General features: G+C 44.6%; 1 long non-coding RNA gene across 1 annotated transcript; it reads right to left on the bottom strand.

Annotated features, from left to right (window-relative positions):
• Positions 1–44,822: 44,822 nt before the first annotated feature.
• LOC146801698 (uncharacterized) lies at positions 44,823–106,622 on the bottom strand. Its single transcript, XR_014967647.1, has 4 exons — positions 106,585–106,622; positions 101,099–101,203; positions 76,530–76,671; positions 44,823–45,110 (listed from the first exon to the last, which is right to left on the bottom strand). It is a non-coding gene; the product is annotated as an uncharacterized LOC146801698 (long non-coding RNA).
• Between the last annotated feature and the right edge of the window lie 37,557 nt (positions 106,623–144,179).

Below are 144,179 nucleotides of genomic sequence, written 5' to 3'. Positions count from 1 at the left end.
TATCCGCCAAATAAAGGCATTTTTGAGAACACATCCAGATATTTGGACTATTACCTGCAAGACTTTGTAACCAACCTCTCAACATATATTTGTGATAAACAGATTTCCTGCACAAACTCAGCGAAAAAACGTGGTCCAGTGATTTTATCTTTTTAACTATCGCCATTTCTGCCCTATACACCAGCAGTGTACTAGGGGAATGAGCCCAAGGAGACAGCTTGACAATACCATCGCAGAGCCAAAACATGCCAAATAAATACATATGACCATCTTCGCAAGGTGATTGTGGAGTGTGCTATTGGTCTCCTTGGCTTAACACTACGTCCTGCAACTTCTGGAATGCATGTTAGCACCATACCTAGAATAGTATGGTGCAAACCAGTGTCTGCCCCCGCACTGCATGAAAACATTGCGCCTATGCAGGCCCACTTGCACAATGGTGCAAGTGTCTCTGCGTTGCTGTGGAAGTTGATAATGTGCCAGAGAGTGCCCCTTTCTGCACATAACCATCCTTTAAATGATGTCCTGTCACTTCTATGTGTGCTACATCATGCAGCGCATATTGAAGTCACATGATGACATTTTCATCACAGATTAGTCATGTGATGTAAGAACGCCTTCATGCACAAGAACAATCAATGGTGGCTTGTTGTTTCTATATGTACCGCACAATACAGCACACATTGGAACAATACGAATGGGAACTAATTCAACCATTCTCACTAATGCATATTCATATACAATTTGGCAAGGGTATCACACATTACACACTCAAACACATTCATGCTGGGCTTAGAGAGAGGTTTCAGACATCTAAACTGTTGTTTGTGCATGTATTCATCTCCCAACATTAGCACACAAGATATGGTGTGAAAATGTGGTGTTGCGCACTATTGGGCTTTATTATCCAGCAGCCAGCTTAACACAGCATCGTGACTCAGGTTAGGCAATCTTGCTACCACAGTGTTGTACAATGTAATGTTGATGATTAAATGGTGTGCTTGTAATATGCAGCAACATGTCGAAGATACAACACATCAGAGGAAAGACACTGACTATTGGCAGTAATCCAAGTTTGAGATATAACTATCCATTACGGTGATGTTGACACATCCAAAGGAGGTGTGACTCTGGATCCTGCAGCAATAATTATTTAATCACGTACTAGCTTTCATATTGTGGATGTGACTGACTCTTTATATTGGTACCTGTAACTGACACCTGGTGCAACAAAGAATTGATCATCATTGACAGTCATCTTAGTCAAGGATGCACAAGCATTCCATGTCTGGTCATAGCCATCACCAACATCACTCACATGTCTCCTCTCCTGTCTGTACGCTGTCTAATCCACATGCATTGGCTGGAGTGACATAACTCTTTGATATTTCTGTCCTGGGTATCACTGACTGGGGATGTGCGAAGTTACATCAGGAAGACAAATGCAGTGCTCAATCTCAACTTACTAAATTGTTCATACTTGACACTTTTATGATCCATCATCACACTGGAGGCAAGGTACATGCCATACACACCCAAACTGCATACAACTACATACATGATTTTACCCAAACATTCTTCCCATCTCACAATGCCAATAGTTAATTAAGTAACTCACCAGTGGCATGTGGGTCCATGAAGGTGTCGATGTCCCCCTGAGTAATCAGTGGTCTGCCATCTGTGAGACATGAAAAGAAACGTGTGTGGGTATCAGACGGGAATTCTCACATGTGTCCTATTCATCCTCAGATTCATCTACATCCAAATCAATGCCCTGTAACAGTACTGTCTCTGTTCAGGTTGCATACATGATGATATCTGTCGTACCCACAAAACAAAACCAATGCTGAGTTGTGCATCACAAGACAATCCTGCTAGCAAATGTGCTCATTTTTCGCACACTACTTGCGTGACACATTCCCAAGGCCACGTCCCTCGCCACAACATCATGTTCTCCATCGTCTGTAGACAATATTATCTCTGCAGATCTCACCTTGTGTATGTGGCAGACTGACACTCCAAAGAAGGCATATTTCTTCAAATGCAAAATTTCAAACCTCATCATAGTTTACACAAAATCAGCCATGTCATAGAGCAATTGTGATTGTGAGACAGTGTTGCCATCATGTGGTACTTCACATATATTGTGAAGTGTCAACATGTGATTAGACCCTTGCACAGGCAGTGTGTTTTGTCATGTATCCTACATTGTGCAGCTCACATGGCCACCTCTTCGACATTAAGGGTCCACACACAAATCTCCTCATTTACTATCTTAATAGGATGCCCTGCACAGCACATCTTGAACATTGACACTGCACTTTGTTTTATATGTGCAGGAGTGTACACAATCCTGAACATCGTCATACCTCATCGTGAACACTGTCTTACTTGAACAATGGTGCAAGTGTGATTGTGTAGAAGCTGGCCGCTTTACTCTAAATAACTGACTGACATAATCCTGTAGCGTTTATCGCATTGTGTTCCTGGCTACATTTTTGATTTTTGGAAAGAAAAAGATGATTGATGAATTTTGGGGTTTTACTTACCACCTTGAAGGCCAATGATGACTCCCAGGTGGTCCAACATGTCACCCTCACGGCCCATCAATGCTTCCATTGTCGGACTGTCCTGTCCAACCCGAAGATTCTCAGCGTTTGACTGCGGACATGCTCCTACCTCACCTTACGTACATGTACGCCATATCCCTGCAGGATCCTTCCCCCACTCTCAACCATCAAGGGCAGGTAGAATTCCACAAACCAGAGGAAGCCCCCTAATGCCCCTCTGATATCCTGCCCACCCTATCCACAGATTTAGTACAAGAAGCAAAAAACACGTATGGACAAGTACACAAGACTTCACAGAGACACTAGGGACAGTTCACAGGACACAACACCACTCCCTACTCCAAACAAACCAGCACACAACTCAAACCACTTCCAACACTCTCCACAGACACTAACATTGTGCTAAAAAAAGAAAGTGAAAGTGTAAAGTACTCCTCCATTAGACAGGATGCATGCTGACATCACTTCCTAAGTGTTTGTGGCCCCTTTTTTGACTATGCAATAATATTTTGCACGCTATTGGCTTTTGCAGTAATTTTCAGTTTTGTAACATGTATATTACAATTATTTTCTATGGCAAATAATTATCGCTTTCATGCTTAAGCGGCAACATTTTGGACTCAAAGTGCAAGTTGTCCATCAGATGTACAGGATTTCATGAAATTGCATGACTGCTGACACCATTTTTTTATGTGATGTGATCTGTGTTGTGTATGTAACTTCAGTCAATCTGAAATGTCAATATTACAGTTATACATAGCTGCCTACATGGCCTTGGATCATACATTGCAGCCTATCCACTTTGATTTATGTGTGATTGGACATGCATGCATCACTGATAGTCATTATGTTTGACATAGTTAGTATGTTTGACAACATAAGTGACTGTCAATTTACTCATTCCTGTGATGTCTGCTATGATGTCTGCTACTGTTTGACAGGCATGCAACACAAATGTAAATAAACATTAGGCATCCAGTACTTGTCAAACATATTTTAGATGCTTCAAACTATGTGAGGGTTTGACCACAGATTCCTGCTTGGTATTCTTCAGCCTAGATTAGCAGATCTGCACAATTTATACATGCAGCTGAAACGTCAGTCATGTTCATGAATCAAAGTTGGTTGTGGGACACAATGGGGATTTACATCATCTGATGATGTGAGCAAATTGTGCATATCTGGCATTTTATTTCTTATTTCTGTCACATATGTGCAATACATTCTTACACTCATACTGAATAGTTTGTGGCTGGCACAATTTCACATCAGTCTAGTGTGCCAGTGCTACACAGCTTGAAGCTAAGTTGATAACAATATGATGCCTGGACAGGTGACGCACCAACCATTTTATGTGTGTCTTCAGTACGTCATGTTTTGGACTCTGTATGCAGCATGAACTTGTGGTAGCACCGCTGATGTTGTTGGCAGTAATCTATGCACCAGAATGCAGAATGTGTCAGCTGTGTGCAAATTATGTAGAGGATAACAAAGCACATAAAGCCATCTGGTAACATGTTGTAGAGCCAGTGTCTAAGGTGGACATGACATTGTTGGATGGGCACAACAAAGCAGTACTTTATATTGTGCACTACTTGACGTCCAATGCCAGTAAGCACATACATTCCACATTGAATTGACTCAACACTGTATCATTTGTATTTGACCTATATTGTCAGACACAGGTACTGCAGTGTTATGCAAATTGCCTTTTATGGCTAGGTCTGCGTCTTCCACAGCCCTGTGTGCACTGGCATCAAAAACACTTAGCTGTTGGCAAACTCTGGCATGCCCAATGTATTTTTTTTTTTTTTTTTTTTTTTTTTTTATTGTCAACACAAAAGTAAAATATAAAGCCAATATGTACAAACTGAATCATAATCACAAAGGTAATCATAATAATCAAGTCTTTTACATTACGCAAAAGAAAAAGAAAGAAAGCAATCAGTTATGTAGTTGCATGAATTTTCCTTGTACCAAATAGTAAAGTAAACAAGCATCCCATTTATATATACATTTCAAATATTATAATTAGCCTTTTAGAACAATGATCCCCAGATTAAATTAAATTTGCGCATGGGTTGAACACCCTTCGATTTAGCTAGTGCTTCCTCCATATCATGTATTTGCCTAACTAATATCCACCAGTCCATTACTGTGGGAGCTTTTGACGATATCTAGACCCGTGCTATTGTCAATCTTGCGCAGACAAGCAAAATAGTTAAAAGATCTTCATTATCAGATCTCAAATCCCTTCCCCCATCAATATTTCCATAACCATTAGAGGCGTTTTAAATCCCCAATTTTTGCAGCAAAATTTGTTCCACCTTCTGCCAAAATAAGGAGAGTTCTGGGCATGTTACAAACATATGTTGTATGTCTTCCGCACATAGTTCACACCTGGGGCATTTTGTCCTATCGTTAGCCTGATTATTAGATGACCATTTTGCTATTCGATCCCTCGTGTAATATAATAAACAGATTGTGCGAATCTGTTGCTTTCGCAGATTGGAGGAATGAACTACCCTAGCCATTTTACTAAGTGCTTGTGATATATTTTTAGCTGTGACTGATGTACCCATAATTCTAGCCCAAAGAGCAGCTATTCTTGGACTATCCACCAACCTGTGACCACATAAACTTTTATATGCTCTGCTAATCAGAGACTTTTCATTAAAGTCGTATAGACAGTCCCATATATCTGAGTGAGATAAATTCATCAATTTTAAATGCTTAACAAAATAATTGCGGATCTGTAGATATTTAAACTGCATATTATCTGTCAGCTTATACACAATCTGCATTTTACCGAAATTCATAAAGCCACCATGATCGTATAGGTCCCCTAGACATTTTACCCCATAAACAATCCAGCGTTTACCGTTCGGATCATGAAAAATGCTTGGCAACCCTGGATTGCACCAAAGGGGGAATTTACCATTCATAAGTGTCAAGTCATGCTTGAGAGAAATAGCACGCCATATAGTTATGCATTCTCAAACAGTCTTAAATTTAACCCTTTTGTAATAATTCGGGTCGTTAGATCTAAACAAAAACAAATTCCTCTCTGCTGCCAACATAAATTTATGATAATAGGCACTCTTCTCAGAGTGAATGAAGCTACGTAGGCTAGCAAAAAAAGCAGACCAAAAATAAGTTCTAAAATCCGGGAAACCTAGGCCACCATGACTAAAGGGGAGTTTTAACAGATCTAGCGCTTTTCTCACTTTTTTATAGCCCCAGATAAAACTGCTAAAAATCCCTTCTAATCGTTTAAAAAAAAGACATAGTCAATCGCAACGGAATAGATCTAAACAGATACAGAAATTTTGGCAAAATCTTCATTTTTCACAATATTTATGCACCCTATAATACCAATAGGTAGCCTATGCCAGCTCTTAAGTAATTTAGGGGCATATTAACAAGGAACAGGGAAAATTAACGCTAAGGGCGCTTAGCGTTAATTTTTTTAACGCCTGCTATCGCTGGATAATATTGCCTGGTTATCGCGTTATTAACAACGCTAACTGCCTAGGCGATAAAAAATCCAGCGATAGCGGCATTTTGGGAAGTTATTGCTGGTAATGCAGCGATAAAACTACAAGGATAGGGATATCCTTGTTGATAGCCCCTAGGTGGACGTAGCCATGTAATCCACCTCCCATTGGATTAAATGGCTAAATATGAAAATTAGCAGACGTAAAAAAGCAGCGTTAACCGTGGTTAGCGCTGGTTTTTTTGTCTCTAAGAGGGTTAGCTTGATAATAGGAGAAATGTTTCTTAGCAACATTTCTCCTATAATTTTGCTCTGGAACGCCCACTTTGCATCTCATTAGAGATGCAAAGGGAAGGGTAGTGAAAAAGAGTGCTAACATGCGATTTTGCATGTTAGCACCCTGTTGATGATAGGGCGATATTTTTATCTCCGCTTCTTTAGCTTCTAAAGCCAAAAAAGCGGAGATAAAGCCCTTGTCAATATGCCCCTTAGCCATCTCTTTCAGCAGGATTTCGTAATTTAGAGGGATTATTCTTTCGATCTGTACCGCCATCTTGACTCCCAGATATGTGGTAGTCGAACAAACCCCCTGTATCGGGAGCGCTGATTTATAATTCAGGAGAATCTGAGTTTTATTGATATTCAGTTTGTACCCAGAAATCAAACCGAACTCTCGCGCTTCGTCTGTGATCACTTGCATAGCCCCCCAGGATCCGTTGAGAACACCGCAATGTCATCAGCATATGCTATGACTTTAAGGGAATTGTCCCCAAGCAAAAAGAGAGAAATTAGCTGCTGATTTTGAAGGGTCGAGACAAAAGACTCTATATAAAGAGCAAATAAAAGTGGTGATAGGGGACACCCTTGCCGGGTGCCCCGAAGAATCGGAAAAGCAATTGATTGTAGACCTGCATACATTATTTTGACGCTAGGTTTGTCATATAAAGCTTTTATCCAAGTAAGATATTGCCCTTTGATGCCAAAGGCGACTAGTGTGGTCCACAAAAAGTCCCACCCCACTCGGTCGAATGCTTTCTCAGCATCTAACAATATCATACCGAGTGGGGTCAAATGTGTTTTTGCCGCATCAAAAGCAGAGACAGCTATATTTACATGTGCAGTCATATCTCTCCCTTGGATGAAGCCATGCTGGTAAGGCGACACCAAACTAGGTAACATGGGAGATAGTCGGTTCGCGAGAATCTTTGCAAAAATGTTTGCGTGAGATCGGCCAATACGACCCGCACTCATCTGCCAGTTTACTTTTTTTGGGAAGGAAAATGATTTGCGAGTCAGGAGCCCTACCTTCTTCCCCAATAAATCCTATAACCTGACTAAGTGGTATCAATAGTTCCTCCATAAACTGCTTATAAAATTCAAAAGGAATAGTATCATCTCCCGCTACCTTACCCAATGGTAGGGAGGTAATTGCTAGTTTTATTTCTTCAATTGTTATATCTCTGGCTAAAGAATTAGATGTTTCATTCTCCACACTTAACAAGGGATTATCTTGTATGTAATTAGATATTTCCTCTTGCTTAGGCTGAATTTCCGGAGTATATAGCACTTGGTAATAAGCCACAAATTGTCCCAGTATCTGATTTGGACGTTCGTATAATTTATTGTTAATCCCCTTAATCTTCTTTATAGTTGTCTTGACCCTGTCATCTGCTACTCTAAATGCTAAGATCTTACCTATCTTTTCCCCTGACTCGTACTGCGAAAGATGATACTTGTTTAGTTTCACTATACTCCTCTCCCTAAATTTCTTTTTCAGCGCTGATCTAAGATCTACTAGGTTGTACCCCAACTTATCTACATTTTGAAGACCTCTGGTGACTGCCTCAATATGCTCATTTTCTATCTTCTGTATAGCTAGTATAGTTGCTTCCATTTTCGTTTTCTGCTCTTTATTTTGTCTCAAAATAAATTGCTGGGTAATTCCTCTAATTATTGCTTTAAATGTATCCCATACTACTATGGGGGAGGCTGTCCCTATATTTGTTTCAAAGAACTCCTTAAGATGTGCCCTAGTCTGAGTCATAAATTCTTCCTCTGTCAACAAATATCTGGGAAAGGAGAAAGATCAAGAGCTTTTATACTCAAGAGAGATCTTAAATGTAAGAAGAACAGGATTGTGGTCTGACGTGACCCGCGGACATATTGCCATACTACTGGACCATAAAATGCTGTCTGATGCCCAAGCCATTCAATTCTTGAATTAAGCTTATGAAGGGCAGAGTAATACGTATAACCTGCTATATTGAGGTAAAGGGTCCTCCAGACATCCTTAATTACCTGCAAGCGCCCCAGCTCCCATATGGCTGCCCGTGTCTTCCGCATCCTTTGAAAAGCCCCCCTCCTTGTAGTGTCTACTCCATAATCCATTATACAATTAAAATCCCCCATCACCAACCGCTCCCCCTCCCAATTTAATTATTCCAAAGTCACTGCCTCTATTATAGTAGGATCGTCTATGTTAGGGCTGTATAGTGAGCATAAAACATACTTGTTACTGGCTATTTTCACTTGAGCGATAGCCCATCTACCCCCATTATCGGAGAGCGTCCTACAAATTTATACTCCAAATTGTTTGCTCTTCAAAATAGGTACACCCCGAATAGACACTGTTTGTGCCGAGCTAACGATCACTTCAAAAACCTAAGGGGCCGATTCACAGAACTAACTTAAGACAAAATCCTAAACTTACTACTTTTGGTATTCACAGAAGTTAGGATTTTGTCTTAAGTTTGTCTTAAGACTACTTTTGGTATTCACAGAAGTTAGGATTTTGTCTTAAGTTTGTCTTAAGACAAACTTAAGACAGACTTAAGACAAAATCCTAACTTAAGTCTGTCTTAAGTCTGTCTTAAGTCTGTCTTAAGTTTGTCTTAAGACAAACTTAAGTCAAAATCCTAACTTCTGTGAATACCAAAAGTAGTAAGTTTAGGATTTTGTCTTAAGTTAGTTCTGTGAATCAGGCCCTAAATGTCTCAGAAAGTCTCTATCTTTGTAAGAAAGGTGTGTTTCTGACAACATGACAATTTGAGGGTGGTACATTTTTAGTTCTTCCGCTACTAACTGCCGCTTGATCTTGCTGTTGAGACCAGTCACATTCCAAGCTAAGCACTTTATCATTGCCATCCCAGTATTAATTCTTCCCTGCTTTTTCTGTTATCTACCTCTATTAGCTTTTGATTACTTTGCTGATTACTTTCCCTCTTACATGGATATTTGCTATTTCGCTTATCCCTATAATTGTGTTGACTTTTTCTGCTTTTTCACACCCCCCTCCACCACCTACCCCCTCGACCCCCAAACCCCCCTCCCGCAATCTAAAGGAGGAATCATCCCCTTCTTACTGCTGCCGGTGATGTGGCAACTAACTGGAAACCTGCAACCACGATGGCCGCCAAGTAATCTCAACCCCCTGATTCAATTAGCCGGAGAGGATAGCTCAACAAAAAATAAAGAGAAAAGAAAACCCTATAAAATAGTTCCTCAATCAGAAAAAAAAGAAGAAACAGGACAAACAATTTAGCACAAAACGAGTGATTAAGATACAGAGCCACAGGCAAAAGAAGCCAGCCAGTTCTCTTTAGCCAGTTTGGAGCCTTGATATTAAAGCTACTAATTCCTTCTTGGTCTTATATAGTCCCCTCTTTCTGCCATATTAATAATACCTCCTTTGCCTCAAGATCAGATGAAAAAGAAAGCGTTTGACCGCTCCTAATGATCTTCAGGCGGGCTGTTTCCTGTAAGAAAGCTTGTGCCCCTGTAGCTTTTAGGGGGTCGATTAACTGTCTCAACCGCCATCGCCTGTCCATGGGAGGAGCAAGATGGCGGATTGACGCCGTCTCTGAGAAGCCTGTAACACGATGTGGCTGCTGAGAAGTTTGTGACTCCTGCACCTTTTACTAGCTTACTAAATGTGAGAGAAACGCTAACACTAATGCTAACGGAGCAAGAAGGGAAAGAAAAGCACTGACAAAACGGGAAGCTGAATATCGGAGTGTAGTGAGAGGGGAGAGCGCTGACGCTTAGAGCCTTCGGAGCCTATCTGCAAACCCGGGACTCATCTCACGTGAAATTCGACTCAACTTGACTCACCTGATGGCGGCCCGGCTAACAGCCTACAGCGCCGGAGGCAGACGCTAGTAAGGATCAGACTCAGGTGTACACCTCGCTTGCTGCTCACTTAAGTATAAGTATAAGTATAAAGAAGCTTGTAAAGCGCTCGAATGCCAGAACGGCGTCTTGGTGCTGGAGTGTGCTTTATCAGCAACAAGGAGCGATTACTGGAGGATCTGGAACAGAAGAGACTTCAGGGCCTTCCTAAAAAGAGCATAATTCGGTTGGAGTCGCATGTCCACTGGTAGCTGGTTCCACAATTTAGCTGCACAGGTGGCAAAAGAACGACCACCCCGTCTTGCTAATCTGAATCTAGAAGTGCAGATAAGGCCAAGAGTGGCCGAACGCAATTCACGAGAAGGGATGTAATGCCTGAACCTATCGCTACCATCATTGGCACCCCCACCAAAACAGGCCCGGTGTACCAGACAGAGCGCCTTAAACTCAATTCTCCGCGGAACCGGGAGCCAATGTAGAGATCTTCTGCCCTTAGAAGTGGGATAACCCCTGGGTAGGTTCAGAATGACCCGAACCGCTGCATTCTGTAGAGACTGGATCTTACCGACCTGGTATTTATCAAAACCCAGGAACATGGCATTACAATATTCCAGTCTGGACATAAATAGGGCGGCCATCACCATCTTCTGAAATGTCCGGGGGATGTAGGGGAAGATTTTCCGCAGAGTTTTTAGCAGGAAAAAACATGAAGAGGTTAAACTATTAACCTGGGCTGACATGTTCAACTTGTCATCAAAAATCACCCCCAAGTTCCTCACCTTAGTAACCGGTAGGGGACATTGCCCGGCCTTAGGTGGCCACCATAGAGTATTCCACAATGAAGGGCCTCTGCCAAACTCCATAACTTCTGTTTTCTCAGTATTAATTTTTTAAAGCTCAAGCGCATCCATTCCATCACATCCGTAAGACAGGCATGAAATTTGGCCGCAATTAGATCAGGATTGTCAGTAACTGATATCACCAAGAGTCGTCAGCATAGGACACTAACGTAAAACCATGTTTCCTGACTAATCTGGCCAATGGCCTAACATATACATTGAAAAGAGTCGGGGAAAGAGCAGAACCTTGTGGTACACCACATGGCAGGGCAAAATTGGCGAGTGTAAGCCGGCCCAATTTAAGCTTTGCTTTCTGTTGTCCAGGAATGAAGATAATAAAGCCAAGGCCCGTTCCGCAATCCCTACCGCCTTTAGACGCTGTAACAATACCGCATGGTTTATGGTATCCAAAGTGGCAGATAGATCAAGGAGGACAAGGATTGCCCTCCCTCCTCCATCAACTGCTGCCCGAATGCCCTCTGCTGCCGTTATAAGGGCAGATTCAGTGGAGTGTTTGGGCTGAAAGCCATGCTGAGACCTATCCAGCAGGCCGTTTTTGTCTAAATAATCAGTCAAACTTTAGTTTATGGCTTTCTCTGTAACCTTAGCCATCAGAGGTAAACCAGAAATGGGTCGATAATTTTTAAACTCTGATGGCTCCAAAGAGGCTTTTTAAGGAGAGGCTTAACACTGGCCATCTTCCAGGTGGTTGGATGGGTCTCTGCGACCAGTACCTGATTAATCAGGGACGTAAGGATGGGTGTAATCCTGTCAGCCACCAGGTGCATAATGTACGGAGGACAAGGATCTGAAACTGCACCCGATTTTATAGAGCTTAGCAGCTCCAGTACCTCCTCTTTAGATAGAGAACCAAAGGAGGTAAGGCTGCACGTCAACTTCTCCACCGTACAGAGTATCGACTGCTTACAATGCACAACGTTTGGACTTACTGAATTGGCCAGCTCATCGTAAATTGTGGACACCTTATTTTGGAAAAAGACAGCCAACTGATCACAGAAAGCCTGATCAGGATTGAACAAATTGGTCTGCTGGGTTCTAGCCAGAAAAGTCACTGATTTAAAAAGTTCTTTGGTGGAATTACCCGCCTCCGAAACAGAGTGAAGTAATCTTTCTTGGTGCTCTGAATAGCCTGCTTATATTTGTGCAGGGCATTATTGTAGGCTGACTTACTAACCCTACTATATTCCACTCTCCAAATTCGCTCACATTTTCTACACTCTACCTTCAGCTGTTTAAGTTCTGGGCCATACCATGGGGCACCCGGTGGACGTCTATTACGTGTAGCCACCTGAAGGGGGGCAACCTGATTAACTGCTTCTGTAATCCAGTCATTGAACTGAGATACTGCCATCTCGTTATTACTATTGAGAGTTGGAGGAGACTTATCCAGCGCCACTGTTAGGTCAGAGCAGGTAATCTTGTTCCATCGTCTAAACATAATCTTAGTGGGTTTATGGGGGGCACCCCCTGCCCTTGTCTTAACCCCTACCCTGAAGAACACAGTACTGTGATCAGTCCAAGGAAGGGGTTCTGCCCTACAAAAAAGTAGGTCAGAATGGCTGGAAAACAGACCATCTAGGGTATGACCACCAATATGAGTATGGACCGAAATCAATTGTTGTAATCCAAAGGCTTCAAGGCTATCTAAGAGTCTAATGGTATCCGAAATTGTTGTCTAACTCCAGGTGGAAATTAAAATCACCAAGAATAGTATACGCTTCAGAGTCAGTACAGGACTCCAGATGGGATTGGAAAACCGACGAGAAAGCGGCCCTAGGCCCTGGTGGCCGATAAACCAGCAGACCTTGAAGAACATTTGTATCTTTTAAAATGATACTAAATTGCACTGCTTCTGCGTGTAAATTATCTACAGGCCTAGCCTGGACCTTCAGGCTTTCCCTGTAGATGATGGCTCAGCTACCCCCTCTACTGTCAGTCCTATCCTGACTGAATAACGCATAGCCAGAATGCAAGGGGATATTCCAGTCAGGGCAAGAGGTGGCACCTGTCCACGTCTCAGTAATGAAAACCAGGTCGGGAGAGTGCGTGCTTAAGAACAGTTCTAATTCATATTTATGTTTGGCCACTGAGCGGGCGTTGAGAAGGATGTCTATCATACATACTTACGAGGCAGCGCGACTTGCAGCCCGGCGTGTTTCGAATTGCACTAACTCAGGGTCAGCTTTGCGGGTATGGGCGTACCCCCTGCTGTCAGAGATGGTCCCGCAGAAGGATCCAGCTAGAGGGACCCATGCCACGAGTTGTTTGCCGATGAGTGTGGAGATGCCGGGGGTGCAAAAGGAGCAGGGAAGGCTGATGCCGCTGGGGAAGCGAACGTGAAACAGGCGGTGAATCTAGGGAAGCCGGTCCTGCGCTACCTGCACTCAAAGAAGTAAGCTGAGTTGTTGGAAGCAGAAATCGATGCTGATTCTATAACTAGCAATAAAATAGTTGAAATGATTACCAACTCAATTAGTTTGGAGCAAGCAAATAACGATAATCCCTATGAGGGTTTTAATCAAGAAGCGGCGCATCAGAAGACTGTGGGGGGCTCGGAGCTGATAATACCTGCTGTGATTGAAGCCGAATTAGGGGGGGCTGAGATCTTCGATAATGTGGATGCACGGGGAGTATTAAGGGGAACCACGAAACACAATTCGGACTAGCCCTTTGCAAAAGGCAAATTAATAACAAGAATCAAGCCTGCGGAGCTACAGAAAGTAACTTTACCTTCAGATGTTGTATCAAATGGGAGTACTATTGAAATTAATCAGCAGCGTGATGAGAAGGAGTATGGTGAGGCGAACGTTTGCTATACGCGATCTGTAGAGCATTCAGCTCTGGAGCACCCCATCTTAGCTGTGGATTCAGATGATGTAGCCCATACTGCTGCTATCGCTATCGCTAAGGTCGCAACTTCCCCATCACTGCAGCTGTCATAACGGCTAACCGTTTGGGACATCACTCTGGTGTAATTCGAGGAGAGGAAGACCAAGAAAATCAGGTACCTGATGACGTTGGCCCAGAGCAGCAACTCCAGACAAATATAAGGGAAGAGCAAACGGCCTCCCTGGCCTCCCCGGTATTATTATTTAAAAAAAAGAATTTTGAAGATACAAATAGGAGTCAGAGTATATCTAGTGTTGGGTCTACTAGCAAGAAAAAGGCACAAATTAAGGGATTGTCTGCTAACAGTCCCATGCGGAGATGGGTTCAATCAAAAGGAGGGATAAAAACTGTTATATCAAGGCTATCTGATGTAGGGCTGACGGATAAAGCAACAAATGTCATCAGTGTTGCTGAGACTGTTGAGACAGTATGAGGAGCAAGCTGCTCAGAAACTGACCTGGACTCAGAGCTCTGCACAACACCTGAGCGAGATGGTGATTCAGGTCAAAACAAACCACTTGCATTATCTGGTTCACGTGGCTCATTCCAACTACCCTACTCGTCAAGCCCGGGGGAGGACTTGCAAAAAAGACCATCCGAGGAAAATTATACCCCAATACTCTCCCTGATATTACAAGCCTTAAAAGATCAGAGGGAAGAGATGAGAGACCTTTTTGCCCAGATCAGGGCAGATAATCTTAGTTCTTAGTATCCAACTATCCTTGAAGGAAGTAACAGGGAAAGTTGGGGAAATGACCAGCGAGATAACAGAGCTACAGCAGAGAGTGGTCACTACTGAGGAGGTTACGGCTAAAGTGGTAAACTTAACACAGCAACATGATGATCAAATAGCAAGCTTGGAACTCAAACTTGAAGAGTTGGAAAATAGGCAAAGGAGGCAAAATCTAAAATTATTTGGTATTCCTGAAGGGCAAGAGGACTCAGACTCTAGAACATTTATCGTGCAAGTGATGCAGAAGGCCTTCTCGGATCTAGTGGACTGGAACTGGGATTGCCAGACCCAGAGGGCTCACAGACTCCCACTGGTGCAACGCCGAAAGGATGATCGCTATTCAAGGCCGTTTTTGATATATTTTGGGAATTATTTGCTGAGACAAGCAGTTTCTTTAAAAGCAAGCCCCCGAACACCGATTGCCGTAGGATCTTATTAGATCTTTTTTCGCTCTGACTTCTGCAAGGCATGCCCAATGTAAACACATTGTGGACCGGAGAATCAGGAATGGTGCACCGTGGAGGGGTGAACAATCAAGGTGCACATGATCATATACAAAGGGTACTGTGTATTGCATGGCACACTAACACAACAATGGTTTTACAGTGGAGACATCCTATTTTGTCCTGCAACTTCCCACATCATCATGCATGAAGTTTTTGTCTAGAGCATTAGCTGGTGAAGGTGAGGCACCTGACCTTGTGAAATGTTTTATGTCAGGATACCTATGACTGTGAAACTTAGTGGGCACATTGCATATCCAGCACCTGTGGTTTCCACCGGCATACTCAGAGTGACCAGCTGTACCCATGCTTGCATACTTCTGGTTGACCAAGGATTAAGTTTGGTGCTTCACTGATTATTAAAGTGGGTTGACCATGGTTGTGAGACGGATATATATGGAGCAGATGAGGCACAGGAATGTTATGTTCACCAGATACATGTTCACACTGCTTTTACAATCATGACTTACATGGGATATGTCTCACATGTCATTTGCTTTCTTAAGTTGTCATCCAGGAAACAATCATGTGTGTCTGTTTTTCATCATCACATGTTATGATTTTCTTGTGTGTATGGTGGATTTTCCTTGGTTCTGCCCGGAGATAGGTTTTGGTGTAGCATACATATGACTGGATTTGCGGTACAGTTTGCCCACACAGGGCTGCAACACATTCCTGGACATCTTGACCAACATTGCATTCTACAGAGTATGTTGTACATTCCTGGAGTGACACAACAAAATGTGACATTGCCACTTTTTGTAAGTTGCACGTATGTCTATGTGTTCAACTGTGAATGCAGCTGTGTGTATGTATATTTGTGTATTAATAATAAAATACTAAATGACACACATCGTGCAATTGACATTGGTAAACTTGTATTGACCAACCCCAGACAATGTAATGGTGCCCCTTTTTGTTGCCATATCCAACTCACCCAAAACATTATCCATTCATAATGTAATTGTTAGGGACACTTTCTCTGTAATCATTGGTTTTCCTGTACCACTTCACTCATGTGTATGTCTGTTCCCTCTTCACTGAGGGACCATACACAATACTTAGGGCATAGGCCCAATCTGTTGTTCCATCCCCAATCTTCGTTTGCTGGATGTTATGTCCACTGCTATATGTGTTATGTCACCTAACAGATATATGAATGTCTGCAGATATTAACCATGCATACAAGAATTTTGTGTAGTGGTATTTTATAGGGGTGGGCGGAATTTGCGTAGTTGTGCTACGCAAATCTCTGCAAAATGGTAAAAAATCTCCGCGAGCACGCAGAAATTCCATGAACACGCAGAATTGCTTGTTCGCGATGCTTTTTTCCTGTTTGCGAACGCTGTTTGCGTGCTCAGGGGGAAATATCTTGCGAACACGCATTTTGAGAACACGAACAGGCAAAACAATTCACGAAGCCGCGGAGCGCAGAATTTTGGGCAATTCTGCGTTCTCCGCGGAATGCAAAATTACCCAAAATCCGCAAATCCCGGGAGCGGAACGGAATTTACCGCACAGGCCTAGTATTTTATTTCACAAAGTAAAATGATGTGGCTTTTTTTAAAGATGAAAACATGTGATTGCATATTTGTTTATTGTGATTATTTAAAGAAAAATTCTGATGATTTGATCCCTCCTTGATGTTCCAGCAGCAAAAACTGTGGTATGTCTAGCATGTGCATACACAAATATTGTGCAGCATGTAACATGCTATTATGATCTTGCATACAAGTTTAGGACTGTACAAAAGTCTGTCACCCGATATATCTAGGCACCGGGACCTGGATTTGAGGACTCCAAATGTCTGTTCAACAATGCCCCTTGTGCGTCCCAGTACAACGTTGTAGTCTCTCTGGGCCTGTGTGTGTCACTTTGATAGGCGTCATCAGACACGGCGAAAGTGCATATCCTTGATCACCTGAAACAGATAATGGAGAGATGTGTCCATTAATATTTGTGCCTGCTGTGTTTGCAGAATATCTATTTTGGTGTGTGTGCATTGTGTCACTTTGGCCATTCTGGTTTGTCATGTGGAGCTTCAGACAATTAATCAGCATCACTGAAATTAAATTGCCTATACTTGATAGCCTATAAATCACCATGCTGGCATTGTCTGGATCCTGTGTATTACCTCCATGTCGTGACTGTAAGAATGGATGTTTCACTAGAAAAGTGATTACAGTTTCTTTACAGGCCCATTGCACAAACTGATCCTCTCCTGTACACATATCTGATGCGGTGCACCATTGGCACACGTGCCTGCTGAAACATCACCTTAACTTTTGGACGCTTACTATGTTGGAACATCATCTAGATATCCTTTTGAGAGTGATTGTGCTGAGGGTAGCTGAGTGCAAAATTCCTTGTCTGCTAAACGTCAAACTCATTGTGGACTAATAATATTTACCTTGCCGCCAAGGTTAAGTGACAGTGTCACTGTTAACTGGTACAATTAACTTACTGGAAAATGTAATGACAATGCACATATGCATTGATGTTATGTGCATGAGTTGATTTTGACTCTGCATGTATGCATGCTTGAGTAATACCCATCAATATTTCAGTGTGTGTGTGTCAGTTCACAATCAGCACACATTGTAATTTCTGATTTTGTGCATCATATTGCTACACCTCACCAGGGTAATCATATGCACGCACAACATGTAGTGAGACTGTGATTTGGATTGTTTGCATGCTCTTTCTATGTATGCTCCATTCTGCAACGACACAGAGTGATGTTTAATATACTTTGGTGGATATTTGTGTGTAGTTGGTGCTCCCCTCATGCAGCACTACTTGCAAACCCATGATGCAGGAACACCTGCTGCATGGTGCATGGCTCACTATGTTTTTGCATGTCAGCTTATTGTGCACCATCACATGTGAGAGCAGGGGATCTATCATCTTCTTGTACATATGGCACATGTGTTTATTTCAAGATGTATGTAGCACAGCAGAAGCATATGTTCTGTGCCATGTGCTGCATTGACTTATTTTAAATGTTATCTGATGAGTTTAGCAAAATCTATATTCCATGGGTGCCATACTGGTTTGTGTGAGATTTTGTAGGCTACTTCCTTTTTGTGCTGTCTGACATATGTCTTGAGTATTTTGTGTTGTGTGCTTTTGTATATTGTTTGGACCAGTTCCAAGGTATGTCATATTACATTGCCTACATGTGCATTCTCACATATTTGAGCTACATGCTTGTGTACTTGAAGTGTGTAGTGTGTTCATTTTGTACTTACCAACAAGCAGTCCATTTCCATATGTGCCATTCTCAAAGTGCTGGTTGATGATTGATTGGCGAAAGATGTAGGAGTCATGCACACTGTCGCGATCACGCAGCATGGGTTACGTAGGAAGGGGTTAACCGCACCTACACATAGGGATTTCTTCCCCTATGTGCATGAGGCCATGTCTGTTGGGAGTAAGGAACACAATCAGGCAGATGGTGGTGCCGAATACACTACATGTCCCAGAATCCCTTGGGACGCATTGCTGAAAAGTGGATCAGGCGCCACCAGCGTATCCACCTCTATAAAGCCCCTCCCCTTCCTGGGGTTGGGGCTTGACAATCTTGCAACGTTTCCTGGAGTTCCTGGTTGAGTGTCTCCTCATCGCGCTCTGCCTCTCTGAAACAGGTGCACCGCTGCCGGAACATGCACAAGGCCATGAAGGACGGAAATTCCCTGAACCCTTGAGGCCTTTGCGAGTCTGCCTTCATTTACCCAGGTATCTTGCCTTAGGCCAGGAGGGAAGCGCAGCAGCGCTCACCCCGCATACGCAACATTGTAATTCAGCCCAACTCCGCTGTGTTGGTTTTAACAGCGGGGGCGGTTCTTACCACGTCTTGCTGATTCTTGGCCCGACCCCGTTGTGCAACAACAGCGGGACTGAGGGGGGCCTTTTTTTGTTATGTCTCAAAGGAGATGGACGCTGAGCCAGCGAAGCAGAATCGTAGCTGTGTTTTGGACAGCGCCATTAAGTTTCTCCACGTGTTGCTGCCAGAGGATCTAACATTATTGATGCTTTGTCAGTGTTGGTTTATTTGAAGATGACGTTAGTGTTTTTGACTGCGTATCCTTACGTGATTCTACAACCAAAACAAGTATTCTGCTGCTCACTGCCTCAGGTGCTATGAGGTTTCACACAGATGTATCCTGTTATATTATGATTCCAAGATAGTGCTGCACATGTATGTGTGAGTAAGCAAATCTGTTATGTGCTTTTGAGTTGTGGTACACATGCTACTCTCCTTATTGCCTTTCACATATCTATCTCTTCTTTTGCATGCAGTACATACCATTGGGGTGGCTTCTGGAACTCGACCACAGCTGTGAGGCCAGACAGACAAACAAAGAAGACACCATCCCAGCAACAGTGTTTATTTTATCCACTTCCCTTTTCCCTGATGTGGTTACTAACATAGTAGTGTCTTCTTACTCTGTGGGAGGATGCGCTCTGGGGCGTAGGGGGGCTCCTCTGCAAGCTTTCGTTCCCACTGGCAGAACTAAGAGGTTAGTGACATTAACTGTTTTACGCTGCTGACACATCACGACACACACTCCCAGGAAACTTGGCTAAAACATTGATGAACAGGCCCAGGTGGTCCACAATTGCCTGTTCATTCATTGAGTGTGTATGCTTCCTGTTCCTGTATATATGTGCATTGTCCGCAGGAGGCACAAGTAGAACATGGGTGCAGTCAATTGCCCCCAACACATGTAGAAACCCAGCAATGTCATAGAAGCCTTGCTTGCTGTCAAGTTGTTCTTGCGCAGTTTCGGGGAAGCGAAGGTGCTGTGGCTTCAGGCTGATGATTGCATTCAAGACAGTTGGGAGGAACCTTGAGAAGGCTGACTGTGAGACTCCACCCACTGTGGCAGTGGTTGGTTGGAGGGCACCAGAGGCCAACATGTGCAGCACTGAAAGTAGCTTCGTCTGCGGAGGGATGTTCGAGCAGTGCTGTGATAGTGCCTGCAGCCTTGACGCTATCTGGGTGAGTATGCGTAGGATGGAGGTCCTTTTCAGCCTGTAGTGGGTTATCACATCCTCTGGCCAGAGGTCTATCAGGGTGATGCATTGGTGGTAGACCCGCTCTCTTGTGGAAATATGGATTTTTCTGGTCAGTTATGTCCCCTATCTTGGACCCCAACGGTTTCATGTATAAATCACAAGTACATGTATGTTCCCTCCAGTTCCAGTTATGAAGACGCAAACACATGTGCGTCCACCGCCAACATGTCCTCTTTCAGATCCGCCATGAATGGGCCGGATATTCCATTCCTAAGTATGAAAGGCCACCGGCTTTATATGGTTCACTTATGCCATTTCCCAGTCCAGGCAAGTAGGCCCTGATTCTGCCATCAAGCTTTTCCTGCCTTCTGTCTCTGAAAGCTCCAGTCTGAGCTCGCATCTGTATCCATGAACTTTGTCCTCATTCTCTGCGCAGCTAACGGTGCCTGACATCAGCCTGTTGCCTGCCAAAAACTGTATTTCACCTTCGAAATTATCTGCTCCGCTCCCTACCCAATGCATTCCTGTCTAGTAGTTTAAGTAAACATTCTTCCAGCTACCGAGCAAAAGGCCCGGCTTCTCTGTTTTTATGCAAGTAATTCATAGCCCTGTTACTATGGAAGATTCCTGCCCCCGCATATTGTGTAGACACTTAGACGCTTGTACACGCACTCACAGTCAGTATGGTCAGTATAGAATAAGATTCTACTCTAAGAGACCTCTCTTTTGGATAACATAGTTCTTTAAACATAGGATGTTAGATATGATTTGGGATTAGGTTGACTTGACCCTCCAGACTTCTGTCGCCACATGTAGAGCTAAATGTCAAGTCCCCTTCACCCCCTAGTTGCACGTCAATCACACGTCATGCTGCTGCGCGCGCATTTCTGCCAAGTATTTCTGCTGACATTGCGAAATTCTTTCATGGAACCACCCTATTATGACATCATACCTGATGACGTTCTCTAGTTACGCCCTGTTACACCCACTTTTGCTACGCATGTATGTTTTATCTTTACTATCAATTGTTACGCCTCCTGCATTTGCCTCACTGTAATGCCTATTGTATAAAAATGATTACTTATCAATAAAGTAAGGTCTTCACTTCCTGAACCTTCGTGGTGATGGAATATGGAGCTCATCGATTTAAATTGATTCTGGAATAAAGCCCGTTCCGAACCTCTAATACCACGGATTCTGCCTCTTATTTTACTGAGCTATTGTTATAGATTTTCCGCATCAAATTAAGTCCCGGTAATTAAATTATTTACCACATAAATGGCGCCCGAACAGGGACACTTTCTCATCTCACGCGCCGGCGGTGCGTTGCAGGCCCGGTCTCCTGTCACAGCTGGACGGACAACAACGCGTACCCACAGGATTTCCTGTATCTCCCTCCTGCCGAGCGGGGGTAACTGAGGCTGCGATCAACACCCAGACGAGGCGGTGAGAAGTGCGAAGTATCCCGACCAGAGCCTAGCTGAGAGAGCAAGATCCGAGGTATACAGAGGCCCACCAGTTTCCGAAGTTTCCGAAGTTCCGAGTCGAGTCCAGTCCGGTTCAAGTTCAGTTCAGTTCCGAGGCCTTCCGTTCCGAGCTACCCGGTGAGTACCATTATCGGGGAGGCGTTCTGACGTGCACATAGGTTGTGCCGGTCAAGACGGGTTTGGGTACACAAATCCGGTCTGCACTGTTTCAGCAGTGTATCTGTACTGTTTAGCAGTATATCAAGTATGTCTAGTATATAATTCAGATTTACCTAGTTAGTATCGAGTATTATGCTTAGTGACTAGTTTCCCTAAATGACCATCATTGTTTATTCATTAAATGTTAAATGTTAAAATGTTTTAAATATGTTCTGTATATTGTGGTGTGAATGACTGTTCATTATTGTGTTTTATGGTATTAAACGTGTTCAAAATTAGGTATCAGATCAGTTCTCAATATGCCGCTCTTTTCGAAATTAAGACAGATTGCAACTAGAAAAGGGGTACTCGAAGAAGCTGTTCCCATTCCTCCTAGGGACACTCCAGGGTACTTCATGTATCATAAACATGGCCTAGACGCCATATTATTTCTTGATCTATGGGTAGACTACACCAAGGAATTACCAGAAAGTCAGAGGTGGCCCGCAGCTGGGACCTGGGATGCAGATTGCATTATGAAAGTAGAAGAAGAATTGTGGAAGAAGAAAGCTAGACAGTCACAGAAAGATGCCATTGAATTATGGCGTAAAGAATCATATAGACGTTCAGAAAAAGCGCTCAGACAGGAAGAGAAAAGTAAGGAGAATTCAAATAAAGTTCGAGAAAGTGTATTAATTGAAGAAGGTGCTCGAGTAAAGTCAGAACAAACAGACAGACAAAGAAATGCCCTTGTGAATGGTATGTATCCTCTTCTGGCCGAAGGATTACCTAAGGCTACTCCGGAAATACCAAAAGACTTGCCACCCCCATTGTTTCCGATAAAAGTACATCCCAAAGGGCATCCCAGATCCGCAGAAGATGTTTTTCTTTCCTCTTATTTAGATGACGCAGCTCCCGAGTATGCTAATGCTGCGCCACATAGACCGTCTGCCGAGGGGGTTCAACGCCAAGACCCTCCTCCGTCTGTACCTCTGCAACAGCAAACCCCGACACAAGTTCCGGCAAGCACATCTGTTTCTACATCTGCATCCACACCTATGGTTGCTATATCCCGTTCAACGAATCCTTTCACATCCAGCACCCCAGGTGGTGCTACCGGAGGTGCATCAAGCATTTTTTCTACGCCACCCAGAACAAATAAACTTTCCTTTCAAGAATTAGCCCACCAACGTACACCCAAACTAGTAACTCCCAACACGCTCAAGGAACTTCTAATAGATTGTAGATATGACCCAGTGCCCGGAAAAGGGGACGAAATGATGCTGGCATCATTACGTATCCGACGAGCTGCAATATACTTAGGAAAGCTACCAGGAATGACTGCACATTTAGAAAATATATATCATTTTGTTCAGTCAGGGCGAGACCCTGAGAGTATTAACAGAGCCATGGAGTACCAAAAGGTGGAAATACAGGGGGAACTGTTACGTTTCCTCATAAACTGTGTGATCAGAAATCAAGATCAACCAGGGGTAAGTCCGGAAGAAATGCAAATTCTTACCACTTGGGGTAAGAATATTTCAGAGGGGAGACACGATAAACGATCATGTATAGTAGCTATGAGCCGAAAGATCCGCAAAGAAATAGAACGAATACACGAGGAAAGATTAGCAGTAGACGAACCTGAACAAACCGAGGACGAGGAAGAATTAGAACTGCCCACAGGACAGTTAGAAACTATGGCCTATGTAGGTAGAGGAAGATCTTGCAATAATACTAGATGCTTTACTGATCCGATATGTCCGATACGTCCAGATAATAACAGAAAATTCCAAACTCCTATAATAAATACAAGGTCCCCCGAACATTCATTCCAAGCCGCAGACAAATTACTCCGAGAACAAAGGGGTTATCATATACTCGATTCTATGGACGAACAAGAATTAGCCAGGTCAGCCGTACACTGGGTTGATAGTCCTGGAAAATATGGTGATGATACACTAGCACATACGTTTTTGAACCTCGCCCCGGATGAACAGCGTTTAGCTGGTATCTATATGATTCAACAACTCCTTATATTATATAAAAGCCAACACTCCGATCCTGGCCCCTTACCTGATATATTGACTTAATTACTCACGAATAAATGGAGAGGTTCCGGTACTAAGTTAATTAGAGAAATACTAGAATTTAGAAGGCAGTACAGCCTTTTTGTATGTCCTGAACATGTCTCACTGCCCATCAAGGAAAGAACGACGTATTACATGGATAGACAGAATCCCTTACGAGAAGTGCACCCGATAAAGGGTGATGACAATGAGTTTAAACGTGTGTTTGTATACATACCCATATCCAAAATAGAACTATTAGAAATGAAGAAAGTGGTACCCAGTCATGACAAAGACCCAGCGGGTTTCCACCGTGAAATTAAAGATATGTTACTCATGGGAGAATATACCTACCCCGACATTATGACAATATTGAAGGTATTAATGCCTGCGGGCATTTACGAAAAACTCAAGGAAAAGGATTGGGAGGTGGGAGATCAGAAGATAGATTGGACAGCATTAGAAAACGAAGAAAAAGCTCGAGGTCCAGGTTCAGGGCTCGGGGACAAGACCAAAGCACTACCAGGTTTACTAGTACAGGTACTGCCACGATTATTAACTACGAAAAAGGAAGACTGGGGTGCAATCTCAGCCTGTAAACAAAAATCAGATGAAGACACTAGTGATTTCTATTCCCGATTTGAGAAATGTTTTGGTATAAATAGTGGAATAAAAGCAAGTAGCGAGTCGTATCCACATCTGTTTGTGACAAAGTTAGTTGAAAATGCCTTGCCCCAAGTTAAGAATAGAATTTTGAAGTTCGAGAGTACCTGGCAAGGTAACACTCCGTCACAAATGTTACAAATGCTACAGTACCATCACAATAGAATCAGAGAAGAACAAGAACATGAACATAGACGCATGAAAGACACAAAAATGAAAATGCTAGTTTCCCAGACAGTTCCAGCTGACGGTCATAAGAAGGGTATAACACAGTCCAGTGTTTCAGCAGGTCCTGTTAAAGGGACATGCAACTATTGCAAACAGCCAGGTCATTATGTACACGATTGTCCCGTTTTAAAACATAATATCGCCATAGGTAACACAAAAGAAAGACCAAGACCACTTAGACAGGATCAGAATCAACAAGGAACACCGCAGCATGTACAGTCCATGCCAGCCCCGCAACAGTCTATGCCAGTTCCGCCACCGCAGCCTATTGCTGCCACACAAACAACGACCCGACAGATGTATCAGACCGCACAGTATGACTATCCTGATTATCAACGATACTCATGAAACAGCCTAGAGAGGGAAGTTGGCTTACCCCTTATTGAGGTCCCTGTAGATCAAGAAGGACCTTATGTACACAGTGAATTGTTAGGTCAAGATAGAAAATTCTTACTTGATACAGGGGCAAGCCGAACAACAATAAAACGTAGTGAAGTTCCAGGGGCACCCCTCTCTGGCTCACAGAATATTTCTCTTGGCTTTTCAGGAAAACCTATCATTAACGAAGTAACACAGCCTCTTCCACTTACGATCGGTCCCTTGACACGAACTACAGATTTATTACTTACTAAATCATGTCCAGAAAACTTGTTAGGTATAAAAACTTTGAAAGCTCTAGGAGCTATAATATGTTGTTCTCCGGAAGGAGTAAGATTGTTTTTACGTGATTTCAAAGGGCACTACGTGTCCCGAGACATGGATCACCGATTACAGACTTTACCGACACATTTATGGGCACAAGGCCCTACAGATGTTGGTTGCATGAACATTACACCATATCGAGTCACACTAAAGGCAGGAGTGGTACTTCCACGAATGCGACAATACAAGTTACCCCCAGATGCTGTAGTGGCTTTACTACAAATCATTGACGAGCTTATTACCCAAGGAGTGGTTGTGGAAACTGACTCCAATGTATGTAATTCACCGATAATTCCGATTCTTAAACGAACCGATCCAACAGCCCCGCCAGTATATCGATTGGTTATTGATCTGCGCGAATTAAATAAATGCATAGTACCACAATACCCCGTAGTCCCAGACATTTCTTCATTACTGACAGCCATTGATTCCGAAGCAACATTCTTTACTGTAATTGATCTCAAAAATGCCTTCTTCAGCGTCCCAATAGATCCGGAAAGCCAATACTTGTTCGGATTTAGTTTAAATGGACGTAGCTTTAAATTCACACGCGCACCTCAAGGATTTACAGAAAGCCCCAGCATTTATAGTCAAGCACTGAAACGAGAACTCGACAGTATCCGCATGCCAGTCAACACTGCCCTGCTTCAATATGTCGATGATCTGCTGATCACCGCTAGAAGCGAACCTGAATGTGAAAAAGCCTCACTGACGGTTTTACAATTTTTGGCCGAAAAGGGGCACAAGGTGTCCCCTTCTAAGCTGCAATTCTGTGTCCAGCGAGTTGTTTACCTTGGTCACTCGCTGTCCAAGGAGGGAAGGCAGCTTACACCAGATCGCATCCAGCTAATTGCTAATATGCCAGTACTCAAGACACAAAAGGAGGTGCGGGCTTTCATAGGCCTCACTTCATATTGTAGGCAGTGGATCCCTCAGTATGCATTTCTAGCAAAACCACTCATTCAATTGACAACACAGGAGGCAGCCACATCGACTGTTCTCCCTTGGACTCAGGAACATACACAGGCTTTTGAAAGCCTAAAGAAAGCCTTATGCCAAGCACCTGTTTTAGCAACACCATGTTACAATAAACAGTTTACACTCTTCGTTACAGAACGCGAAGGTACTGCCTTGTCAGTACTCACACAGGAACAAGCAGGATCACACAAACCATGTGCTTATTTTTCTAGTACATTAGATCCCGTAGCTCAGGCTTTGCCTGCGTGCCTGAAATCAGTGGCAGCAACAGCTTTAGCAATCAGACAAAGCGATGCCATAGTATTAGGACATCCATTGACAGTACAAGTACCACATGCAGTAGAGGTTCTCTTGAACCGCACACAAACACAACACTTGACTATAGCACGACTTACTGGTTACGAATTAACATTGTTTCAGCCACATATAGAAATCAGACGTTGTAGTACATTGAATCCTGCCACACTGTTACCAATAAATGGAACAGACCCACTTGCACATGATTGTATTGAAGTTACCAGACAAGATTTGACAGACGTCCCATTGTCAGACCCAGACCTGACGTTGTATGTAGATGGTTCATGTATGAGAACAGGTACAGGAGAGCTAGTGGCCGCTTACGCAGTCACAACAGACACTGAAATCGTTGAAACAAATTGCATAAATACCTTGTCAGCTCAAGCAGCAGAGCTCATCGCTCTGACACAAGCCTGTATTCAAGCCGCAAATAAAAAAGTCAACATATACACTGATTCACGTTATGCATTCGGAGTTGTACATGACTTCGGCGTGCTGTGGCGAGAGAGAGGTTATTTAACTTCTCACGGTGCCCACATTCAGCACGGACCCCTCATTCATGCCTTATTAGATGCAATACATCTACCCACTGCAATATCAATTATGAAATGTAAAGCTCATACGAAAGTTACTGATATCATTTCTCAAGGCAATGATCTAGCTGACAGAACAGCTAAACAGACTGCTCAAACTCAAACATCCGACATGACAAAGACAATAGTCCCGACACCAACATATTGCATGACGGTTAAGGATCCCGCTCTTGACGTAATCGACATACAGACACATGCTACACCAGACGAAATAAAGAAATGGACTGAATTAGGAGGGATCCAAACGGATCAAGGATGGATGACGAAGGAAAAATCTGTATGGTTCCTTCCTGATTCAATGGTCCAAGTCGTTATTAACACTGTACATAGTCCAGCGCATCTAGGAGAAAAAGCTATGCTAGACAGCATCCAACACATTTGGTTCAACAAACATTTACGAGCAGCAGCTAAACAAAAAGTTCGTACCTGTATGATCTGTTGTCAGTTTAACCCAGGAAAAAGCATTCCCGTAGAACAGGGTGGATTTCAGCCTCCTGATCACCCTTTTGAAGTCCTCCAGATGGATTATATCCAGATGGAACGATGTCGAGGATTCAAATATGTTCTCGTAGTTGTCTGTGCTCTTTCCCGTTGGACAGAGGCATACCCGGTTTCAGATTACACTGCCCCGACTACTGCCAAACAGTTAGTTCGAGAATTCTTCCCACGGTACGGTTTACCACGTGCTGTCTACTCAGATAACGGCCAGCCGTTCTCATCCGAATTAATGAAACACGTTTCACTTTTGTTAGGCTATCAGTGGAAATTTCACTGTGTCCGACACCCCGAGGCAGCAGGTCTCGTGGAAAGACATAATCAGACCCTGAAAATTAGATTGTCCAAAATTTGTAGAGAGAAAGGTGTCGACTGGGTAGTAGCCTTACCCGTTGCACTCTTTTACATGAGAATGGTAGCACACTCTCGAACAGGGCTATCCCCTTATGAGGTGATCTTCGGTAGACAACCAAATATGTGGGGGACGCCTATACCACGCAAAATAACTGATATTGACTGTAATATGCTGACAGATTACTTGGCTTCCTTGATGTCTGCACTACAATCTTGTCGTTCACAGGTAGCTGCAGCCTTTCCCGACAACACCGAGGTGAAACCCCATGACGTAATTCCAGGGGATTTAGTTCTAGTGAGGAACTTTGATCGGAAGTCTCAGCTGGATCCTAGGTGGAGGTCGCCTCAACTCGTATTGTTAACGACGAGGACAGCCGTGAAGATCGAAGGTCGCAAAGGCTGGATACATTCAAGTCATATCAAGAAATTTCATGGACTACCGTCAGACGTAAACGACACACCTTGCGTGTCTTCACCGATTGACTCTAAACTTCCTTTGGTTGAACTGACTAGCCATGAACAATACAAACTAAAACTTAGGTCTTTGATTGTTTAAGTCCTCTCCAAGGTGAATCGGTCGAATTTGTCTCTGACATGTATCCCTTAGACCTGTATAGAGAAAAAAACAGAAGGATAAAGCTGAAACGACATGCGTACTGTAAATCACTGCGTAGTCATTGCACAGTGACGTTATTAATTTTGTTTTTCTTAAGTCTTTTAATAATTACTGCAAGTATATTGTTGCACATATATTATCCTATTTCTAGACATGTTTATAATGTTACTGCTGAACATTCTTTTAGTGAATTACCTCCGCATGAATTGTCTTATAGATTTGCGCTGCGCAATAACACGTTTATTAGTATGTTACATCATTCCCATCAGGTTAGCAATGCTACAAATTGTTGGATATGTGGCCGACTCCCTCCCTATCAGAACTATAAAGGAATTTTACCTCTCTTTCCATACCCGTTCACACACAATGGATCCTGTGGAGCATGGTTTAGTTTAATTAATTCCCTAGATTCGAATTCTGCAGTTTATCAAGACAACTGGGTATGGGGAAATCTGAACTTAGGTTTACTTAAAGTCTGTCACCCTAACAAGGAGGGACTTCCCAAAAGAACAGGAACTGATCTAGAAAATGAAGTATATGGATTAGGTAATTTTACGCTTAATCTCATGATCCTGAATGTCGAATCCGAAGCTACTCCAATTTTGCCCGCCATGTCAGTATTTCCAGTTAAAGGTGAATTATGTGTAAGAAAGAATGGTTCCATACATATGAGCCATAGTAGATGCACCACTGTAATAGAATTTAGTGATCAAGGCAAGTCTACATTTAGAGCTTCCCGCCATTCCTACTTCATATGTGGTCAGACGGCATATATACGTTTGCCACTAGATTGGGATGGTACCTGCTACATCGGATTCCTTTTGCCACCTGTTTTCCTAGCTCCTCCTGATTATCACAGAAACACTCATTTAGTACACAATAGAGAAAGGAGAGATCTCCCAATAGTCGATTACACTGAGACAGCATGGGAAAAATACACAGATTTCAATAAAGGTCTCTTTCCCTATATAGGTACAGTTACCAATAGTAAGCTGATACGTAGATTAACCAGAACCCTTGAAGCAGTAGTGAACGAAACTATTTCCGCCTTAGGCAATTTAACAGAAGAGCAGTCTGCTATGCGGATTGTTGTGCTTCAAAATCGTCTTGTCCTTGACGTCATCCTGGCCGATAGGGGCGGAGCTTGTAGGGTCATCGGATCAAGTTGTTGCATTTTCATACCAGAAAATTCGCCATCTGTATATAAAGCCATAACTCGCCTTCATAAGATTGTAAGCCAGATACACCAGAATCCAGGCACCTGGACTTGGTCCGGTTGGTTTTGGAGTGTATTATCTACCTTTGGATGGAAGGTCCTATCCTTCCTAGGTATTGGCTTTCTCATACTATTCAGTTGCTGTCTATGCCTACAATGTGGACCAGCGATTTGTGGTCTGTGTGCCACATCGTGTATTCCACCACCAAGATTTCATTCATCACGGAAGAAAAAAGAAGAACAAATGATGCTATATGAACAGATCGATGGATTGATGAAGATTGATATCTCTTGACGGGCAAGTAGGGGACAAGGAGGGAATGTGGAAATATGGATTTTTCTGGTCAGTTATGTCCCCTATCTTGGACCCCAACGGTTTCATGTATAAATCACAAGTACATGTATGTTCCCTCCAGTTCCAGTTATGAAGACGCAAACACATGTGCGTCCACCGCCAACATGTCCTCTTTCAGATCCGCCATGAATGGGCCGGATATTCCATTCCTAAGTATGAAAGGCCACCGGCTTTATATGGTTCACTTATGCCATTTCCCAGTCCAGGCAAGTAGGCCCTGATTCTGCCATCAAGCTTTTCCTGCCTTCTGTCTCTGAAAGCTCCAGTCTGAGCTCGCATCTGTATCCATGAACTTTGTCCTCATTCTCTGCGCAGCTAACGGTGCCTGACATCAGCCTGTTGCCTGCCAAAAACTGTATTTCACCTTCGAAATTATCTGCTCCGCTCCCTACCCAATGCATTCCTGTCTAGTAGTTTAAGTAAACATTCTTCCAGCTACCGAGCAAAAGGCCCGGCTTCTCTGTTTTTATGCAAGTAATTCATAGCCCTGTTACTATGGAAGATTCCTGCCCCCGCATATTGTGTAGACACTTAGACGCTTGTACACGCACTCACAGTCAGTATGGTCAGTATAGAATAAGATTCTACTCTAAGAGACCTCTCTTTTGGATAACATAGTTCTTTAAACATAGGATGTTAGATATGATTTGGGATTAGGTTGACTTGACCCTCCAGACTTCTGTCGCCACATGTAGAGCTAAATGTCAAGTCCCCTTCACCCCCTAGTTGCACGTCAATCACACGTCATGCTGCTGCGCGCGCATTTCTGCCAAGTATTTCTGCTGACATTGCGAAATTCTTTCATGGAACCACCCTATTATGACATCATACCTGATGACGTTCTCTAGTTACGCCCTGTTACACCCACTTTTGCTACGCATGTATGTTTTATCTTTACTATCAATTGTTACGCCTCCTGCATTTGCCTCACTGTAATGCCTATTGTATAAAAATGATTACTTATCAATAAAGTAAGGTCTTCACTTCCTGAACCTTCGTGGTGATGGAATATGGAGCTCATCGATTTAAATTGATTCTGGAATAAAGCCCGTTCCGAACCTCTAATACCACGGATTCTGCCTCTTATTTTACTGAGCTATTGTTATAGATTTTCCGCATCAAATTAAGTCCCGGTAATTAAATTATTTACCACAGTCCGCAGGAGGCACAAGTAGAACATGGGTGCAGTCAATTGCCCCCAACACATGTAGAAACCCAGCAATGTCATAGAAGCCTTGCTTGCTGTCAAGTTGTTCTTGCGCAGTTTCGGGGAAGCGAAGGTGCTGTGGCTTCAGGCTGATGATTGCATTCAAGACAGTTGGGAGGAACCTTGAGAAGGCTGACTGTGAGACTCCACCCACTGTGGCAGTGGTTGGTTGGAGGGCACCAGAGGCCAACATGTGCAGCACTGAAAGTAGCTTCGTCTGCGGAGGGATGTTCGAGCAGTGCTGTGATAGTGCCTGCAGCCTTGACGCTATCTGGGTGAGTATGCGTAGGATGGAGGTCCTTTTCAGCCTGTAGTGGGTTATCACATCCTCTGGCCAGAGGTCTATCAGGGTGATGCATTGGTGGTAGACCCGCTCTCTTCTTTGGTGCTGCCTCTGTGGTGGTACTGGTGGTGGTGGCGGGGGTGGTGCTGGTTGTGGTCTTTTTGGAGCTCAAAGCTGCAAGAGTAGTACCTCCATGGTGTCATTAGGTGAGCAAATGAGAGTCTGGATTTGTCCCCCTTTTGTACAGGTGTTTTTGCTCCATTTTTTAGACCAGCTTTTTTCTGATCTTAAAAACCAGCCACTAGCTGGCCTTAACAGCAGTTTTTTGGAAGTATCGCCTGACCGACAAATCATTGTAAATATCGCAAAGTGGAGTTAGTGGCAATTTGTTCACGGGAACGCCCACCTTGCATCTCATTTTCATTAAGTCCCTCTAACAGAGGTGTTGATAAATAAAAACGCATGTGTACGCAGGAAAACTGCAGCTAACTGCGGTTTGAGGCAGCTTGTAAGTATAGCGATAAAATACAATAGCTGCCGTGACTTCAAAAAAGGTACTCTACAGCGGCGTTAACTCCTTGTACATATCCCCACAATCCACTAATGAGTGCAATACCGGACACGTGGGGTAGGCAAGGTGAAGCCATAAACAGACACCACACTGCATAGCCTGCTGACCCATAAGGCAGATGGCCATGCCATATCACTCCTCTATGGGAAGATCTTGGCTTCATTGCATAAGCCCTTGGATTTGCTCAAACACAAATGGTAGATGGCACTGGACGGCAAGGTCTCTGACACCGACTGGGACAAGCTTTCAAAATATACCAATAGTTTAACGACAAACTTGCGTCTACAATATACCCAATTTAACAATTTGCATCAAGCTTATTTGACGCCAAGTCACTTGGTGAAAATGTATCCTGGGTTGGCGGACATGTGCCAGTGGTGTCAGACACCTGGTTAAGCCTTTAAAGACATCGTATGGTCCTGCGACTTGATCACACGACACTGGGCACTCATCGAGGTGACTCTACAAGAACTCACTGGCAGACAGCTGGCCCAAGACAAAAGGATCTGCCTTCTAAGCCTACAGCCACGCTCAACAAAATATAAACACACTACCAGATTTATTGATTTAGGACTGGTAGTGGCCAAACGTACCATTGCTATGTCATGTCATGGAAAGCGAGGCAACCCCCTTACAATGGGAAATGGCTGAGGAAGGTGGACAAATGGACCAGGACCCACTTCCCAATTCTATTTTCCCTGTCTCTCATCGATTATACTGAGACTGACTCGTTGCAGATCTGTGGACAGCTGTTATTGTTCAATTGTTTAACATTCACTGGCCAGCATCAGAGGTAACAATAGGCTCTTGGATAAAACAATCCACACAATATATACTTATACATTTAACTTGAAACAATTTACTCTGTATTGCACCAGGAAATGTGTATGCTGTATGATACTGAGGAATTACTCTGGTATATCCCAAACTGCATCTACTGTTACAAAAAAATGGTCAATAAAAAGATATTTCTTTAAAATGTGGCGTTAAAGTGCAAACACCCAAAGTTTCAAACACAGAGACAAATCTTCTAAGATGGAAAACTGGGCTTTGCATAAAAAAATAACACCTCCTTGAAGCAGTTTGTAGCAAGGAGAATTGTAAACAGCACATTGCATGTATACGGAAGCTTGCAGCGCAGATATAATGCATTGGTAGTAGTAGTAGTAGTAGTAGTAAATATCTTTATTCGATTTTGCATTAAAACCATAAAAGCACATCATATATAATTCATAAAAGAGAAGAGAAAAACATTTTGAGAAGAACAATTGGTTGAGGAAACCAAGACTATCTGTCTTAAAGGTCTGGGCTAAGTTGCTGAAATACACGTGGTGACTGGCAGCTTAGTCATGGACGTAAATCGCCAAGCAGCTATATTTTAAGATAAACCAGGACTATATATTTCACTTGGATGACAACCACATATATATATATTGAAGTATGGTAAAATGCATAATACTAATACTATTTAAAATCAGAGATAAAATTTATGCTAAAATTAAAATATTTACAAGTATTTAAACAAGTTTATTTGTAGCGTATTGCAAAGACAGTTTGACCTATACATGGCATACACCTATAAGCAGTTTGTATTCCTTCTCTAGCGCATTTAGTCAAGTTAATGATGATAGCATTTGCATGATAGAGATTTCATCAAGTATAAAACATGTAAGATGCCTTCTACATATTGTCTTCGTCTTCCTTTCGCTATCGATCCTTTAGCCTAGCCTAATTGGTTTTATTCGTGATTGTTACTGTCCTGTTTTTTAGGGTCCATACATGGAGCAGGTATACAGATAGGGAAAAGGCCAAGTATTCTGAGGCCAAGTATTCTTAAGTATAACTTTTCAGGATTCGAGAAATCTCATTTAAGCGGGTTGCTGCTTGAATCCGGCAAATCGGGATTAGCCATGTTCTTCTTGTCTCTTGGTACATGGGACAGAAGTACAAAAGATGTATTTCTGACTTGAGTGCTGAATCACACACAGGGCAAGTGGGTGAAATATCAACCCCGCTCCAGTTGCTAATAAAACGATTAATTGGTAGAATACCATTGCTAAATTTTAGGTATAATATTTTAGCAAGGGGCGGCTCTATTTGATTTAAAAATTCCTCTTGAAGCATGTTATCTTTGAAATTGAGGAAACTATATGTCAATTCACCTGCAGAACTCCTTTTGAGCCATCTATCCATGATGTGGTTGCAGTAATTCTTTTTAAGGTGATTTACCGATCTTTTTTCAATTTTGCTGGGGGTAAGTCACAGATCAAACATGCCAAGTTTATTCAACCATGTCTTGATGTGGTTGAAACACTCGATACTCCCTTTAGTGTCTAATAATAGTATATCTTGAATTGACTCTTTCAAGGGTAGTGGTGAATCATTCGCCCATATGCGCATCCAATAGACTAATGGTCGGAGAGCAATTACATGAGAAATGCTCTTCATTCCTAAATCTAGGCGCATGGGTGTGAGTGGTGCATTTCGGGGAAGTTCATTATTGATCTGATGAAATTATTTTTAATCTTCTCAATGGCTGCTACATTTACATACCCCCATAGCTCTGTGCCGTACAGCGCTACCCCTAGTCCCTTTGCCCGATACACTTGGGTGACTGGGCTCAATGGTCTGAAGCTTGACTTTTTAAACTTTTTGCATAGGGCTAATCCCACGTGTTGTAGTGAGAATTGGCTTTTTTGTATTTAGGGTGACCACGATAGTGTGTTAAAAACCTCACCCCCATATAGTTGAATTGTTTAACTTCCTCCAGCACAGTTGAGCCCAGTTTTATACTTCGGTTAAAAGACTTATGACGGTTAAAAACCATGGGGCATATTCTCAAGGACACATTGCCGATTTAACGGCACTTTTCCGCCACGAAATAGATTTATTGCCCTATTCACAAGCCTGCGCTAACAGCCGACATCGTCAGTTTACCTGCGATAGCTGCCGCTAAATACATCACCAAGGCTGACAGCGACAACTAACGCTAATCATACACAGAGTAGGTGTTCCCATCCAAAAACTCATGATAACACCACTTCGCGATATTATCAACGACCAGCCAGATCGGCGATGCGGGCCAAAAACAGGCGATAAGGCACGTTAGCAGCAGGAACTTAAGACCTGCTTTTTTCTGGTCTTAAGTAGGACGAAAACCTGCAGTAGAAAGGGAGCCCAGCCTAGAGCCACATCTAAAGACCAATAGGTGCCATGGAGCTACTAATTATGCAGCTTGGAGACCCAAGAGCGCCACAACACCCACTGCCACCACCCCCAGGACCACCCCCACCCCCAGGAACACCACCCCTCGTGACCACCACCGAGGCAGCGCAGAACAAGACAGCCGAACTTCTGCGTGTGTCTGTGTGTCCGCCATATCCTGACCATAGGCCTACACACACGTGGCCGACCACTTCCAATGGGCAAATTTACACCTGCAACGAGGTGCTACGTCACACGCCACCCGGCACACATCTCGTCATCGCCTGCAGGGGCGTGTCTGCCAGGGCAGCGCCGCTCACCCTGCCACGAGGCCGCTGCCATGACCGGTGGTGCCTGCGCGATCCTGTGCGCCTGCTGCACCCCAGCCCACTGGTCCCCAGACCTGTCCGGCGCCCAGCGGTGATTGCCCTCCCCTGCGCACCCAGGTCTCACTGCTCACCTGCCGCCACCGGCGTGTCTCCAAGAGGGCTCACCACGTGCCAGAGCAATCTTCAAGCATGAGGCCCGCAAGACTGGCCGCCTCCTCAGCCGATCGCTGGTTTCGGCTCAACAGGCCCCCAGCGCACCCTGCGGCACCGCACCGCGGAGTTCTGTGTGTGCTGACTGCTCCCTTTGGCCTACACTGCGGTCTAGCAGGTCTCAGTCAAATCCATTCCAGTCTGGCCCAACAGGCCTACTGCATCATTGCAGGCTGCATACCCGCTCAGCTCTTCATGTGGGCCTAACTCAGTGCATCACAAGTCACAGTCCAGCCTCCAGGTCACTGCATCATCGCAGGCTACACACCCGCTCAGCGCTTCAGGTTGGACTAACTCAGTGCACCACAAGTCACCGTCCAGCCTCCAAGCCACTGCATCATCGCAGGCTGCACACCAGCATAGCTCTTCAGGTTCGACTAACTCAGTGCACCACAAGTTACCGTCCAGCTTCCAGGCCACTGCATCATCGTAGGCTGCACACCCGCTCAGCTCTTCAGATTGGACTAACTCAGTGCACCGCAAGGCATCGTCCCGTGGTGCTACCCCACAAGTCCAACAGCCAACAGCATGTCCTTGGTAACGCCACTGGAGCCCTTCACAGTCATGGGGCCACCCCCGTCCCAGGCAGGCCACTGAAAAGCCTGAGTGGAACGTCTGGAGACGTACTCCGAAGCGCACGACATACCAGCGCCGCGGCCCACGCCTTGCCATGTAAGGAGTGTGAAGAAATGGCCTGGGGCTCTGGGCGTGATTCAGTTCTGGGCTGGCCACAAAAGTAACTATGGCGTGTGTCTCTGTTGTAATGTTGGCGCCACTCGGACCTTAATCGACAATGTTGCAATGTAGCATGCACCCGGAGGGCGGACTCGCCCAAAAATCGCATACTTCCTTGATCATAGACATGACACATCTGTGTGAATTAGAATGTTTTAATCACATTCGGTGGAGTGTTGAAGCTGGGCCAGTACATGGCCATGCAAACACCACTTTACATTGTTGCCCCGTGGAGGGCCAGCCATAGTCCTTTAGGGATTGACAAATTCATCAGAAGAGAAAGAGTTCAGTCCACAGTCTGATTGCTGTGTCATTGGTAACCAAACCAAAATATGGCAGTCAATGTCGAGGGCCAAGGTGAGTGTCGCAGAGTGTATCGGGGGACAGTGGAAGGTGTTATTCCAGGGCATGATGCAGAGGGCAGAACCAAGCGGAAACAGGCCATATGGCGGAGAAGAATGCTACCGCTTCCTTCTTACCAGAATAGCAGAATCATCCACATCATCGTCCTCTGATGTGTGATGTTCCTCACATGTGGGTGGTGGTGTTTTGTCTGCAGCACTGTGTGGCACTGACACATAAATGGCCGGAGGTGGAATGTCTGCCACACTGTGTGCACTGACACATCAGGGGCCGTAGGTGAAATGTCTGCCACACTGTGTAGCACAGACACATCAAGGGCCGGACTTGGAATATCTGCCGCACTGTGTGGCAGTGCCACATCATGGGCCGGAGGTGGAATGTCTGCCGCACTGTGAGGCACTGACACATCAGGGGCGGATATGTGGATGGAGTAGTAGCAGCAGCATTCATCTGTGCCAGGCCTTGTGGCAGCAATGCCATGATGAGGATCTGAAGGGCATGGAAGATCCCAGCTACATCTCCCTGGTGTGCAGCCATGGCAGCCATTCTTTCTGCCTGCATCCGCTTCATGTTCTCCATGATCCTACGCATGTGTCCCAACTCCCGTGTGACATTGCTGGAGCCACTCTGACTAGACAGTTGTTCTTGTCTCAGGGTCATGACTCCAGCAATGTCAGCCATGGAATGTAGGAGAGCATGGAGCGGACTGGGGGTGTCCGTTAGGGACTGGAAGTGGTCCCTGATGGGACTTAGACACCCACATAAGGCATCTAGTTTGGCTGCCATGAGGTCAAACCCTACACGCACCTGTTCAGCCATCTCCTTCTGGCCATCTAACACACGGCGTTGGAAGGCCATGTGTTGGTCGTGGGGGTCCTGAGAGACAACTGTGGTCGTGGGTGCTGCCTGCTGTGTGGTCTGTGCAGGGGCTGGGGTCTCCTCGATGCAGCTGGGCTGCCCTCTCCTGGGGGTGTGGTGCTGAGGGTGTCCATGGACTGTTGGAGTGCATCAGTGTCGAGATGTCGTGAAGAGATGTACGGTCAGCTCTGCAGGAGGTGTTTATTCTCCCATTGCAATGTAAAGGAGAGATGCAGTTTAACAGTGTGTTCCTTGTTTGTTCACGCATTGGACAAGTTTACAGACAGACTGCATGATAATGTACATTGTGACTGTTTGGGAGGAGATGCCTATTTGATGCGGTATAGTGGACATTTCTACACCATCAGGGATCTGAGGTTGTACTTGTAAATTATCATCTCACAGTTTCCTGCTATGCCAAATTTGATTGGCCAGTTTCTACACACAAACGGCAGCAGTTGTGTCCTCTGTTCTGTTGTGAAAGTGTTGCAGTTTGTACCACATTGTTGTCAATGTTGATGTGCTCTGATTCTTATGTGTGTGTGCTGCATTGTGGGAGAGTCGCCCTTGCAGCCCGGATTTTGCTGGCCCTTATTCCTTTCAGGCGGTGTGCCTTTCACTTCTGTGCACATGCATTGCTGAGATGTTGCAGACTTGGGTAAATTGGGCTCTTGGTGGGAGTTGGGACTCTTGGGCATGGTTTGTCCGCAGATGTCTTGTTGACGTCAGGGGTTGTTTGTGCACGTGGATGTGTCAGAGTGTGACCTGCTCCTTTACGGATGTGGTCCACACTCAGCCACCTCAGTGTCATGGCGTGCACCATGTCATGATAATTGGACTGCAGCCATGCTAAACGTCATGCAGTGTCACTTGCATTGTCAGTGTGGCTCATGGGCCCGCAGCTTTGCTGGGTTCAGCACATATGCATGGGTTTGTTGTGAGATTGATGATGTGTGGGGAGGGCCCCCTCTGGGCACATTGTCGACGGGGGCCTACTTGCTGTTTCTATGTGTGCTGCAGTATGCCAAGGAGATCAGGGACATGAGCCAGAGTCATTGTGGGTGTGCACTGTGCTATACTTAATTGTGCATGTGTGCCATTGTGTCCATCTCCCCCCTGCCCACCAGTCCCTGGTCATTACTCACCCTGTTGTTGTTGGGTCAGGTCCTGTTGAGCAGTGTCCGGTCCCCCAACTCCTTCCACCGTTTCCCCACTGATGACTGTGGACACCATTTCCTCCATGTTGTCCAGCTCCTCCTGTGGCGCAGGACTCCCACCTCCAGTCTGCATTGCTGCCTTCTGGTTGTTGGTGAGTTTCAGCTTTGTTTTGCGCTTGTCGTCATTCCAGCGCCTCTTGACCTCTTCCATTGTCCTCTTCAGCACTCCGACTGCATACACCTTGTCCACGATGGACTGTCATAGTCCATTTTATGCTGCCATTGACACAGTGGAGGTGACGTACAGTAGTTGATGGTGTTCGACCACCTCTGTTATCGGGATCCTGTTTTCCTGAGGACTGAACCTTTTCTTCCCACTCTTCTTCTCCTTGCCCTTCCCTGACCCGAGGTCCCAGCCAGGTCCTCGGGGGGGGGGAGGGGGTTGGGGGGATTCTGGTTCTCCTCCGTATTTGCTTCGGCAACATCCATTGTGCTTGGTTGTTGTTTGGCATTTGTCAGTTTTATTTCTACTTTTATGGCGATTGTTCCCGCCTGATGCATGTGAATTACAGGCCTGATTTTTGTATTGCGATTGGCCTCATCGCAGCTTTTTTTGCGTTCGCATTTCGCATTTTTGCAGCATGGCGTTGATTTTATTGCGGCCAGTTGACGCGTTATCTGGTGCCTATCGCATGGTACCGCCGTGTTGTGAACCTGGTTTACACGACATAAATTTTCCGCGATGGACTGGGATGTTGAGGGTTGTGTTAAGTAACTTTTACGATGGTTATCACACGTTCTTGAGAATATACCCCTCTGAGTGCAGAGTGATCACAGTGAGTGCAGGATGAGCGGGTGAATGGTGTGAGTGCATGGTGATCAGTTTGAATGCATTGTGATCACTGTGTTTAGGATGAGCGTGAAAATAAAGGGCGAGAATGAGGAGTGAGATGTCTGAATGCAGGGTGCATTCCCAAGCGTTCAAAGTAAGTCAGCTTGTTATTGACGTTGGCGTAGGGTTTAAGATATAAGTTAAACTATTGCTATTATGGCATTAAACAGGGATCGAGGGTGGAGGAAGTAAATAATATACTGATCCTGCAACAAACTTCCAGTCCGATGGTTAGGGTTGCCAGCTCATTATTTTGATGTCCCAGACGGTACAAAAATAAGCAGTCACCTTAAGCTGTCTTTTCAGCACTTATCTGTGCATACTTAGAACAGCAAATATAAATAGAAAGCACTTTTAATTGTGTTCTAGGGCTGCCTCAATTATCCACAGCTGATAATTAAAGAGAACAAAGACAGAAAAGTCACCTAACGAATGAATACATACTTTTTATTTATAACTCTATTTAGTGTCAAGAGGAGGTCTTTGCATGCTCTTTAAACAACACACGGCAGGCATCTTCCTTTTGGCAACCCTACTTTATGTTCCTTTTCATCAAATGCATTCTCACACTACGGCAGTAAATGTAAAATACAAATGTAAGGAATAGGCTGAGCGGGGGCCCAGGTACTGGAATAAGAAAAACTAAGCCTCTGTAACAGGCTTACAAAGGCATGTAAATATGGAAATGGTCTTTAAAGATCTGAAAAAAACTCAGGCGTGCCGGAGATAAGACTCCAGACACTGCCCAGCTGAGCCCACAGCAGCGCGAGCTGCACTGCAGCAGCACGGGCTGAGACACAGGACGGGGAGGAGGGGGCTGAAGCCCTTGTAGTCCTATGGGCCTGGGCAGAAGTGTGACTGGGAATGCGCGACCCCCTTTGTATCACTCCACTTCCCCCCTGAGGGTCACGCCCCAAAGTTTGAAGACCCCTGAGGTATTTGCTCTCATTGAGGGTGGTAGGGAGTTCCATATTTGTGGGGCAGATCTGGCAAAATTGCAGCCATGTGTTTTCCTTTTAAGAATCTGGCTGGTTCTAGTATGAGGGAATTAGCACTTCTAGAGACCTTTCAGCCTCCTGATAGCTTGATCCTAGTGATGATGTATTTAGGAACTGAATTGTGTAGAAGTTTGTGAGTTATGCATACAAGCTTCAGTTGAATCTCAGCTTCAACTTGAAGCAATTTGAGTGCTCTCAGTGATGGTAAATGTGCCCATTAAAAGTCTTGCTGCTGCATTTATTGTCACTTTCATTGGGGTTAGGCTGGCTCTCGGAAGAACTATGATTGTTTCATTGCCATATTCCAGTCTTGGGAGCATTAGAGCTTGCACCATCGTTTTGAGGTCTCCTAGTGGATAGTTGTCAAAAGTTAAACTAAGGAAACTGACACAGGTGATGAAAAGTGTGGGTAAACTATCTAGTGCACACAGAGTCAAGAAACACTGATGAAAAGGGGGAAATTACATGAAAATGTCTGGCTATGCGTAAGTACATGCGACTGGGTGTGTACGTTTATGTGTGTAATAGAGTGTTCTACAAACTTACTCTCTGAATGTAGAGTGACACCTTTTTATGGTTTTATTTGTGAAGAGAGATGCAATGCTCTATTTAGAAAGGTTTACTAAATCATCTAATATGTAGTGTTAATATATTGATAGTCATTCAGATGGTGTCATTTTTGGCCCAAAAAAACCTTCAAACTGTATTTCAGAGAAATGCTAACTTATAGACGTAGCAAAAGACACACAATTGATGGACGAAATGCAGAACAAATCAAAACATTCACCCCCAGTCAAGAGATCTGGGTTATATCCCTCATTCTTTTGCTCACCATGCCACCCCGGTTTAGACCTGGCTATATGTAAATCAGTCTTGATCCTGTGCCTCATGAGAACAGTCCAGCCCGAAATGCCAAGCCAGATCCTCCCTGGACCGGAAACAAGCATCCTAGAACCGGTTTCAGGGTTTCACCCCTCTTCAGCCAGGATAGCTTGATTCCAGTAGCACAGTTAGCCCAGGAACTCACGTCTGAGCATACCTGGCGCACTTAGGGCGAGAAAGCAAAAGACACACAATTGATGGACGGAATGCAGAACAAATTAAAACATTCACCCCTAGTCAAGAGATCTGGGTTATATCCATCATTCTTTTGCTCACCATGCCACCCCAGTTTAGACCTGGCTATATGCAAATCAGTCTTGATCCTGTGCCTCATGGGAACAGTCCAGCCCGAACTGCCAAGCCAGGTCCTCCCTGGAGCGGAAACAAGCATCCTAGAACCGGTTTCGGGGATTCAACCCTCTTCAGCCAGGATAGCTTGATTCCAGTGGCACAGTGAGCCCAGGACTCACGTCTGAGCATACCTGGCGCACTTAGGGCGAGAAAGCAAAAGACACACAATTGATGGACGGAATGCAGAACAAATCAAAACATTCACCCCCAGTCAAGAGATCTGGGTTATATCCATCATTGTTTTGCTCACCATGCCACCCCAGTTTAGACCTGGCTATATGCAAATCAGTCTTGATCCTGTGCCTCATGGGAACAGTGCAGCCCAAACTGCTAAGCCAGGTCCTCCCTGGACCCAGAACAAGCATCCTAGGACTGGTTTCGGGGTTTCACCCCTCTTTAGCCAGGATAGCTTTATTCCAGTGGCACAGTGAGCCCAGGACTCACGTCTGAGCATACCTGGCAGACTTAGGGCGAGAAAGCAAAAGACACACAACTGATGGACGGAATGCAGAACAAATCAAAACATTCACCCCCAGTCAAGAGATCTGGGTTATATCCATCATTGTTTTGCTCACCATGCCACCCCAGTTTAGACCTGTCTGTATGCAAATCAGTCTTGATCCTATACCTCATGGGAACAGTCCAGCCCGAACTGCCAAGCCAGGTCCTCCCTGGACCGGAAACAAGCATCCTAGGACCGGTTTCGGGGTTTTACCCCTCTTCAGCCAGGATAGCATGATTCCAGTAGCACAGTGAGCCCAGGACTCACGTCTGAGCATACCTGGCGCACTTAGGGCGAGAAAGCAAAAGACACACAATTGATGGACGGAATGCAGAGCAAATCAAAACATTCACCCCTAGTCAAGAGATCTGGGTTATATCCATCATTCTTTTGCTCACCATGCCGCCCCAGTTTAGACCTGGCTATATGCAAATCAGTCTTGATCCTGTGCCTCATGGGAACAGTCCAGCCCGAACTGCCAAGGAAACAAGCATCCTGGGACCGGTTTCGGGGTTTCAGCCCTCTTCAGCCAGGATAGCTTGATTCCAGTGGCACACTACTTATAGAAGTAGGGCATCTGCAAAAACTGACTTATTCCTCTTTGCCCAGCAGTCAATTCCCCAGCTCATTTAGAAACAAGAGAAGCATGTGTCGCTGATGAAGAAGCTGCCATCAGCTCTTCCTTCTGAATCCTCCTAACTGGCTGCTGACATGCCATCTGATGGCCCGCCATACTTACAGGCCTGGTCTGGGAAACATAACTTAACATGTATATTTGTAAAGCGCACATTCACCCGTAGGTATCTTGGGGCTGAATTACGGATGTTTATAGTTGCCCAGCTCAATGGTACTCATCTTATCGACCTCGGATGGATGAAAAGTTGAGAGGACCCACCAGTATTTGAACCTGTGACCATGAGGTCGAACACTGGCCCCTGCAGTGGACGTATTAGTCTACTGAGCCACCAGACTTGTAAACCAAAAGCAACCCTGGCAAAAATGCTAAAACCAGTCCAACTCCCTCACTATCTCTCTCCTTCCATCCATCCACTGTCTTTGTTTCCTTCAATCCTCTCTCTCTTCTTTCCCTGTGAAATCTTTCTAGCTACCTCACACCTCATGCTCTCACTTTCTCTTTCTTTTGAAGCCCCCACCATTTACTTTGGACCTGACTTTACCAAATTGAGGGGTACATTTATCAAGAAATCATGCAGCACAGCAAGCCACTTTGCTGCGCTGTGCTGCATGATAGGGAAAGGACAGAAATGCACTGTATTTAACTTTATATGGCACATTCCTGTCTTTTCCTGGCACTGGCACACAATGTGCTGCCTAGCACCAAATCAGGCACTCTTGCACCATGGTGCAAGGATACCTTAGTTGTAAGCAACATTGTTTTGTGCAGGAAGGTACACCTCACTGTACAAAAACGATACTCTGAGGAATTTTCCTATTTCTATGTATGCTGAAGAATGCAGCACAAAGAGGAAGAGGAAAAAAGTAGTAGAAATAAAGATATTTCTCCTCGTTGTGCCTCACCTGGGGGGTAGCATTTTGATTCATTCCCAGGTCTACCACTAATAGTAAATCAGGAAATGCACCAAAATCCATGGGTGCACGCATGGTAGCCCCCACTCTTCACACATAAAATGCCTCCCTGGGGCTGAGTAATGCAATTCAGTGATTTGAGCTGTGTTTCTTTACTCTAGAGTTATCAAGCCATGCAGGGCCATGCAAGGTGGCCTTGCGTTGCTTGATAAATCTAACTTAGTAGTTGTGTCACCCTGGCAAAAAGTGACGCACTCTTTGATAAATATGCTCCTAAGCGTTTTGTAGAAAAACATTTCCAAACACAGAATACATATGAAGAATGCTGAGCGCACAGATCTTGGGCCTGAATACGGTTTTAATTCAGTTTGCAATTTTGTGGGATGAGAAATGTATCCACATGATTCTCATAAAAACAGGTAGGTGGGGTTGAGGTGTGTCTTTCTTTGAGGAGATGAAGTGGTGCAAAGTGCTATTTTTAGCATGGACTTTGCAGCGAAGTTATATGCCCTCCAGGTTCTCTGTTCTCGGCTTGCATTAGTTCGGATGTTGGCACGTTTCACTATCGCCGCATGCTTATTCCCTGAGAAATTTGTAGATCTTGTCAAGTACCTTGGTCACGTGACTCCTGCAAAAAAAACAACAACAGTGAATGCATATGTAGAAAAATGCCCAAAACAGCCTTGCAAGCACAACGGGCCTGATTTAGGGATTGGCAGATGGGTAACCCCGTCACAAATGTGAAGGATGTCATGTCTGCCATATTACAAGTGTTGTATTTCCCCCTGTAAGTCCTAAGCAGTGGAATTCCTGAGCACTGGTCAGAGGCCCAGCCCCCTTTCAGCACCAATCTGCAAACGCAACTACTACATTATAGTTAGTAATTAGCATTTAAAAAACCTTAGAAATTCACTGAAAAAAACATAGGTTTCAGGGACGTTATAGTTAGTAACTAGCATTTAAAAAAAACCTTACACATTCACTGAAAAAAACATAGGTTTCAGGGACGTTATGGTTAGTAATTAGCATTTAAAAATCGTTATAGTTAGTTGGACATTTCACTCGTTCACTCGTACAGAACCAGAGAAATTTGGCCGTTATAGTTGTGTAGAGTTTTATATAGTGCAAACACAACCTGAAGATATCAGGTATTAGAGCGCTTTTGTAGTAGTCTCTCTTTTACCTCCATGTATATAATCTATGTGCATGCTCATGTCCATTATCACTATGATGTCATTGTCATGGAAATGGAGTGTTGTGCTTTGAATCACCAGGATGACCAGTTGTTTTCCTGGAAGCTGTGGAGACAGACAGTTAATAAATCCAGTGTCTTACATTAACTATTTGTAATGCAATTACTACAAATTTGGCGACAAGAACTGTCTTTGTCTCCACCCATGCGTGCAGTGAATATATCCCTAGTGAATTGATCCTGCTGCTGCAACCTCAAGGTCTCCTTCTACCGATTTAGGATCTACGGAGCATATCCTACATTAAAAACGAAAGGAAGACAACATCATACACACAGCTGGACATCATCTGATTCGAAGTGGTCTCTGTTTGGTGAGCGTTGTTTCATTTCAAGCATATTATCAAGTTCGCGGGAGAAATCGATTTAATTACCTGCACTTCTAAACGTGTTGTGCCAGAGCTGCGATGATCAGATGAGATACACGGATACACGGATAGACTTACTTGGGTGTTTTCTGAATAGCTGTGGCTGACGTTTTTCGCTGTGATATGCGCTCGCTGAGTGATCCGCTCTTGCCGATGCCCACGGACGAGTGATGACGCATTCGAATCTTCAGTAGGATTCAGCGAAGGGTATGCTGTCACAGTTGGAGTGAAGGAGTATTCTGGAGGCGTGGGCGCACAAGGAAGAGGTGCACACGCTACGCTACGTACGCATGCTACGTGAGCAGAACGTCGGTTACGGATATCATACCAGGAAGTGAAAGTGGGTGAGTGCGCTCAAGGGAGAAGTGCACACGTTCGCTACGCTAGCAGAGCGTAATATAGCAGGAAGTGTAAGCGTTCCTTATGTCAAGAGAGCGTTGTGCGGTGGCTATGTCAGCAGGAAGACGAAGATGAAAGGAGATTCTGCCTTTTGATCAACTTGGCATCGGAACTGAACATTTGGAGAACATGAATGGTAACTTTCTTCGGTAATATCATCTTAATTTAAAGAACATCGTGTGACTGGTAATAATAATTGTAACATCGTGGTTAAGTGAGCGTTTGTGCCGCATTTCGGGACATCCATGTAAATGCCCATGTAGAGGCTGCAAAACGCGTTGGGACACACGGAAAGTGGAGTGGAGAGTTTAACAAATTGTTGTCCTAGCGTCTATTATCGACTGTCTCTACAGTTGGAAGAAAAGTGGAATTTCAAGCGCATTGACCAAATAAAACATCTCGTCATGCAGTGATACCCCAAGCTGATGTTCAGGGGGAAATCAGTTGTAGTAAAGAGGAAGGCTGGATTTGAAGTGTTTATTCAGTAAATTCTGCATTTGATGGAACTGGACAACCTTTTTATCCCACTACTGTAGTGTGGGATATTCACATTCAGTGTTTTGATTTATTCATTTGCAAGAGCATAGTGTGTAGTTTCGTAATTAAGTGCTACGGTATTAATTAAATTTTCTTTGCAGGGTTTCATTTTAGCTTAAATCAACATGCAAAATGTACAAGCTCCTCCTCCTTTTTTACAGCTTCCAGGCGATCCCCCAGTAAAATGGAAAATTTGGCATAGGGCGTTTGAGAAATATCTTGGAGCAATAGGGGGGTCAAGATTTAGTGCTGAAAGGAAAAGGTTCATCTTGGAGCATAACTTAGGTTTTGAAGGTCAAGCTGTATTAGAACACTTGCCTCCCATTCCTATAGTAGTGGGAGAAGAAGTTTCGAATGAATATGACCAAGCTGTGAGAATGCTGGAAATTCAGTTTGACGTAGAGAGTAGTCTTGCAGTATCTAGGCATAAGTTTTTTACTAGGGAACAAGAAAGTGGAGTAAATATTGTTTCCTATGTAGCGGCACTACGCATCTTAGCGTCTGAGTGTGAATTTGAGCACTTTTGTTCTCAACTCATTTGTGATCAGATTGTAGTTCATTACCGTTATAGGAAGGTTCAACAAAAGCTACTTACGTTGAAAAATCCTTCTCTAGAAGAAACGATCGGGATTGTGAAGAGTATAGAGTTGTCAGAAAAGTCCTCAAAAGAACTGAAACCAGAAAAAACTCCTGTAGGTGTTCTAAAAGAGTATAAAGAAGATAAAGACCCAAAAGATTCTAATGAGAAAACAGTGACAGACAAGTACAAGGTCAACAATGATCAAAGGACTAATAGATTCCCCCCGGGTAAGTTTGGTCCCAATTCATTAGGAAAGAAAGGTGTTTACTCAAGAAACTTTTGCAATAAATGTGGGTTCCCCTCCCATATTCATGATGCACGAGTGAGTCCAGCTAAAAGTGCTGCTTGTCGGAAGTGTGGGAAACAAGGTCATTTTGCAAAAATGTGTATGTCTCGTGGAAATGTAAATGTTGTATATGTAGAGGGATCTCAGCAGGATGCTGTTGACGATGTCGTTAGTTCTTTAACTGATTTTGTTGTAGTGGTAAAAGATGAGTCTGAAGATTGTGTCGATCCTATTGTTGATATTCTTGTGGATGGAAGGTGTCTGAAACTGTTAGTTGATTTGGGTGCCAGAATGACGATGATAACAGAAGAACTGTTTGAAGAGACTTGGAGCAACAGGCCTCTCAATCCTCCGGACAGAAGTCCGGTTTCCTATGAAGGGAGACGTATTGATCTGAGAGGATTTTTGAAACCTCTTTAGTATTCAAAGAAAAGTGTATTCATGGGAAGGTGTATGTGGTGAAAAAGGGACTGAACATTCTAGGATGGTACCATCAAGGATTGTTTGGTATGACTCTTAAACTAGGGACTTTGGAGCAGGTTTCCATTGTGGCTAATTTGCCTACAGATGAGAGTTTGATCTATTGGTCTAAAAGATTTCCTAAAGTTTTCAGTGACAATTTAGGACGCATCACTGGTTTCAAACATGCTATTAAAGTGAAGGACGAAGTTTCACCAGTAAAGCATAAATTACGGATGATCTATCTGCTGAACTTAACAGAATGTGTGAGAATGGGGTTATTGAACCAATAGAGTCGTCCCTTTGGTTAAGTCCGTTGGTGGTCGCGAGAAAAAAAAAAGGCAGTCTCAGAGTATGCATTGACTTGCGCAGTCTCAATAGAGAGATTTGGGTGGATTCTCATCCACTTCCACGCATAGATGATATTCTTTCCAAGTTTGCCAGAGCTAAGTGGTTCTCAAAGATAGACTTAGCTTCAGCCTATCATCAAGTTGAATTAGACCATAATTCTAAACATTTAACTGCTTTTGTGTCACCTGTTGGGACTTTCCAGTTTCGGAGAATGCCTTTTGGGTTGGCCTCAGCGGCTGCAGTTTTTCAGCGGATTATGGAGAAGGTGTTGGAGGGGGTTCCGAACACAGTGGTGTTTCAGGATGATATTTTAGTGGCAGGAAAAGACAAAGACGAGCATAATGAGAATGTTTGTAAGGTTTAAGAGCGTTTGGAAAATAGGGGGATTGTTGCTAACAAACTCAAATGCACTTTTGGAGTTGAGTCAACAGAGTATTTGGGCCTCTGCAGAGGGCATTGTGCCTAGGCAGGGTCTTATTGAAGCCATATCTGATGCTCCTTGCCCTGTGTCTAAAGATCAAGGGGCATATCAACAACAACCGGCGATAATTATCGCTCAGCGCTCTTAGCGTGAGGATAATTATCGCCGGCTAGCGTGAATTTTTATCGCTGAGATAGCGTGCTATCAGCAACGCTTATCTCAATAGCGATAAAAATCTACACGCTAACAGGCTAACGTGAGATTATCGCTGGAAACCCAGCGATAATCTCACGTTAGCTTGTTGATAGGGACAGGCAAACTTAGCCATGATATCCTCCTTCCATAGGATATCATGGCTAAGTCTGAAAATTAGCAGACGTAAAAAAGCAGCGTTAACCGCGGTTAGCGCTGCTTTTTTTGTCTCTAACAGGGTTAGCGATATTCTTGATAATAGGAGAAATGTCGCTTAGCGTAGAGTAAAAGGGTGCTAACATGCAAATTTGCGTGTTAGCACCCGGTTGTTGATAGGGTGCTTGTTTTATCTCTGCTTTTTTGGCTTTTAAAGCCAAAAAAGCAGAGATAAAGCCCTTGTTGACATGCCCCCAAGTGTTTTCATTTTTGGGAATGTGCGAATTTTATGCAAAATTCATTCCTAATTTTGCTGGGAAAACGGTTCACATGAGGGAGTTACTTAAGAGAAAGACAGTTTTTTATTGGAGTGATCTTTGTCACAACAAATTTACGCAGATCAAAAAAGAGTTAGCTTCTTGTCAGATTCTCACTCCTTTTGATCCTTCTTCTCAGTGCACAGTATCTGTAGATGCCAGCTTAGATGGTCTGGGTGGTATGATTTCCCAGATCAAAGAGGGGAAGGGGTACACAGTGGGGTTTGCGTCCAGAGCTCTGAGACCATGTGAGAAAAACTACTCTGTCATTGAGAGAGAACTCTTGGCGTGTTGTTGGGCTGTTGAGCGGTTCAAATGTTTTCTGTGGGGAAAGACTTTTAGGCTTCTGACAGACCATAAACCTCTGATTCCCATTTTAGAAGGGAAGATTGTGAAGGATCACACGCCAAGGATTGCTAGATTGAGTGCTAAACTTTTGCAGTACAAATCTTTGGTTGCGCATATACCTGGTGGGATAAAACACGAGGGCTGACTAACTTTCAAGGTCGCCGTTACCTTTAAAGGAAGATGGGTTTGATATTGATATAACGGATGAGTGCCTCATTGCTGCTGTGGATGCCTGTTGTATTGGATGTTTTTCAGAACATGATTGGTTCCGCGGAATGGAATCCGATATTTTACTTGGAAAAGTGAGGGATTTTATAGTTTTGGGCTGGCCTAAAGAGAAGCATCTGGACTCTGATCTTCATCCTTTTGCAAAGGTGGCTGAAGAACTTTCTGTAGAGGATGGTGGAATGGTCATGGGGGGGGGGGGTAAGTTTGTGCCCCCAGTGTCCCTCAGGGCTCGCATTATTGATTATGGTCATGAAGGGAATTTAGGTCAAACCAACACAAAAAAAAGGATTTGGGCGGTCTACTGGTGGCCTTCTATGGATCATCAAATAAATGATGTTGTTGAAGGGTGTATGACATGTTGTACGAGCAATAAGGTAATTAAAGTCATTTCACCCCCGTTACAACGTGTTGAAATGCCAGAGGGTCCTTGTTAAAGTTGGCCATAGATTTTGTGGGTCCATTCACTAGTTTATCCAACAAATACAAGTTTGCTTTGGTGGTCGCTGACTATTTCAGTAAGTGGTGGGAGGTCCACTTTATGTCTGATCCCAATTCAAAAGAAGTCATAAGATTTCTCCAGAGCCTGTTTGGTAGGGAAGGATTTCCCAGAGAAATAGTTTCTGACAATGGAGTGCAGTTTACTTCAAAGGAAATGTCAGATTTTTTTAATCAGTCAGGTATTGCACACCGACGTGTGGCGTTTTATCATCCTCAAGCCAATGGTTTTATTGAGCGCAATAACAGGATTTTGGTTGAATGTGTTCAGTGGGCTGTTTCGGGGAAGGTAGACATCAAAGAGGCGGTGCAGAGTATGTTGTGGGCTCATCGTACGACTCCAAGTACCATTACTGGTTCTAGTCCCTTTGCTTTGCTGAGAGGAAGGGAAGCTTCTTTTCACATGTGCCCAGCATGGATGAAAAAATGGGGGATGTCGTCTAAAGATGTTGAGAATAGAAACAGCAAGAAAGATGAGTGCAGTGCATTTTCTAAATCCATGATGAATGTTGAAGATAATTTTGAGTCTAGAGTCAAGGTTGGAGATTGGGTCAGGATAAAATCTCCTTTGAATGTTCCCAAGGAATTGTCCAAGTTTGGTCCACCAGCTAGGGTAGATGCTACTTCACGCTTTGCCATAAGAATTAATGGGAAAAATTGGTGGAACCTTTCTAGAGTGTATAAAGTACTAGTGAAGGTGGTTACACAGTTAGGTCTTGAGTCAGAAAACTCGAGTCAAGATCAACCTAATGCTAGAGGTTTTCCTAAAAAGAAGGAGGAACAGAGAAAAGAGTCTCATTTGTTGAAGTATGTTCCTCCTCGGAGAAGCAAAAGAATCAGTGTTCCACCAAATCGTTTAGATCTATAGTTTTTAGTCCTTTGTGTGAGCATTATTTAAGTGTCATTTTTTAATTATCTAAATATTACAATTTCAGGTCTATTATTTATATTATACTTTTATTATGTTTACATCTTTGTGGTGGTATTTGAATGTTGTTTTTTTTAGATAGTTTTATTTGTTTTGGAATCTGTCGAGAGATGGGAGATGTTGTAGTAGTCTCTCTTTTACCTCCATGTGTAATCTCTGTGCATGCTCATGTCCATTATCACTATGATGTCATTGTCATGGAAATGGCGTGTTGTGCTTTGAATCACCAGGATGACCAGTTGTTTTCCTGGAAGCTGCGGAGACAGACAGTTAATAAATCCAGTGTCTTACATTACCTATTTGTAATGTAATTACTACAGCTTTCTATAAGCACCAGTTTCTTTACAGATGGACACATTCATGTTTGTTAAGCAAGGGCAGATTAAGTGATTTGCCCAGAATCACAGGATGTTGAGCGTCCTTGCCGAGACTCAAACCCGGTTCCCCAGCTTTGAGGATGACTGCTCTAGCCGTAAGCCTACTTCCTCTCCCCTGAGCTAACTATAACTCGCGCTACTGCAATGCACTGCTGATGACGTCGCATATTACATCACTCATGACATGGTCAGTGACATCACTAATGACATTAGATTTACCATTACTCTGCTGCATGAAAGGGCAGAAATGCACCGTATTTACCATTAAACTACAACATTCTGTCCTTTCCTAATGTTGGCGCACTTTTGGCTGCCTAGCACCAACGCAGACACTTATGCGCCATGTTGCAAGGGTGCCTGTGCTGTTGGCAGGATTGTTTTTGTGCAGCAATAGACACCTTCTTGCACAAAAACAATCCTAAGAGACATTTTCCTCTTTCAAAGTCTGCTGCATAATTCAGCACACATAGAAAGAAAAAAAAACAAGGAACAATAAAGAAATTTCTTCTCATTGCATCTCACCTGGGGAGGAGTAGCATTTTACCGCATTTCCAGGTCTACCGCTAATGGTAATTCTGGGAATGCACCAAAATCCATGGGTGAATGAGTGGAAACACCCACACAACTTCCAATGGAATGCCTCCTTGCCGCGGAGAAACAGAAGGCAGCGATATATACATTTATCTAGCCATGCACAGTGGCCTCTTGTGGCTTGATAAATCTCACTTCGTTTTTGCATTGCCTTGCCCCTCCTTATGTGCTGCAAGAGTGATGCAAAGCCTTGATAAATATGGGCCTTAATGTTTAAATGATTTTTAAGCTGTCAGCCCCAGATATGGAGCACTTTGTATAATGTTTTCTTTTTACAGTTTACATCCTTAGATTGCTTGCTATTTTAGAAAGCAGTCTTCCACTATACTCCTAAAACCCTGCATGAAAAAACTGAAACTGACCTAATTCTGCTTGATTCCTTTCGGCTTTAGTCTTCTCCTTTCTTTCTTGTGAGGGACCCTCTTCTTACCCATCCACGCATGCTTCCTGTGTTAGGGTATAGCCTCCTTTCAGTCTCACAACGGTCTTCATTAATCTCACTTTTTGTAATTTTGGGCAGGCTGACAACTCGTGTCATACATCAGAACTTATCCTGCTTTAATTCCCTATCTCTGAAACTTAACTAAGCTCTGCCAACCTCTCTATCTCAACAACCAGTCACCTGAAATCACAGAGACCCCATTAATAATCACACCTAAGTGTAAGTATTAATATAATCTGCCACAAAGTGACTGGAGTAAATGCACACAGTGTTTTTTCTTGAGGGCACATGACTAATCGCAATAACCAACATTAAACTCCTAGATTAACCACTAACCTTGGGTTCCGGAGTAGCATGCCATTCACCGTAAAACGTTTCCACACCTTGTCAGGGTTAGTAAGCACTATATAAATGCAATTACAATTACAATAAATACCACTGCTATGTACAATTTGTCTAGAGCACTGTATTACATCTATTTAACATTTACTTGTGCCCAGATATCTACCCGTGGATAATCTATTGTCAGCAGAAGCTTTGTCCCTTGTCACACATATTTTGAAACAGGCTTTAGCTATAAGACACAACCTACTTTATAACCTACCTATGAAGTGCCTCATTTACAGTATTTTGATGCACAACAGTGCAACAAGCTTTCCGGCTGCACTGTGGCAAAATAAAAGGGCAGGAATGTGCTGTATCTGCAAGATACAGCGCATTCCTGTCCTTCTCCCCTGATAATGGTAAATCTGCCCCTATAAGAGAAGATGGAACATAAGAAAGAAAATGTTGTATTTAATGATCGGCCCTAACTATTCTATATTAAGGTTTTTTTCGTTTTTTTGAACTTCCTCACTAAAATGATTTATTTACACTGTCTGAGAGCATCTCATCAATGCACAGTAAATTATACTTGTTTTGTTACCTACTCCTATTATAGGTTGCCTCTATGGCACAGCAGAATAACCGCTGGTAAGAAAGGTACTTACAGCTAAAATCTCAAGTGTATGTTGCGCCTGTCTGTGTGTGTACGTGGCCAGTGTAGTATATGCATGGTATGAATAAAGGGTCTAAAGTAATGAAGGTCTCTGGGTTCCATTTTGAAAGCCCTTGTCTATTCCTGTGCACAAGATGGAGGCGGTTTTGTTTTCACAGATAGGGAAGTGTATTACTGACAATCCTGAACGAAGAGGGAGGAGACAAAATCACTGAAGTCGGGACAAAGGGGAGAGAACTCCTACAGAACTCCGATTAGGTCTATTGCTGAGAGGAGCTCCTTAATATCTTCCTGTAGCATTGTCAATTGGTAGATGGGTGAAGGCCTACAGTCTGTTGTTCAGAGTGTGAAGGACTCTTTAGGTGAGAACAGCCTTTTCCCTCTTTCCTGATTACTGTCTTCTTGGCTGTTCATAGCAGGGAGCAGATTGTTCACACCTCTTTGTGCCTCTGTTGTAGGCGCTCCAGGCTGGAGAGTACCCCGCTATGAGGTGCATCACTCTACACACAGACTGTGCTTGCAGAACAGCAGAGAGAGGTACTGGAAAAAGTAAAGCCATGCCAACACAATTCTGCGTATCATACATGGCAGCATTTGGGAGCAACTCATTTAGTTCATTGAAGCCACAACCTGTGAACCAAAGTAAGCAAAAGCAAGAGAGGACATTTCAATGTGCAGCAATAGCAGGGAATACAATAACCAGGAGCAGTCAGAAGAAACAGGAGAGTATAAATAAGGGCCATCTGACAGACTGAATGACAAATCTGCCTAGCTGGAGAGAAGCAGCCTTCATCCAATTGGCACAAAAAATGGATGGAAAGAGACAGTGCAAAGGATTTTTAAGAAGGCCCAAGTCCCATACCGGAGCAGGAAAACCAACAACAGCCAGTTCTTAATGTCTTCAAGGCATAAGATGACATGGTGTCTGATGGGTGCTATGTTTGAGCCCTGTACATGCGTTTGCCCAGCTGGCACAGATGTAGCCCTTTGACTGTGGCTTGCAAACCAGACAGCGTGAACGGGGAGACTGAACAGAGGATGAGAGACTTTCAATAAGAGTGCTGAAAAGAGGTCAGTCATAGGGCACATAGTGAGAAAGAGAATAAGGAGTGCAGTGTGATATTATCATGGAGCAAAAGGTTCAAAGAGGTATGCCTTTGGTTTGACGGGGGCTCACGCAGATTTCTAAGTGGATCTTCAAAACTTCCAGTGGATTGTAAAATTCTGTCAAAATGTAGCGGGGCCATGACTCTCTCGCTGGTACATTCATCACCTCCGCTCGAGAACAATTGACGGTTGAGGAACTGCAGACACAGCCAGAAAGGCAGGGTTTGCCAACCAGCAGAGCATCTGGTGCCACTTCAGGCATGACAGCACACCCTCCAGCGCCACAACATTCTGGAAGAGACACCGGTAAGAATGGCCATCCAATGGCACCCATGCCCCCCCCCCCCCCCCGGGAGCTTGAGTCTCCTGCAAGGCACCTGAAATCTGCCTCCTTGGTGGCGCCCCTCCATGCACTGATCCTGTTCCTGGACCCTTGCTCACGGGAAGTGAATGCGGCCTCCCGGTTCTCGCACCTGGGTCCTAGCTCAAGGGCATTTCCCACAGAAAACTTCCTAACCGCTTCCCTTATGTTACTGCTCCTGGTGGCAAGCAAAGAACAGGGTAGTGGGGAGGTGGCAACAAGCTCTAGGAGCTGATGTGGGGCCTAATTAAGTGACCTTTCGCATTTCTTCCTGGGTCCTCCGGAGGGCAGGTATTTTGAGTGTCTTGGTGACCAGTCCCAGCAGTCTCAATGTAAATCTTTCATTCATTCTTTTAAGAAGATAATATTAAAACATCTGTCTCCAGTCGGTGGAACGACGAGCAAGTAAGTTGATCCACCCAATAGCATTGAAAGGGAAATCACACACCCTTCGGTGCTAAAAAAAAATCACAAGTTTGACCTAATGTTCTCTTGTTTATTCCTCAATAGCCACTTAGGTGCTGCTGAAGGGCATGGAGTGAGAACTATAGAAAGTAAACCGGTCCCTAAGAGCCACCGTGACTTATTCGGACAAGGACCTGTTCGATGGACTGAAAAGTTGAGAGACAGATTTCCACAGTGTATTTATGATGTGCCAGCCCAAAATAGGGTATGGGGACTAGGAATTAAGCCATCTCAAGTTGTTCCCCAAATATAAAGAGAAGGCCCAGCACGACTCGCATAATGTGCACGAAGTACAGAAAATAAAAAAGAGTCTTTTGGAACGTGGACCAAAACTGTTTGCTGGTTTATGATACTTCAAGAGCCTTGGCTCTTAGTAGACTAGACAAAGTCCGATAAGATATTCCCATGTTGATCCACCACTTTATCAGGTACTATCTCAGGTGGTCATGAAGAAGGTGGATTTTTTATTTCCACCGAAACGTACATAGACCGAACTATACAAGATTCCAACCTACAACACAGGAATGGCTGAGAAAATAGTTACTTTCCCGTTGTCGCTTTACATTGATTGTAAATAGTGGTTGGAACAAGTATGAATGGTAGAAATGAGGGAATGAATGGTTGTGAGTGTGAGGAATGAGTGGTTCTGACAGTGTAGGGTTCAGAAATTGCCATGAGTGATTACCTTCATTGAAAAATGTACACACATGGAAATGGTTCCTTGTGTCCCAAAGATTAAGAAGATGGTTTCTGTATATGATGAAGTGAAATGAATTGATGAATCAGAATTGGCATCAACCATTGGATTACACTGTATAACATTTTATATAATATTGTACAGCACTGTATATATTGTTTGTATTCACTCTTCAATTTTTTCAACTTAGTAATGTAGAAATTAGTCAAGCTAAGAGAAATTGATAACATCAATTAAATAAATAAAAATCTAATTGACACAAGGAAACAATGGTTTAATCTCACAGATTGTTTTATGCATGGCCAGTCTTGGGAGCAATTCTGAGCCCCGCAGAAAGTAATACAGGTCGAGTGGGATAGTTCATTGCAATTTCCACCCCATAAAACGCCAGAGAGGACCCCTTATCCATAAAAAACGATTGACCTAACTCATTCCTCCCCTATCTAGCTAAGTTATTAGAGGCCTATGCTGCTCAGCATCTCAGCTCCTTCGTCAAGGACACTCAATTCTTCGAATCTCACAAGGCAGGTTTTCGACCCACCTAATTAACCGAATCAATCATTCTCTCTGTTGTGGGTGACATGAGAGAAGAGGCTGACAGAGATATCACCCAGGCACTGGTCCTCCTAGATTTACTACCAGCCTTCAACACGGTCGAGCATACTCTTTTGATTGATCATGTTGAGGACGTGGACCTTCAAAGTACTGCCCTGGATTCTTCCTCAAAGACCATTCTCAGTTGGTCCATTTCTTCCCTTTCCGCTCACCTAGGGTCCAATTAAACTGCAGAGTACCTAAAGAAACAAAGAATATGAATTTACAACTATGCTGATGACATGCTGTTGTTTTTCACTATTGAGAAACTTCAACGAAGTTTTCCCGAACACAATGACAGACATCCAAGACTATGAACAGCAACCATCTAAAACTTAATTTGTGAAAAAACGAAATTGTTGTAAAAAATAAATAAATATATAAATGGAATCCCACCTTCTGGTCCCCGGAGTAGGGCGCACCCCCTCACCCCCATCCAGAAGAAAGATGTGAAAAGCCTCAGGGTCCTCATCGGCGAGGACCTCTCCATGAAGCCACAGATAGGAGTAGTAATCTCCTCTTGCTTTTTCCAACTCTGGAGAATTAGAAAAGTCAGGATATACTTCATTCATGAAGCCAGAATTCAAACCATTATTACTCTTGTCATCTCTCGAATAGACTACGCCCTTTATCTGAATCTCCCAGTGGGTTTCAAACGTAGACTACAAATAGCGCAGAACCAAGACGCTAAGCTAGTTTTCCAAATGCCCACCCACTGCCACATTAGTCCTTTGATGAAAAAGCTACACTGCCTCCAAGTAGCTCAGAGGTCCATCTTCAAAACTGGCTGCATCATCTTTAAATCTCTGCATGGCAAACGCCCAGCATTCATATCCTCTAGATTTCAGAGGTGCACACCTTACTGCAATCTAAGATCTACCTCCCTAAAAGGAAAAATAAAGGCAGTGCTCGATTTGTGGTGTGTGCCCCGCATATATGGAACTCCTTTCCCCCAACATCAGATCCACCTCCAACTATGCAAAGTGCAGGCAGCTTTTAAAACCAATGCTCTTCAAACAAGCGTATGGTTAATCCACAGACAGCATCCCACATCCTGTTACCTTAGTGCCAAGGATCCTATTTGGTGTATGTGCGCTTTATAAATCCCCAGTAATATAACATAACATAACAACTCACCAAGAGAGTCCATGTCATTGCGAATGAAGCAGCCAGACTCACACTTAGCCTTGCACCCCACACATACATATCCTCATACCTCAAATACCTCAGCATGCTCCCCATTTGCAAATGCATCTTTTCAAACTATTTACACACACATACAAAGCACAAAACAACCAAGGACCCACCAACCTAAACAGCCTCATCATTCTCCACATCCCCATCAGACATCTTTGCTCCACCAGCCTGCTGCTTGCCTGTGTCCCCCACATCCAAAGAGAGAAAGCTGGTAGTGGTGCTCTTGTACGTGGCTCTTAAAGCCTGGAATGAAAACCTGACTCTTTCAATAGGCACCAGCCCTTCTCCAGGCTCCGGAATACCCTCAAGAGTTAAGTGTACGTACTACAAATATGCATTACGCAACATAACTTGGGGCCCTATGTACGAAAATGAGGAAGAGCAGAATCCAAACTACCATTCTTTCTGAATCACAATTTGTAAATCACTATCCCAATGAACTAAAGGATATATTTTAAAAATAGTGATTTGTAGTGGGATCACAAACTGACCTACCTTATGAATATTAACGAGGTAGGTAACAATTGTGACCAACTAAGAATAACAGAAATCACAGGGATGGTAGGCCCGCCGGGGTCAGCAGACCACCATGTCTGTTATCGATTTTCAATAAAGCAAACTTTTTTCTTTGAAATACAGTCAATTTACCTTAAAGGGAAACAAACAGGATGTGTTCCAAAGGAAAAATGAAACATTTAAGTTATATTTTTCAGGGAAAGTGGTGTGCAAAGGAGAACAAGTGTGATTGACTCACTCCCCCTTCCATAGACCAAGTAATGTTTAATTCATAGTCTACTTAAACTGTTTAGATGGGCTTGTATTTGTTTGTTTATATTTGTATTACACATATGGACAGTTTTAATGAGTGTCCATTATAGGTGTCCCTACCAGTTTTATCTCTTGCCCCCTGCCAGATCCCCTCTTTACATGGCTATCAGGTGTAAACATTTCTTTCCAAAACTTCGCTGAATATTTTTAGGCTTTGCAGAGTGTTAAATAATGTAGAATGGAGGGATGTCTTACTTAGAAGTGGTTTATTTCACACTGGCATTTTAAGCATGGCTCTAAGGTTGTATGCCATTGTGCGCATTTCAGGAGTCTGTGTAGCGTATTTTACTAAACTAGGGAGTGTTGTCAATGGGGGCATGAAACAAGGCATCTTTTTAGTGCCAAATGAATACCTCTCTCCTGACTAAAAATTGTGGGTCATGTGAAGTCTTTAAGAGGGGAATCCCATTAGTGTGAATGGAAAATTGGCCATACATGTTCCATGTGGAATTACTTCAAGTCCAAAAACCATATGGGACACTATCACAGTGACTGGAAGATGTCATTAATGAAGTCATCAATGTCGCCATTTGCCCATCCTAGTCTTACTGATATTTCTGATAAGCTCTCTGCCTTTTCATCTACAGCTCAGCTAACATTCACACTCATACATTCCAACAAATTGTGTGCACTATTTGACCCCTTTGGAAAACACAACATCAGACACCTCTCTTTTCTCTCTCATTTCCTACCCTGCCACACAGCTCTGTTTTATTAATACACACACCTTTCCACCTTGCTTTAATTTCCAGCAGTCTTGCCCATACAACGAAAAGGTTGCATACCCTCCAGCCTCTGCTAACTACTTTCAATGCACTCTAATGAAATTCTTCTCTAAAACTCTTGAACAACTTGTGGGGTTAACCACCTCACTAGCTTCCTCACTGTTCGTAGCCTACTTGTCTCACTTCAATCTGCAATCAATACCCTGTATCATGTATCCATCTTCATAACTTCTCTGCAGCATTTCACACTTTCAACACAATGCCCTCCAGTGTAAATCCTGCATCACATCATCTTAGTATGCAGATGCAGAATTAAACTGGCTCTCATCCTATTTCTCTCATTGCACCTTCTCAGGTGGTTGCTAACCATACCTTACATCTGCCAGAAGGCATTCCACGAGGCCCACACCTTGGCCCTCTTCTCCCTTTGTGCCTATTCTCTTCCTTCAACGTTTCCTTTAATCTCTATAGCGATGATGCCCAATGGTTTTCTGTTTTAATACTTTCACTGTCCACTTATAGACTCAACTCTCAAACAGCCTCACAACCGCCATTAAATGTCAATCAGACAACTCATGCTGAACTTTCTAAAATGCATATAATCTACTTTCCTGCTGCTCCATGATGTACTGACCGAGAGAGCTAATTTAGAATTAAACACATTTAAGTGTGTTTTTTTAACATGAACAGGCCACAAATAATGTAATTTGGCTTAATTTTACATAACAATGATTTATAAATTGACATAACTAGGCCTCAGATTCATTGGCAGTTGGACGTTTGCTAATTTTAAATAGTTTGGGGCGGATTTACAAGAACTGATGCATCTCTGTATATCAGCAGAGATGCGCCAGTCAATTTGCGTCACGTAAACAAACCCTTGCCCCACCGTGGATGCGTCGCATTTACAATGCGGTGCACCGTGGCGCAAGGATTGACAGGTGCAAGGCGCATCTGTTGTCATAAAGGCAATGCATTGCTTGAGTTGTTTCGCAAACACGACGCAACTCCAGCAATGTTCAGGAATTCCTATTCCTATTATGCTGAGTCACTCCTTACGCCTGCTTTAAGCAGGCGTACGGTTGTGACGCAGTGAAATCGTAGAAGTGACGCAGTGAAATCTTGTATATTTCCCTGCATCACTTGTACGAGGCTTTCTTACGTTGGAACACCCACCCTGCATACATTATACCTGGCGCAGGTATATTGTAGCGCATGGCTTTACAACGTGACGCATCTCCCTAGATGAGTCACGTTGTAAATGTGTCGCAACGTGGTGCATTGTTTACAACGCTGCAGCATCACAAAAGTGACGCAGCGTAAAAGTGTCGCAAGGGGCTTGTAAATTTGTCCCTTTCTTTTTTCTTTGTCTGTGCAGCTCACAGTCAAAATGTGTCTTTCAGCATTTAGTAAAATACTCTTTACTCAAGCAGTTATGTGGTAAGGTATTTCTTTTGTCTTAAAATATGTTCTTCTTCGTGTTTCTCAAATAGGAGCAGAACTGGACTGTATCTGTACAAAGCCTCTTGCTCTGGCTAATGGAGGTCGTGAATGTATTTTCCAATGTGCCTATGTTTTCTCTTGTTTAGTAAATACAAGTTTATTCAGTAGTATCAGAGCAGAAGTCTTTTTTCTTGCGATGTATTTTCTGGTTTACCTTTGGATATTGTGATGTATCATTTGCTTCACACCATGCTGACAGTGTAATTCCTCTGTTTGAAAACCTATATAACCTGCTGCTTTGGAATGTTTTGCAGTCCTTCTTGGCTTTCCAAGCCAACTCCAGAGTAGTCTGTTTATTGACTTTAAACTTAGAAATAGTTAAGATTTTCCATTGCTTTAAAACCTGAGTAGTCCCTATGATAATTTGCACTTTCACTCAATATGTGCCTTGTGCTAGACTGCATTTGGTTCTGGCTGTTAACTAGAATAAGGCTCAGTCTCTACTGCCTAATGCCAAATCACATACCGGTTTATTTGTATTTTGTGTATTTTTCTTTAAACAGCCTACCGATTTTTGCCTCCAGTAATGATTATAAAATGTAGATAAACGTTCATGGTTTCTGACTGTGAACATTATCTGGTGTAAGTTTAATTTTACTTTAGTTTAGCTCTATCTGTTATTTCTGAGTCATCTTCTGTTGCGACGTAGACAATGCCCCCGATTCCGTGAATGGGCACTTGAGAATAATAATTGAGTGTCAAAAGAATTGGGGAGAGCAGAACCATCTACCCTGTGCGCTTCTCCTAACTTCTGCAGCTTCGGCTAGAAACCTCAGAGGACACTTCTATGACAACCCTTCAATGAACACGTAATCATACATACATACCTGATTTCAGCTAGAAGATCAGTCCATACATTTATTTTCATTCGGCTCAGAGACTGACATCCTTACTTGTCCTTAGGGAACGTGTGCACTGCAACAGTCTTCTGATGGGCCTCCTCCTATACTCAACCATTAGTCAAGGTACTAAAGTTTGGAAGGACAGCCCTCTACAGTTTTCACAAACACTCTCACTTCTCCACTGTTGCAAAGCTTCCTGGCTTTTAGCTAAAAGTAGAGCTCTCTACAAAGTACTGATATTTGTTTCCAAACCCATAAATCGTTCCCTTTCTTCAATCTTTAGTTCATGCTACAAATTTGAGTTTAGTCAATCTTAATCTCATGGCCACACCTAGGCCTCCTTCAAGACTGCACTTAAGGAACAACTCACTTAATAACTCCACTTAAGAAACACCTCACTTTGTAACAATCTCAACAAATGAACACTAAACTCATGCTTCCACGCTTAATATCAATTAACAAAAGGATTTGTTAAGTGCACAGCTACTCAAAGAGTGTTTCGCCGCTGGGCAGAATAGTTTACAAAAAGTACAAGCGCCCGCCTACAGATCCTCTGATTGCAACAACCAGGTTTTAAGATTCTGTCTGAAACAATGCACATCTTCCATCGCCCATCAATTCAAGGGGAGGGCATTCAAAGCCATGGCAGCAGCAAAGGAGAAAGAAGTGCCACCCCATCTTTCCCACTTGATTCGCTGAGCCACTGCCAACACCGCGCCAGAGGAACGGAGGGTCCTTACACATGGAGCTTAATATGAAACTGTAAAGTGAATATACCAAAAATAAATGTCTCTATTGCCATGCCTGTGTGGAATATCCACGACCCATCAATTGTGGAACCTCCACTATTGGTTATCACCCTAACTGATAAATGCTGATGTACCACGTAAATGCTTCTATGTATAGCATTTCCAGCCTAAATGTTTATGTTTTTGCATAAAATAAATAAAACTCATTACTATCTGACTTGGAGCTACCAATATCATACAGATATGTGAAACATGTTTTGGTGAGCACTTTTGCGTCACTTTTCCCATGTTAAAAGTGATGCGAAAGTGGCGCAAGGCGCTTGTAAATCTGCCCCTTAGACTTTTTACTTCACAGGTAATAACTCCTCAGAACTTGATTTTCATCCAGGAAAAATATATAGTGGGTAACAGGAATGGCTAATCATCACTTTGGTTCAGTTATTTAAAGTGATATTGTGGAAGACAAGATATAGATCTGCGTTATGCTTTATCAATGCTGTTCCTTGCATAAAAACTTACCTCCGAAAACTACACTTTTTAAGTGCAACTTCATTTTAAGTGCCCTTTGGGTTCAGCCAGATCTAAGATGGCGTCATAGTTCTAGGAGAGGGGCACATAGGAGTAGCAGGAAGCCCACCCCGACGCACGACCACACTTTCTCTTCTTTCATCACAACAGGGCTTTTTAGCACAGGTCCAATCCAGACTTTCCAGTTAGGCACATGGCATCAACATGTAGGAAATAATCCAAAAATGGCACTTATTCGTAAAGCCAGTAGGTCCAGTCTTCCTGGACGGACGTTGGACGGTCCTGAGTTGGATTTATTAAGCAACACCATCTAGCTATACCGAGGCCAGCACTTTATCCCACCTTTAACCCAACAGCACTTGCTTCTGGCATTTGTCATGAGGTTTACTACTTCAATTACTTTGGTTGTTTATCCTACATTGAGACAATTACAGTATTAGCTCAACCATAAACAATATTGTGCATTGGCACAGACTAATATCTTGTTCGCTTGCCAAAAAGCATGTTTCATAATCTGCAACATATACATTTTCACAATATCTTTGAGCAGTGTCTACATAACACTAATTATACTACTGAATTTATAGGACGTTTCATGTCCTACGGCGTATGCCACGTGCTCTCACTTTTCTAGTAGTTTTTCAGCCTTAATTAGAGGTTGGTGGTTCTGATACTAGGTCACAAATGTGGCTTATGTCCCGTCAGCAGTATTGTTGTAAATTAAAGCAGAATGTGATTAAGCATCTACTGAAAACATTAATACTTCCCCTGTTATCGTGTTTTCTTCGGTTATGTTGACTGAAGTCCGGACTCCATTTTGTATTGACATACTGCCACGTGTTCGTCACGAGGAGAGTCCGACCTCTGTGTTAGTTGCTCCTGTAATCTGCCTAGTAACAGTTTATAAATAGCTCTCTTGTCCATCTGGCGCATGCCCAGACTTGACCACATCTGTTATAATTAGCTTTGCTTGACCATGTGTTTTCACGGGCCCAAAGAGTATGTTAGCTCCGCCCATGTATTGATTCAGTATCGAGAATGACCATAAACGGTAATGTTCTTCGACCTCATGTTGTATCCACCCACTATGAGCCCCTCTGTTGTGTATAAAAGGGGACTGTGTACGCAAGTTCTGTGTGCTACTCCTTACAATACTGAAGAGTGTTGTGTGGATTGTAGGACCACCCTTAAGGGTTAATAAACGTTGTTTTTTGTACTTTGCAGTTTCCGTGCCAACTTCCTTATAGATTCCGTTACAGGAGAGCGAACCCTTGTGCTTTGCGGGCCTAGCTGGGGCCTGTATTCATCAATTGGCGCCCGTCACGTGGGGCTCATCGGCGACTCGGATGCTCGAAGGACTGGTCGCGACGAAGGTGAGGAGTTTGGCCGGGGACGTGATCACTGCCAGCGGCGTCTTAGCCCTGGCATCCCGAGGTTTTTCTTCCTTCCCTTCCGAGCTGACCGTCTGGGTGGCGCCGGTCATCGACTGAGACCTCTTCTGTCGGTCCTGCCGTGAGAGCCGTTTGGGCGATTGTGGAGCTTGGCAGTTGGAACCTGGACTCTTGATTGGTAAGAACCGTTGTACGGTACTTGCTCCGAGTTTTGAAGCCTGGTCTGGCTATTTGAGTTTGATTGATGGTGACTAGTCATATTTTGAATTTGTCTTTGTGGAAATATATGCGTTGCAACACATATAGGCAGGTAATGTGGAGAAATTTCTCCAGGAGCTGTGTAAACTTTGAACGGCGCAACGATTAAGTGCCATTTTCTTTATAATATTGCATATTTTGCACTATTCCTAGCATGCCTGCTTTTAGCGCACTCCGTAAGTGGTGCTGCTGTTTTGGAAACCGGTTGAGCCTCGAGGAATCTGCTCCAGCTCCCCCAGAGGGGACTCCTAATAGGGATATGTACGTGAAGCATGGTCTTTCTTCCATAATGTACAGCACGTTATGGAGGAAATACACGAAGAAGGATCCTGAGTTGCGATGGCCTTTGTATGGATCGTTTGATATACGTAAGATTGAGTATGTGGAACAGTGTATGTGTAAGCGACGTGCTCGTCAGGATATGTTTGAGTGTGTGCGATTATGGGTGAAGGAAGTGCGTGAGCGAGAGAAACGTGAGAAAGCGCTGTTTGATAAGGAGCAACGAAAGAATGATCATGTGCGAGCGCAGGAAGCGAAGCGTCGGGAGGACAAAGAGCAAACGGACAGACAAGAGAAAGAGCGTAGGCTACAAGTTTCGGGTCAATATGTTGTTCGTCAGCCGCTTTATCCTGTCCTTAATAATTCTGATGATGATTTTTATTTGCTAGATCGCTCTCCGCCCCCTTATGTTGGCGCATCTGCTCCACGGCCGCAAGATTCTGACCCGGTTTCGGGTAAGGTAGACACACGGTCCATGCTGTCGGCCGAGCAAATGGCTGAGCTTCGGACACTTTCCTTCCGTGCGCTTAAAGGCAAGGTATCCATGGAGGACTTATTTCAGACTTGGGGGCAGTGGCAGGAGAGAGATAAAGTGTATTTTCTGGGTCATTTCGCGGAGGAAGTGATTACTGCTTTCCGAAAATATTCTCATGTTCTTGAGCCTGACGAAGTGTCTTCGGACGCTAGAGCAATACGTAACGGTGCTTTTTCTCCCTCTAAGGCTCCTGAGGCGGCTCGGCGGCTGTTCGCCTTGCGGGACGAGGTGCTGGCCCTTCGAGAGAAAACACGCCAACAAACGGAGGCGGAGAAGCAGTCGGATTCGGTTGCGGCAGGGGGCTACCCATCTACCTCCCAGTCAGATAAGGATGATGTAGTGCATGCTAAACCAATGCGAGAGGCGGCACCTTTGTATGTTCCTCCTAAAGGAGCGGGGACTAGCCCGGACATTAATTCTGTCGATGCTAGGGGATATTTTGTGTATAATTGGGTTTATACTCCATGGCATAGAGCCGATGTTATGGCATTGAAGAATGCATTGCCTGACCCCCGTAAGAATCCAGCGGCCTTCTATGAAGAAGTCGAGGGGGCCTTGAATTCTTGCGTTATGACTTTAGCAGATATAGACCTGTTCTTTGGCCTTATTTTACCACCGGATATGTGGCGATCTGTACGAAAGGTAGATGATATAGTTGCCTTTAAGGCCCGGTGGTCTGAGCTTGAGGACGAAGACAGGGAGAGGAAGCCCGCGCAGAAACCGCCGCAGAGTATTTTAGATCTCCCCGCTGCTATTGTGACTAAGTTAAAGACGATTATCCCCCCTAAAAAGATTGACTGGAATATGTTAGCAGCATGTAAACAGAAAGTTGACGAGTCAGTTGCAGATTTCTTCACGCGCTTTGAAGAAACATTTCATGACTTTAGTGGCCAGTCGCTTACTGACGACACAGGCCGCCATCTTTTCGCGGACAAATATGTGGCTAATCTGCTACCGGCAGTTGCGGCCCGGTTAAAAGCGAGTGAGAGTTCTTGGTCCTCCGCGACACCGACGGCCCTTCTGACTATCGCTCAGTATTATGAGCGTCAGGAGCACGAGGCGAAGGGCCAGGAGGAGAAGAAATCGAAAGATCTCAAAACCAAGGTGATGTTAGCACAAGTATATGGCCCGCCCCGACGGGGTAATAATAATAGAGGAAGGGGCGGATTTTATGGTCCCCCTTCGGGCCGATCTGATTTAAATAGGAACCAGTGCGCGTATTGTAAGCAGTTGGGCCATTGGGCCAGGGATTGCCCGGCGTTGCGTGCTTCGCGTCAGGGGCACACTCCGGGTGGCCCGAGGGGTAGAGGGGGCTTCTCGAACTTTAGAGGGAATTCTAACGATAATGTCCGTTTCGATACTGCTGGACAGCACCGAGATAGCTCAAATGTTTTTGATCGCCAGCACCAGTATCATGTATCGGACATCGACCAATCGGGATATCATGATTCTCAGCATGCATAGGAATGCGTAGGATGGGGGTACGAATCAGTTGAGGTGCCGGTCGATCAGACGGGTCCTTATGTATCGGCTGAGGTTTTAGGTTCTACTGATCAGTTCCTAGTGGATACAGGAGCGACACGTAGTGCATTGTCTAGGTACTTGGTTCCGGGGGCTCCCCCATCCGGCTCAATAGTTACATCGGTAGGGTTTGACGGTACACTCTCCCGAAGCCCTCTTTCACAGCCCCTTGCATTTAAAGTTGATTGTTTTTCTGCGCCCTGTCCGTTTCTGCTTGCTCCGTATACACCGGATAACATTATGGGCCTTGATATGTTAAAGTACTTTAGGGCTACAATCCGCTGTTCCCCTGAGGGTGTGAGGGTGATCTTAAATGACAACTATCCCAGGTCTGGGCGGATGTGTACGATATCAGAGGATGCATTGTTGGCTACCCTCCCCCGAGCTTTATGGGCGACTTCGGACACAGATGTGGGACAAATGGTGATTCCTCCGGTCCACATTAGTGTCCAGGAGGGGGCGGTGCTACCACGCCTCCCGCAGTATCGTATTTCCCAGGAGGGCGAGGAAGCTCTCATACAGATTGTGCAAGATTTGATCGCAGTAGGAGTAGTGGAAGAAGTTCCCTATAATATCTGTAACAGTCCGATTCTCCCTATTCTGAAAAAGGACACGGATGCAAAGGTCTATCGGTTCATAATTGATTTGAGGGAGGTAAACAAGATCGTGATACCTCAGTACCCGGTGGTTTCTGATATCACGACGTTGCTTACCTTGGTCCCGCCTACGGCGACCATGTTCTCAGTGATTGATTTGAAAAATGCCTTCTTTTCTATTCCCATTCACCCTGATAGCCGATTTCTTTTTGGGTTCACATTAAACAATAGATCTTATCGTTTTTGTAGAATTCCCCAAGGTTATACAGAAAGCCCTAGTATTTACAGTCAGGCTTTGAAGCGACAGTTGGACTCCTTTGCCTTACTCGAGGGGGTCGCCCTCATTCAATATGTCGATGACATCCTGTTGGCGGCTGACACCATGGAGTTGTGCGAGAAAAGCACGCTAGCCTTACTTTCCTTTTTAGCATCCCATAATCACAAGGTCTCTAGGAAGAAATTGCAATTCTGTAGACCGAAGGTGACTTATTTGGGTCACCTTTTGTCTAAGGAGGGGCGTGCACTTACACCAGATCGTATCCAAGTAATTTTGGACACACCGAGACCATCCACGCAGAAGGATGTGCGTGCATTTTTGGGTCTTGTTTCTTTTTGTAGACAGTGGATATTGGGGTTTTCACACATAGCTAAGCCATTACTAGCTCTCTTGACAAAAGACACGCCCATCCCGATCCCCTGGTCAGATGAGTGTGACGCTGCTTTTCAGCAATTGAGACAGGCCCTTTGTTCAGCACCAGTGTTAGGGACCCCTGATTATGCAAAGCCCTTTTCGTTGTATGTGCATGAGAAAGATGGATGTGCATTATCAGTCTTAGTGCAGATGCACGGCGATAAGCAGCGCCCTTGTGCATACTTTTCGGCTGTGCTTGATCCTGTCGCCCGAGCATTACCAGGGTGTTTTCGCTCGGTAGCGGCGACAGCTGTGTCAATACGCCAAAGTGAAGGAATTGTGTTGTCCCATAAATTGTTGGTGTTAGTTCCCCATGCTGTTGATGCCCTGCTTAATCAAACAAAGACGCAGCATTTGACCAGTGCCCGTTTAACGGGATATGAGTTGACGCTTTTGGCTCCTCATATTACGTTAAAAAGGTGCGTGACATTAAACCCGGCCACATTGTTGCCATACCCCGAGACCCAGCCTGAGGCGCAGAAAGCGCATGATTGTATTCTTGTGACTGAGGAACAAACAAAGGGTCGTATTGATCTCCAGGATACGCCCTTTTCAGAGGTAGATGGAGAGTTGTGGGTAGACGGATCATGCCTGAAGCTACCAGATGGTACGACTTCAGCAGCGTATGCGATTACCACGTTACAGACGATAGTGGAGACAGCACGCATACCGCAGAAATCAGCTCAAGCAGCGGAACTGATAGCCTTAACACGAGCATGTGAGCTCAGTACAGGATTGTGTGTGAATGTTTACACAGATAGCCGCTATGCCTTCGGAGTAGCGCACGATTTCGGCCTACTCTGGAAGGAGAGAGGGTTCTTAACGTCACATGGGGTACAGATAATGCATGGGGAGTTAGTCCACAATCTCTTAACCGCATTGACATACCCGAAGAAAATTGCCATTGTTAAGTGTAGTGCCCATAGGAAAGTAGTTGATAAAGTTGGAAAAGGGAATGCGTTAGCGGATTGCGTAGCAAGGGAGACTGCGATGCAGCCCGGCGCTACTGCCATGTATGTAGTAAAATCACAGGTGGAGAGATGGCAAGATGCGAAGGAAGAAGTGCGAGAAATACAAAGGACCGCTTCTGACAAAGAACGGGAACGATGGGCTAGCGAAGGAGAACTGGATGATGAGGGTTGTTGGAGAAATAAGCAGATGGATAGATGGAAATTACCCACGGCCTTTGTACAACCTATGGTTCAGATGGCACATGGGCTAGCACATGTTGGAGCTTCCGCAATTGTGAAATTGCTTACCCAAGTCTGGGAGCATCCAGAGATTGCTAGCACAGCAAAGAGGGTGGTGCAGACCTGTATGATCTGTCTGAAATATAACCCAGGGAAAGGCATTCGAACCCCAGCAGGAGGATTTGCGACGCCCACTGCACCCTTTGAGGTTCTGCAGATGGACTATATCCAGCTTGAGCGCTGTAACAATTTGAAGTATGTTCTAGTAGTGGTCTGCGCCTTCAGTAAATGGGTTGAGGCGTACCCTACGAAAGATAATACTGCAATGACTACAGCGAAGCTATTGCTGAAAGAGTTTTTCCCTCGATACGGCGTCTGTAGACTTCTGTGGAGTGATAATGGCCCTCACTTTGTAGCGGATGTTATAAAATATGTCTTGAAGGGCCTAGGCATCACCCAGAAGTTCCACGCCGTATTCCACCCCCAGTCTGCAGGACTAGTCGAGAAGTATAATGGTACACTGAAGCTTAAGATCGCCAAAATCCAAGCTTCAACATCTTTGACTTGGCCAGACGCCCTGCCACTGGCGTTATTGTCAATTAGGTCGGTGCCACACTCTCGAACTGGCCTTACGCCATACGAAATCGTATTTGGACGCCCAATGAATATTTGGGGTCCACCAAGGCCTAAGGCGGTGTATGATGTACCTTGTGTAATGATGAGCGATTATCTGGCACAGTTAACGGATAATTTGGTTTCTATTCATCAACAGGTCCGAGAGGCGCTCCCTGATCGGTCTACCGGCGAAGGACATGGTCTCCGGCCTGGGGATCATGTCATGGTGAAGGTTTTCGACAGAACGAACAGTTTGGAGCCGAGATGGGTCGGACCTGAGCAAGTCCTCCTTGCAACAAGGACGGCAGTGCGAGTCTCGAACAGGAAGAATTGGATCCATTCCTTACACTGTCGAAAGGTACCGCCCGGATTGGTGGAGTCTGCCGTGCTGACCGATCAACGAGACATCCTAGCAGCAGAGACAGGCCGTGCTGCAGAGCCAAACGACACTGAGGAGCTCTTTCCGGACCACGCGACTTCTGGAGGAAGGCGATATCATCTGCGACCAAGGAAGTGAGGTTTCCAGTACCGGGACATACTGTCAGAACGGCCCTTGGGTTAGTGAAACGGAGAGCCGATGAGGCAAGGGGGGGGGATCAGCCCTGCATTAGTGTAGTGACACCCGTCTTGGCCCGCTGGTGAAGAAATCAACCGCTGCCCAAGGGGAAGAGTTCTGACAGACTTTTTAGTTTCAGGAAGATATCAGGGTATTGTTTCTTTTGACATGGAGAAGAAGAAAATCCTTTGTGCGTTGGGGTTCATGCTAACAGTAGCTATTGTTGGGATAACCACATGGTTTGTGGAGGAGGTGACTCCTGCTCGGAAAACACTCGTGTTGACAACTCCGGTGCCCGAGGAGCACTACTTTTATACATTGCCATATCAAGAGTTGAAGCATCGACAATCCTATTTGAATAACACTTTCATTCAGATGCTGCATCATACCCACGTTGCTACGAACGCTACGAACTGTTGGATATGTGGGATGATGCCAGCCCATCAGAAGAAAGGAGGTACGCCATTCATACCACTTCCTTTCTCTCACAATGGCTCTTGTAGAGCATGGTACACTTTGCTGTTTGCCACTCGAAAACCGACAGTGGGACGATTGCTTTTCAGACTCAATAAAGAATGTCATCAGGACAAAAATGGGTATCCACAAGCAAATGGGACAATTTGGGAATGGGAAGAGTACCGACCAGACAATGAATCCATTCCCTATATCTTCACGAACACCAGAGACACTGAGGGAAGGACAAATTTGTGATCCAAGTGGCCCAAGCCCAAGCGGACCTGTGTGTCCAGAGTGTGGGTTTCATCCCTGTTGGTGTCAGTGATTGCATAACCGTATTAAACATCGACGGGTTAAATAATAGTACCTTCCTAGCATCCCATAATACCTACTTTGTATGTGGAAATAAAGGTTATTACCGTTTGCCGGCTGGGTGGTCTGGGGTATGCTATGTATCGTTCCTATTACCTCCTGTATTCTTAGCACCTGCGTCATATCATAAGGATTTAAAACTGTTGAATAATGTGACTGTAAATAGATATAAACGTACTCTATCAATTGATGATGTGGATCAGACCGATACCAGCTTGCAACAGTATATTGATTTTAACCTAGGACTGTTTTTCTTTGTTGGAGCTGCTTTGAATAGTAGGAAGATCCGAAGATTGACAAGAGTGGTAGAAGCTGTGACAAATCAGACTGCTGCCGCTCTTGGGAATCTTACGGAAGAATTACAAATAACTAGGATTGTTGCATTACAGAATCGTATGGTATTAGATGTAATGCTAGCCGATCGAGGTGGAGCCTGTAAAATTATTGGAAGTAGCTGCTGTGTGTTCATCCCTGATCATACGCCATCCGTCTATAATGCCATTAACAAGCTGCATAAAATAGCAGCTGAAATCCACACAGAAAACGGCACTTGGTCCTTTTCTGGATGGTTTTGGGCGTTGGTTACTGCCTGGGGATGGAAGGTCTTAACTGGTCTCTGCATTATTATAGCAGTTCTGTTCCTTTTCTGTATGTGTATTCAATGTGGACCATTGTGCTGTTTCGTATGCATTTCATTCTGCATTCCAGATAAGAAAGCTATTGCCGATGTTGCTCGCCAGAGGGGTCTAGCTAAAGAGGTTAAGGGAATGATGATAATTGATATATATGATGATTATTCTTGGAAGCCGGATGTCTTCAGTAAATGCTGAAAGGGTCGTCTGTTGTAAATTAAAGCAGAATGTGATTAAGCATCTACTGAAAACATTAATACTTCCCCTGTTATCGTGTTTTCTTCGGTTATGTTGACTGAAGTCCGGACTCCATTTTGTATTGACATACTGCCACGTGTTCGTCACGAGGAGAGTCCGACCTCTGTGTTAGTTGCTCCTGTAATCTGCCTAGTAACAGTTTATAAATAGCTCTCTTGTCCATCTGGCGCATGCCCAGACTTGACCACATCTGTTATAATTAGCTTTGCTTGACCATGTGTTTTCACGGGCCCAAAGAGTATGTTAGCTCCGCCCATGTATTGATTCAGTATCGAGAATGACCATAAACGGTAATGTTCTTCGACCTCATGTTGTATCCACCCACTATGAGCCCCTCTGTTGTGTATAAAAGGGGACTGTGTACGCAAGTTCTGTGTGCTACTCCTTACAATACTGAAGAGTGTTGTGTGGATTGTAGGACCACCCTTAAGGGTTAATAAACGTTGTTTTTTGTACTTTGCAGTTTCCGTGCCAACTTCCTTATAGATTCCGTTACAGGAGAGCGAACCCTTGTGCTTTGCGGGCCTAGCTGGGGCCTGTATTCATCAGTATTATAAGTGCATTAAGCCTCTGGCACTTGTATAATGGCAGACAGGATGTCTGCCATGTTTCCACAGAGTATCCTGTCCGCCACCATCAAAATAACGACCCTAGTCTCCTGAGGTTAAACACATTCTCATTAGTGCTGAATATTCGAGTCAGACCCACGAGTGAACTACCCCACACTCAGGCATTGCCACAGAGCAATGTGTGAATTACCCCACACTCAGACATTGCCACAGAGCCATGAGTGAACAGCCCACACTCGGGCATTGCCACAGAGCCATGAGTGAACTACCCCACACTCAGACATTGCCACAGAGCCATGTGTGAATTACCCCACACTCAGACATTGCCACAGAGCCATGAGTGAACAGCCCACACTCGGGCATTGCCACAGAGCCATGAGTGAACTACCCCACAGTCAGGCATTGCCTCCGAGCCATGAGTGAACTATCCCACAGCCAGGCATTGCCTCAGAGCCATGAGTGAAATACCCCACACTCAGGCATTGCCACAGAGCCATGTGTGAATTACCCCACACTCAGACATTGCTACAGAGCCATGAGTGAACAGCCCACACTCGGGCATTGCCACAGAGCCATGAGTGAACTACCCCAAACTCAGGCATTGCCACAGAGCCATGTGTGAATTACCCCACACTCAGGCATTGCCACAGAGCCATGAGTGAACAGCCCACACTCGGGCATTGCCACAGAGCCATGAGTGAACTACCCCACAGTCAGGATTTGTCACAGAGCCATGTGTGAATTACCCCACACGCAGGCATTGCCACAGAGCCATGAGTTAACAACCCCACACTCGGGCATTGCTACAGAGCCATGAATGAACTACCTCACAGTCAGGCATTGCTTCAGAGCCATGAGTGACCTATCCCACAGTCAGGCATTGCCTCAGAGCCATGAGTGAACTACCCCACACTCAGGCATTGCCACAGAGCCATGTGTGAATTACCCCACATGCAGGCATTGCCACAGAGCCATGAGTTAACAGCCCCACACTCGGGCATTGCTACAGAGCCATGAGTGAACTACCTCACAGTCAGGCATTGCCTCAGAGCCATGAGTGAACAACCCCACACTCGGGCATTGCTACAGAGCCATGTGTGAATTACCCCACATGCAGGCATTGCCACAGAGCCATGAGTTAACAACCCCCCACTCGGGCATTGCCACAGAGCCATGAGTGAACTACCTCACAGTCAGGCATTGCCTCAGAGCCATGGGTGAACTATCCCACAGTCAGGCATTGCCTCAGAGCCATGAGTGAACTATCCCACAGTCAGGCATTGCCTCAGAGCCATGAGTGAACTACCCCACACTCAGGCATTGCCACAGAGCCATGTGTGAAATACCCCACACTCAGACATTGCCACAGAGCCATGAGTGAACAGCCCACACTCGGGCATTGCCACAGAGCCATGAGCGAACTACCCCACAGTCAGGCATTGCCTCAGAGCCATGAGTGAACTACCCCACACTCAGGAATTGCCACAGAGCCATGTGTGAATTACCCCATTCTCACGCATTGCCACAGAGCTATGAGTGAACAGCCCACACTCGGGCATTGCCACAGAGCCATGAGTGAACTACCCCACAGTCAGGATGTGCCACAGAGCCATGTGTAAATTACCCCACACGCAGGCATTGCCACAGAGCCATGAGTTAACAACCCTACACTCGGGCCTTGCTACAGAGCCATGAGTAAACTACCTCACAGTCAGGCATTGCCTCAGAGCCATGAGTGACCTATCCCACAGTCAGGTATTGCCTCGGAGCCATGAGTGAACTATCCCACTGTCAGGCATTGCCTCAGAGCCATGTGTGAACTACCCCACACTCAGGCATTGCCACAGAGCCATGTGTGAATTACCCCACACTCAGGCATTGCCACAGAGCCATGAGTGAACAACCCACATTCGGGCATTGCCACAGAGCCATGAGTGAACTACCCCACAGTCAGGCATTGCCACAGAGCCATGTGTGAATTATCCCACATTCAGACATTGCCACAGAGCCATGAGTGAACAACCCACACTTGGGCATTGCCACAGAGCCATGAGTGAACTACCTCAGAGTCAGGCATTGCCTCAGAGCCATGAGTAACCTATCCCACAGTCAGGCATTGCCACAGAGCCATGAGTGAACTACCTCAGAGTCAGGCATTGCCTCAGAGCCATGAGTATCCTAGCCCACACTCGGGCATTGCCACAGAGCCATGAGTGAACTACCCCACAGTCAGGCATTGCCACAGAGCCATGTGTGAATTATCCCACACTCAGACATTGCCACAGAGCCATGAGTGAACAACCCACATTCGGACATTGCAACCGAGCCATGAGTGAACTACCCCACACTCAGACATTGCCACAGAGCCATGAGTGAACAACCCACATTCGGGCATTGCTTCAGAGCCATGAGTGAACATCCCCACAGTAGAAGTACCCTGTCGTCAGGCTTTGCTGCTGGAGGGCCTTCCATAGGGTATTCGTTGTACAAGTGGCAGGCTTTGCAATCACAAATAATGCCACTTTTAAACACCATGCAATGAAACATCATCCCCAAGATATGAAGGATGAGGAGCTAGAACCCAGGACGGAGATTATAGCCTTCTTATTCAAGTGAGCTTGGTCTGCATCCATTTGTGAAGAGATCTTCATGGACAACCTTATTGTATGCTTCATAGCAGGACTAACCTATACCATGTTCAGTGCAATCTTTGGCATAATATCTCCCGAGCAGTGCTAAGGCCTCCAACATTTAGAACACATTGTCATATCAAGCTCAAATGGGATGGGTGAAGCTTTGGTCATACTGTACCAATTGTCCTGGAAAAGCTTGCTGTCATAAATGTCCTTGACAGCTTGTTCAACTCCAGAGTAGGCTTTGTACACAGGTTCATAGAAAACGTCATACCAGTTACTCTGTGTGTGTCTCTTTGATATCACCTTAGCATCAACGCCTAGAACAGAGGAGACAAAACTCAGGTCTAAGGGATTTCACCATTATACATGCACCAAACACCCTGAATATGTACATCTCACACATGTCATACAAAGTATTCAGAGTCACAGATCTATAAATAAGGATGTCGAACATACTTCCAAGAGGACCAGGGTTTCTGAATAACCACTTTATACCTAAATTTATCCTATGTGGCTATCTAAAATATCTGCCATTTCTCCGAGCTGGATTCTAAGAACAATCAGTTATTGCAATACTCCATCCTGTGGCATTTGAATGGGACTGTGCATTATTGCTTCTCAATTTCCCCCCTCCACCCACCCACCACAGGTTAGGGGCAGCTTCACAGTCATGATGCACATCAAGCCATATCTTCCATTGGCGATGGACGTCTTGGATTCACTACAATCAAAAGGCTGGTCTGGGAAGATTTTTTTTTTCCATCAAACAAGATTGGCATTTTTAGTCCCACAAGACTCATCCATTTTGGATATGGGTTCTCATGTTTGCTGTGCCAGGCACTTTTAAACCTAGCTCTCATTTGACCCAGGTGGAAAATTAAATTATGCTGGCATAATTTGCGTACTTTCCGGAATTTTGCATAATTTCATGAATTTTGCATTGCGTTCCTTACGCACAATTTCCGAAATCACATTATGCAACATTGCGCTATTACACCACTGATAACTTTGCTGATAAGACCCTGTGGTTGTATCAGAATAATCCACCCCCAATTTTAAGTATAGCTAAGTCAGGATTTTAGCAGACGTTAGTTTTTGGCGAAAACCGTAGTTTTCGTCAAAAACTAACATCTGCTTAAATCCTGAGGGCCACCTTGTAAATATCACGATGTGTATTTAGCGATATTTTACAAGTTAGTCCGTCAGGGGTATGCCCAGTGATACCCACTTTGCATCTCATGAGAGATACGAAGCGAGGCGTCGGGAAAACGGGTGCTAACATGCGCTAATGCATGTTAGCATCCCCTTGTAGATAGTGCGATAATCTTATCTCCACTTTTTTGGCTTCTAAAGCCAAAAAACAGGAGATAAGGCCCTTGTTAATATGCCCCAACGTGAACTACCAAAACACAAGCAGCTGTGTTTTGCGCTATTTATTTATAGTTAACCTTTCTAATGTTACGTAATTTTCCACAAATTTTGCATAATCGCGACAAAGCAAATGATGTACGTTTTACACACCTGTAGATTTCTTTGACCTATTTTTCATTATTAGGGTAAAGGTTTTGGAGCTTGTTTACATCTGGGAATGAGCCCTCCTGTTGGCTGCAGGCACACTTCAAATGTATTTGCACACTGATTTCATAAAGTGGGACAGTGATGGCCTAGGCCAACTGAAGAATCAAGGCAGGGCACTGGAAACTTTTTAGCATATACATTCTGATCATGCAGCGTGTCGGGTCCAAATCAGCCTGTACCTAAGCAAATGACATTTGTAAGGAGTCAGTGTTATGTTATTGCAATTTATAGAATGCAACTGTTACCCAAGGGTGTCCTAGCGATTTGTGAAGTCCTACAGAGGCCCGCGGGAGAGAGACCATTCACGAGATTATGAAGAGAAAAGCCAAGTTTTTAAGGCCTTCCTAAAAGAGAATAAGTTTGTTCTGGATCTGAGATGCAGCGGAAAGCCATTCTAGGCCTTCGCTGTGCAGGCCGCAAAACTTCTACCCCCCCTCACCCCCCAGCTAGCTTTGCGCACTCTGGGTACCGAAATCAGCTTTGCCGCTGTTGAGCGTAGCGGTCTTTTAGGTACATACCAGACAAATTGTTGTTTAAGGAAATCTGGGCCGACTCTACAGGGCTTTCAACTGGATCCGGTTTTTTATGGGCAACCAATGAAGCCTTTTAACCTCAGCCGGGATAGAGGCATATTTTGGTGTAACTGTAATCAATCGAGCCGCTGCATTCTGAAGGATTTGTAGTTTGTGCATGAGCCCCTCTTGAAGAGTGAGGTAGAGCCCTTTACAGTAGTCAAGCCTAGACAAGGCTAGGGTAGTGATGAATGCTTGTATACTGTCTTTCGGGAGGTATGGCATTATTTTCCTGCATGCTCTGAGAGTATAGGAGGTAGAGGATACCACCGCATTCACCTGGTCTTTATAACTGAGTTTATCATCAACGCAGACCCCCAGATTTTTGGCTTTTTTCTTGGGGGCCGGTAGGGGGCCCAGTGAGTCCGGCCACCATGCAGAAGTCCAAAAACTGGGGTCATTACCGAACAGCACCACTTCCGTTTTTCCGGAGTTAAGCTTAAGACAGTTCTGAGCCATCCAGCCGCCTACGACTGACATGCACTCTTCGAGACGTGATGCTGTTCTCATCATTGACACTGGCAGTAATGACACCACAATTTGGGTGTCATCTGCGTAAGAGGTTAGGGAGAAGCCGTATGATTCAATAAGTGGGGCCAATGATGAGACATAGGTGTTGAAAAGCGTCGGGCCCAAAGAGGAGCCCTGAGGGACTCCACACGGCAAACGCGACTGTTTGAATTCTGTTTAGAAAGAAAGGATTCAAGTCAATCCCAGGCGGTACCATGAATTCCAATCTCCCGCAAATGGTCCATCAATAAAACGTGATGGACCGATTCAAAGACCGCAGAGAGATCCAGCATGATCATCACCACTTTACCTCCTAAATCAAGTACAGACCTGATCTCTTCTGTGGACTTGATAAGGGCTGACTCTGTGCTGTGCCCAGCTCTGAAGCCATATTGCGAGGGATCCAGCACCTGTGAATCTAGCAGGAACTTACTAAGTTGTGTGTTCATGAGTTTCTCTGCCACTTTCGCTGGGAGAGGGAGTCTAGAGATCGGTCTAAAGTTATTTGGGTCTTTAGGGTCCAGAGTAGATTTTTTAAGCAGAGGCAATATTGATGCGCTTTTCCAAATTTTGGGAAAGTATCCTTCAGAAAACATAGAATTTATCACGGAAGATAGAGCCAAAGCAACTGGTTCCGATGCCAGTTTTATAATGAAAATTGGACAGTGGTCATAAGGAGAACCTGATTTCGTTGTCGTAATGAGATTTAGGGTTTCTATAGGTGTTGCGGGGACAAACCTATCAAAACGTACCTTAGAGCCCTTTCCTAATTGACCGTCATCGGACTGGAGGGTGATGGATTTGGCTGTTGCATTTGTGAAAATTGAGAAAATTGACTCCACTTTGAGCTGGAAGAATTGAGCAATTTTTTCACATAATTCCTGACTCGTAGTGACAGTAGGAGTAGCCGGGTATGCCAGAGATGTAACCGTTTTAAATAGTTCTTTGCTCTAATTTTTGTGGCAAGGTTAATTCGATTGGTGAAGAACTCTTGTCTGGCTTTTAGAAGCAACTGTTTGTAGTGAGTTAAGCTAAGTTTGTATTCGTTCTTATCACTATCATCATATTCATTTCTCCAGTTTCTTTCTAGGTGTTTGCAAACCAATTTTTGGTCTCTACGGGGCATATTAACAATGCGGCGATACAAAATTATCGCCGCTTTTGCGACCGTTTTCGACCGAAAAGCGGTGATAATTTTATCGCCTTATCAGCAAAGACACGCTATCGCGTGTTTTGCTGATTTTGCTCCCATTTCCAGCACACCTAACTTCGCATCGCTAATGTGATACAAAGTAGGCGTCTGTGGAAACAACATGGGTAAATATCCGCGATATTTACAATGCGAGAAAGCGAATATTTTAATCGCGCCAAGTATGCCTTAACGCAGGAATTTAACGTCTGTTAAATTCCTGACTAAGGCATACCTAACATGCGAGGTGGATTCATCTGACACGACCACAGGGTCGTACCATCAAGCATATTGCCGTTTTACATGGAACATCGCTGGATAACCAGCGATGTTCCATGGAAAAGGGCGCTTTCGTTGGAATATACATTGCCATGGCTCTAAGCGTTGTTAATACAACGCTAGCCTGGCAAAATATTCCAGCGATAGAAAAAAATGCGGTATACAAGGTCAGCGATAATTATCGCTGCCTGTTGCAAATATGTCCCTTAGTTCTTGAGAGTACCAGGGGGAGGATGGACGTGCCCTATTAGGGCGGATGAGTTTTTTTGGAGCAAGCTTATTGCTGGCTGCCTCTAGCCATATGGTATATGATTGGGAAGCTTCATCCAAATCTGTGGAGAAAGAAGGCGATGTTGCAGTTAACAGCTCCTGCAATTCCTCAGCATTTATCTTGTTCCAGGCTCTGCTAGTCATTTGTATTTCTTTTTCTGGTTTACATGTGTGACGGTTGGGAGCGGTGAGCTCAAATAGCACTGACTTGTGATCTGACCAAACTACTGGGAGAATGCCCGTAAAGAGCAGTTGTGTTTCATTAGAGAAGATGCCGTCGAGTGTGTGCCCGGCCTTATGTGTGGCGCCGATCACCAGTTCCTCTAGACCAACATTGCTCATCATGTCCCGCAAATTAGTGGTATCGCGATCAGAGAGTATTTCCAAGTAGAAATTAAAATCTCCGAGTATCGTGTGTGAGTTGGCGCTAAGTGCATTTGCCAGTACGCTGTCTGCTTGCCTAATAAATTGGCTTCTAGGGCCTGGCGCTCTATAAATGAGAGCGCCTCTGAAGGTAAAGTGGAGTGAGAGGTAGAAACAGAAGTCTAATGCTTCATATTCGAGTTAACAAGTGGATTAAAAGAAGCCCTTATTGAATTGTGGTAGATGACCACGAGGCCACCCCCTTTCCTATTTGGCCTATTCAGTGTGTAACAAAGGTAATCAGGCGGGTGGCTTTAATCAAGTCCGGGCCCGAGGCATCATCTGTCCAGGATTCTGTGACAAGCGCAGTGTCCCCCAGCTCCCCTGAGCTCCTCATCTAGCCTGCTAGTACTTTTGTCAGAATCTCATGACCTTCTTCTTCAACAAAACTGGCCACCTAGGGACTAGCATACTACAACCTCCCCATGTTCCACAGGGCCCAGGTTTCAGCCTTTTATACACCCCCGCATCAGCCTCAGTAACCAACATTAGCGATATCCTTGCGTACTTCAGGAAACCATCTCTTTTTTGGCATTTACAGTGCCAAAGAGAGCAACGTGGGCCTGAGCCTCTTTGCTCTGTCACTGATCAACGGGATCCTCACTTCTTATTTCCAGAGGTGACAATCCTCAGGCCTTCAAACATGCAAACATGCACTCATCACTGATATCCTAAAGAAATCCCCCAAAGAAACTGACAACCGTTCCAACTACAGGCCCATCTCAAAATTCTTCTGTCTTGCAAAGGCAATTGAAACAGCTGCCACACTTTTTCTTCCTACACTGAGAAATATGGCCTCCTGTCTGACTTTGATAAGGTTTCAGACCCCATCAGGACACGCAATCTCCTCTGCTAAACATTAGGGAAGTACTACCCTGCTCCTGATCCCAGGATCTTCTCTATGCATTAATACTACTAGACACTGCTGGCTTTAACACCACCATCCATCTGGTGCTAATCAAAAGGATATCCTTTTCAACCTCCACAAGTGGAACTGTGCTGTCATGCTTTTCTTCACTTCTATAAAACCACTCCCATCAGATGAATTTGGGCCCACTAGTTTACAGGTTAACAAACATTAAAGTCAACTAACATTAAATGTGGTGTACCCAAGGCTCTGCCTCGTAACCAACACTACTGAAGATGTATATGTATCCCACCCTTGGATGTAATTTAGAAGCATATGAGGTTGGATAGGACATGTACATACAAATGATACATTGCTGCATCTTAGGCTTGGTGTAAACTGCATCCACAATTGGACTTACTGCCTGTCACAGATTCATTTTTGGATACAGAATAAGAGATATTTTCTCAATGAGGATCAAACCAAAGTTGTGTGTAAACCCCTCTTCCTTCCCTTTGTAGTGGCCGGCTGAGAAAGGCTGTAATCCAATTTCTGGGTACATCATCACACAATTTGGAGGTTCTCTTCAACAAGGCGTTTAATCCTCCCAAATAAGTAAGGTCTCCAAAATATCCTTCTGTCATCTTCACCTGCGGAAAGGGGGTTCAGCTGTTGTACCATCAAAAATGTCTCTATTCCTCTACATGGTCACATACTGTCAATATGCAACAGCCTATAGAAAGGCCTCTCCAATGTCTCTCTCTTATTCCTAAAATTACAGAGGGATAAAAAAGTTGCTGGCTTCCTGCTGTATGGTCTGAAATGACACAAAAACCCCACATGACCTTCAAATTCTAGCATTGCCTTCCAAATAAAAGAAAAAGCAACCTTCAAAACTCCCTGCTTTGTACATAAAGCCCTCTAAAGCAGAGCACTAAGGTAACAAACAAAACAGTTTTCCCCTTACCTACCTTGGAAGCCCCTGATCAGCCAAAAAAAGCTCAAGTGATTTACTGGTTGAATCTTACAACCTTACAATTGTTCTAACATTAGATATGAGATTTAAAAACGACTTTGTCAAATTATGAGAAGCCTCAAAGATGCACCAATTCTCCTGGATGTTTGAATACTCTTGCCCTCTACATATAACCCCACCTCAGTTGACCACAAAGTCTCTGCTGTTCACGCACCTAAGTCCAGATTGTCTTATTCTGCATCTACTTGTCAATTTTAACTTGCACATTGTCATCTTTTTAGGACATTTTCAATGGAGAAGTGCTGACATGACCCACCCATGTCTGATGTCCCAGTGGGTCCTACATCACTGGACCTGTGGGCTCTACAGTGCTATCTGCCAATCTTTATATGTAACCTCACCCAAAAGCACTCTGAGGTCATCAACATGTGGCTAGTATTACTTTACAAAAGCCCAAACTATTAATAATAATAACAATACTGAAATCAATTATATACAATCAGATAATTTTATGTAAATGTATCTTATGTAGTTACCCCGAAAATATCTCATGGGCCAAGCCTCCTGGACCTATGCTTGACAACCCCCTAAAGGATGGAGAGGGACCTAAAAAGGAACAATGGTCACATACATTTTCAAAGTCTGATGATGGATACTCTATCCCTCTAAGAACAAGACCCTCTAATCATGTTTTAAAGAGAGAAGGAGATAATTGAGCAATTAGATAAGTTGTGATGGACAGAATGTGAATAGTGAACTAATATTGGAAAGTATTCTTTGCAGGGCACAGTCCAAACCTTTGGCTAGCAAAAGACCGATCCAAACAATGCTGAAGAAGCTAGAAACATAATTCATGGGGATGTACAGTGGATTTAGCTGTGTCTTTCCATTGTATGCTCTGGTCTGTGGTTAAGTTTAGTAGTGCAGGATACTGCTTAATAAAAGTATTCGTTTGGAACAATTAGGAAGAGTTAAAACGAGTCTACAGAACATTTTTCAGTATTTATATTTTTTTTATCTGCATCTAATAATTTGCTAAGTTACTCAAACGTGTACTTTGTAGAAGCAAGTGGTGACGTTACAACAGCTCAGCATATGCACTAAGCAGCACACGTCAAGATGAATCAATGGGCAGAAGCTTGGTGAGGGAAACATCAAAAGACAATTATACAGGAATGCAGATCACTTTACAGTCGAGGGGGTATTCAGGGTGTACCTGTGACATCCTTCTAGTTCTCATCATCCTGCGCCTCTTTGCCCTGCCCCTCCAGAGTATTCTTGATCCTGGTCTTCCTGGTTTTTCTCACACTTGGACCATTTGGTTGGTCTTGGGCCTCCTCTACGTTCTCATCCTGTCCTTAGTTCTTCTGTTTTTTTCCTGGTCTCGTGCTCCAGGACCCCTGGGCCCCAGCCCTTCTTGTCATGTGCTCCCAGGTCCTTGTGGTCCTGGTTCTCATGGACTTTTGTTTCTGATATACTGGTCCTCATGGTCCCCCTGGTCCTGCACTTCTGGTCCTGATCCTCTAAATCTTAATCCACCTTGTTGTTCTCTTCCATGTCTTTGCCCTCCTGACCTTATTGCCATTCTTGGCCCTCAATGACCTGTTTCTTCTCTTTGTTCATCCTGGCTCTCTTATAGCTAATCCTTCTACTTTCTGTCCCCAGGTTCTGTGGTCCTGAACCTTCTGGTCCTATTACTCCTGGGCCTTATCAACAGGATCCTCTTTTGCTCCTTCCCCCCAGGTATGGCTGTTTGGCACCTCCACTGCGGCTCTGGCAACCCAAATGGAAATATGGCAGGCCATCGTCACCAACGCCAATGCAGTCGGAGTGTCGATGAGGTCAATGGAGGAGTTCAAGAGGCGCTGGCATGATGTGAAACGGCAGACCAAATAGAAACTCGCCCCTAACAGGAAGACAGCAACGGCGACTGGAGGTGGGAGCCCTGCGACACAGGAGGAAGCTGGAGGAAATGGTGGCCACAGTCAGCAGTGTGGAGACAGTGGCAGGATTTGGAGGCCTGGACACAGCTCGATACGACCTGACCCAACAGCAACAGGGTGAGTAACGACCAGGGACTGGGAGGACGGGGGGAGATGAGCACAATGACACACATGCACATTTATGTGTAGCACACTGCACACCCACAATGATCGTGGAACATGTCCCTGATAGCCTTGGCACACTGCAGCACACATAGAAACACCAAGCAGGCCCCCGTCCACAATGTGCACAAAGGGGCCCCCCTCCCTATCACCAATATCACAACCTACCCATGCACATATGCTGAATCAAGCAAAGCAGCGGCTCTGTGAGCCACACTGACTATGCAAGTGACACTGCATGACCGATAGCATGGCAGCAGCCAAAAAACATGACATGGTCTACGAATCGACATGGAGGTGGCCCAGTGCGGATCATCCACGTGCACCCAGAGCCAATGCCGTACAATACACGCAGCAGGTGAACAATGCACCAGGCCACAAAATCTGTCAGAGAGCACATATGACCCAAGTCAAAAACAATTCAGCCCCCGAAAAGCACAGAATTCAAAGGCACCCCACCTCGAAGGCAGAAGGGTACACGAAATCAGAGCTGCAGGGGCAACTCCCCCACAATGCAGCACACACACATAGCAATCACAGAACATCAGCAATGATGGCAATGTGGTACACAGTGCAACACCAACACCACAGGGCAGAGGTCACAACAGGTTCTGCTCGTGGGTATTAAATGTCCACTCACATCTGGCATTGCCTGACACTGTGTGATGATAATGTACGGGTACTACCACACATCTGTCATGTAGTCGAAAAACACACTGACTGCCATCAAATAGTCAGCTCCACCAAAACAGTCACAATGTACATTGGCATGCAGTCTGAATGTAAACATCTGCAAATCTTCAACATACATGTGAAACTCTGTTAACCTGCATCTCCCCTTTACATTGCAGAGGGACAAGCAACACCTCCTGCAGAGCACACCACACTTCTCATCATTAATTATGAAGAAGACAACCTGCACATATGTCAAGACACCCTCCAACGGATAATGGACAGTCTCCGCACCCCATCCCCAGGAGCAGGGCAGGCCAGCTGCCTGGAGGTGATCCCACCACCTGCACAGACCACACAGCAGGAAACACACACCACCACGGCTGTCTCCCAGGACCCCCCGACCAATACATGGAATTTCAACCGCGTGTGTTGGGTTGCCAGATGGAGTTGACTGATCAGCTGTGGGTGGGTTTTGACCTTGTGGCAGCCGAACTCAATACCATACGTAGGTGTCTGAGTCCCATCAGGGACCAGGTACAGTCCCTATTGGACACCCCCTGTACGCACTATGCTCCACCACAGACCTTGTCTGACCTCGCTGGGGCCATTAATCGGATACAAAAACTTTCTGGTCAGACAAGCACCAGCGATGACAGCACAGAGTTGGCACAGATGCGGAGGTCAATGGAGACAATGGAGCAGATGCAGGCTGGAAGTATGGCTGACACGGCTAGACACCAGCGAGTAGTAGCTGGGAACATCATCTTGCCATTGCTGCCACTGAGACTGTCCCAGATGACTGCACCGGGAACATCGACGCACACAGCTCCGACCCCTGATTTGTCAGTGGCACACAGTGATGCAGCCACCTCACCTTCGCAGTCTGGTGTGTCAGTGGCACACAGTGATGCAGGCATTACCCCACCACACAGACCGGACACAGAAACCATATCAGGGGAGTAAGATGGGGATGGTAATTACTGTGTGAGGAAGGAGGCAGTAGCATCCATCACCGCCATATGGCCTGTCCCTGCCTGGTTCTGACCTATGCATCATGCCCTTGGACAATAACTTCCACTGACCCCCGGAACACTCTGCGACATTCACCCAGACCCCGACACGGACTGCCATATCTTCACTGCTAGACAATTACACAGCAATCCTGCTGCGAACTGCACTCCCCCTCTTCCAAATAACTTTTTAATCCCCAAAGGACTCTGGTTGGCCCACCACTGGGCTTCCATATAATGTTGGCTTGGATGGCCATGTACAGCTCCAGCTCCGTCAATCACCTGAATGTGAATAAAACATTCTAACTCACACAGATGTGTCATGACTATGTTCATTCACGTATCGAAGTATGGCTGGATGTAGGGACAATGATTGCACATGAAGGTACACCCTGGTAACTGACATCTATGCGCATGTGTATCCCTCACACACATGGCCAATTAGATGACTGTGAAGGTGAGTACCAGCTGTGTCCCCATTGCACATCAACAACAGTCTCACAACCCCCCAACGTAGGCACACGTCTATGTATTGAATAGAGCTGGGTGTAGGAATGACCAAATCGGTAGCAGGTGAGAAGTGGTGTCCTACATCACATGTGACAACCGACCTTCATGTTGCATACCTACCCACACACATCTGTGTGGACACGTCCTGTTATAATTCATAACATTGCTCCACATGGTCTGAGTTTGGACAACATACTCACATTGCTGAAGTCACGTAAGTGCACAGGTCGGCCAGCAACTATCCCAAAACAATGTCTGCCTCACCGAGGGGGAGCTTGCAAAAGGGAGCCACCCCCATTTTACATGCATCAGTCAGTTCCTCCCCGTGTAGGGATGATGCTCATTGTGCCACACAAGTGGACAATCTAATCAACACATCACAGTTAGACACCATTGGAGTTGCATAGACTTTATTGGCATGTGCGTGTCACAACATGCAGGGACATGCTTAAGACACTTACATGCAGCATGGGAACATGTCGAGGTGCAGACAATGGTGAGGCAAAAATGGACAACAATCATCACGGATGGCAACGGTCTCAGCACACCTTGCCGTGCTGGATGAGTCATGTGTTGTTTGGCGTCTGCCCATTGCCCCGTGTGAGGGGGCGCGACTCACTGCTCATGGGATCTGCATAGTGCTCTGCCACCAGAGTGCGCCGACTGTCTGCTCTGCTGACAGTGATCAGGTGAAAGGGTGCGACAGGTTCACATGTCGTGCTACATTGCCATGTGTGTACTCTCCCCCCAGCAGTGTATCCGAATTGGTAAAGTTGCCAAACGACGCTGTGTTGTTCCGACCATGGACCTGCATCACCCTGCACAGGTGTGTGTACACATGCATAGTTCCACACACATGCATCCGGAGTCCTGACGAAGGCGACATGTCCTCTGTTGTGGTAGGATATGTGTGCATTCCCCATGATGCAACAAGGTGTTGGGACCTGTGCTGTGGGTGACAATCCGATGTTGCTGCAGGAACGAAGTTACTCGTCCATGAATGCCTGTGCAGCTTCATGTGCAATGTGTTCCAATAGTACGTCGTTGTCGTGTTCAAGGAACACCAGGGTGAGCCAATCCATTATCTGGTCCGGACAGGTGTGCTCAGCCCAGCCATTTCACCAATCCGCAACACAGCCCAATAGGGGAGTGCCTCGATGTGGTCACTGCACACGAGGAATTGTGCAATCTCCCATGCACAACTGCCAATACATACGCAGAATGTCAAGGCATCCCATGCACAGCTGTCTCAGTTACACTCCTGTTCATGATCCAACAGGGGGCGGACACAAGTCATAGTCCAATTCATCTACGGTTGTGTTGGATAGGCAGACATCCATGGGACACTCGAATGTGCATGTTCGGCAGTGGAACCGGGGCTGGTCGCAGGTGACGTAGGCAAGGCAGAAGCTCAGCAGGTAACTGATCTGCAGCACTGCCAGTGGCAGTGCTCCCAGTAAATGCAGCATACGTTCACAGTACTGTTCCACGTGACGGGGGTTGTGCATGTGCCCGAGATGGCCTGCCATTGCGTTGATGCGTCTCGTGGAACTGGCACTCTTCTGAACTGCGGCAGTTGTGTGGAGGCTATGCCACAGATCTAAACAATGATTTGAATGTGTGTGCAATGTTGGGGATAATGGATTGCTGTTTCCGGGAGTGTCAAGGGCATCCCATGCAGGGGTACCTCAGGCAGGGGCTTCTGTGTGCGGGATGTGGATAAGTTGGATAATTCATTTGCGCAATGCGTGGTGTGGGAGTTGTCCCCATCTGCCATGGCATCTCTCGCGGGGTGTTCCAGACGCGTTCAGGACCAAGGTCAGAGGTGCAGGTGTCCTCCCGCCTTCTGCATTGGAAAAAAGGAGCTTTCATCCCTAATGTTGTCTGACTACTACTTGCGTTTTACGACTGTGATGTGGCTTTGGCGCTGAGATTGAGACGCGGCCTTGGGCTCATGGTGTACCGATGGCGATACACTCACACATGTTGGCATGTAGAGCCAGGTGCCCGAGAGGCCTTGCGCTGCTTGTGCAGTCTCACTCAGTCTCTCTTCCTCGCTCTCTCCCTCCCTCTCTCCCTCCCTCTCTCCCTCTCTTTCCTTTGTTGGCCGCATGGCACACCTTCTTCTCTTGGATTTTGTCTTCCAGGCTGTGTCCTACAGATTGTCCAGTGAGGACCCCCTAGGACTCATCCGAATGGTTATTTTGGCTTTTGATTGAATGGTGTTTTGTATTGGTGGTTGCATTGCTGTATGATTGAGTCTCCATTTTCTGGCCACGCATGTATGGGGATTTTCCTGCTTGTGCGACATCAGGCAAAATATATTGTTTTGCGATTCGTAGTGTTGGATTGCAGTTTCTTTGTATGTGGTTGGGAGAGGGGTCCGGGGGGGGTGTTTCCGGCCTGGGTGTGGTGTCAGTGGGTGTTGTGGCCCTCTTGGGTGTCCGTGCTGCATGGGCAGTTGCTCCGGGCCATCTGTTGTTCCTCATGTGTGGCTATGGGCTGTGCTCCCTTGTCTGGTGCAGGTTGTGGTCCGACTTTGCACCAGGTCAGAGCAGGTGTTAATTTCCTGGTGCTAATGCGCCTTATCGCATGTTTTGTGTTATTATCGCAGATCTGGCTGGTCGTTAAGAATGTTGCGGAGTGATGTTGTTGCTGCTTTTTGCTCGGGAACGCCTACTCTGCAACTCATTAGCGATAGTTGCCGGGGTCATCCGTGGCAATGTTTGTTGTGGATGCTAACGCTGGAAAAGTGGTGCTGTAGGCTGTTTCCACCGGCTTGTGAATGGGGCTTTTAATTTATCACGACTAAAGTGACGTTAACTCTGAGATAGCTCCATGAGAATATGGCCCTGAGTGTTAATCTCAGTGTTTCTCTTGAGGAGATAATGACATCACCCTCCTTGGGTCAGTGATATCACATTCTGCAGGTACACTTATAGGGGTATATTCTCAAGAACGTGTGATAACCATCGCAATAGTTACTTAACGCAACCCTCAACATCGCAGTCTATCGTGGGAAAATTACGCCGTTTTAACCAAGCATTCTCAACACGGCAGTACCATGCGATAGTCTACAGATAATACGTCAAATGTCCGTGTTAAAATCAACGCCACGCCACAAGAATGTAAAACGTGTACGCACAAAATCATGCGATGAGGCCAATCGCGGTACAGAAAGTATCGAAAACCAGCCACAGGCTTGCAAATCCCATGCGGGAAAATGCACTATAAAAGCAACAAAAATAACACACCAGAAAGAAGCCAAAGTGAGTAGCAACATGGATGCACCCTGACCCAGTGCAGAGGCCAACACGAACCCCACAAGCCCCACAGACCACCAGCAAAGAACAACGGGGTCGGGGAAGGCCAAGGAGAAGCGGGAGAGGAAGACGGGATGCAGTTCGCAGGAAAACAAGGCCAGCGTCCTGGAGATGATAGAACACCACCAGCAACTGACCCACAATCAGACTACCTGGAATGCAGACAGAGTGTTGAGGAGGCTAATGGAGGAGGCCAAGAGGCGCTGGCATGACGTGAAAACCCAAACCAGACACAAAGACGACGCCAACAGAAAGGCAGCGACAGAAGGTGGGAATCCTGCGCCACAGGAGGAGCTGGATGAAACAGAGGCCACAGTCAATAGTGCGGAGACGGTGCAAGGAGTCAGGAGTGCAGACACAGCTTGGGAGGACCTGACACAACATCAACAGGGTGAGTAAAGACCAGGGACTGGGGGAACAGGGGAGATGTGCAGAATGGCACACATGCACAAATAAGCAGGGCACACTGCACACCCACAATGACCCTGGATCATGTCCCTCATCCCCGTGGCACACTGCAGCACACACACATCGCAAAAACAGCACATCCACATTGACGACAATGTGTTAAAATATGCAACCCCAACACTGCAGAACAGAGGACAGAATTGGCTCCGCACACGCGCAGAAACAGGCCCACTACATCTGACAGAGCAGGAAACGGAAATGGAAATGTACGCGTAAAACCTCACACCCGTCATGTAGTACAAATGTACACTGTCCCGCATAGAAAATCCAGCACCTACAAAACAGTCACAATGTACATTGCCATACAGTCTGCATGTAAACAAGAACAATGCGCCAACACACATGTCAACACAATGTCAACATGCAGCTCTCCTCCACATCGCAGAGGGACAAACAACACCTCCAGAAGAGCACAGAAGACCACACATCAGTGATGCCGGAGAGGACCACCACACCTTCGACACCAACGCCCACAACAGCCCATGGACATCCCACGCAACCCACCACCAGAACCAGGGCAGCCAAGCTACTAAGAGGAGAACCCATCCCCTGCAACAGACCACACAGCATGAAGCACCCGCAGGCACGGCAGGCTCTCAACTCTTCACCGACCCACACATGGCACCCCAATGCCAGGTGTCAGAATGCCAAAAGGAGGTGGCCCAACAGGTGCGGGTGTGTTCCGAACTCATGGAAGGTGAACTAGATCACATACGTGGGTATCTATTACCCTTCAGGGACCACCTACTCCCCACAAAGGCGACCCACACTGCCATGGAGACACATGCAGATGCACATTCCCAGTACAGAACCAAGCCCAGGGGCACGCACATATCAGTCACACACCCACGTTGGCCCTGTGTACGAAGGCACAGTCCACTGCCCCTACGAATTGTGTGGGTGAAGACAAAGCTACATGTCCAAGCTCCAACCCACTGCCTGCGGTGAAATGTCTTCATTCGCTGTACACAGCACAATGTAATGTCCTAGGGCCCAGAACCCTCATGCATACAAAATGACAGGGACGCACACAGATATCATGTTGAACTGGCTACGGGCATGTGCGCCCAGCCCCTTTATTGGCAGGGCCACATGTACAGTGACGGCTGTGCTGGATGTGTGTGGGGTGGGTATAAGGCAACCCGCACGGAGTGCTTCGTGCTGGCAACAACTTGAACAGTGGACACCAGTGCAATGGAAACAGAAAACATCTGCATAACAGAGTCAACTGCTGAGCAACATGGAGGGAGCCGGAGCAAGTACAGAGCTCACCCAACATACAAACAGAAGTGTCTGTGAGTTTCAGTGCACTGCGCTTGGGTCACCTGAGCTGAGCGTGCTCATGTGAAGAAAATGTCTAGGATTGTGTCCCATCTGGACATTCCTGACGCAGCTGCAATGGGGTGGTGTCACTCCTGCATCATCTTCCTCATCGCCGTCCCAGGTCTCACACACTGCCTGAGGTGACATTTCTGCTTGAGCTCTCCACAGCACACAACCAAAACTGTAATGGACGATGATTCATGATGCACAGAGCTACTGGCACCTGGAGTGCTGAGCAGGGGATCAGGCAGAAGATGGCATCCACGACAGGTGCGGACAACTCAGTGAGTCTGCCAGTCCGACCATTTTGACACTGTCAGTTGGCGGTTGGATTTGGTCCTGGCGGTGGTGGCATGTGCCTCCTGCGGTGATGCGGCATTCGGGCCGGTCAGGACTTGAGTTGATGTGTGAGCCCCGGTGGGCCGCATTTGAGGCCGGAGGCAGTGTACAGTGCAGGGTCACAGATACATGGCGTTGATGATTCCAAGGCCATCGCCTCAGCGACCATCCAAAATCTCAGCAGAAGGGGTCCCGGACCTGACCAGCACAGAGTTAGTGGCCCCGGGTGCACTGCGGCCAGCACAGGCACCCCGCCGCGGTGCAGTCAGATGGGCCACACGAGCTGAGCGGATCCTCATCAATGTTCGAGGTGTATGTGGTGGTGGGTTGCGGGGGACAGTGGAAGGTGTCCTCCAGGGCATGATGCAAAGGGTGGAAGCTGTCTGGAAGCAGTAAATGGAGGAGTGGAATCCAACGGCATAGTTTCAGCCACAAAGTTAGTATCACTGACATGATGGCGATGAAAACCCCGAGTCCATGGACTTAGTCGCCACCAAAGTTCAACCAGAAAGTGTCCATGGGTCTCGGGGTACAGACTTAGTGGCACCGGGGCTGAAAGGGGATGCAGTCTGCGTTGAGGCCTGTACAATGACATTAAGTCAGCCATAAATAAATCAAGACTGAATTTGAATAGTGTGTGACCTACTCGACCGCAGTAGAGGCCTGAGGCAGCGGTCAGCGCGGTTCAGCGAGCTCCTCCTGGAACTCTAACACACGACGTTGACATGACATTTGGGGGTGACTTGTGTTTGACGGAGGCAAAAGCACCAGAGCCGAGCGGGTGTTCAGTCAGCGAGGATGACGTGTCCTGCTGGGTATGGACTGGATTGGATTGGCGTGAGGCCTGCTGGACCGCAGTGAAGGCCAACGGCGTAGTCATCAAGGGCCCACAGACACGTGTGGTTGGGATGCCAGGCATAGACTTGGTGTCACCACATCGAAGGGAGTATAGTGAGTTAAATCTGCCCTACTTGATGTTCTCGGGCATAGTGTAATCAAGACTCAGTTCCAACTGTGTGACCTACTCGACCGCAGTGTAGGCCGAGGCAGCTGTCAGCAGTGGCCCACAGCCACGTGTCCTTGGATCTCAATGCACAGAGTTAATGACACCAGGGCAGGTGTAGGTAGTGCTCGATCACCTCCGTAACGATGATCCTTTTACCCTCTGGACTGGAACGTGTCATCCTCTTAAACCTCTCCTTGCGTACAATGATTTGTACTCTGCCATTGACAAATCAAGACTCAGTCCCACATGTGCGAACGACTCAAATGCAGCATGGCCAGAGGGCAGTAGTCCGCGTGGGAGCACGGACACTTGTGGATGGACTGCTATGCACAGACTAAGGTGTCACCACATCGATGGGAGTATAGTGAGATAAAATGTGCCATAATTGATGTTCTCTGCCATAGTGTAATCAAGACTCAGTTCCAAATGTTTGACCTACTTTTCCGCTGTGCATGCAGGTGGAGTACCTCAACGAGAAGGGAGTACAGCAGGCCGGAGTCACGGAGGCCGAGATGGTCTGAGGAGGCTGCCAGGTTTGCGGCACTCTGGCTTGAAGCTTGCACCGGCACATGGTGGGCCCTCATTGACACACGCCACTGTCGGCAGGTGTGCATTGAGGCCTGGGTGCGCCGGGTCTAGCAGGACTGGTACGGGGCCCTGCGGCCTGGGGTGCAGCAGGTGCACAGGAACGCAGGCAACACCGCTCCCAGCGACGGTGTTGGCCTCATGGTGGGGTGAGGGTTGCCACCCTGGCAGAGTCATTGGACATTCCGGAAGAGGACCACGCCCAGAGCTACGTGCTTTTTATTCACACCCCTACGCGTGCCCAGCGTACGTCGAGCCAGCCCACTCCGCTCACTCTTACAGGGGTGGACATAACAAGCTACATGTCTGGGATCTTCCCCACTGGCTGGGCTGGCATGGTTGCGTTCACTGTCCACTGCTCTCCATATACCTGTGGTGTATGTCCACATTGATGTGTGTGGTCAGCATACTGCAGTCTGGCCATCGCTTCGACGCCACACTTGGCATTGTGTACATTGTCATTCATCAGCCAGTTGCATCATTCACACATGCCTGGTCCCCACCTCTTCCCACAAGCTCCTATCTTGTGGCTGAGGTGCCATGCAGTTGATGGCTTATGTGCATGGCTGGCCCAGGTTGCCAGAGTGAGTAGTGCTGTTGTGTCTGGTGGGTGGGTATTTTGTTTGGCATGTTGTATGTGAGTTTGTGACGTGTGTATTCCCAGTGTTGTGAGTTGCATGGTTGTGGAGTTGAGGTGTGTGGTGTGTTCATTTGGTACTTGCCAACGAGCAGTGCATTTACGTAGGTGCCAGCCAGGAAGCGCCGGGTGATGATGGGCTGTCGGAAGATGTAGGACTCATGCACTCGGAATGGGTGGTTGGCATAGAGCTTGGTGGAGATTCCCAGGTGGTCCACTATTGCCTGCATAGTGATGGGATGCATGTGCTTTCAATTGCAGATATTGTGTGCAGTGTCACCAGTAGGACATGTGTGCATTCAATTGCCCCCTGACGTGTGAGGGAATCCAGCTATGGCTTTGACGCCTTGCTTGGTCTCCAGTTGTTACTGCGCAGTGTGGGGGAAGGATAGGTAGTGTGGACAAAGCTGATGATGGCATCCAAGACAGTTGTGGGGCGCTTGGATGTGGCTGGCCGTGAGACTCCTCGGACTCTGGCGGTTGTTGGTTGGCAGGTCCCAGAGGCAAACAGGTGCGGCACAGACAGCAGCTTTGTCTGCGGAGGGATGTTGGTTGTCCGCTGTGTTGGTACCATCGGCCTGTGGGCAATGGTGGTCAGGATACGTAGGATGGTTGTCCTCTGAGCCTGAGATGGGCAATGACGTTCCCAGGTGTTGGGTCTGTGAGGTTGGTGCGTTTTCAGCAGGTCGCTGTCTTTGTCTGCGCTGCCTCAGTATTGGTCTGGGTGGAGGAGGCTCCGGGGGGGGGTCCTGGGGGTGGTGGCGAATGGGTGTTGTTGCCCTATTGGGGCTCCGGGCTGCATCTTCAGTTGCCCGGGTGCATCTGTTGCTCTTCATGTTTGGCTCTGGGCTGTGCTCTCTTGTCTGTTGCAGGTTGTTGACCGACTTTGCACCAGGTCAGAGCAGGTGTTAATTTCCTGCTGCTAACGCTCCTTATTGCATGTTTTGTGATCTTTGTGATGTGGCTGGTCGTTGAGAATGTTGTGGAGTGGTGTTGTCGTGGCTTTTTGCTCAGGAACGCCTACTCTGCATCTCATTAGAGATAATTGCCGGGGTCATCTGTGGCGATGTTTTTTGCGGATGCTATCGCCGAAAAACTGGTGATATGGGCTGTTAGCACCAGCTTGTGAATGGGGTGATGAATTTATCGCGACTTTGGCTGCGCTAAGGTGCCGTCAACTCGGCGATAGCTCCTCGAGAATATGGCCCATAGCATACTTAGTGTTTGTATACTATTTGTTGCATCCTTAGTCCCAGACACTGTAGATTAGTTATACATTTTAGGATCCTGAAGAATTGCCCTATATCACATCTTGACTAATTGACAGCATAAAACATGGTGACCTTATAAGTCACCAGGGATCATTGGCCCTACTGGTGACATCACATTTTTAATAAATCAAGCATACTCATGGATTAAAATTTGATTTGAAACTTGCCTAGCCTTTGTTAAGTGACTAACCACTACATCGACACCTGTGTTTCCTCAATCTACACAAAGGGCCCTTAACTTGCACTTCTCTGATAAAGATCCCCCTTGAAGGTGCCCGTTAGGCATTGCAGCACCGGCCTGACGAGGAGCAAGCCCGATGATGAAGCATGACACCCGCAATGGTGTGTGAGGGCCTAATTTCCAAAAAGGAACTACTCCCCTTGTAGGTGCTCCTTTTCTCTGACCTACTCCTCTTTGTCCTTTGTCCCCTTTAGGACCAGCATACCTTTTTCTTTTGAGAATTAACAGTGGAGCATGTATGCTAGGTCCCCTATTTTTTGTGATGAATATTACTATAAGGTGCCATTAAATTAAAAGGTGAGAGTAATATTTTGAAAACAAATGTACGATTGTTCATATGGCTTTTTTTGATAAGCCAAAAGGGAAAATGTCCAACGTCTGGTAGAAGTTGGACTAGTTGAAGACAGTTACAGGGTGAAGATGAAGAAAGTTGATGTGGGTGGAGAAAGGCAAAGTTGGAGGATGGTGAAGAATGTGAGGACCTCAGATTGTGATTGGGTAGGGAGATGTTCATTGCATGGTAAACTGTGGTGAGACCATGATTGGAATTCCGGGGCATGTTTGAATGAGATGTCTGAACTGTTGACGTCTTAACATTGTTGGTAGGGTTGCATGGGGTGTAGGGGCTTGAAAGTGCCAAAAAACACTGAGCCCAACCAGACGCTCAAGCTTGAATTTATCATGGGAAGTCTCATGATTATTCACTGGTGCATTGGGTGACAGGCATCACAGTGTCCCCAAGAGAACTCGACAGGGAGCTCTTAGCCAGCCCTGGCAAGGTATTGTCTTGAAATATTTTTAAAATATTTCCAGAAATTCACTCCTAATTCTCAGGGAGTCATGTGGCTCAGATTCAAAAGGATCATTCTAAGGCTAAAAAAATTAAGATTTCACTTGACAAAATTCCAAATAGATTGGTTCCAGCTCAGTGTCGCTTGAACGTTCTTATGCAGAAAACAACAATATTGAATCTAGGATGCCTAGAACTGTTGAATGTGATTTTCTAACAGAGGACCTTGGCTTGGGCTTCCCAGTTTTCTAACCTTCTTGGCCGGACCTGGCAGCCTACCACACGAGTGCAAGGCAGTGCTTCTGAGAGATGGTAAAGCGCTTCATGAGAAGCGATTCTTTCCAGAGCTTCAACATTGTAGCTTAGTAGGTTCAAATGTTCCTGTTCCATGGAGGGTGGTCATGAGATGAATCTATTTTCGCTCAGCTCTTCTTAGGTCTTAAACCTGCTCTGCCTGGCAGGGTCTTGTTGCAAGGAGATACATGCAAATCTTGACGATTATAAGGGCCAGTTTTACTACCATTGTTCATCGGGACTGTTTAGGAAAGTGGGTTTCTGTTGCAGAAACCCCTCCCACTTTTTTCCAGATTTCTGATGCACTTTGACTTGATGTGCCCTGGGTCCCTGGCAATCAGGTTACCAGGCCCTGTGTTTTTTTTACCAAAACGGTACAATTGTACCCACAATTGGCACCCCTGTGGCCACATGTAAGTCCCTTGTAAAAGATACCATGGGTACCAACGGCACTGTGACCAGGGAAGGCCTCTAAGGGCTGCAGCACATATCGTGCCACCCTTAGAGGTCCTGTACCTTAGCACACACAGACTGCCATTGCAGGCTGCGTGTTCTGGTGCAGAGAAAAGTGAAGCATCGACACGGCCCACATACCTGTGTGCCATCCCTGCAACCTACAGCCTATGGTATAGATAAGTCACCCCTCTAGCTGGGTGCACCATAGCAGTGGTGAGGGTACAGTTGCACGAGCACTGTACCCCTACAGTGTCTATGTCCTTTCTTAGACATTGTGAGTGCAGTTAAGCCATAAAGAGTATATGGTCTGGGAGTTTGTCATTACGAACTCCACAGCACCATCATCGCTAAACGGAATTCTGGGAAATTTGGTAGCAAACTTCTCAGCATAATAAGATGTATTATACATTATAGAGATGCTCCTTGAAAAACAACCAGCCTCTGGTGGGTGTCCTGACTGGTAAACACCGGCCTGCCACCACAAGACAAGTTTTGGGACCCCTGGGGTGAGAGCCTTCGCTCCCTGAGCCCAGAAACAAAGCCTTTCCTGGGCAGAGGTGTTCACACCTCCCTCAGGCCAGGAAGTGCCATCTGTGACAGGGGAGCTCAAAGGCCTTGCCGCCTTTGCAAGGTTATCCCACAGCCTCTCCTGCTATCAGGAGCAGGCCCCCTTTCCTGTCTACCTCCTTTTCAGCGGGAAGACAGGCGGGAAAACTTACAACAGCCCAAACGGTGTGCCCACTTCTGTCAACCCCACCCCTCAGGTGGGGGAGATGAGGGGAAGCCCAGTCTTCAGTACCCGCCATCTTGCAGATGGCAGGCACTCTCCAATCAGAATTAGGGACTGTGCCCGCTCCCCCACGTGGAGTGAGCACACCAGGGGTGTAGTCATCCTAAGGTCAGTAGCCCATTGGCTACTAATCCGAGACCCCTAAAATGCCCCTAAATACAGCATTTAGGGGGCAGCTCAGAACCCAGAAGACAGATTCCTGCAACCTACGAAGAAGAAGCCGGAAGAAGTCGCACAGCAGAGGAGACTACAGAGTTGAACTGTTAGTTCCCGATCAAGGTTTCTCAGTAGGGCTCAAATATCTATACAAATCCGTATGCGAAAAAGACCTTAAAGAAATGTCCGTAAACCGAGAAGCCAGGTGCACCTATCTTATACGTCGGGAGCTGCACTCCACACTCTACGGATGTCGGTGAAAGACTGATAATCTCTCTAGGAGCCCACGACGTTGGCTTCTAACCGTCTACTATAACGGGGACCTTTAAGCTCACTTGACCTAGCCAATGATCACCTCTAGATCTGCACCTACGGATTTATACAGATATTCTAAATATTCCTGTGATACCTTGAATGGGAAATGGGCGTTTTTGTGGAACTCTCGGCTCACAGACATTTCTTGAAGGTCTTTTTCGCATATGGATTCGTATAGATATTTGAGCACTACTCAGAAACCTCGATGGGGAACTAAGTTTGTTTTGGTGGACCTTACGACACACAGATATAACTTTTAAGCCTTAAGAAAGTCGTGTATCGACGAAACACGTGTCGGCTATTTATGTACTACAACTACGTATCAACATTTCTGAAAACTAATTTACATTTTTTCATGTTCTTTCCATATAGACTGATTTTATTCACAATGTACTTTTGAAATTAAATACATTACTGACTTTTGATGGTCAGTTGTAACTTTTTTGGTGCTGTGCTCTGTTTTCGTATTATTATACCTTTTTTTATACGGGTCTGGGTTCGGTCTCTGAGTGTGTGTAATCAGTCCTTGATTGAGTGAATATAACAAATGCTTAACACACCCTCTGGATAAGCCTAACTGCTCGCCCATATTGCCACAAAAACAGCAGTTAGAACTTATCTAATTTAACCTCTGTTATACGTCTGAGAACTCCCTGGACTCTGTGCGCACTATACCTTACTTTGGTATAGCATATATAGAGCAAGCTTCCTACAGTGTGCGACAGAAGAGTGATGCAAACAAGTACATAATTTATTTGACTAATTTTCCTTCCAGTGCAAAACTTGTTTTGGGCAGGAAAGTAGTATGAAAGTAACTCAAACCAGCGCAATGCTGACTCTGACTCTGCATGTCTGATGCACTGTAGAGCACACATACAAAGTAGGACAAGTTTTACAGCTTATCTAGGCACAGTATGTTGTACTGGAAGAGGAGCCTTCCAGTGCAAAACCTTTGCTAGACTACCAAACACACCGTTGCACAATGGCACAATGGTTTGTGCGTGGCACTCAGCAGCAAAATTCTGCATTAGCGCTTTGAAGAGGGATGGAGATTGCCATATCTCTGTAGATATACCGCTCTTTCCCTATCACACAAAGCAGTGCAGTATTTTTGGCTGCAGCGCTGCGTTGGGTGACACTTTGATAAATCTGTCCCTGAGTTTATGCAGCAGAGCTAGAACAAATGCAATTAATTACAAGCTTCTATCTGGTGTACTTCCTAGCTGCTATAATAGGTGGTCGCAAATTCCCCGAAAATATTCCAGCCTTGGGGAAGCTTAATTACAGAATTTCCAAAGTTCGTCACCCTGCTTGTGTGACATTACTATATATATTCCTGATTCAATAACAGCTTTCAGATTACATACAGCTTTTAGGACTAATTTGTAGCTCTCATGTTTTGTCAGTTGGAAATACTTGGAATATGCTATGCATATAAGCCCAAAGGCTGCATGTTTCTCTTTTCATTTCTGCATGGAAATGTGCTATTTATTATCATGGCAAAATATTAATATTAGTTTGAGCAGTTTGAAAATGGAGGCCCTTAACTGAGATATGTGAAAAAGTTTTTATGGTATAACTGAAATAATGTGGAATCATTAGAGGGGGATGAAGTTGAGGATTCATCACTTCAAATCTATATATTATCAAATTAAACAATATTTATGACTCCACAATTGCAACCAGTTTCAATATGTTTTTACTAAATGAAAACTCTGGCTGACATCCCTGTTAGATATGCCAAAACCTCACTTTTAGAGAGACAGACTCATCAGACCAGTGAGGAGGGAGCATTCATTGACTTACCATAGACAGTGAAAGCGGCGAACATGGCCAACGCTGCACCCACCAGTATGGGACGCATGATTTCTGCCACAGAAGGAGTCAGGAACCTTTTCTATATTATCTTTACTGAGCTCAAAAAATAAGAAATCACTTAGATACAATTTAGGATTAAGACATAGCCATACATGTTCGGTCTAACACAATAAGATAAATAAGGAACATACCATAATTAACAAGCATTTTTCCCACAACAGCCATTTTAACATCACTTAACAAGGTAGTAGAAGTTGTACAAACTTGCACTAACTAGATTTGATTACAACAAGCACTAGAAAAATAATAGGTCTTGCCTTTCACTTGTGTCAGCAGACCTATTGACTTTGCCTGTGCTTTGTGCTAATGCTGTACTGTATTTCCCCCAAAAGGCATATTTACATGCTAGTGCACAGCTGCATTATCAAAAATCAAAACTTTAAAAAAAGTATAATGACAAATATGTGCATGGGCCATCACGCATGTGCATGTATGCGTCATAACATCACAACCGTTCTGATGTTAATTTAATTTGCTTTTGCAAAATGATGGACTCCCATCTTGGAGCAGTAAGTTACAAAAATATCAAAGCTCTTTTTTCAAAGAAAGGAGCGCCCTGGGCCTCCAAGAAAAACAAACCTAAAATCAAAAAACATATGTGACAGGGAGGAGATTGTGGGGAGCAACAACAGAGGGAACTAAGGGCCTAAATACAAGTTTGGACTGTCAAACCTTGGGCGGAGGTTTGTTGGCGGTCGGAGCTAGCAGATTACCAGTCAGAACTAAAGAGGATAATGCGTCTCCCGGGGGTAGCTAACCTACCACGCCGCACCAGTGGTCCAACCACTGTATTACTACTACGGTTGTCTGGCCGCCATAGGACAACTTGCAACCGCCGTGGATCCGCGATCCCTCGGCGGTGGAGCGTCGGACCGGAGCAGCGATATGCTGGTGGTGCAGCTGTGGCACCGCCAAGCATATTGCGACTTTCCTTACCTCCACACTTTGCATGGCGGTGATCCCGCCATGAAAAGTGTGGTGGTCAGGAAAGTAAGGGGACCCGACAAGGTCCCCATGTGCATCTGTGAATGGAGGTGCATGTAGGGGGGCACATGGTGTGCCCTCCTGTTTGTATGCACCCCAGTTCCTGCACAGCATGGACTGCACAGTCACATATGAGCCTTAGAACTGCACCGCCGCAGGACTCCTGCGCCACCCGCCAGACCACGAAATGACTCAAAATCTAGCAGGTGGGCAGCGGTCAACTTTGGCAGTGTGGGAGCGGGCCGCTGGCGTGGCGGCCCATTTCAACACAGCAAACGTCATATCCAGTCCTCAAGTAAGCAACAGGGGAGAGCAACAGAGGATTAGGGTGGGGGATTGTTTAAATAAAATGACAAAAGTTCCTAGCAGGACTTGGGGAGGTAGAGGAAAGCAATTTACAAGTTTTAAGTGGGACGAGGGGGCAGCACAGAGAGCGGGGATGTTAGGGGAAAGCTGCACAGGGAGGCAAGCTTAAGGAACAATACAATATTGAGTGCTGGACACAAAAGAAATGGAGGAGAGGGCAACAAAACACATGCACACCATGGAAGTTATACAAACAAATGGAAAAAAGTAGTTCCGTGGTGTGGAGCTGTGGAAGGATGCAAGTGATCCCATCAAAAGGATGGTTAAGAAATTATTCTTGGGTGGAGACAAAAGTAAGAAGAGGAAGGGAAGCTAGCAAATAAGAAGCAAGTAAATGAGATTGGTAAGAATGCCAACCAATGGAAAGCAGTGGGCTAACCTAAAGCCCACTAGAAGCATTGGTATTGTTCATAGCAGCTCTTGAAACAGACAGCCAAAAGTTGTCTATATGCGGTATCTAAAAAAGATGCACTACGGTGAGCTGGGTTCTAGAGATCATCATTTGTTTTTGCAAGTTGACATTTAAAACAATATGGCCCAAATTCACAAAGATATTTGCCCATGTAAGCCTACTATATACAAGTAAATAACCTTTCCTATGAACCTCAAACCACATGTGATATTCAGAAAAGATGAGTTCACACTTGTGAAAAGACTTTAATGTTATTAAATCTACACTTAAGGGCCTGGAGTGGGTGTTTTGGGGAAAGAATGTTGTCCTGTCAGTTTGTGTACACTAACAAATCTGCTTGTCAGTGAGTATTCACAAATCTATTCCTGAACTATCCCCATCCTAAAATGATCAGAAATGTACTCCTGGGCAGGAGTGAATTCCTTCTAGGTTGTGAACAGGCAGAGAACACTCCCAAAATTGGTAGGGATTTAGTGGACTTGGTTAAGCAGCTATGAAAAATATTTTCTCTATGCAGGGTAAAAGAAAGAGTTTTTTGCAAAAAGTAAATGCAGGGCCCCCTGTTGCCTACTTGCATGGGGATGCATGCAGGTGGGCACAAAATGTGCCCTCCTGTGTGCAAGCCCCCCAAGTTCTTGCAGGCACGTGTAGGATTTTTTGGGGGCGTTCCCATTGCGGTGCCCATACTCAGAGGCACCCATGTGGGATTGCCAAAAAAGCCCGCCAGACACGAGGAAATTCGTAATTTGGTGGGCGGTGGGCCCATGGGTTTGGCAGTGCAGGAGCGGCCTGCCGGCATGGCGGTCCGCTCTTGCACCGCCAAACTCGAAATCAAGCCCTTAATCTTTAAGAGTGATAAGAAAGGGTATAGGGTCCTAGTCTGAGGAGTAGTTTAATATAGTAAATATTTATTTCTACCAAAGAAAAAAACTAGAAAATGGAAAAATACTTAAACAAAAATATAAATAGGATCTAAAAGGTATAGAGGTCCTGGGTGAGGACTAAATAAATATGAGCTAGTAGTATTATCACGTTTGACATTTTAACGTTTGACATTTTAAATTATTAGTTATTTAAAACTCATAGTAAAACATACACAAATTATGCATTTTTATAAAAATATATCAAATACCTGTAAACAATATACAAAAATAAATGCATACATAATAAGAATTTCTTGGTTATATTTCATAGTAAAAGCACAATAAATGTCGTTAAATGTTAATTTGTTTAAAAATATATTTTATTATCTATTAATGGACAAAGAAAATATTATTTTCTAAAATATTATTAAAAACAGGGAAAAATAGATAATGGTTTGAAAATGTATTTCTTAGTGTTCAAATATGTCTTAAATGTTTTTGAATATTAAATTAATATTTAAAAATAAACCTTCCCACACTTTGTATTAGTTTTAATAGACATGTTAGTCCTTATTTCTTCCAGCCGTGGTCATTTTCTTTTTACATTTTCTAAATTGTATATCTGTTTTGTGAGTTAGTGGACCGCTGTGGATATGGACGAATGGGTGCTGTTGCGACGGAGAGGTAGGAAAGACCTTTTTAAAATATATTACTTTAAAAGTTAAGGTACCTTTATTACAGGGAAAGCCTAGGGGAAGTGTTTAACCCCTTCTGCGCTGCGTGAATTTTCGCGCTGTGCGGGAGTTTTAATGAGTGGGCGGGGTTTGGCCGGCCCCTGGCCATCCTCCGCACACGCCCACCGTGGCATCGGACGACCGGGGGCCGTCCGAAGCACAGAAGGGGTTAAGTGCAGATGTTAACTGTGTTGTTGAATGCATTGTGTTTTAACCCGTATTTCCTATACAGTTTGAAAAAGATATGCCATCTCAGTTTATGTTTTGGAATTTGATGTTTTTGTAATATTTTTTTTTTCTTTAAAACGTGTTGGAAGCAATGTTCATACATGTTTTTTTTAAATCACAGCTTATTATTTGCAAAAAAAACCTTTCCTGGAGCGTTTTGTTGATTTGATTCTATTTTCCCATTAAATACATCTTTTAAAGTTTTTTATGGTAATAAGCATGGGATTATTAACAATGGAATATTATTGAACAACAGTAGATGGTTCCTAAAAAACTACTGTCATTTAAAAAAGGAGACTTCCTCCGGTAAAGTTGTGTTTAATTAGATGGTCTATCCCAATTAAGATTGTTTAAACAATTGCAAGACAGGAAAGTAAAGTTGATTTGTAATTTAGGTAGTTTGAGTTCTGGAAAATGTATGCGGTATTTTTCAAATAGTCAGTGCCACTAAGCGTGTCAAATGATTGTACTATACTTATGAGTCTTTCATTCATTTCCTTTGTGTTTCTGGTAACTTCTGGTTGTAGACTATTTGCAACCAACTGCCCTTCTCTCGTTTCTTGGAAACCTTGCTCCATTTTTAAAGTTTCCAAAGAATAACAGAAGTTAAGGTGGACAGTTTTTCAATTGAGCTATTGAAAGAGTTGTGCCGATCCTCAACAGCATCTTGCCCCTCCCTCTAAGCAGGTCAGGGAGCAGTTCCTGCCATCTGTTGAAAATATGGGTTCTCTTCTTCGACCTGACCAGTTTAGTTTACCATGAACAGGGCTTGATGGTTGAAATAATCACAGCCACCCAATTCACAACTATATGGTCCATCAAAAGTCCTCTTATCTAAATAAAAATGAGTTCGCTTTGTGAACCACAAGCTTCCAGGAAGTCTCCAAGGTGCGCAACATCCAGTTATCTGTAAGATTGTGTCCCAATGCTACCAATGGATCACAAGTTGATCCCCGGTAGCCCAATATAAAATAGGGAATAACATGAAGTCATCAGAGTTTCCGCCCTCATCTCCATGTGTCAACATGTAATTTTAGGCATGTTAACAAGGGCTAAAAGTACTCTAGGCCACCTGAACCTGGTAAAAAAAATGCCAAAACTTTATACCATCGGGTGTAGAAACACTGTACCACTTTTAATCCCATTTGCCCATTTTTAGACAAAGAATGAATAGTTACATTCATAATGAGGGTCTAAGTGGGAGTATTCCTGTCAGCAGGGCTAGTTGGGATGCTCAAAGCTCTGATGTTAGTACACATGGACCTAGAAGAGTGAGGTGTGTTCTCACTGGATTTAGTGACTGCACCAAGGAAGGAAAACAAGTGAATTACTCAAACTACCTGACCTCAGTTTCTCAGCGTGGTGTGTGAATATCCTCAACATGGGTTTTATAGAATCTCAACTTTGTGATCACCAACATTCTGTAATTTAGTTATTTTCATCTGTTAAAGCTCTGACACAGAATGTTGCGAAGTGATGCAAGTACTAGACACAATCCTAGAAAACATATCTTCTTCCTACTACTATTTTCTCTGTTCTAGATTTGAGAACACGGCTCTGAAGAGCTCTTATAGGACTGAACACATTGCGTTTCTCTGCACACACCCTATCTACCAGAAACTGTAGCTGTGGATAGGCTGATAAGCTGTTGCATGGTGTTTTAACAGAATCACGAGGCATTTGTGGAAATAGCTCCGAAGTGCAGGATACCAGTAGAACAGGAGCACGTTTGGCATGACACTTAAGGGGGTAGTGAAAGACTGTCCCAAAATCATAGTTTAAAATATTCCCAAAAAATAACAAACAACAAAGATTTTGTTCGCTCACCTGTGTGCTGGAATCGACCTCTTGTACTCGAGCACGATACACAGCAGTCTTATGAAGTGTCAAAGTTAATGTTTGCATTATCGATTGCCTTCTGGAACACTGTGCTTCCCCTGTAGTGCCAGGAGCACAGGAAAAAGTCACTTGAGGTCTGATTTACAAAGATAAACTTACACTTTTGGGTAAGTTTATGATTGTTTGCTAGTCACAAAGGGATTTATGAGTAGTATCTTTACACATAATCTACGGGCCTCATTTATGGGGTTTTGGCGTAGTGCAGAGCAGCAATTCACCTTGCATCACTGCCCTGCATCAAAGTGAAAGGGCAGGATTGCATCGTATTTATCCAATACAGTGCACTCCTGTCCTTTCCCTCTCCACTGGAGCATTTTCGGCAGCCTAGCACCAACGCAGGCACCGCTGCACCATGGTGCAAGGGTGCCTGTGTTGTTGGCAGTATTGTTTTTGTGCAGAAAGGGACACCTCCCTGCACAAAAACAATCCTAGGAGGTTTTTTCCTCTTTACATGTGTGTTGCAAATGGAAAGCGGAAAAAACTAAGAGAATTTATTTCTCCCTGTTGCGCCTCACCTGGTGAGGAGTAAGGTTTTGGCGCATCACCAGCTTTACATGGTTTTGTAATTCTGGGGAAGCAACAAAAACCCTTCCTAGCACAGAGTAAAGCAGCTCAGCTATTTGCATTGCCTTGCCTTACTTCATATCTATGAGGCCATTCCAAGCCAAGCAAAGTGGCTTTGCGTGACCTCATTAATATGATTTTGTAATTTGCGCCGCCGGAACATCACAAAAAGTGGTGCAGCGCAAGGGGCTCATAAATATGCCACAAAAGGAATCATATCATTTTATTTGTGGAGAATCCCCACTCGTAAAGATACTACTCGTAAATCCCTTGGTGAATAGCAAACAATTGTAAACCCATCCAAAAGTGTAGGTTTACCTTTGTGAATCAGGCCCTTGCTGTTCAAGCAATAAAAAGTCACCGGCTGCTGTCTGATTTAAGGGGGGGGTCGGGGCTAATGTGATGAGATCAATGCATTTTGTGTAATCTGTGTGTGAATGAGTGTGTTGTGGTAAATAATTTAATTACCGGGACTTAATTTGATACAGAAACATAATAAAATAGCTCAGTAAATAAGAGGCAGAATCCGTGGTATTAGAGGTTCGGAATGGGCTTTATTCCAATGGTCGATTATAATCGGTTGCTCCAAGTTCCATCACCACGAAGGTTCAGGAAGTGAAGTACATACATTATTGACAATCAATTACTTTTATACAATAGGCATTACAGTGGAGCAAATACAAGAGGCGTAACAATTGATAGTGGTGATAATAATTCATATGCGTAACCGAAAATGGGCGTAATGAGGAGTAAAAAGGAACATAATTGGTTATGATGTCATATATATAGGTGGATCTATAAGATTATACTTGGCATAGATGCGCGCGCAGCAGTATGACGTGTGATTGACGTGCAACTAGGGGGTGAAGGGGACTTGACATTTAGCTCTACATGTGGCGACAGAAGTCTGGAGGGTCAAGTCAACCTAATCCCAAATCATATCTAACATCCTATGTTTAAAGAACTAAGTTATCCAAAAGAGAGGTCTCTTCGAGTAGAATCTTATTCTATACTGACTATACTGACCATTAGTGCGTGTACAAGCGTCTAAGTGTCTACACTAGATGCGAGGGGGGAAATCTTCCATAGCAATAGGGCTATGAATTACTTTCATAAAGACAGAGAAGCCGAGCCTTTGCTCGGTAGCTAGAAGAATGTTTACTTAAACTGCTAGACAGGAATGCATCGGGCAGGGAACGGAGCAGATAATTTCGAAGGTGAAATACAGTTTTTGGCAAGCAGCAGGCTGATGTCAGGCTTCGTGAGCCGCGCAGAGAATGAGACAAAGTTCATGGTCACAAATGCAGGCTCAGACTGGAGCTTTCAGAGGCAGAAGGCAAGAAGAGTTCGATGACAGAATCAGGGCCTACTTGCCTGGACTGTAAAATGGCATAAGTGAACCATATAAAGCCGGTGGCCTTTCATACTTAGGAATGGAATATCCGGCCTATTCATGGCGGATCTGACAGAGGACATGTTGACGGTGGACGCACATGTGTTTGCGTCTTCATAACTGGAACTGGAGGGAACATACATGTATTTGTGATTCATACATGAAACCGTTGGGGTCCAAGATAGGGGACATAACTGATCAGAAAAAATCCATATTTCCACATTCCCTCCTTGTCCCCTACTTGCCCGTTAAGAGATATCAATCTTCATCAATCCATTGATCTGTTCATATAACATCATTTGTTCTTCTTTCTTCTTCCGTGACGAATGAAATCTTGGTGGTGGAATACACGATGTGGCACACAGACCACAGATCGCTGGTCCACATTGTAGACATAGACAGCAACTGAATAGTATGAGAAGGCCAATACCTAGGAAAGATAGGACCTTCCATCCAAAGGTAGATAATACACTCCAAAACCAACCGGACCAAGTCCAGGTGCCTGGGTTCTGGTGTATCTGGCTTACAATCTTATGAAGGCGAGTTATGGCTTTATATACAGATGGCGAATTTTCTGGTATGAAAATGCAACAGCTTGATCCGATGACCCTACAAGCTCCGCCCCTATCGGCCAGGATGACGTCAAGGACAAGACGATTTTGAAGCACAACAATCCGCATAGCAGACTGCTCTTCTGTTAAATTGCCTAAGGCGGAAATAGTTTCATTCACTACTGCTTCAAGGGTTCTAGTTAATCTACGTATCAGTTTACTATTAGTAACGGTACCTATATAGGGAAAGAGACCTTTATTGAAATCTGTGTATTTTTCCCATGCTGTTTCAGTGTAATCGACTATTGGGAGATCTCTCCTTACTCTATTATTTACTAAATGAGTGTTTCTGTGACAATCAGGAGGAGCTAGAAAAACGGGTGGCAAAAGGAATCCAATATAGCAAGTACCATCCCAATCTAGAGGCAAACGTACATATGCCGTCTGACCACATATGAAATGGAAATGGCGAGAAGCTCTAAATGTAGACTTGCCTTGATCACTAAATTCTACTATAGTGGTGCATCTACTATGGCCCATATGTATGGAACCATTCTTTCTTATACATAATTCCCCTTTTACTGGGAATACGGACATGGCGGGCAAGATTAGAGTAGCTTCGGACTCGACATTTAGGATCATAAGATTAAGTGTAAAATTACCTAATCCATACACTTCATTTTCTAGATCCGTTCCTGTTCTCTGGGGAAGTCCCTCCTTGTTAGGGTAGCAGACCTTAAGCAAAACTAGGTTCAAATTTCCCCATACCCAGTTATCTTGGTAAACTGCAGAATTCAAATCTAGAGAATTAATTAAACTAAACCATGCTCCACAGGAGCCGTTGTGTGTGAACGGGTATGGAAAGAGAGGTAGAATTCCTTTATAATTCTGATAGGGAGGGAGTCGGCCACATATCCAACAATTTGTAGCATTGCTAACCTGATGGGAATGATGTAACATACTGATAAACGTGTTATTGCGCAGCGCAAATCTATAAGACAACTCAAGCGGAGGTAATTCACTAAAAGAATGTTCAGCAGTAACATTATAAACATGTCTAGAAATAGGATAACATATGTGCAGCAATATACTTGCAGTAATTATTAAAAGACTTAAGAAAAACAAGATTAATAATGTCACTATGCAATGACTACGCAGTGATTTACAGTACGCCTGTCGTTTCAACATTTTCCGGGTGTTTTCTCTACTCAGGTCCAAGGGATACATGTCAGAGACAATTCAACCGCTTCACCTTGGAGAGGACTTAAACAATCAAATTGCTTGACTGATTGGGCCTAAGCTTTAGTTTATAGTGTTCGGAATTACTTTGTTCAACAAAAGGAAGTTTTGAGTCAATGGGTGAAGTCACACAAGGTGTGGTATTCACTTCTGATTGTGGTCCATGAAATTTCTTGATATGACTTGAATGAATCCAGCCTTTCCTGCCCTCGATCTTCACGGCTGTCCTTGTGGTGAGCAACACCAACTGGGGCGATTTCCACCTAGGTTCCAGCTGAGTCTTTCGATCAAAGTTCCTCACGAGGACCAAGTCTCCCGGAACTACGTCATGGGGTTTCACCTCAGTGTTGTCAGGAAAAGCTGCAGCTACCTGTGAACGACAAGATTGTAGTGCAGACATCAAGGAAGCCAAGTAATCTGTCAGCATATTACAGTCAACATCAGTTATTTTGCGTGGTATAGGCGTCCCCCACATATTTGGTGGTCTGCCGAAGATCACTTCATACGGGGATAGCCCTGTTCGAGAATGTGCTACCATTCTCATGTAAAAGAGTGCAACGGGTAACGCTACTACCCAGTCGACACCTTTCTCTCTGCATATTTTGGACAATCTGATTTTCAGTATCTGATTATGTCTTTCTACAAGACCTGCTGCCTCGGGGTGTCGAACACAGTGGAATTTCCACTGATATCCTAACAGAAGTGAAACATGTTTCATTAATTCGGATGAGAACGGCTGGCCGTTATCTGAGTGAACAACACGTGGTAAACCGTATCGTGGGAAGAATTCTCGAACCAACTGTTTGGCAGTAGTCGGGGCAGTGTAATCTGAAACCGGGTATGCCTCCGTCCAACGGGAAAGAGCACAAACAACTACGAGAACATATTTGAATCCTCGACATCGTTCCATCTGGATATAATCCATCTGGAGAACTTCAAAAGGGTGATCAGGAGGATGAAATCCACCCTGTTCTACGGGAACGCTTTTTCCTGGGTTGAACTGGCAACAGATCATACAGGTACGAACTTTTTGTTTGGCTGCTGCTCGTAAATGTTTATTGAACCAAATGTGTTGAATGCTGTCTAGCATAGCTTTTTCTCCTAGATGTGCTGGACTATGTATAGTGTTAATTATAACTTGGACCATTGAATCAGGAAGGAACCACACAGACTTTTCCTTCATCATCCATCCTTGGTCCGTTTGGATCCCTCCTAATTCGGTCCATTTCTTTATTTCATCTGGTGTAGCATGTGTCTGTATGTCAATTACGTCAAGAGTAGGATCTTTAACTGTCATACAATGTGTCGGCGTCGGGATTATTGTCTTTGTCATGTCGGACGTTTGTGTTTGAGCAGTCTGTTTAGCTGTTCTGTCGGCTAGATCATTGCCTTGAGAAATGACATCAGTAACTTTCGTATGAGCCTTACATTTCATAATTGATATTGCAGTGGGTAGATGTATTGCATCTAATAAGGCATGGATAAGGGGTCCGTGCTGAATGTGGGCACCGTGGGAAGTTAAATAACCTCTCTCTCGCCACAGCACGCCGAAGTCATGTACCACTCCGAATGCATAACGTGAATCAGTGTATATGTTGACTTTTTTATTTGTGGCTTGAATACAGGCTTGTGTCAGAGCGATGAGCTCTGCGGCTTGAGCTGACAAGGTATTTATGCGATTAGTTTCAATGACTTCAGTATCTGTTGTGACTGCGTAAGCAGCCACTAACTCTCCTGTACTTGTTCTCATACATGAACCATCTACATACAACGTCAGGTCTGGGTCTGACAATGGAACATCGGTTAAGTCTTGTCTGGGTTTCGTTGTGCTAGTGGGTCTGTTCCAATCACAGGTAAAAGTGTGGCAGGATTCAATGTGTTACAACGTCTGATTTCTATATGTGGCTGAAACAATGTCAGTTCGTACCCAGTGAGTCGCGCAATAGTTAAGTGTTGCGTTTGTGTTCTATTCACAAGAACCTCTACTGCATGTGGTACTTGAACTGTCAATGGATGTCCTAACACTATGGCATCGCTTTGTCTGATTGCTAAAGCTGTCGCTGCCACTGATTTCAGACACGCAGGCAAAGCCTGAGCTACGGGATCTAATGTACTAGAAAAATAAGCACATGGTTTGTGTGCTCCTGCTTGTTCCTGTGTGAGTACTGACAAGGCAGTACCTTCGCGTTCTGTAACAAAGAGTGTAAACTGTTTACTGTAACATGGCGTTGCTAAAACAGGTGCTTGACATAAGGCTGTCTTTAAGTTTTCAAAAGCTTGTGTATGTTCCTGAGTCCAGGGGAGAACAGTCGATGTGGCTGCCTCCTGTGTTGTCAACTGAATTAGTGGTTTTGCTAGAAATGCATACTGAGGGATCCACTGCCTACAATATGAAGTGAGGCCTATGAAAGCCCGCACCTCCTTTTGTGTCTTGGGTATTGGCATGTTAGCTATTAACTGAATGCGGTCAGGTGTAAGCTGCCTTCCCTCCTTGGACAGCGAGTGTCCAAGATAAACAACTCGCTGGGCACAGAATTGCAGCTTAGAAGGGGACACCTTGTGCCCCTTTTCGGCTAGAAATTGTAAAACTGTCAGTGATGCTTTCTCACATTCGGGTTCGCTTCTCGCGGTGATCAGCAGATCATCGACATATTGAAGCAGAGCAGTGTTAACTGGCATGTGGATACTGTCGAGTTCTCGTTTCAGTGCTTGGCTATAGATGCTGGGGCTTTCTGTGAATCCTTGAGGTGCGCGTGAGAATTTAAAGCTACGTCCATTTAAACTAAATCCGAACAAATATTGGCTTTCCGGATCTATTGGGACGCTGAAAAAGGCATTCTTGAGATCAATTACAGTAAAGAATGTTGCTTCGTAATCAATAGCTGTCAGTAATGACGAGATATCTGGGACCACAGGGAATTGTGGCACTATGCATTTGTTTAATTCGCGCAGATCGATAACCAATCGATATACTGGCGGGGCCTTTGGATCTGTTCGTTTAAGAATCGGAATTATCGGTGAATTACATACATTGGAGTCTGTTTCCACAACCACTCCTTGGGCAATGAGCTCGTCAATGATTTGTAGTAAAGCCACTACAGCATCTGGTGGTAACTTGTATTGTCGCATTCGTGGTAGTACCACTCCTGCCTTTAGTGTGACTCGATATGGTGTAATGTTCATGCAACCAACATCCGTAGGGCCTTGTGCCCATAGATGTGTAGGTAAAGTCTGCAGTCGGGGATCCATGTCTCTAGACACATAGTGACCTTTAAAATCACGTAAAAACAATCTTACTCCTTCCGGAGAGCAACATATTATAGCTCCTAGAGCTTTCAGTGTTTTTATTCCTAACAAGTTTTCTGGACATGATTTAGTAAGCAATAAATCTGTAGTTCGGGTCAAAGGTCCTATCGTAAGTGGAAGAGGCTGTGACACTTCATTAACAATAGGTTTTCCTGAAAAACCAAGGGAAATATTCTGAGAGCCTGAGAGGGGTGCCCCTGGAACTTCACTACGTTTTATGGTTGTTCGACTTGCCCCTGTATCGAGTAAAAATTTTCTGTCTTGGCCTAATAATTCATTATGTACATAAGGTCCTTCTTGATCTACAGGGATCTCGATAAGGGGTAAGTCAACTTCCCTCTCTAGGCTGGTTCATGCGTATCGCTGGTAATCAGGATAGTCGTACTGTGCGGTCTGGTACAGTTGTCGTGTCGTGGTTTGTGTGGCAGCAACGGGCAGCGCTGGTGCAGCCGGCACAAACTGTATAGACTGTGGTGGAGCTGGCATGGACTGTGCATGCTGCGGGGCTCCTTGTTCATTCTGATCCTGCCTAGGTGGCCGTGGTCTTTCTTTTGTATTACCTATGGCGATATTATGTTTCAAAACTGGACAATCGTGTACGTAATGACCTGGCTTTTTACAATAATTGCATGTCCCTTTTACAGGTCCTGTTGGATCACTGGAATGTGTCGTACCCTTTTTATGTCCTTCAGCTGGAACTGTCTGGGAAACTAGCATTTTCATTTTCGTGTCTTTCATACGTCTATGTTCATGTTCTTGTTCCTCTCTAATTCTATTGTGATGGTACTGTAACATTTGTAACATTTGTGATGGGGTGTTACCTTGCCAGGTACTCTCGAATTTTAATACTCTGTTCTTCACTTGAGGCAGGGCATTTTCTACTAATTTTGTTACAAACAGATGTGGGTATGATTCGCTACTTGCTTTTATGCCACTATTTATACCAAAACATTTTTCAAATCGGGCATAGTAATCGCTAGTGTCTTCATCTTGCTTCTGTTTACAGGCTGAAATTGTACCCCAGTCTTCCTTTTTCGTAGTTAATAAACGTGGCAGTACCTGTACTAATAAACCTGGTAGTGCTTTAGTTTTATCCCCAAGTCCTGCTCCTGCAGTTCGGGCCTTTTCTTCTGCTTCTAATACTGACCATTCTATCTTTTGGTCTCCTACCTCCCACTCTTTTTCCCTGAGTTTCTCATAAATGCCAGCAGGCATTAATACCTTTAATATTGTCATAATGTCGGGATAGGTATACTCTCCCATGAGTAACATGTCTTTAATTTCTCGGTGGAAACCCGCTGGATCTTTGTCATGACTGGGTACCACTTTCTTCATTTCTAACAATTCTATTTTCGATATGGGCGTATATACAAACACGCGTTTAAACTCATTGTCCTCGCCTTTTATTGGGTGTACTTCTCGTAAGGGATTCTGTCTGTCCATGTAATACGTGGTTCTTCCCTTGATGGGCAATGAGACATGTTCTGAACATACAAAAAGAATATACTGCTTTCTTGATTCTAGAATTTCTTTAATTAACTTAGTACCTGAACCTCTCCATCTATTCATGAGCAATTCAGTCAATATGTCAGGTAAGGGACCAGGGTCCGAATGCTGACTCTGATATAGTATAAGGAGTTGTTGAATCATATAAATCCCAGCTAAACGCTGTTCATCTGGGGTGAGATTCAAAAATGTGCGTGCTACTGTATCGTCACTATACTTTCCGGGACTGTCAACCCAATGGACAGCTGACCTGGCTAATTCTTGTTCATCCATAGAATCGAGAAAATGATAACCCCTTCGTTCTCGGAGTAATTTGTCAGCTGCTTGGAATGAATGCTCGTTAGACCTTATATTAATTATAGGTGTTTGGAAATTCCTGTTATTATCTGGACATATCGGACGTGTCGGGTCAATAAGACATCTATTACTATTACGAGATCTTCCTCTACCTACATAGGCTATGGTGTCTGACTGTCCTGTGGACAGTCCTGATCCTTCTTCCTCGTTTTGTTCGAACTGGTCTACCGCTAATCCTTCTTCGTGTAGGCGTTCTATTTCTTTACGGATCTTTCGGCACATGGCTACTATACAATTTTGCTTATCATGTCTACCTTCTGATATATTCTGGCTCCATCTAGTAAGAATTTGCATTGCTTCCGGGTCTACCCCCGGTCGGTCTTGATTTCTGATCACACAATTTATGAGGAAACGTAACAGTTCCCCCTGTATCTCCACTTTCTGGTATTCCATAGCTCTGTTAATACATTCAGAATCTCGCCCTGTTTGGACAAAATGGTATATATTATCTAGATGCGCAGTCATTCCTGGTAACTTCCCTAAATACACTGCGGCTCGTCTGATACGCAATGATGCCATGATCATTTCGTCCTCTTTGCCGGGCACAGGGTCATATCTACAATCTACAAGAAGTTCCTTAAGCGTACGGGCATTTATGAGTTTGGGGGTACGTGAATGTGCTGACTCTTGAAAGGTAAGTTTATTTATTCTAGGTGGCGTAGAAAAGATATTGATAGCACCTCCGGTAGCCCCGTCTGGGGTATCGGGTGTGAAAGGATTCGTTGAACGTGACACAGCAACTATAGGTGTGGACACAGCTATAGAAGTAGCAGTAGGAACAGATGCAGAAACAGATGTGCTTGCCGGAATTTGTTGCTGTAGAGATACGGGTACTGGATCTTGGCGTTGAACCTCCCTGGCAGGCGGTCTATGTGGGGCGGAATTAGCATACTCGGGAGCTGCGTCATCTAAATATGAGGAAAGAAAAACATCTTCTGCGGTTCTAGGATGCCCCTTAGGATATACCTTTATTGGAAATAATGGGGTTGGCAAGTCTTTTGGTATCTCTGGAGTAGCCTTAGGTAATCCTTCGGCCAGAAGGGGATACATACCATTCATAAGGGTATTTCTTTGTCTGTCTACTTGTTCTGCTTTCACTCGGATACCTTCTTCCATTAGTAGATTTTCTCGAACTTTATTTGAATTCTCTCTATTTCTCTCTTCCTGTCGGAGTGCTTTTTCTGTACGTCTATGAGATTCTTTACGCCATAACTCAACGGCGTCTTTCTGTGACTGTCTGACTTTCCTTTTCCATAACTCTTCCTCGACTTTCATGATGCACTCTGCATCCCAGGTCCCCGCTGTGGGCCACCTCTGACTTTCTGGTAATTCCTTGGTGTAGTCTACCCATAAATCAAGAAATAATATAGCGTCTAAGCCATGTTTATGATACATGAAGTACCCTGGAGTGTCCCTAGGAGGAATAGGAACGGCTTCTTCGAGTACCCCTTTTCTTGTTGTGATCTGTCTTAATTTTGAAAAGAGCGGCATATTGAAAACTGATCTGATACTTGATTTTAAACAAACTTAATACAGTAAACACGATAATGAACAGTCATTCATACCACAATATGCAGAACGTACTTAAAACATTTAACATTTAACATTTACCTGAACAATCAATAATGATGACGATCTAAGGAAAACTTAATCACTAAACATAATACTCGACATTAACTGAATCATTCTGAATTATATACTTGATATACTAGATATACTGCTAAACAGTACAGATACACTGCTAAAACAGTGCAGACCGGATTTGTGTACCCAAACCCGTCTTGACCGGCACAACCTATGTGCACGTCAGAATGCCTCCCCAGTAATGGTACTCACCGGGTAGCTCGGAAACGGAAGGCCTCGGAAACTGAACTGAACTTGAACCGGACTGGACTCGACTCGAACACTGCGGAGACTGGACTCGACTTGGGACTTCGGAAACTGGTGGGCCTCTGTATACCTCGGATCTTGCTCTCTCAGCTAGGCTCTGGTCGGGATACTTCGCACTTCTCACGCCTCGTCTGGGTGTTGATCGCAGCCTCAGTCGCCCCCGCTTGACCGGAGGGAGATACAGGAAATCCTGCTGGTACGCGTTATTGTCCGTCCAGCTGTGGCAGGAGACCGGGCCTGCAACTCACCGCCGGCGCGTGAGATGAGAAAGTGTCCCTATTCGGGCGCCATTCATGTGGTAAATAATTTAATTACCGGGACTTAATTTGATACAGAAACATAATAAAATAGCTCAGTAAATAAGAGGCAGAATCCGTGGTATTAGAGGTTCGGAATGGGCTTTATTCCAATGGTCGATTATAATCGGTTGCTCCAAGTTCCATCACCACGAAGGTTCAGGAAGTGAAGTACATACATTATTGACAATCAATTACTTTTATACAATAGGCATTACAGTGGAGCAAATACAAGAGGCGTAACAATTGATAGTGGTGATAATAATTCATATGCGTAACCGAAAATGGGCGTAATGAGGAGTAAAAAGGAACATAATTGGTTATGATGTCATATATATAGGTGGATCTATAAGATTATACTTGGCATAGATGCGCGCGCAGCAGTATGACGTGTGATTGACGTGCAACTAGGGGGTGAAGGGGACTTGACATTTAGCTCTACATGTGGCGACAGAAGTCTGGAGGGTCAAGTCAACCTAATCCCAAATCATATCTAACATCCTATGTTTAAAGAACTAAGTTATCCAAAAGAGAGGTCTCTTCGAGTAGAATCTTATTCTATACTGACTATACTGACCATTAGTGCGTGTACAAGCGTCTAAGTGTCTACACTAGATGCGAGGGGGGAAATCTTCCATAGCAATAGGGCTATGAATTACTTTCATAAAGACAGAGAAGCCGAGCCTTTGCTCGGTAGCTAGAAGAATGTTTACTTAAACTGCTAGACAGGAATGCATCGGGCAGGGAACGGAGCAGATAATTTCGAAGGTGAAATACAGTTTTTGGCAAGCAGCAGGCTGATGTCAGGCTTCGTGAGCCGCGCAGAGAATGAGACAAAGTTCATGGTCACAGATGCAGGCTCAGACTGGAGCTTTCAGAGGCAGAAGGCAAGAAGAGTTCGATGACAGAATCAGGGCCTACTTGCCTGGACTGTAAAATGGCATAAGTGAACCATATAAAGCCGGTGGCCTTTCATACTTAGGAATGGAATATCCGGCCTATTCATGGCGGATCTGACAGAGGACATGTTGACGGTGGACGCACATGTGTTTGCGTCTTCATAACTGGAACTGGAGGGAACATACATGTATTTGTGATTCATACATGAAACCGTTGGGGTCCAAGATAGGGGACATAACTGATCAGAAAAAATCCATATTTCCACAGTGTGTGAGTGCATGCGTGTGTGTGCTTGTGCATGCACAATCATGTGTTTGCATGTGAGCATGGGCATGTCTGTGTACTTATCTGCCTTTTTGAGAGAAGGAGTGTGAATGTTTGTCTATTGGGGGCAGCATCCCCATAATTATAGGTATAACACCTGACAAAAAATTGGGAATGGAGGGCATTTTCTGGATATCCCTTGCATAAATATACTCTTTGAATATTGCAGCAGTCATATAATATTGTGCATAAAACATAAAAATAAAGAAGAAATAATTATACATTCATCAAAAGCGAATAGTACCCCTCACGAATTATCCAATTGGAGAGAGATGATCAATCCTTAAAATGATATTGAGTGACTGTTGAAGACTACCCTAAAATCTAAGAGAAGCAGAGCCAATCTATCCAGAGCTCACATTATAAGAAACTGAGACGGAGTCCTGACGAAGGCGAAAGCCGAAACGCGCGTAGCTAGAACATAAAACCGCCAGTCTCCTCTAATCAAGAAAAATATTGAATGTATACTGTAATCAAAGATGTTGGTATAGGAAGAAATGTAATGAATATGTTATATTCAAATTTGTATAGATAAAATTATGAGAGTATTAATGAATACCAAATGTATGTATATCACAACAATCTTGTTTTTATAAGAAAAATCGATGTAAATAGATATTTTTCTATATAAATCATTTTATACATAAAAAAAGTGATAATTGTTATCAAATAAAATACAGAATAATAAAAAAATTAAATAAAATAATTCCATTTGATACAAGGTTGTATATGTATTTAAGACATGTATGTGGTAAAGTACTTAATTGTTAACGATGTGCCTGTGTTTGATCTAATCCACCTTGCCAAGGTGAATTTTTCTAAGAGTTGTATTTCCCCGTTGTGGCAATTTATCCAATAATCAGGGGCCCCCTCCTTTATAAAACGGTTCTGTCACTTCTACACACCTGTCGAACTAGTGAAAAGCAGGATAACATTTTAAAGCTCTCCTGATCCCAATTCCAGTGGTGGGGTGCCTTTTTGAGAGGGTAGGGATTGACATTGTTGGGTCCCTAGACCATACCAAAAAAAACTATTCTACCCCATTTCCCAACATCTCCTACAAAAATACATCCTATTATAGGAATCCTATAGGCACTTTCAAACTCCAAGGGCCGTCCCACTGTTCTTAGGGGTAAAATCATTGGGGGTGTATGTATGCAATGCCCCAGTAGGAGCAGTGTCAAACACCAGGGGATAAAAACAATGCTGAAAAAAATAGGAAAATACCTCACAGGAGCAACCACCAGTAGCCACTTTGAGTGCCCCTGGGGCATTTTGGTATTACAGAAGGGGCCACGATGCTTGTGCAGCCACTTCTGTAATACAGATAGAGCTGCCGCATGTATAGTGTCAGGGCTATCATCAGAGGGCGTTCCAAATGGGGGAATCGTTTTGCCTCTGCGCCTGCATCGTATTATAGACACGGGCACAAATGTAAAGAAGCTGTCAGGAGGCGAACTGACAATACGCCCCCTGTTGGCAGCCCTGTGGAGGGGTGAAGGGGGTCCTATGAACTCCCTATACATCCCCTTGTAGGCGGGTGCAGTCTCTCACTTCACCAGCCTGCAAGGGGATCTCCCACCCCTCATAAAATGGCTGGCAGGTTGCCACCTGCACAATAAAACACAGAGTGGCTGCTCCGTATTTCACTTGAATGTGCTGCCCCCAAGGCAGCACGAGTGCCCAGCGGTCCTGGGGGCAGCGCATTCAATCTAATACGGCGCACTCTCCTTGTTAGCGCCTCTCCTTGTTTGCGCCAGGCACGCCTTTTGAAAGGTGTGCCCAATGCTAGCAAAGAAAATGCGGCATATTGTATAATACGACCCCAGGAGCTGAGGTGTTGTATAGTGCTACCAACTGGCTTAGTCATCATCACCACTTCCCTATACAGATAGGAGATCTTACCCGTCCTAAGTCTGCATGTGATTGAAAAATCTATGGGTGGGCTACACAAGTTGGACTTCCATGCTAACCTCCTGCAGTTTAGTGCAATAAGGTCTCCAAAACAGAGAAAGGCGAGTATGAAGCTCATTCTTCAAACTTTAAACGTGCATCTGCCAGACGCTGTGTAACTGTTTCATGTGTAAGCCTTCGGCACATGATTAAAAAGAAATGACATGCTCAGATCATAATGTAACGAGTGGCCGACAAGTCTTATTGCCAGAAATCAATTTTTGGCAAATTCATCACGGGGACCCAACTGTCACCCAACAGTACACTGCACCTACAAGGAAAAGAAGGAGACACAAAACAAGAGGCTATCAAACTAGCGAGATATTATGTACACATAATTCCTACATGAGGAAGCCACACACACAGTTATTTGCCACATCCCCACCAGGTGAAGGCATACCAGTTGTCAAATAGGTTCACTTGCTGGACCAAAATGGCAACATCAAGCTACCTAAAATAACTTAGACAAGGAAATATTCTTTTAAAACCTCCCCTCTTCTTCATACCATCAAACTGCAAAACTCCATGGGAGGAAATACAGAATCACTATTCTAGATCTCTGGACCATACGACAGCCTTAGGGAACAGGTTCACCCTGTTTACAGTGCACCGCACCATTAGCTATCCTGAGGCAGTACCTCTGAGGATGGTGACTGTGCCCATTGTGGCTAGGGCTTGTATGGTATCCCTACCAGAGAAGGGTTCTCCACAGAGATTATCTCAGACCGGTGGACTTTTCACTTTGCCTCCTTTTCTTCATTATGGGATATAAGAGGACCTCAAAATACATTAGTTCAGAATGTGCACTGTACAAAATCTTTTGTGTTTGATTATTATGTGGTCCATGTATATTAGTAATTTAGTTTAGTTTAGTTTAGTTTAAAGGAGCTTGTAAAGCGCCTGGTGACGCCTCCCGGCGTGTCCCCGCGCTGAAGAGAGAGTGAAATGAGTAGAAAAAAAGAGCCTATCACAGATCGAAGAGGCCACGCAGAGGGTGCAAATTACACCTGACATGCCTCGCACCACTGGAGGATTTTATCTTCCTTTTTCAAAAATATCTCAGAAGGTAAAATCTTTGACCGGGGTGATTCACTCGGTGTATCCAAACACCACTCCCTTATGGTCAGCTTAAAATCACCCTTAGCTCCCAGTCAGCTGCGAACAGTGACGTCTGATTAGTGCTTTTCTTTTTCTTGACTAATTTTGCCCTAAAACCTTAAACATTCATATCTTCAGTTCCCCTTATGTGATTTCAATAATTGTACTTCTGAATGATGCCTTCTGACATGTCACCCCAAAAATAGCTCTCCATTTTAGGAGCCACTCAGGGACAATCTACAGTCTGAGAGAAACCCCAGACTCCCAATATCATAACCATTTTGATGAGGCCATGCACTCACTACAATAAGGCACTAAGGATGACACATTTACAACCTGGATCCTGTTTGAGCAGTAGATGCTTGTACCCGACACTGCTATTCAAACTCACATTTTCAAATTCAAAAATACTTTATTTAGACAGTCAAGTCTACTAAAGTGCGAAAGTGCCAGGTCGAGTTAAAATAATGATCAGTACCTCGTGTTTTTTACAGAAATATAGACGATTAGTCAGGAAAGCCAAACATCTTCCAGCAGGTGTAATCAATGGTGCTACTGTTAATAATGTAAAATACATTTCGATAAGCAGCTTGTGACTTAATAAAGTGGGCATTGGTTAATATTACAGCAGTGTGAAATAAAACTACAAATAGTAAGAATCTTCAACATTGAACCATCTAAACGCTTGCTGTTTCTGTCTGCTCTGCATTGATACAAATCAGTACTTTAAGTAGAAATACAATATGTCTGTTGAAGGGAGTATCTTTATTACTGAGGAGATTCGAGGTTAAGCTGCTTCTTATTTTTGTAATTCTGGATTATTTCTTAGTTGTTTGTCTGTAGTGTCCAGAAACGTTACAAGTTTGGTAATCTCTTGCGGCGGCGCATTAGTCAATAAGTGGCTGACGGCAGATGGTAATGTCCGTACCCCCTCATTAGTCCACAGGTGCCGAAGAAGTCTTCTGCGGTCTTCAAGGAGGATGTGGAATATGCAGAACGGGTTTTCGTTACCCATGGAGGAGATACTTCGAGTGACAAAAAGGAGCCCATTCGGATCTGCAGGTATTTTGTTTTGTAATAGGGTGAAAATGGTTACATGATATATTTTTGGTGACCTTTTCTATCACACCTGCTGAGGACCAGGTGAGCATGTTCTCTCTTGGCACAGTCTGCTCTTTGCGGGCGTGAGTCTTGTGAAGGAATCAGCCACTGGGCTTCCGCAGTTTTTTCTGCAATACTTCGATGTGGATTATGTAACAGATTTAAGTTAAAGTCTCCGGTTAGCAGGAAAAGGGCATTTCTGTAATTGTGTTCAATGCCCATTACCAGTTGTTCTCATTTCTTCAGACACCGCTGTTTCTCCCCAGCTGATGAATGTATATAGGCATTTATTCAGAATAAGTTACAGATTGTATGCTTATGTTGCCAGTCTTTGATTTCCACACATTGTAAGTTTTTATGGCCCGTGACGTGCTCCCTGGCTTAAAAAGTGTCAATGGGCTGAAAGAAAAATTGAGAGGCCCCCTGTTGCATGTATCCTTCCATTGATGTCTCCTTCTCTTGCCACGACTCCTGGATACATATGATGTCGTGCAAAGTTCAAAAAGGCCGTTGTCTTTTAGAAGGTTTGCAAGGACCGCGACATTCCAGGAGACTATGGCTATTGTTGAGCTCTTGGTCTCATTTCCTGAGTTCGCTGGATTACAGGCTCTAGGTGCATGTCACTGATGTTTTGAGCTGGCCAGTGTTTGCACAAGCCAGCCCCAGTTCTCCTGAGGTATTTCTGCTGGAGGTGCTGCTGAAATGCACTGTCTTCCAAGCTTATTCATCTTGGAGATGGTTCATGTTTGTTGGTGTATTAGTGACATTGATCGTAGTGGGCTCGTTGCGTTTCTTAGAAATGACGCTCGTTTGTGGTTGGACTCTCTTTCTTGACATTGATGGACATTTTCTTGTTCGATGGATAAGGGACAGAAGTCGGGGTTGTGTTCCTTATTCCCAAATGCTGCTGGATAGCGGGCTTTTTTTGGAAGCGAGATCAAAATCCCCATTCTTTATGTGTCTTTTGGTTTTCACAGATGGTGTGTGCTTGTGCACGGGAGGACCATGTTACTGCCATTGCCTCTTTGTTGACTAAGATGTCCAGCGGGACGAAATGAATCGATTTGATGTCTTTGGACTCCAAGAGGCAAAGCTTTGAGTGTGCTGCTAATAGTTTTGTTATATTACCTTGATTCAAAGTATCGCCATTTCCTTGTGAGACATAGTTGGGATGCCATATTGTTGTTCGTGCCTGGACTTCTTGTTCGATCATGTGTTGAGATGAGCCAAGATTTATGTTATCATTATGAGTTGTTATGGTTGTACTTGATGTAATCCCTTTTTGATCGAGTTGCAGTGTGTGGACTGAGGATCTCTGTTGATACTTTTCATTTCCTGTGTAAAGATGACTTTTGGCATTTCACTGCTGCTTTGCCGCCTACAGCCTGGAGGGGAGCCTAAAACTAGCTGGAGGCGGCCGTCCCCATGCTTTATTTGGGGGCATGCAGTCTATATCCGGGCTGGCGAGTGTTGTTTGTTCTATTTGCACCAATGTCAGATTTTCATTGGCCAGATTTTTGGGCAGTGTATTTGTTGAAGATGAGATTGTCTGTTCTTTGGGTGATGTTACAAGTCTGGTTGGTGGCGCTGATCTCTGGGGTCGCTGAGGGTGGGCTATCGATGGGGTTTTGTCCTTTTGGGTGTCGCCTGTTCGTTGGTGCGAAAGTAGGTGTCTAATGTCATTGCCTGTCTCGTGTCTTGCTGTAGCTTGAACCGTTTTTTATTCAGTTTTCCAAGTCGCTTCTTATTTTGCTTTGATAGTTGAACTGATGGGGGGTGACACAAGATATCCGGGGTGGCGGAGTATTTTAGTGCTGTATTCGGATCCCTTGTGTTTGTTTCTTCTTGTCTCATGAGATAATTGTTGTTAGGGTTTATTATGTTATGTTATGTTAAATTAACTTATAAAGCGCAACAATTACCCTAAGGTTGTCCTGGCGCTGTTACCAATCTTAATAGCTACGTTATAGAGAGCAGGATAGAAGAAAGCGCATGCCTTAGAGGGTGAACAACCATGTGAGTTTGTGAGTTTGATATTCCCAGGTGCTGGATGGATCTCTGCGTTCACTACAATGATGATCTTCCGGAGAATTGAGTTCCTGCAAGTAGTGTGATTTTTTGATTGGTCTGAACATATTAAAGCTGGCGGCGTTTGAGTGCCTGTGGTGTGCGAGGTCCTTGGTTGTGTTGTGTGAAAGAGAATATTATTCAGTGCTTGCGCCTTCCTGGTCATTTTGACTTCCTGTAGTAGTTCGCCACTATTGAGGGTAGTTCAATCAGTTTTGCCATGAGGATGGAGCACATACAGTCTTTGTTATTTTCATTAGAGTAGGATGGGGGACCTGTCTGCATGTGTGGCTTATGAGCTTCTAGGAGTAGGCTTCTTATGGTTGTATTAAGCCTTTCAAAGCGTAAGTCTATAGCTGTAATTGACTGGGCTAGGGTGTCAAGCAAGGATATTTGGATCTCAAACTTGTTGGACTGATATTCCAGTGCTGTGGCTTTGGAATCTAATGCGTTAATCAGTCAACCCCACATTCCCATGTTTGGCAAGGAGTTGATAGAGTCTTGTGAGGACTGCTTGATTTTAAGTTTGTCAATAAATACAGAGTCCTTTGTACCTTAAGAGTCGGTGATGACAACAGGCGACAGGCTGGGTAGTTTGCCCTGTTTTTGGTAGAGGTTTACCATGCACCCTTCTCTGGCGGCTCTGGTCTTTACTGATTTTGGAGTAGGGTATCCTTTTCCAAGCGAATTATGTTGTTGGGTTGTTGATAAGTCATCAAGCGGTATGTCAGAGATATGGTTGAGCCCACTGAGATTTGTTAAAGAAATGAACCAGTCGGTCAGCTGGACCTCCTACAATTGCGTTGCTAGGTCAATTAGATTGGAGTTTGTTTCCTGTGTCTGTGACCCCCTGTCTATTTGCTATTCAAGTGACGAAATTGCAGCTATGATGGTGGAATTGAGGCAAAAAGATTGTGCAGGTGGGGCGCTTTGTGTGCTAGGACCCCTTTCACCCTGGCTTGTGTTTAGAAGCACTGGTCCAGCAGGACTGGGCTTTAAGAGGGTTGCAGTGATGGTAAAACCCCCTGTACATGCTCCCGCTTGGGGTACAATGCTGCACCTTCATCTTTCATGAAGGAGAATTTTGGGGATCCTGGGCCACATTGCTAACATGTATTTATGACCGGGAGTGAGCAGGAAAATTAAAGTACCCTCTGTGGAGGCTAGGGACCTCTGCCTAGGCCTCTTCACTTGTAGTTGAGGTTGAGGTAGGGATTGTGGTCCACATTTAGCACTGGCCTTAGCAGTCCTTTGACACTTTCTTTTTCGCTGCACCAGCAGGGGTTCGCCTCTACTTCAGCCTGAGCGCATTCTGTGTTTTTTGTTCTTCTATGCTCTATTCTGAGGTCACCCAGCTTTGCTTGTGGTCAAAGTAAGGAGCCTATGTCACTGAGAGAGATTGTTTTCCAGAGGGGTTAAATCCAGGTTAAAACAAAGAATGCTAACGGCCTGTGTCAACCGCACTTCCTTCTCTGCCTTGCGCAGGGTGTGTTTGTCGCACCTGCGGAGTACGCCCGGTAACCTGAGGCCTTCCCATTGACGGGTGTAATTACTGTTATTTGGTGCTGTCATGTACTTGCGGCTTGGGGCAGAGGCTACTGCTTCCTTTCTACACCTTTCCGCTTCTCCCCTCCTCTTCTTCACTAAGGGGGGACAGGGTTCTCAGGGCAAGTCAGTGATTCAACGACTGGCGTGTGTCTGCCCCGTACAGGAGTGGACACTGTGGCCGAGCTCCTCTGGTCTTCCGGATTCAAATCGCACCCTCTTCCTGCTGGATGCTGGAGAAGAGGAAGGATAAAAGGGAGGTGAGGTGGCGCGGAGGCAGGGCTCAAATTACTTGATTCCTTGACCATCGATCCTTGTTGCTTGCAAGCGGGCTGTTGATGTCAAAATTGCCCCTTTGAGTCCCTTGATCCTAAGGTTATGTCACCAAGGCTGTTGGACTTTCCTGAGTCAAGAGCAATGTTGAGAAGAAACTAGCAGAAATTGGCAAGACTAGCAGTGACGAGTTGGGGCCCCGGAAGTGCGGCAAACTGCACCTGGGACTCCTGGGGCCTCTTTCTGCGGCCCGCCAACTGACGACAGCCACACTCGTGAGTTTGTTTTTTCAATTTTAGCCTCAGGGCTGTTGGCTTTCTGGTCGGTGCAGGGGCGCAGGACCACGGGGACCAGGTCAGGTAGGTTGAAAGCTGCTGACCCACCTACTGACTCACTGGCTTGCTCGCCTCCTCTTCACGCCTCCTGTGCTCCGCCTTCAAGCAGGGGTTGGAACCGGATCCGGAGCAGCGCTGGGCTGGTTGCTGCAAGGTCTTTGTCCAACCCGCAGCTCGATGGTCTTCATGCCCTACTCTCTCCCCGCTCTCACCCGCTTTTCCCCTGCTCCTTTGCCCGGCTTTTTGGATCCGCGATGGCGGGAGCAGTTGAGGCCAGAGCTGCGAGGGAGCAGTGGTTGCGCAGTGGGTTGCAGATTTGTCGAGATTCTCTAGGCCTGACCGTCCCAGGACTCTTCCGTACTCAACTTTCTGAAAATGCATACAGCTAACTGGTGTATGAACTTTAGGAACAAAAGTCCCGAAAAGCAGGCACGGATCTTGGTGGGCCTCCTGTGTCATCTGAGCAGGCCTAAAGACCCCAAACCTTTAATCGGCTGCATGAGGCACTTTGAAAAGCTGGGACCTAATGTTGTTTCATGAGCCACGCGTTTAATTGGTCTGAATTATTGTGAGTTATATCTAAAACATTAATTACGCCTTAGTCTTGACTGTATTTTAGATTGGAAACTTGTTTATTCACATGCCTCGCTTATTCCTAAGCTACCACTCTGAGGTCTCCCAGGCTGGTTGTGCGGGAGCCCATTCACCCCACACAGCAAGTCTGCCTCGTGCAATGGAGAACACCCCAAGTGAGTTCCATAACTGTAGACATATCAGTCAGGAAAAATTATTGAAAACGTATAAAAGGCAAGTCAAAAACACATAAAACGACAGGAGATTCATAGTTGACCGCAGTCATTACATCCAGCAATGCAGAGGATTCCCTCACTTAAAATAACATCACAAGCAGAGAAATGACTTAATGAAAAAAGCAACAACAGCAAAGGGAGGCCATTTGTGACACTCCAATACGGTGATGGAAAAAGATATGAAGCAGGCTGGAAGAAAAACCTAAGCGCTTTATAATAAGAAGTCGTGCTGGAACAGGGCTGGGATGCTGCCATCACTGTTAAATGACCCAAGTCATAGGGATTGTGAAAAATCCAAGTGTCACACAAAGAACACATGTAGCAATCGAGTCACGCCCACTCAGGAGAATAGTAAGAGTGTTGTATGTTATGTTAAGAAAAGCTTATAAAGCGCACATTTACCATAGGTCTCTTGGCATTGGATTACAAACTTATCAGAGGGTGAACTCGATTAGACTTGTGGACTTGTTTGAAAAGCCAAGTCTTCAGACTTTTCCTAAAGGAGAGAGTATCCTTCACTTGTTGGATGAGCCTGGCAGGTGATTCCAACTAGAAGAGGCTATAACCAAAAACCTGCGGCCTACTGATCTGCTCTTCCTGCTTTTTGGGACAGTTGATGAATTTGTGTGTGTTGACTTTAGGTTAAATAACAGAGCATGTTTGTTAACTTTATCTGAAATACATTTTAGGGCTAAAATATCTAAACTCTTAAAAACAGCATAACAGGTTTAGATTGTATTCATTGTTATACTGGGAGCAAGTGCAGATTTTTTAAAATAGAGGTAACGTGTTCGCCTAGGAATCCCAAAAACTAGCATAGCTGCTTGGTTCTGTATCACCTGCAGTCTGTGCTGCAGAGTATCCAGTAAACTGGCCAGGGGCAACTTCCCCGTTTGAGTGGAGGAGCGTCGCCCTACAAACAAAAACCCAGGCCAAAGCTGAAAAATAAAATGGTAATAAAGTTTATTTATTACTGTTTTATCTTTCATCAACCAACCCATACTGAACTGAGTGTCAGGCCGGGGTGGGACCATTGCTGCTGAGTGGCAGCAGGGAGCTTTGCGCTCTCGAGTTTAAAATGTGCTTTTCTCCTTGGCCAGCAATCTTGCGACAGCCAGACAGACATGCATATTGTTAGAAATGAGGGTCTCTAGTTGGCAAGGGCTTGCACCTTTGTCCAAATAGGGACCCTTCTTCCTAGTCAGAATAAGGGAGTTACACTCCTAAAATAAGCCCTGCTCGCCCCCTTAGTAGCTTGGCTCGAGCAGTCAGGCTTATCTTAGAGGCAGTGTGTAAAGTCTTTGCACATAACCAACAGCAATACAGTGTAAGCACTACAAAAGGAGACCACACCAGTTTAGAAAAATATCCAATATTTTTATATACTTAAGACAAGACCAAAACCGATGAAAAATCCACAATATAGCACTTATAAATCTTCGGTTATCAAAACATGCTTGATGTCGATAGCTCCGTCTGGGGCCATCGCGGCGTCATGAGCAAACAAATCCAAACAGTTCTTGCTGACCGCGGTGTCACGGGCCAGCTATGGTGTTGGGAAGACCCACAAACGGTACCTTTTAGAAATGCAGTGCATCGGCAACCTCTCGTTGAGCTTCCGAAAGCGTGGCGTCCGCAGGCGTCAGTTCCAGAGGTCGGTGCAGGAGTCGTCGTGGCCCTCGAAGTCACACGCATTGCAAATTGAACTCCTCTCTATAGAAGTCAGGAGCGTTGGCGTCAGCAGTCCTCGGGTGCTGCGGTGCGAAGTGCAGCAGTGCGGCGTGTAGTGCCCACAGGTCGCGGTGCGTGCAGCGGCTCGGTGGTGGCATCAGCAGGTGTCGTCGGTGAGACCAGGGTCGTGGTGCGGTGTTGCGGCATTGCCTTCAGGACACGGAGTCAGCAGCGGCGTCGTAGACGGCGTTGGGTTGCCTTTTCTTCTGTTGCAGCACAAGACACACAGTCCCCAGTGCTGAGGGCAGAAGAGCTTGAAGTCTTTGCGGTTCCTGAGACTTCTTGAACAGGGGGCAAGCTCTACCTCAAGCCCTTGGAGAAACTCACAAAAGTAGATTGCAGAAAGTCCAGTCCAGTCCTTTCACTGCCCAAGACAGAAGCAGCCACTGCTGGCCAACACAGCAAAGCACACATCAAAGTGGTAGTTCCCCCTCACAGCTTCTCTGGCTCTTCTTCTTGGCAGTCTTCTTGGTCCAAAAGAGTTCTAAAGTTCGGAGGTCTAGGCCCCAATATTTATATCCCAAAAATCCATTGCTCTCTGAGGCAGAGAGTGTCTGTGCCCAACCAGAACCAGTTCTGCACTCTCTGGTGTGACTTCCTGTCAGGAGGTGGAGACGGAATTGTCAGAGGCAGACCAGGCCCTTTGAGGTGCGAGGAAATCTCCTCCCCTTCCCCAATTGCAGCCCAGGTCTATTCAGCCCTTCCCTGACCCACCTAGACTATCTGGAGCCACTCCTGCTCCCCAGCCTTTTGTCATCCAAAACCCAGACAGGCAATCCACATTCCAGCAGAGGCACACGGGATGACTTTCTAAAAGTGGTATTTTCAAACACAGAATGTAGAAATCACCTTCACTAAAAGATGCATCTTTAGATGCTGAGTTCAGGCATACTAAACTTTATTTTCCTATCTAGTTCCCAGGGGCAGTTATGTTTATAAGATGTTATAAATAAGCTGCCCATTCTGTCCTATGGGGAACAGGTAGTCTTGCAATAGTGAAAAACGAAATTGGCAGTAATTCACTATCAGGACATGCCACACACACCAGAGCATGTCCTACCTTTCAAATACACTGCACCCTCCCCACAGGGATGCCTTGGGCCTAACTTTGGGGTGTCTGACATGTAAGAAAAGGGAAGGTTAGGGCCTGGCAAGAGGGTGCACTTGACAAGTCGACATGGCAGTACCAGACTGCGCAAAGGTTCTGCAATGGCAGGCCCGAGTGACCTTTTACGGACCATTCGTGCGGGTGGTACAATCCAGTGCTGCAGCCCACCAACGGCATTTGATTCACAGGCCCTGGCACACATAGTGCACGTTACTAGGGACTGACACATAAATCAAACAGGCCAATCATGGAAACACCAATCCATAACACATTTTACCACAGGAGCACTTGCACTTTACCATTGATCAGCAGTGAGAAAAGTGCACAGAAACACTAAACCAGCAAAAACAGACTCAGAACCGGGAGGTCAAAAAGCAAAAACTCAGGGGAAACATGCCAAAAGCTGCCAAGTCTAACACATATTTTAAATCTCTATAACCCAGATGTGTTAAGACAGCTGGGTTAGAGAAAGCAAAGGCCTCCAGTGCTCTTGTGAGTGCTGATAGAGGCAGCTCCCACCAATCTTAACGCTGCTATCATGCGGCATGAGAGCAACGCCATGATTGGCTTGGGATTTGGGAGCCTGCCGGGCTCCTGTCTCGAGAAGAGAAGGATCGAGGAGGATGTCACTGTCGAGAAAAGCTAAGTGCCTTTGTTTTTGTTTTTTTAAATGACCCCCCGCTCACCAATCTCGGGACATGACAGCCGCCACAGAAACTGGCAAACGTTGCATAATCTAGTCTAGACAGAATGGATGCACTAACAATGATCTTACAGGCTTCAATGGTCATAAAAGGAGCAACTTTCTTCAAGATTTGCAGTAGAAATTAACATTTGGATACCACCACATTAACATGGATCTGCATTTGAAAGATTTCCATCTATCATGACCCCAAGGCTTTTAGCCACCATTGAGTGGGATTTGAGCAGGCCTAAATCACCAGACCAGTAATGTGAATTACAAGTGGAAACATTGTTGTTAAGTGAGACTAGTTCTGCCTTATCAGCATTTAATTTTAGTTGGTTTAGTTCCATCCAACCAGCAATAAATCTCATTGTGTTCTGGAAGTATGTCTGTGTCCAATGGGTGTCAACAGCATAGTTGTATATATTGCCAACTCTGTTCACCAACTCCTTAACAAGAGGTTTTATGTAAAGACTAAACAAATAGGGAGACAAAGAGGAACCTTGTGGGACCCTGCATTACAGTTTTTTTTAAACTGAGAGGTGAAATATCCCAATGTGACCTAGTGTGTTCAATCAGTTAGAAACTACTTAATCCGCTGCAAAGCCCTGCCTTGCATCCCTGCATCCTCCACACGGCTGACGAATATCTTATGATCGATTGTGGAAAAGGGACCAGACAGATTAACCAAAACCAGTGTAGCATTTTCCCCTGGTCTAATTTCCATCTAAGCTCATCTAAAACCGATAGTAGGACAGCTTCTGTATTGTGTACAGGGTGGAGTCCGGCTTGGACAGGGTGCAAGAAACCTGTGTTTCGTAGATGTTTTCAAAGTTTAGAGGCAACATGGGCCTCTGGACCTTTTGCTGGGAAAGGCAACAAGGATATTGGCCTATACTTTTGGGGTCCTTTGGATCTAATCCTGCTTGTAAAAGTACTAGAGCCTATCCTCTATAAGATGATATATTGAGTAGATTTAATAGGGGAGGATAAATTAAATTCTTAACTTTCTTAAACACTTCTGGAGGATAAGGGTCCCTAGGGGAACCCAATTTAAGTTTTGTTAATAAGTATTCCAATGTATGTAGTCAGTATCATTTGTAGACAGTGGTGCATTTGGAAGCACACTGTCGCAAATATGTTAATATACCATGGTATATTAGAATACTATTATCTACAGACAACACCTCTTCCATTGAAATGACTGTAAATTGTCCACAGACATGCAGTTTTGCTGATAAAACTATACACTGCACAAACAACAATAGGTGATTTGCTAAGGACTACCATTGTCCTTGCATGATGCAAGTCATCGCAATGCAATGCAAGTCCTTAACTGGGATTTACTAAACCATGCAAAACTACTTTGCATGGTTTAGTAAATACAAAGAAATGCAACGCAGCGTATATTGCTTTGCATCGTAGGCATTCCCTGGGTGAAGCTTGGACGTTTCCATGGAACCACCCATGTATTTTTACACAAACCCAGATTTGCAAAGACTTGTAAACCCCAATTGCTGCAAAATGGTGTGCCTCCCCGACAGAGGCGTAACGAGGATACATATGTTTATTTCTCCTTATTAATTCCTCTTTCCATGTGTACTACATTGTGCAACACACATAGAACACTGAATACTCCTCTAAGGATTGTTTTTGTGCTGGAAGACATACCGTCCTGCATCAAAACGATGCTGTCCGCAATGCAGACACCCTTCCACAATGGTGCAAGTGTCCCTGCATTGGCTGTAGGCAGCACACAATGCACCACCGCCAGGAGAGAGCAGGAATGCTTCACATCTTTGTAAATATGGAATATTTCTGTCCTCTCCCTTTCACACACCACAATGCAGTAAGTTGTCTTGCTTCGTTGACTTGTGGGAAAGAATGGTAAATCTGCACCCTGGTTTCAGGGCCTAATTACCATTCACACAACACTAAGTAAAGAGTCTTGATGTGTTTTGATTTTATTCATAATCTTTGCTTCTAACACACCTCAGAATTACAAAAACAGTGCTTCATTCGTGCTTTATTAACTGCTGGTATATTTTGAAAATGTATGTGCATTGCATGTACATGTATTTAAATTGTATTGTGTTAGGAAAGAATTGATATCCCACAGCCGTTCCTTTCACAATCTTTGTACTACAGTAAGATTGCCACATAGTTCACTTTTTAAGATCATCTCCAGCGAAAATAAACACCAGTTTCCATGTTAAACAAAGAAGCAACCATTTGTAAGGCGACATAGCCTGACATTTGACCTCTGGCTTTGAGTGAACAGGAAATGTAGAAAGATAAAGACACAATTTCAAGGCATCTTTAGTGCTGATTCACCTTCTGAACTCCAGCATGGTTATTTCTCGGGGTGCAGAAGAACCCCCCTGTTTCCCTACTTCCAGTGCCTATGCTTATAAGTGATAATGTTTGCCTCAGCCCATGATTTCACAATGACTGCACAAATAAACACCAAGGGCCAGATTTACTAACGTTTTTCATCATCATTGTGCCATAATTTTGGCACAGCCAAGACTCAAAATGCTAGCTGAAATTTACAAAGCCTCGCAAGGGTCGTTTTGCGTTGCCTTGCATGCTCATAAAAATAAGCAATGAAACAGAATGCCTTAGGCTGCGTTGTGTTGCACTGCATTTGGTAGGGGTAACATGGGTGGAGCATGGACGTTTCCTTGCATCCACCCATGTATTTTTATGCAAATCCAAATTTACTAAAGGAAATAAACCTGGGTTTGTGATAAACGGTGTGTCTACCAGAGAAAGGCGTAAAGAGAAGACATATTTTCATTTCTCCTCAGAACTTCCTCTTTCTTAGGAAGAGGAATGTGTCTCCAAGGATTCTTTTTTGTGTATAATGTTCATGATGGCGCAAGGTTAACTACATGGGCGCAAGTCTGCCGGAAGTGCACCAAAGCAATGAGAGAGCAGAATTGTGCCATATCTTGCCTTGCTGCAATACATTGTGTGAAAGGTTAATTCATCTGGGCCCAAAGATCATCAGATATGACTCAAAGTCAATTGTGGCCTAGTACAACGGTGTGCCTGTGTCAGTGCAACCAATGCAGCTGTGCAAAGACCAAGTGGCCTCATCAAATTATAAGACAGTGTGGTCACGAGAGAAAGCGCAGAGGAGAAGCGCAATCTGAAGCATATAAACAAAAGACTATAAAAAGGGTATGGACCTTTAAAAACTTTCCAATAAAACATCTGTGTGTTATCGGTACCGCTCCATGAGCTGTTACGAGAGGTGTAAGGGCGCCTTCAAATAGACAATGCTGGAAGGAATGACCTTCTCGTGGCTTGCCGGCGAGCCACGAGAAGGTAATTCCTTGGTGACCGCGCTCCTTCCAGCATTGTCTATTTGAAGGCGTCCTTACACCTCTCGTGACAGCTCATGGAGCGGTAACGATAACACACAGATTTTTTTTGCAGGATATACTACTGGTATATTTTGTCAACTGCCCAAATAGGGAACAGTGGACAGTACTTGTGACCAGCAGGCATATGTACATTCATTATTATATCACCCAGTGAGGTGTAATAGGGATCGTTTTTTGGTCCTGAGGAAGCAAGCCAAGGGGATGGCTTCTAAAACATGTCGACCTTGTAGAAGGTGACTCATCATAGTACACCATCTACACCTCCCCATTTTTACTATGCTCAGCTAGGGAAGGCAATAAAATATATTTTTTCCACTAGCCAGAGAATTTTTAATCATTGCACACTTTTTTCACGATCCCACGCACTACACATATTCACAAATCACTAAATAAAGTGCTCCTGTGTCTACGTAGGTTGTAGCATGCCCCGTCCCGTAGAGGGGCGGGAAGACCCCAATGATGAAGCATGACACTGAATCGGGTTTCAATGTGTGAGGGGTATTTCACAATTTTTTTAAATATTGCCCTACCTGAAATTAAGAGAAGGTGCTTTGATCCTTTCATGACACCATCATTTACGTATGATTAACACCTTAAATAAGAATAGCACACACATATGCAAGTATAGACCCATTATTATTGAAGAGCCATGTTTTTAAAGCCTTATGGAACTAAAGGTGAGACTTTTGCCCAGAGATCGATAGGGGGAGAGAATTCCAGAGCTTCGAGGCAGCAACAGTAAAGGCTCTTCTCCCCCACCTGGCTCTCCTGAACCTGGGAACTACCAACAGGTTTTTGTTGGCAGACAGCAGCTGTTTAGTAGGGACATACCTTAAGAAGAGCCGTTTGATACCTTCGGGGCCCGTGTTGTGAAGAGCCTTATGGATAAGGCAGAGGGCCTTGAACAGAATTCTCTTTCCTAAGGGAAGCCATTACAGCTTAATAATGGATGCCGAAACAGGGTGGAATTTAGGAAGATCCATTACCAGTCTGGCTGCTGCATTCTGTACAAGATGTAGTTTGTGGATGGAGCCCTTATTGATGTCAAGGTAGAGCGCATTACAATAATCCAATCTAGACAGAACCAGGGCCACCACTGCCTACTTTTGGGAGGAAAATGAGAGACAAGGAAAGATCTTCCTCAAGATCCTAATGATGCCAAAACAGATGGAGACCGTTCTGTTGATCTGGGGGTTAAAGGAGAGAGAGCTGTCAACAATGACACCAAGATTCTTTGCTGCTAAGGCTGGACAGGGGCATGAGCCGAGCATTTCAGGCCACCTGGAGTGGGACCATGTATTTTGTTGGCTGCTAAATATCAAGACTTCTGTCTTGTCCCCATTGAGTCACAGGTAGTTGTCTACCATCCAAGAGGCCACAGCTTGCATGCAGCTCTTAAGATTTGCAGCAGACGCCTCAATGCTGTTGGTAATTGACACAATAATTTGTGTGTCATCCGCATAGGACAGTGCTTCCAGCCCAAAAGATCTGATAACCTTGGCCAAATGAGCAACATAAATGTTAAACAAGGTTGGGCTCAATGATGAACCCTGTGGAACTCCGCAAAAGCTATGAGTGGTGTCAGAATAGAAGTGATCTAGTTTTAATATTTTAATATTTGTAACCGATCCATAAGAAATGAGGACAAAAGCATCAGAGCAGAGCCTGTGACACCAATTTCTTTGAGACGGCCAACCAGCCTCGTGGGCGAGATGGTATCAAAAGCCGCAGTTAAGTCTAGGAGAATTAAAAGCGAGGTGTACCCAGCATCCATTTGAATGCGTATGTCATTTATAGCAGAAGTTAAAGCAGCCTCCGGGCTATGGCCACTTCTGAACCCATGCTGGGACCCATCAAGCAGACAATGTTCCTCCAAATAGGAGCTAAGATGGAGATTTAGATGCTTCTCCAAGATCTTTGCAGGCACTGGTAGCAAAGAGATGGCCGATAGTTTTTTAGTACAGAGGGGTCCAATGTGGCCTTTTTTAGTATTGGTTTGACCACCACTGTTTTCCATGTGTGAGGGTACTGACCCGATGAGATAGCTGCATTGAGCGCAGAGGTAAGGTGGGGAACAATGATCTTCCTTCCTAATTTCTTGATCTTCAGGTGGCAGGAATCCAAAGGGAAGCCGGAGGTAACACTCCCGTAAGCTTAAGGGATAAAGTGCTCTTTAAGGGGAGCGAGAGAGTCAATTGCTGTGAACAGCCAATTGGAGAACTCTGTGGATGCCAAGTTGGCATTGGAATGGCTAGTCCAGTGAAGATTGCATAGGGTTGTAAGGAAAGCTTCCTTATTAATACCACTGTAGTTCCTTTTCAGTACCTCTCTATTTCCATTGTTCAAGGATTTGTGAGGTGAAGAGATCACGAGAGAGAAGGTAACAGTGTAATGATCTGAACATGAGAGCCAAAGTGGGTCCATTACCGTGATGCAGGAGCCATTAGAAAAAACACAAGTTAATTTGGGGTTGCCTGTGAATACACCGTGACAGGAGTTGTGGTTGCTGCTTGAATAGGATTTCACTCCCTCAACCAATAACTCAATTTGCTACAAATGGTATCCTATCCTTCCAGGGCACATTGGAGGCAGGCAAAGCCAAACAAATTAATCCAGAACAACTATGTACTACAGACTACTACAGTCTGCCACAAACACAAATAAATATATCAGGAAAAAACACTAAAAAAAGAATAAAAAACAATGTGCTCCCTCTATCAATGATAAAAGAAAATGACTTTTAAATAATGGCGGTCACTCATCTCACCACAACATGACCAGCAAAGAAGGAGAATTGGAGAACAAAGACAAAATGAACACTACACATTTACACTCACTGGCTCTATAACATGGTGGTCGCCAAATTGCCAGCAAAGAAGGAGGCATGGAGAAAAAAGAGAAAATTATCACACCACACACACACACTCACACTCACTCGAAATAGTGGTTGCTGCATGCCCACAGCACAAAAGGAAAATACATGTCAGGCTCCATGTGCCTGGCCTCCAGGAGCCACCCAGACCTTAGACGCCAACAGGCACATACAGACAAGAATACAAGAACAACCAAAAAGCCCCTAAAATTAATTTAAAAAATCCATAGCACATCAGCAGTGAGAATGTGACAAAACACATTATACAGTACACCCAAGGTCTATTGTAGGGTTGAACATTATACCTTAGAGAATTTAGTGCCACATGGGTCCCTACTTAAATATCTAGGCCATCCAACAACAACAAAAAAAAAAAAAAGAAAAAAGGAACAAAAATAGTATTCCTGCCCTCAGGTAAAAAAAATGTTTTGCAAAAAATAAATCACTCAAATGGTGCACTCAGGTAAAAATTCAGGGCCTCATTTATGAGCACTTTTGTGCCACAGGAACGTCACTTTTTTGACGTTCTGGTAGAGTAATGTGCCCCAGCATATTTGCAAGGCCACGTAAAGACACTTTACGTAGCTTTTCATGGCCTTGTAAATATGTGCCCTTGTCACGCAGAACACTGCGTGAAAGGGGTGTTCCATGGGTGTTGCTGTGGGTGTTCCCATGCAACACTGTTCCACATAAAGTACCACACGGACTTGTGAACTGCGTTTACGAGTTCCTGAAACTAATCTACTTAGTTAGGTATGGGAAGGTTGTTCTGAAGCAATTTAGTTTAGATTAAAAACCCGCAGACAGATCCCAGTATTCCTTTATTCGTGGAACTGTCAAGGGTAGTAAAATATATAATTAGGGGGGTCACTTGGAGTTTTATGGTCCTATGACCCTAGTGTCAACATGTTTCAGTCCTTAATTGGCCAGTCCAGTCCAGCACTTTCTTCAGGGCAAAAAAGGGGGTATCCTCCCTGGTTATTGTGGGCAGGACAGTCCCTATCCACTTTTATCTCAAAAGGGTAGATAGCTGCTCCTTTAAAAATAGCAACAGATATATTATTTTGCTTATATGATTCTTGTCTCCATCCCACTTTGGGAGAGTATGTACATCACTGGGGACATCAGGAAATTTAGGGTAGCTCTTTAGTCAGGCATCCGTCAAGGGTCCTGCCCCGTAACATCACCTATTTGGTCTGTGTCCCCGGGCTTGACCAAAAAGGCAAGAACATGAAGTTCAGCTTGATGTAGAGAGGATGGTGTTGTAACTGGTCATCCATTGGACACATCAGATTCACAATCTCCAGCAAGGAAAAAAAAGTCCACTTGCACGCCTTCTCCAAGCCCCCTTCTGATGACCTCGACAAGATTTGGAATCATACTGAGAGTCACTATGAGAGACAAGGGAAAAGGAAGGTTCCAGAAAGGCTTGGAAGTGAGGAAGGTGATGATGTCCCAGTTACTGATAGTGTGGAAAGTGACTACAACCACCACCAGTACTACCACAGTCGCCCTGAAGACAAGCCACCACAACTGCCTAGCTCAACCTCAAAAGGTTATTCAGGCTTTGGCACAATAAGAAAGCTCTCCTCCCCAGTTTGGGACTTCTGTAATCTCAGGTAGCAATATCCAGCCAAGTGGCTGGGTCTGGTGGCTTAGTGGACTATTGCGCCCACTGTAAGGGCCTGTGTTCAACCTCATGGTCAATCACAAAGGAGGGACTCTGGGCTTTTTGGACAGGTCCAGCATATGTGCCCAAACGTAGTAAAGACACAGAAAGTATGCTGTTCCTAATTATGAGACAAGGGAAAAATAGGGGAACCGGTATTGCGTAGTCATGAGATGTAGGAGGAAGGGGATTCCGCCTCTTTGAATTTGGGGCCCTCACACACCCGGTTGGGTGTCATGCTTCATCATAGGGCTGCTCCTCGTCAGGTCGGCGCTGCAATACCTGACAGGCTCCCTATGAGGGGATCTTTGGCGGAGATCTTTTATTCCAAATTGCCGTTTGGTGCTGTGGGGGTGAGGGGCCTAACATGTGTAATGAGTGAGTGGTGGTGTGTAACCTGAAGGAAGTTAAAACGGGTTTGGAAGTACCAACGAAAACAGTTTCAATCAATAAGTCTCCCAACCTGATTAAAAGAAGTAAAGGAGCATGCTGAGGTTATGTCTTAGGTAGGGTGCTCTATTGTATGTTCAACATGTTTCTCGCCTAGTAGTCAATCAATCTGGTGGCGATTTGTCAGGACCTTATAAAATCTAATCTTTCCACACCCGGGTTGTTATATGGTGTAATCTACCTCTTTAAACCAGCCTACACAATACTATGTGTAGTACCTGATAGAACATGATCAACCTGGTGAAGGAACAAAAACAAATATTAAGATCTGAGACTTCAGTACAGACAAAACTCTTGTGTTCCCTGTGTGACAAGCTCTCAGCACCCTGTAGTGACGGCTAAAAACATACACAATTTGTGTGCCATGTGGGTGACTCTCACAGACCTTTTATCGTGAAAATTCCACAGGCACGTATGGTAGAACACCAACATGGTTGTAGAAAGAAATGATGAACTCAACCCAGTCGGGTTTCTCATTTTACTCCATCAATACCTGGCAGGTATCACACAAGGAATTTCCCTATGTACTGATGTATGATAAAAGGTTTGTGAGAGTCACCCACATGGCACTCACGTTGTGTATTGTAGTGTAGTTCCACTCCAGATGTCTTATGGAGTTTAATTAGTAGAGGCTCTCTGAGAAAAGCACGACTGAGTTACTTCAGTATCTAGCGTTAAATTAGTGCCTTACCAAACCGTTAGGCGCCATGTAGTGTAGTTCCTATATCGCTGATAGGCTCTGCGCATTGGAATAACATACACTATAGATTTGACATAGGACTAAGGTCAGTATGTCTCTATCGAGTATATCAAACTTAATTACTTGTGTGTGCCAGCTAACGCAGAGGTCACTAGAAAGTTCTTTAATATACAAGAAGGGATTAGTCTCTGACAACCGCATAAACATGACAACTTTGTTTCCATTTAGAATCCGAACAGTCTCAGAATCGTGGAAACAATAGATAACAGTTTCATTCAGTCAATCGTGCATGCTTCGTTTCTACAGAGTGGCACAGAAATAGAGAGACGGGCGTTTCAATAAAAGGGTTTATTGAACAGTCTTATTTCTCATGCAAGAGATATGAATTGCTACAATCGTAAGACAGACTGCGAAGTACAATATGTACGAGGTCAGCAGTAAGATAAAATAATACTGCAATAGCATGGTTTGCAGCTATGACGTATATTATTCAAAATACATACATAGATAACATATGCTAAAATGTGATACTCATCTGATGCTTCTAAATTGTTCTACCCCAGTGTACCTAACCTAGGTGCAGTACGAGGTTTGAAGTAGGTGCCATTTCTAAAGTATAGCTAGCTATATTTTAGTTTAGCCAAGAGTTGCCAAAAGTTTCTCTAAGTTCTAGTCAGCTCCATACCTTAGAATGAGAGAGGTTGGAATCTCTTTTCTGGACTCGATAGTCTAACCCCCGCAAGGGAAGTCAGAGAGCACTGGAGCTGGATTCTCTGTGAAGAGGATGGCAGCGCCAGGTCAGTGCATCAGGCTGGAACTCGATCTCCTTCCGAACTTGCCGCGGCGAACCGCGTAGTCTGGGTTGGATCGAATCCTCTGGGAACCGCAATTTGCCAGGGCAAGTGCTGGTATATTTATACCTTGAAGGTGTCTAGGAATGCCAGTATTGACGTAAAAGTCGGGCAGAGGAACGTCATGAATGAACCCCTAAGGAATAGATGTTCATGCATACTTAATGAGTTCTTGGAGAAATCAATATTCAAGCTGAGGGAAATTCCTAAAGGCTTAAGGGTCTGGTTTTCCAAGAATTCGTTGTGACGTGGTTGGACAGATGTAGGTGGCCATGCCTGTATTTGGTTTGTACGGACAATGTCTAAATAAGGACCGGATTTCTATGTCCAAACAAGGGCAATGTGACTTGTGCCTATATAAGGGCATAAATCAGGAAACCTATATACTAAATCTGCACCCAACACCCACTCCAGTTTCGTATTAATGACATTACTAAATCCTAAACATTCTAAACATATCTTAAAACTATGCATAAAGTTTTGTACATATTAAAAGCAAGGTTCCATTCTAAGCATAGGATCACATTGGAATGCTAAATGAATGAACCAAAATATATACATGTGATGAAATGGCTCGTAAATACAGAAGAAAAAGGGGCCGAAACCATTTCATATCAGGTTACACAAGTCAAATTGTTATTCATAAAAAGGTGCCATACTGTCCCTGGAAGTGTTATCAAAGAATTCTGTTCTCTATGAATAGTTCTACTATAAGCAGATTACTGTGCCAAAAAATGAAAAATACAATTTTGGGACGGGAAAAAAAATATATATAATCATAGAAAAAGTTCCAAAGTCAGTATTACGTTTGAAAAAGAATGAAGGCTAAATTTAGAGTCTCTCCGGAACACTGTGTGCTTGAATCAAAAGTCAGTGTGTGGGGATGGAGAAAACATAAAATTTCCTAATCCTGTAGACAACAATTCATCTACCGTTGTGGGTGAGAGTTGGAATACCTCATGTAGAAGATCAACAGCACAGAGATGCGAACTATCTCCTTCAGCATGGGAAGCATCAGCAATGTCCGGATTGGATGTTACCTGCGTGCCTGGTGTTTCCTCTCATACCTCAGCAGTAGCATGTTGCGTCTGTGAGATCTCAATGAATGCCGCCATCAGGATTGGTAGCCGCTGGGGACAACACATAGCATGGGCCGTTATCGAGTCCAGCAGAGTATCGATATCCGTAGGCATGACTGATGGGAGTGTCAGACAAATGTCCATCACGCATTCTTCACCGCATAGCAGGCAGCGTAGACCAGGTAAGATGCAATCTTGCCAGATTGGTCTGAATGACAGAAACCAAGTGGTGTTTAATTTTCGTAGACGAGGTAAACCCAATATTTGCACGATGCGCTCACGACACTTCATCTCCAATAGAGTTCTTTCCATGGTGAATTGGGTGTCGCTGGTGATTTGGCTTGCCATATCGTAGCAATAGGAGCAAAAATAGTATCCCTGCAATGAGTGCTAAAAGGAGCGGCAGTCCGCCAAACACAGAGTGCATGAAGTTTGGAAAAATTCCGAGGACTGCTTGAAAAGGTGCTAACAGTCCTGCACACACGTTCTTAAGTACATGTACAATACCGCTCGTATCAGACATGTTTAAGATACGACCTAACATTTCTGAGAAATGCACAGGGCAGTTTGTCTACAAAAGGGTATGTATCTCCGCAGAAGTCCTTGCTACTTGGAGATCATAGGTTTCTTTGCCAGAGGTCAAAGGTACAGTTTTTTATAAAATAATGGCTTTCATTCTGCTTAGAGTATCAATTCGTATGTTATGTTATGTTATGTTACAGGGATTTATAGAGCGCACGTATACCCGGGGGTGTCTTGGCGCTAAAAGAAGAGATATTCAGTGAAGGTCATAAAGGCAACTCCCTGACTATGTATATTTGAGGAAACAAGACTTACATACATGAAGTGACCCTGGATGTAACCGTTACTAGATATGGGATTCAACATAATGTAACTCCCATTTGAAAGTTGACCAAAGATTGGATTAATCACTGCTGCCGGTGAACCGTGCAAGTGGCAGGATAAGTTTGTAGTGGAACCGTCACAGGCCCCGTGTAAGTTAATACCCTGACAAAGGAGAGAACCGCTTAGTGCGTGTTCACAGTTTTCACCGCTAAGAAACACTTCACGTTCCCCACTCCAACATCTGTGTGTGTAAGGTAAATCCCAGGATGTCTTGGTGTATTCTTTACCCAACCTTTCATATTTGCCTGTTGGTATATGTTTTAGGCAATACTGAAAATGGAAAGTCGTAACAGGCAGAGTAATCTTACCATGTTTGATACACTCAGTAGCTGGTTTTTCTGCCACTGTGAATTGTAATTTCTCCAGTTTTTCAATGCTCAGCACCGTAAAGTCTGCTCCCCTTTGTGCCAGTTTGATCTGTCTATCAGTGAGATTGAATTCTGAAAACAGTGACGTAGTATTGATTAAACGCCAAGGCACATAGCCAGAACGCAGGTTTTGAAGCGTTCAGCCTAATAGCATGATTGAACGTAGCTGTGACTGACCATGTTGCAACATGACCAAGTCTTGTTC

This window comes from Triturus cristatus, chromosome 8 (genome assembly GCF_964204655.1).
Source record: "Triturus cristatus chromosome 8, aTriCri1.1, whole genome shotgun sequence".
Classification (NCBI taxonomy): domain Eukaryota; kingdom Metazoa; phylum Chordata; class Amphibia; order Caudata; family Salamandridae; genus Triturus; species Triturus cristatus.
This window is presented reverse-complemented; position numbering and strand designations above follow the sequence as displayed.